A 141,854-nucleotide genomic window follows, 5' to 3' on the forward strand; every position below is an offset into this window, starting at 1 on the left:
TCCAGTCTTTGGGCACTTTCCTCAGTCACTATGATCCATCAAACATCATTAGGAGTGGCCTCAGAATAACATCTGCTAACACCCTTGAGACCTGTGGCTGCATCTCAACAGGGCCTGTGGACTTCATGGAATACATACCAATTCAGTGACTATGCCCATAAAAGTTTGCAGGGGATAACAGAACATATTAACAGGTACCTGAAGAGTGAGTGAAAATCTATGGAAGCAATCCAAAAGGACAAAGACTTGAGTTCCCTTTTCAGACAAAGCATCCTATCGTGGAGCTGAGCAGCTTTAGATCTAGGGAAGCTTCCCCTCTGAAAGGATACAGAAGACATTCTTTTACCCGTATCCACTAATAAAATGTATTGACCATTCACTTGCAATACAAAAAACTAAATTATTTCCAAAATTGTTGCCGCCTAACTAGACAATCATGTACTGGCTGGGTATTCCCCTAACAGATGACAGCACCTGCTTGATGCCTCTTATGCCTACAGACTATTTGAATTAGATCATTTGGGTCTGGAACTTTCTTTCTGATGAATTTGGAAGATTTACTGAAGCAAGGACCTGAAGATGAAAACTTCATTTCCCATCAGTGCACTTTAACATCCACGGCTGTAATGCCATTGTTTCTCACCAACTGAGTCAAGAATTTATGACTACAAAGTGAATCAGCTCCAAAAGGAAAGATAAAGGCTGGAAAACATTCTCTCTTGGTAAAGCAAATGAAGTGACTAAATTCTAATCACTCGCTGGCCTAAAGCTTCAAGGAGCGGGAGGTGGACCAGGTTTCCTTCCACTGCCATTCTCTTTGTCACCTCAGTGTTTTATAGGGGTATGCAGACATTCAAAAAGAGAGCTTTGCTGAATTCATAAAATTCAGTCTTAAAAAATAACTTGATAGCAGCTGAAATGAAAAGAACAAATAAAATGCAATTAATTCCACGGAAGCTTGAAATGATTATTTCTTCATTTTGCATTTGAGGATGTATATTGTGTGAGTTTGTCTTGTATTGTTCTACAGGTTTTCTAACTGGCACACCTTTCTTTATGAATGGACTGTCCTTTCCTAAATGCTCTCATATGGAGGAACATGCTTCTGATAAGAAGAGCACTAGGGTGTCTTTACTTGACCTTTTATTTTTACTGATGTTTGGTCCTTGGAAATGAATGGGGTTTTTCAATTGAAATGTCTTACTATTGTTCCCACAGGATAAGCCACAGGCTCTTCTGCTCAGATCTGTCACTAGTCAGCTATTCTCCTATCTGCCTTTAAGTAGTTGAATGTTCTGGTCTAAAAGTAGCACCTTCTATGTAGCCATGCTCTTAGCTGCCAGTGTCATCTTGAATCCAAACACCCTCCCACAAGGGACCGCTGGTTCTGTAGTCAACTAAGGGGAAAAAAACGGTCCATCCATGCTTCCTGATTTAAAATATAAAGGTATATAAAGGTATGGTGTCCCTAAACGATTCTCTGCAGTTGAACACTACTTATCTTTGCCGTGTTTCTTCAACTCACTCGCAAGTCATTCATGCGCTACGTTATTGTGAGAATTGCTTGGTTTGAAGATGATTTAAAAGGGTATGAGAATACTTTTGTGCCTCTGCTATAAGGATGCTTTTCAAATCCACACAAACTTCCTGCAAATGCAAAAGCATTCATCCTGTATTGTCCTAGGCTACAATATAAAAATGTATTCTGCTCCCAACCTCAAGAGCTGCTGAAACCGGGAGGGGCATCGTTTTTTCCTTATCTCCTTATCTCTTAACGAGGCCATCCATGTCTTGCCACATGACTCAGAGATGACTCCCTCCAGGAGCCATTTCTGTTTAAAGGGTAATCAAGGAACCACCGCATGACTCAGAACAATTTGAGCCCATTACAAGATGCTCTGCCCAGGGGGCAGGAGCTAAGCATCCCCAGCTGGATAGAATCTGAGTTTTGGGACACCACAAGCAGTCTTTCCACTGGCTTCCTAGAAGAATGGCCACCCTCACCCACTGGTCTTCAGAGGACAAGAGCTACCAGATGGTTTCTACAGGATCACCACTTCAACAAGACCATTTCATCCGGACTGCTGCCACCACCCTAACTAGCAGGGTGACAGGTTGTATTCTGTCCGTGGTTTTTCTTTTGTATTATTGCATGTATTTGTTTTTTTGCCTTTTCCTAATAAATTGTATTTCTGACTTGGAGTCTTGCTGCCATGCTGGATTTCTTCAGACCGACTAGCTCCTGACACCAACAGCCAGAGTGGGCTGCCCCCAGAAAGCTGTCGAATCCAGGGTGCAGCTGTAGGGCACAGCTGCTCTATGGCACAGGTGGACTGCATTGGGGATAGGACTGCGCTGAGGGCAGGGACAAGGAACAGGGAGAGGTCTTCTGCATGTTTTCCAAAGGAGTTTCTTCCCTGGAGGGTCAGGGACAGAAAGACACTGACTCAAATGCATACATGTACCACAGGCCCTGAGGATGCAGGATGATTTGGCTCCTGTCTGTGCCATCAAACGTCATGCCAGGAGGCACATGGGGCTCAGCACATGCAGTCAGTGGCTGCTTCAGCCCCAGCTCACACTTAAGCCTCATTAGGAATGTCATGCTGGGGTGACTCGTGGATGTAGCATCACAAGTATTGTGTGTGCAGCTCCCCAAGGGCTGCTCTGCTGGTCCCCAGAGCCTCCCTGAGGTGGGAGGCTGAGCAAACCTGCCAGCCTGGAGCTCCCTTGGTTGGGAACAAGCAAGGAGCTCTGGCTCTTTTTGTTCCCTTTTGTATCAGCAATTACTGACTCATGGCTTTTCTGTTTGCCTCTCGCAGGAGAGCGGAGATGAAATCATGGCATGATGAAATCCGAAGAAAATATGGTACAGTGCTGACATGAGTGATGCAAACTAAGCTTTAGATGAAGCAGCCTGTGTAACTGTGCTCCTTGCCATGGTCACAGCTGTAGATGAGACCTGGCCAGCAGGGAAAACATGGTCCCTGCTTCTCTTGGCTCAGAGTAAGTGTAGAGATGCTGGGCTCATGGTGTGTGAGCCCACACAGGGCTATTTTCCCTGGGCAGGGAAGAGGAAGTGTATAATGTTCCCCAGAATGTGTCCTCCAAGCTTACCCTGTGGGAGAAGCTGATGGAGCTTGACTGGAGGGGAGAAGCAGAAGCTGGCAGACACAGCACCATCATGATGCTGTTACCCTTCAGGCACAGCCCTCCAGTAGCCCTGTGGTGAGCCAGCAGCCTGGGCTGTGGGGCCAGGTAAGAATCAGAATGGCCACAGCTGCAGGAGCACAGAGCAGGCACCAATCCCACCCCAGTCCCTCTGGTCCTCTGTGCCAGCAGTGGTGTCTCAGTCCCCTGGGGATGGGAGTGCACAGTGAGTCCCACAGACCTGGGCCAGGTTTGGACCTAGCTGAGGGGAACATCAGCTTGGAAGGAAGCAGGGAACAGCCAGTTGCTCTGTGCAGGGGACAGCCTACCCACTGGGGCTGCCAGGGGCTCTGCCAGTGTCTGGCTGTGGGGCAGTTGGGGTCATGCATGCTGCATTTGGTGGTCTCTGGCTTTGGGGGGGTTGTAGGGAATACTAGAGACCTTTTCTCTGCCTGCAACTGCTGCCTGCTGCAGGTCCAGGTTAGGCAGATCCCAGGGCTTCTGGATGGGCAGGCTCCTTGGGGGAAGAAAGAGCAGGCAAAACTGTGCCCTGAAGGAGCTCTTGGATGGGAAGCATCTTCCCGTGGAAGAGCTGTGCTCTGGGTCTGTATTGCTATGTCAGGGCTGTCTTGCTGCAGCCTGACCCCAGAGTTTGCAATCTTGTCCTTTGCGGCTGCTCCTCAAAAGTGCTGAGCTGGGAAAGCAGGAAACAGCAGGGCACATGGCTTGTTGCTAGCCCAAAAGCCAGCCCCATACCCTGCCTTGCTGCTTCCTAGTCTCAATGCTGGAGCAGGGAAGCAAGTCTAAGAACAGTTTTAATTTAATTAGGGTCTGGGCTTTCTGCTTGTAAGTCCAGTCTGACAGAAGGGGTGTGCAGAGGGAGCACTCTGGAAGATTAGGCAGGCTGCTTTACCTGGACTGCCTGGGAGAGGAGTTTGCCATCAGGTCAAGCTTCTCTATGGATGTCTCCTCTTGTGCAGAAAGGAAGAGTGAAACAGTGCTGACTGTGGGCACTGCTCAAGTTAAGAGCAGGTGTTTTGGGAGAACTGCAGCTGGGAGGCTTGAGGAGGCTTAAATGACAAAGAGTTGTTTCCCAGGACTGGTTTTCTTGTTGGCTGTGACCACTGTGGGAGCTGCTGTCTGAACAAATCTCTCCTCTCTTCTAGGCCTGTTCAAGGAAGAGAACCCTTATGCAAAATTTGAGAATTAGCATCTCCAGACACACCCACCCACCCTGGTGAACAGTGCCTTCTGCAGAGCCAAAAGTCTCCAGGCTTCCCCCACCACCATGGTGCCACTTCAACTGCCACAGAAAATGACTCAAATCCTTGGTGACACCATTGTCCCCACTCCAGGTGCTCGGTCTGGCCAGAGCTTTGCTCTTGCCCTGCTGGTGCAAGAAACCGTGGTGGCAATACTGGAGGATGGAGCATTTCTTCTCCCTCACCCCAGGGTGGTTGTGGTGTCCAAAGCAATGCACAGAACACTCCTTGTCCCAGCCAAGGGCAAAAGCAATGCCACACCTCTCCCTCACTCCTGCCTCACCAAGAACACTTCATGCACACAGAGCTAGGCTCTTCTGCTCTGCCCTCCCTGTCTTTTTTCTTTTAGTATATGCAAAAGCCAGCACGAGTTTCCTGACATCAGGGTCAGCAGGAGGCTTTGGCTGTCACTCCAGGTGCCTGCACTTATCCCAGCACATTAGCAGTCCTCTCAAAGAGCACAAGTTTCTGGTGATCTGGTGCTTCCAGGAGGAAGGTCTTATGGTGCACCTTCTCACTTGCAACTAATCTGGGGAAATGCCTCAACTTTCCTACCTCTCTGTGCCTTTCTAGAAAGGTGGTCTTGGGCTCAATGGCCACACCTGTTAGCAATACTGTAAGTTTCAAGTGCATTTACAATATGCTGACTGTATATTAAACTGATTCAATTACTGTTCTGGTCTGAAAGAGTTTAATTCTGCTTCCATGGCAGGCACAGGTTGGGAGTAGTGGCAGATGGAGTTCTCACTGGTATGTGGCTCTGACTCATTGGGTTTAGCTGGGGGAGGCAGAAGCAAGGCTGATGGGCTCCTGCTGGGCTTGAAAGGAGGAGTCAGTTCCCAGAGATGTTCAGGTGTTAGGAAGAGCTTGGGATGGAAGCAAGGCTGCTCTCTGAGGAAGGAGCTGGGTGTTGTGGCAAGAGCTTGGCCTTTTGTCCCCTGGCATCTCTAGGAGAGAGCCCCTGTGTACGGGGGGGGGCCTGGGGGCTCAGCCTGCAGCCCCGGAAGTGCAAGGGAGCTGGGAAGGACGATGGAGCTGCGTGCCCTGGAGCCTGCCCAGGGCTGGCCATGCAGCACCCACAGCCCCGTCTGAGGCTGGGCAGGACAGGAGAGGCTGGGCTGAGCAAAGCTGCCCGTGGGGGGAATCCCATGGCTGGGATAAAACTCTCCCTGTGCAGGGCCGGGCTGTGGAGCTCAGCATGGCTACTCCAGCTGAGCTGGGGAGGTGAAAGAGCCCTGGCTGGGATAAAACTCTCCCTGTGCACGTTTGTGGAGCTCAGCACGGCTGCTCCAGGCTGAGCTGGGGAGCTGAAGGGCCGGGAGCCCTGGCTGCTGCCAGCACGCCCCAAGGGCAGGACTCGCAGGTGACTTTTGAGCCAGATCGTCCCAGGCTATGCCAGAAGAGGCTGGGGTGGAGGAAGAAGTCTGGCTCTGTAAAATTCCCGTTCCTAAACAATGGTGCTGGGAAGGTCGGTGACACGGGGGAGGTAGGGCTAATAATAACAAATACCATTAGAGTTATACCTTACATAGAGAAAACTGCACTGGAACTGGCTTTCCAAGAGCCCAGCAAAAAGCTTTTGTTTAATTTATGGGGCTCAGGCTATTTTTAGCTGGCGGATCCTCGGGGTTTTATCTGGGATCGCTGCTCTGAGCCAGCAACTGGAACATTTTAATTGTTTGCTCTGGATTTAGGGTGGGTTGTTATTTTTTTCTAAAGGGAGAAAGAGGAAAGCAGGTGCTGCGGCCTGACCTTGCTGGTCTCCAGATTTCCTTGGCAGCACCTTCTGGAGTGGGGAAAGCAAGTGGGTCTTGGAGCAGCTCTGTGCCTCCTGGGAGACTTTTTGGGGTGGTGCTGGGGGGCGATCAGCTGGAACCCCTCTCCTCCAGCCCAGCCAGCACCCCACACTCATCCCCAGCCCCTGCCAAAGGCCAGCAGCCAGCAGGTGAGAGGGTGGCAGGGGGACACCGTGTCTCCCCATCCTCTGGTTGCTATGCAGGTCTAAAAATAGCCTGGGCAGTGCGACAAGGAGGGAGCATCCCCTTCTTCCAGGAAAGCCAGAAGCGCTCCAGGGCTGCAGGCGGCCGTGCTTTGTTTGTCAGGAAAGCCCTTTGGTATGTGCCTGCAGCAGGGATGTGAGAGGAGCCATCTGCTCGGGGACAGCAGGTGTTTACAGCAGCAGCCCGGGCGCAGACGCCCTCTGCAGAGCCTGTCCCTGCTCGGAGCTTGGCCCCGGTGCAGGCAGACACCTCTCCCTGTGCTCCTGTAAAGGTGCTGGTGAGTTGATGAGACAGAAGGGAGGCAATTAAAAGCAAAGCAAAACACCTCAGCCTTGAATATGCTGCCAGGAGAGGGTGAAGTACTCCAGGACCCCCATCTGCCTGCACCCTGAGCGTAGGCAGTGGGACAGGAACCCCAAAACACTCTCTGGAGCTGTGCTGTCCCCTAAGGGCCACTGGTTCTGCCAAGGGCTGCAGCCCAGCATCCCCTCCAGCTCTGCCCAGCCAGGATGCTGAGCCCCAGGGCACAGCTCTGGAGGGGCTGCCAGCAGCATTGCCAGTGCCCTGCATGGACAGCAGCCCAGCTCTGGCTGTGCCCAGCCCCAGGGCACAGCTCTGGAGGGGCTGCCAGCAGCATTGCCAGTGCCCTGCATGGACACCAGCCCAGCACGTGGCTGTCACCCCCCATGCCAGCTCTCAGCAGCCAGCTGGGATTTCTGAGCTGCCCCAGGAGCTCCCAGCGTGGAGGAGACGGTGTTTTCAGTCCCCTCTGACCCAAGAGAATGTGGGATTGGCATTAAAGGGAAAACTTTAAGAAGTTTTTCTGAAGAACAGCAAAAAAAGCACAAGTTTTCAACCTTACTTCCTCCCTGCCTTTTTTTTTCTCATTTTTGTCTCCCTACAGAGTAAATCTATTTCATTTGGATCCTGCTGACACAAATAACCCCAGGTTTTGGGCTGAAACATCAGCAATCACCTCTTTCCATTGCTGGCCAGCATGGCAAGCTAATTTTAACCTCCCAAGCTCCCTCCCATCTCCTGGAGGTTGTCCTGTTGCAGCCAGGGAGTGCTAGAAAATAGTGCATTGCCCACTCATCCAGCCTCCTTCAAGGGAAATAGTTATATGATGCCAAAGAGAGGGTTTCCATGGCAGTGATGACTCTAGCACCGTCGCCTTGGAAACCACTTGAGGCCATCTTGAAGGGTTTGAAAATCCCCTTCAGAGACAAATAAGGAGAGGGAGAGGAAAGGCCACTGGGATCAGAGTGGTGTTCTGGTCTCCCCTGACTTTCCTTGCCTGCTCCTGCTGAGCTGGAGAGCTGAAAGAGCCCTGGCTGGGATAAAACTCTCCCTGTGCACGTTTGTGGAGCTCAGCACGGCTGCTCCAGGCTGAGCTGGGGAGCTGAAGGGCCGGGAGCCCTGGCTGCTGCCAGCACGCCCCAAGGGCAGGACTCGCAGGTGACTTTTGATCCAGATCGTCCCAGGCTATGCCAGAAGAGGCTGGGGTGGGAGGAACAAAGGGACTGGCCCTGCCAGGCTCTCTGGGCGTTGCTCTCCCTCGCTGTGTCCGGGCAGGGGCTGCGCTCGGTGCTGCCCGGCAGGAGCCGGGGGCGGTGCCGGGAGCGGCGTGTCCGGGTGTGCTCGGCACGGAGGTGATGATCCAAAGAGATCCCCGTCTGGCTGGAGTCCCCTTGGGCATGGAGGATGAACCGTGGAGCCCAGTAAAGAGAAGGGAAAGTGCTGATAGGGGTCCTGCTTTTGCTGGCCCAAAGGACCCATGGTGTCTCTGCCCACCAAAGGTACAGGGAAAGCTATGAGGACTTTGAGGGCCAGCAACATCCAGGGACAGCTGGTGCTAAATCCTTTTGAACTGCCTTTCCCCTGCACGAGGGTCCAGTCCCCTTCCTGCCCTGGGACTGGGACCAGTAAATTCATTTTGGGTTCCCTGAGTGCTCCCACTGGCACTAAGGGGTGATGTCTCCAAACCTATCAGGGATGGGAGACCCCTGCAAGCGAGTTCCTCTTCCTGAAACCCCACTTGTGACTGGCTCTGTCCTCCTCTGCTGAGCCAGGGCAGCAGAGAGACCTGCTGGGAGCCAGGATGGATGGTGGATGGAATGTGGCCATGCCCTGGGGACAAGCAGAGGCCAGGCCATGCTGCCAGGGCAGCACCCAGTGTCCCTGGACAGAGGCACTGTGTCCTCTGCTCTTATCCTGAGCTTTGTCCTGGGCTCCAGCATCCTCATCCCAGGGGCTGCTTCCCATCGGCTGGCATGGAGCTACTGATGTTTCTAATTCCTCCTGTGAATGTTTCTGTGTGCAGGGATCATGTGGCTGAGGCACTGCAAAGCTGGTGAACCCTTTGGCTTGGCTGGGCCATGGTGGGGAGGTGAAGCAGTGTCCTTGGGTGGCCAAGGTGCCACTCAGGTCTGGGAAGAAGTGCCTGCAGTGTAACTGAGAGTGGAGCCTGGCAGCTAAAAAGACATTTCATGAGGATTAACTGGTCCCTTGCAAGGCTGCCACAATGGAAATCTGTCCTGAGTGGGATGGGTAAGCAGATAGTGATGGGGACATCACAGCTGAGGAGTGGGACAGTGCCCCACCACCTGCACTGGGTACTAGGAGGACGCACAAGGGAACTTGGAAAGAAAGGGTTAATGAGATGTAACAGGGAGCTTGGCTTTGAGCCCAAGGGGAGTTCTACAGCCCTGCACATAAAGGCCACAAAAAGCTGGCACTAGGCCAATTCCAGCCTTGTGATAGGAAAGGTGGGACAAACAGCCAGCACTCTGAGGGGTGAAATCCCAGGGACAGACTGAGCTGTGAGCACAGGCTGCCCAGCTACAGGTGGATAACTGTGCTGGGGTGGCCTGCTGCCATCACAGCCTCTTCCATTCCATCCACAGCAGGGCTATGGTGGCAGCAGCAGCAGGGCCCTAGAGGTGCCTTGTTGTATTGCCTGGTCCTGGAGAGTCTCTGCCAAACAACCTCAGTCTCTTTGCAAAGGGCACAAAAAGATTCCGAGAGCTGGTGTCGGTGTGTAGTGCGACAATGGTATTTTCAGGAAAATACCAGGTATGTTTCAGGTATATTTCAGGAAAAGTGGTGGAAGAGGCAAATGATTCAACAGATCCTTTGCTGTATTCCAGAGCTGCTGTATTTGAAGGGGAAAATGCTCACTGGGGCTGATAAAGGATCAGCCAGACATTTCTCATGAGTTTGGAGAAAGCAGGAGGCTTGGCGGAAGCAGAACTTTGCAAATAAGCTCTGCCCTGTGAGGAAGTGATTTTAACTGTTGACACTGGATTTTAAGTCGAGGATGTTGATCAGCAGCATGAAGCTGAGATAGAGGCTGATCATCAGCAGTGTAGCCCAGGCATCAGCACTGGGACCAGTCCTCTTCCTTCTTGATAGTGGCCTGAATAAAGGGGTCCAGGGCACCCTCAGCAAGTTTGCTGAATTTCCTACAGTGGGAGGAGCTGCTGAGACACCAGAAGGTGACTCTGCACCCACAAGGACCTCAACAGGCTGGAGAAATGGGCTGACGGAACCTCCTGAAGTTCAACCAAGGGCTGAACAGAGTCCTCCCGCTGGGGACGTGCAGCCCCAGACCCCAACACATGGCATGGAAACCAGGAGGGACCGCCTGGAAGGGATCTGGGCAAACACTGAGGTGTGCAGCCCACTGCCAGGTGGGCCTTGTGCCACAGGATCGGTCTGTGGATGGGGAGCTCCTGGGTGTGGCCCTCAGAGCCCTGTGATGTCAGGCCGTGTCACTCATGGTCATTATGACGCCACCTGCGTAACTATAACCGCCAGCGTTGGGTAGTGCCAGCACACTCAGCTTGTGATCCACAGCAGCTGAGGAGCTTCCAAGCGCTGCCAGCATCTGAGGAGCCTCTGTGCTACCAGCGAGCGAGCGTCTTCTGTGTGCTGCCAGTGACTGAGGAACCTGACTGCTGCCAGTGACCGAGGAGCCTCTGAGTCCTGCCGGTGAGTGAGGAACCTCCAAGTCTGCCCGTGACTGAGGAGGAACCTCCAAGTGCTGCCAGCGACCAAGGAGCCTCTGAGTCCTGCCAGTGACTGAGGAGCCTTCGAGTTACTCCAGTGACCGAGGAGCCTTCGAGTCCTGCCAGTGACCGAGGAGCTTCTGAATTACTCCAGTGAGTGAAGACGACCATCTGAGTCCTGCCAGTGAGTGAAGAGGAACCTTCAAGTCCTTCCAGCGACTGAGGAACCTCTGAGTCCTGCCAGAGACTGAGGAATCTCTGAGTCCCACGAGAGGCTGAGGAACCTCCGAGTGCCCCGAGTGGAAGCCAAGCCTTCGAGTCCTGCCAGCGGCTGAGAGCAGTCAATTCCGGGAGCAGCAATGTCGGAGGCCAGGGAGGAGCCACCAGCGCCCCGAGCCGTCCGGGTGTGCCGCATCTGCGTGGATTTCCTGCACGGCCCCGCTGCTGCCGTGGAGCCCTGCGGACACGTGTTCTGCCACGCCTGCATCCAGCCCCAGGCTGCCCCTGATGCCACCGCCACCTGCCCGACCTGCCAAGGGCCCATCGGGAGCATCCGCGTGCTGCAGGATCAGGAGAGCCGCGCCGGGCTGGTCCCGCGCCGCCCCCGCCGCCGCCTCCATCCCTTCGTGGTGCGCTGGCGCCAGCGGCAGCAGCAGGAGGCGCGGGAGGATGCGGCTCCTGGAGGTGGCCGGCGCCGCAGACTGGCTGATGGGGACAGGGCCCCAAGCCCTGTGCCCCGCCAGCGTCCCCGGAGAGAGCTGGATGACCTGCGAAGAAACGGGCTGGGACAGCGGCCACCGAGGGGAAATGAAGCCATGGCCGCAGGAGACAACCAGCACCGCCCCCGTGTGATCTGATTTGATGTGGATCCTCCACGGCCCGTCGGAACTGAAAACCAGCATGCTGAGAAGGGCCTCGTCTGATTTCTTCTTCCCGTTTACTTCAAGACTAGGAGAGTGGCAACTGTGAGAGGGAAAGCATGTAGTTGTAGAAACTTGGGGATAGAGTTCGATGTTGCTATTAGAAGATTAGGATATTAGGATGTTAGGACGTTTGTTAGGATGTTAAGGATGTTTGTTAGGATGTTTGTTAGGATGTTCGTTATGAAATAAACGTTTTTTCAATTTAAAGCGTTAGAAAGCAGTCATTCTTTATCAGCGCTGGACACACAGAAGTGTATCTATCTCCTTTAATCTGATGTGTGTGGTGAAAATTCACAAGAGGGTATTTATTCCATCCTGATCATACATATTCATTACAATGTGTCTCCTAGCTCATATGCTAACACCACTTCCCTAGAACTAATTTGCATGCGTTCACCTGTAACTGGAAGTCCTTTGTTGGTCCTGGAGGTCATCTAACGGGGGGGGGGGGGGGGGGGGTCTCGTGGTCATATTCACTGAATGCTTCAGTATTACTGGTGACCTTTCTTTGAACTTTTTCTTTGGTATGCACTATTGGCTGTTGTTACGTAACTTGCAAAAACCCCTCTGTAGTCCCCTATCTTTTTCTCCACTGGTTCCAGCTACATTTATCCTCCTTCATGCGTACCTTTAATCTTTTTTGCTAGTTAGCCCTAAAGCTCTATTCAGCATCTTCAGGGGAACTGAAAATTTCTAGTCTCTGTGTTATTTATCAAGTCCCCCCTTTTCTTAAGACTGTCTCTTTTAGGCAAGTCCCAATCCTTCATTTTCCAGCCCAAAGTGCTGCAACAACTGTAACAGTTAATACAAACACACACAACGATTAGAGTGACTGCCATGAATGCATAACAAGGCAAACAAACATTAATAAGGCAAACAAACAGCAATAACTGCTGTGAAACACCCACCGCACTCTGTGAGGCGGCGCTGGACCCACTGTGGTGGTAACACCTTCCCTCTGCTTCACGTAATTATTCTTGGCTATCCCCACTTTTCTACCTTCTTTCTTTTCTCTTTTATGAAAAAAAAATAAAGGTTGAAATATCGCTTTGGATCCCAATATTTAACCTCGTTTGTGTTTTAAATCTCGCTTTCGGGTATGTTTAGAATCTAATTCTTTCCTCAATTGTGGATCGAGGCAAACTTGCCTCTCCTCCCCTTAAGGGGGATCTGAACACCCCAGCACCGGTCTGGGCTGGACTGGAGACACTGGGTGTTTTGATGGAAGGCTTCTCCTCCCGTTTTCCCTCACCCAGGAGCTGCCGTGTCACCGGGAAGGTGCGGTCCCGGGCGTGTCCAGGGGCTGTTTTGGGCTATCCAAGGGCTGCTTCGGGGTATCCCTGGGGTATCCAGGGGCTGTTTCGGGGTGTCCCGGGCTCTCCCCTCACGCCGCTCCCCCTCCGGAGCACAGCGCCCCCGTGACGTTCAGCGAGGACGCGCCTGCACGCGGCCCCCCCACGCCCCTTGGCCGTTGGCCACGCCCCCAGCGCGACCCCCTTGCTCCCCCCCCCGCCATGTCGGAGGAGCAGCCTCCGGTGAGGCGGGGAGAGGAGCGGCTGGAAGGGAGGAGCCGGCGGGAGGGGAGCGGCTGGAAGGCGGGGAGGGAACGACGAGCGGCCGCCTCTCCTCGTCCCGGGGGCGCGGCTGTGGTGCGGCTCCGCCTCGCCCGCGGCGCGAGGCCGCGAGGTGTCCCGGCCGCGGGCAGCAGGGGCGGCCTTGGTGCCGCAGGATGTGGCGGGTGCTGTCCGGCCCGAGCCACAGAACTACTGGCAAATGAAGCAAAACAATTGAAGTCCAGCACGAGGATGGAGCAAGGGATCTCAGCTGGGCTTTGGGATGCAGCTGCTCCCAGTGCAGTAAGTGAAATACTTTGGTAAAAGCCAATAGAAAAAGCAACGAAGCCTAAATATCTGGGCTGGGATAGCAGGTGTTGGATGTGCTCCTCACAGCCAACATGGAGTGCTGGGAAAAAGCATTGGAGAAGGACTGGAGAGAACTCATCCTCATGAGCTGGCCACGTGTGCTTGAGGCAGTGGGATGCTGGCAGCTCTTTAAAGGGTTGGAGGAGAAATCTCCCAGAAAGCTGTAAGTCATTGGCTGTCTAACATCACAGATATATAAAATATAATATGAGGAAATATTGTTAATGGGCTTGATGCCAGAAAGGAGGTGAGACAAGCCCCTACATGCATGCTGGCTTGCACAGTGTCCACCAAAGGCTGCCCAATACATTTGCCTTCCAAGCAGGAATTTATTTAAGGGTCCACAGCTCCCAGGACAGCTGATAGGGATAGAAATTAAGCAGATGTTTGAGACAGGCCTTAAATGAGGGTGGCCCTACAAAACATAGAATGTCTTAGTATCAAATAATCAGTTGCCCGCAAGGGAAAAAAAAAAGGTTTAAACTAAAATTAAAAGGCAGGAAAGTGGCTGAGGTGGGATCCCACTCCAGCAGAGGAGCTGCCAGGAGGAAGAAGTCTGGCTCTGTAAAATTCCCGTTCCTAAACAATGGTGCTGGGAAGGTCGGTGACACGGGGGAGGTAGGGCTAATAATAACAAATACCATTAGAGTTATACCTTACATAGAGAAAACTGCACTGGAACTGGCTTTCCAAGAGCCCAGCAAAAAGCTTTTGTTTAATTTATGGGGCTCAGGCTATTTTTAGCTGGCGGATCCTTGGGGTTTTATCTGGGATCGCTGCTCTGAGCCAGCAACTGGAACATTTTAATTGTTTGCTCTGGATTTAGGGTGGGTTGTTATTTTTTTCTAAAGGGAGAAAGAGGAAAGCAGGTGCTGCGGCCTGACCTTGCTGGTCTCCAGATTTCCTTGGCAGCACCTTCTGGAGTGGGGAAAGCAAGTGGGTCTTGGAGCAGCTCTGTGCCTCCTGGGAGACTTTTTGGGGTGGTGCTGGGGGGCGATCAGCTGGAACCCCTCTCCTCCAGCCCAGCCAGCACCCCACACTCATCCCCAGCCCCTGCCAAAGGCCAGCAGCCAGCAGGTGAGAGGGTGGCAGGGGGACACCGTGTCTCCCCATCCTCTGGTTGCTATGCAGGTCTAAAAATAGCCTGGGCAGTGCGACAAGGAGGGAGCATCCCCTTCTTCCAGGAAAGCCAGAAGCGCTCCAGGGCTGCAGGCGGCCGTGCTTTGTTTGTCAGGAAAGCCCTTTGGTATGTGCCTGCAGCAGGGATGTGAGAGGAGCCATCTGCTCGGGGACAGCAGGTGTTTACAGCAGCAGCCCGGGCGCAGACGCCCTCTGCAGAGCCTGTCCCTGCTCGGAGCTTGGCCCCGGTGCAGGCAGACACCTCTCCCTGTGCTCCTGTAAAGGTGCTGGTGAGTTGATGAGACAGAAGGGAGGCAATTAAAAGCAAAGCAAAACACCTCAGCCTTGAATATGCTGCCAGGAGAGGGTGAAGTACTCCAGGACCCCCATCTGCCTGCACCCTGAGCGTAGGCAGTGGGACAGGAACCCCAAAACACTCTCTGGAGCTGTGCTGTCCCCTAAGGGCCACTGGTTCTGCCAAGGGCTGCAGCCCAGCATCCCCTCCAGCTCTGCCCAGCCAGGATGCTGAGCCCCAGGGCACAGCTCTGGAGGGGCTGCCAGCAGCATTGCCAGTGCCCTGCATGGACAGCAGCCCAGCTCTGGCTGTGCCCAGCCCCAGGGCACAGCTCTGGAGGGGCTGCCAGCAGCATTGCCAGTGCCCTGCATGGACACCAGCCCAGCACGTGGCTGTCACCCCCCATGCCAGCTCTCAGCAGCCAGCTGGGATTTCTGAGCTGCCCCAGGAGCTCCCAGCGTGGAGGAGACGGTGTTTTCAGTCCCCTCTGACCCAAGAGAATGTGGGATTGGCATTAAAGGGAAAACTTTAAGAAGTTTTTCTGAAGAACAGCAAAAAAAGCACAAGTTTTCAACCTTACTTCCTCCCTGCCTTTTTTTTTCTCATTTTTGTCTCCCTACAGAGTAAATCTATTTCATTTGGATCCTGCTGACACAAATAACCCCAGGTTTTGGGCTGAAACATCAGCAATCACCTCTTTCCATTGCTGGCCAGCATGGCAAGCTAATTTTAACCTCCCAAGCTCCCTCCCATCTCCTGGAGGTTGTCCTGTTGCAGCCAGGGAGTGCTAGAAAATAGTGCATTGCCCACTCATCCAGCCTCCTTCAAGGGAAATATTTATATGATGCCAAAGAGAGGGTTTCCGTGGCAGTGATGACTCTGGCAGTGATGACTCTAGCACCGTCGCCTTGGAAACCACTTGAGGCCATCTTGAAGGGTTTGAAAATCCCCTTCAGAGACAAATAAGGAGAGGGAGAGGAAAGGCCACTGGGATCAGAGTGGTGTTCTGGTCTCCCCTGACTTTCCTTGCCTGCTCCTGCTGAGCTGGAGAGCTGAAAGAGCCCTGGCTGGGATAAAACTCTCCCTGTGCACGTTTGTGGAGCTCAGCACGGCTGCTCCAGGCTGAGCTGGGGAGCTGAAGGGCCGGGAGCCCTGGCTGCTGCCAGCACGCCCCAAGGGCAGGACTCGCAGGTGACTTTTGATCCAGATCGTCCCAGGCTATGCCAGAAGAGGCTGGGGTGGGAGGAACAAAGGGACTGGCCCTGCCAGGCTCTCTGGGCGTTGCTCTCCCTCGCTGTGTCCGGGCAGGGGCTGCGCTCGGTGCTGCCCGGCAGGAGCCGGGGGCGGTGCCGGGAGCGGCGTGTCCGGGTGTGCTCGGCACGGAGGTGATGATCCAAAGAGATCCCCGTCTGGCTGGAGTCCCCTTGGGCATGGAGGATGAACCGTGGAGCCCAGTAAAGAGAAGGGAAAGTGCTGATAGGGGTCCTGCTTTTGCTGGCCCAAAGGACCCATGGTGTCTCTGCCCACCAAAGGTACAGGGAAAGCTATGAGGACTTTGAGGGCCAGCAACATCCAGGGACAGCTGGTGCTAAATCCTTTTGAACTGCCTTTCCCCTGCACGAGGGTCCAGTCCCCTTCCTGCCCTGGGACTGGGACCAGTAAATTCATTTTGGGTTCCCTGAGTGCTCCCACTGGCACTAAGGGGTGATGTCTCCAAACCTATCAGGGATGGGAGACCCCTGCAAGCGAGTTCCTCTTCCTGAAACCCCACTTGTGACTGGCTCTGTCCTCCTCTGCTGAGCCAGGGCAGCAGAGAGACCTGCTGGGAGCCAGGATGGATGGTGGATGGAATGTGGCCATGCCCTGGGGACAAGCAGAGGCCAGGCCATGCTGCCAGGGCAGCACCCAGTGTCCCTGGACAGAGGCACTGTGTCCTCTGCTCTTATCCTGAGCTTTGTCCTGGGCTCCAGCATCCTCATCCCAGGGGCTGCTTCCCATAGGCTGGCATGGAGCTACTGATGTTTCTAATTCCTCCGGTGAATGTTTCTGTGTGCAGGGATCATGTGGCTGAGGCACTGCAAAGCTGGTGAACCCTTTGGCTTGGCTGGGCCATGGTGGGGAGGTGAAGCTGTGTCCTTGGTGGCCAAGGTGCCACTCAGGTCTGGGAAGAAGTGCCTGCAGTGTAACTGAGAGTGGAGCCTGGCAGCTAAAAAGACATTTCATGAGGATTAACTGGTCCCTTGCAAGGCTGCCACAATGGAAATCTGTCCTGAGTGGGATGGGTAAGCAGATAGTGATGGGGACATCACAGCTGAGGAGTGGGACAGTGCCCCACCACCTGCACTGGGTACTAGGAGGACGCACAAGGGAACTTGGAAAGAAGGGGTTAATGAGATGTAACAGGGAGCTTGGCTTTGAGCCCAAGGGGAGTTCTACAGCCCTGCACATAAAGGCCACAAAAAGCTGGCACTAGGCCAATTCCAGCCTTGTGATAGGAAAGGTGGGACAAACAGCCAGCACTCTGAGGGGTGAAATCCCAGGGACAGACTGAGCTGTGAGCACAGGCTGCCCAGCTACAGGTGGATAACTGTGCTGGGGTGGCCTGCTGCCATCACAGCCTCTTCCATTCCATCCACAGCAGGGCTATGGTGGCAGCAGCAGCAGGGCCCTAGAGGTGCCTTGTTGTATTGCCTGGTCCTGGAGAGTCTCTGCCAAACAACCTCAGTCTCTTTGCAAAGGGCACAAAAAGATTCCGAGAGCTGGTGTCGGTGTGTAGTGCGACAATGGTATTTTCAGGAAAATACCAGGTATGTTTCAGGTATATTTCAGGAAAAGTGGTGGAAGAGGCAAATGATTCAACAGATCCTTTGCTGTATTCCAGAGCTGCTGTATTTGAAGGGGAAAATGCTCACTGGGGCTGATAAAGGATCAGCCAGACATTTCTCATGAGTTTGGAGAAAGCAGGAGGCTTGGCGGAAGCAGAACTTTGCAAATAAGCTCTGCCCTGTGAGGAAGTGATTTTAACTGTTGACACTGGATTTTAAGTCGAGGATGTTGATCAGCAGCATGAAGCTGAGATAGAGGCTGATCATCAGCAGTGTAGCCCAGGCATCAGCACTGGGACCAGTCCTCTTCCTTCTTGATAGTGGCCTGAATAAAGGGGTCCAGGGCACCCTCAGCAAGTTTGCTGAATTTCCTACAGTGGGAGGAGCTGCTGAGACACCAGAAGGTGACTCTGCACCCACAAGGACCTCAACAGGCTGGAGAAATGGGCTGACGGAACCTCCTGAAGTTCAACCAAGGGCTGAACAGAGTCCTCCCGCTGGGGAGGTGCAGCCCCAGACCCCAACACATGGCATGGAAACCAGGAGGGACCGCCTGGAAGGGATCTGGGCAAACACTGAGGTGTGCAGCCCACTGCCAGGTGGGCCTTGTGCCACAGGATCTGTCTGTGGATGGGGAGCTCCTGGGTGTGGCCCTCAGAGCCCTGTGATGTCAGGCCGTGTCACTCATGGTCATTATGACGCCACCTGCGTAACTATAACCGCCAGCGTTGGGTAGTGCCAGCACACTCAGCTTGTGATCCACAGCAGCTGAGGAGCTTCCAAGCGCTGCCAGCATCTGAGGAGCCTCTGTGCTACCAGCGAGCGAGCGTCTTCTGTGTGCTGCCAGTGACTGAGGAACCTGACTGCTGCCAGTGACCGAGGAGCCTCTGAGTCCTGCCGGTGAGTGAGGAACCTCCAAGTCTGCCCGTGACTGAGGAGGAACCTCCAAGTGCTGCCAGCGACCAAGGAGCCTCTGAGTCCTGCCAGTGACCGAGGAGCCTTCGAGTTACTCCAGTGACCGAGGAGCCTTCGAGTCCTGCCAGTGACCGAGGAGCTTCTGAATTACTCCAGTGAGTGAAGACGACCATCTGAGTCCTGCCAGTGAGTGAAGAGGAACCTTCAAGTCCTTCCAGCGACTGAGGAACCTCTGAGTCCTGCCAGAGACTGAGGAATCTCTGAGTCCCACGAGAGGTTGAGGAACCTCCGAGTGCCCCGAGTGGAAGCCAAGCCTTCGAGTCCTGCCAGCGGCTGAGAGCAGTCAATTCCGGGAGCAGCAATGTCGGAGGCCAGGGAGGAGCCACCAGCGCCCCGAGCCGTCCGGGTGTTCCGCATCTGCGTGGATTTCCTGCACGGCCCCGCTGCTGCCGTGGAGCCCTGCGGACACGTGTTCTGCCACGCCTGCATCCAGCCCCAGGCTGCCCCTGATGCCGCCGCCACCTGCCCGACCTGCCAAGGGCCCATCGGGAGCATCCGCGTGCTGCAGGATCAGGAGAGCCGCGCCGGGCTGGTCCCGCGCCGCCCCCGCCGCCGCCTCCATCCATCCCTTCGTGGTGCGCTGGCGCCAGCGGCAGCAGCAGGAGGCGCGGGAGGATGCGGCTCCTGGAGGTGGCCGGCGCCGCAGACTGGCTGATGGGGACAGGGCCCCAAGCCCTGTGCCCCGCCAGCGTCCCCGGAGAGAGCTGGATGACCTGCGAAGAAACGGGCTGGGACAGCGGCCACCGAGGGGAAATGAAGCCATGGCCGCAGGAGACAACCAGCACCGCCCCCGTGTGATCTGATTTGATGTGGATCCTCCACGGCCCGTCGGAACTGAAAACCAGCATGCTGAGAAGGGCCTCGTCTGATTTCTTCTTCCCGTTTACTTCAAGACTAGGAGAGTGGCAACTGTGGAAGGGAAAGCATGTAGTTGTAGAAACTTGGGGATAGAGTTCGATGTTGCTATTAGAAGATTAGGATATTAGGATGTTAGGACGTTTGTTAGGATGTTAAGGATGTTTGTTAGGATGTTTGTTAGGATGTTCGTTATGAAATAAACGTTTTTTCAATTTAAAGCGTTAGAAAGCAGTCATTCTTTATCAGCGCTGGACACACAGAAGTGTATCTATCTCCTTTAATCTGATGTGTGTGGTGAAAATTCACAAGAGGGTATTTATTCCATCCTGATCATACATATTCATTACAATGTGTCTCCTAGCTCATATGCTAACACCACTTCCCTAGAACTAATTTGCATGCGTTCACCTGTAACTGGAAGTCCTTTGTTGGTCCTGGAGGTCATCTAACGGGGGGGGGGGGGGTCTCGTGGTCATATTCACTGAATGCTTCAGTATTACTGGTGACCTTTCTTTGAACTTTTTCTTTGGTATGCACTATTGGTTTTTGTTCCGTAACTTGCAAAAACCCCTCTGTAGTCCCCTATCTTTTTCTCCACTGGTTCCAGCTACATTTATCCTCCTTCATGCGTACCTTTAATCTTTTTTGCTAGTTAGCCCTAAAGCTCTATTCAGCATCTTCAGGGGAACTGAAAATTTCTAGTCTCTGTGTTATTTATCAAGTCCCCCCTTTTCTTAAGACTGTCTCTTTTAGGCAAGTCCCAATCCTTCATTTTCCAGCCCAAAGTGCTGCAACAACTGTAACAGTTAATACAAACACACACAACGATTAGAGTGACTGCCATGAATGCATAACAAGGCAAACAAACATTAATAAGGCAAACAAACAGCAATAACTGCTGTGAAACACCCACCGCACTCTGTGAGGCGGCGCTGGACCCACGGTGGTGGTAACACCTTCCCTCTGCTTCACGTAATTATTCTTGGCTATCCCCACTTTTCTACCTTCTTTCTTTTCTCTTTTATGAAAAAAAAATAAAGGTTGAAATATCGCTTTGGATCCCAATATTTAACCTCGTTTGTGTTTTAAATCTCGCTTTCGGGTATGTTTAGAATCTAATTCTTTCCTCAATTGTGGATCGAGGCAAACTTGCCTCTCCTCCCCTTAAGGGGGATCTGAACACCCCAGCACCGGTCTGGGCTGGACTGGAGACACTGGGTGTTTTGATGGAAGGCTTCTCCTCCCGTTTTCCCTCACCCAGGAGCTGCCGTGTCACCGGGAAGGTGCGGTCCCGGGCGTGTCCAGGGGCTGTTTTGGGCTATCCAAGGGCTGCTTCGGGGTATCCCTGGGGTATCCAGGGGCTGTTTCGGGGTGTCCCGGGCTCTCCCCTCACGCCGCTCCCCCTCCGGAGCACAGCGCCCCCGTGACGTTCAGCGAGGACGCGCCTGCACGCGGCCCCCCCACGCCCCTTGGCCGTTGGCCACGCCCCCAGCGCGACCCCCTTGCTCCCCCCCCCGCCATGTCGGAGGAGCAGCCTCCGGTGAGGCGGGGAGAGGAGCGGCTGGAAGGGAGGAGCCGGCGGGAGGGGAGCGGCTGGAAGGCGGGGAGGGAACGACGAGCGGCCGCCTCTCCTCGTCCCGGGGGCGCGGCTGTGGTGCGGCTCCGCCTCGCCCGCGGCGCGAGGCCGCGAGGTGTCCCGGCCGCGGGCAGCAGGGGTGGCCTTGGTGCCGCAGGATGTGGCGGGTGCTGTCCGGCCCGAGCCACAGAACTACTGGCAAATGAAGCAAAACAATTGAAGTCCAGCACGAGGATGGAGCAAGGGATCTCAGCTGGGCTTTGGGATGCAGCTGCTCCCAGTGCAGTAAGTGAAATACTTTGGTAAAAGCCAATAGAAAAAGCAACGAAGCCTAAATATCTGGGCTGGGATAGCAGGTGTTGGATGTGCTCCTCACAGCCAACATGGAGTGCTGGGAAAAAGCATTGGAGAAGGACTGGAGAGAACTCATCCTCATGAGCTGGCCACGTGTGCTTGAGGCAGTGGGATGCTGGCAGCTCTTTAAAGGGTTGGAGGAGAAATCTCCCAGAAAGCTGTAAGTCATTGGCTGTCTAACATCACAGATATATAAAATATAATATGAGGAAATATTGTTAATGGGCTTGATGCCAGAAAGGAGGTGAGACAAGCCCCTACATGCATGCTGGCTTGCACAGTGTCCACCAAAGGCTGCCCAATACATTTGCCTTCCAAGCAGGAATTTATTTAAGGGTCCACAGCTCCCAGGACAGCTGATAGGGATAGAAATTAAGCAGATGTTTGAGACAGGCCTTAAATGAGGGTGGCCCTACAAAACATAGAATGTCTTAGTATCAAATAATCAGTTGCCCGCAAGGGAAAAAAAAAAGGTTTAAACTAAAATTAAAAGGCAGGAAAGTGGCTGAGGTGGGATCCCACTCCAGCAGAGGAGCTGCCAGGAGGAAGAAGTCTGGCTCTGTAAAATTCCCGTTCCTAAACAATGGTGCTGGGAAGGTCGGTGACACGGGGGAGGTAGGGCTAATAATAACAAATACCATTAGAGTTATACCTTACATAGAGAAAACTGCACTGGAACTGGCTTTCCAAGAGCCCAGCAAAAAGCTTTTGTTTAATTTATGGGGCTCAGGCTATTTTTAGCTGGCGGATCCTTGGGGTTTTATCTGGGATCGCTGCTCTGAGCCAGCAACTGGAACATTTTAATTGTTTGCTCTGGATTTAGGGTGGGTTGTTATTTTTTTCTAAAGGGAGAAAGAGGAAAGCAGGTGCTGCGGCCTGACCTTGCTGGTCTCCAGATTTCCTTGGCAGCACCTTCTGGAGTGGGGAAAGCAAGTGGGTCTTGGAGCAGCTCTGTGCCTCCTGGGAGACTTTTTGGGGTGGTGCTGGGGGGCGATCAGCTGGAACCCCTCTCCTCCAGCCCAGCCAGCACCCCACACTCATCCCCAGCCCCTGCCAAAGGCCAGCAGCCAGCAGGTGAGAGGGTGGCAGGGGGACACCGTGTCTCCCCATCCTCTGGTTGCTATGCAGGTCTAAAAATAGCCTGGGCAGTGCGACAAGGAGGGAGCATCCCCTTCTTCCAGGAAAGCCAGAAGCGCTCCAGGGCTGCAGGCGGCCGTGCTTTGTTTGTCAGGAAAGCCCTTTGGTATGTGCCTGCAGCAGGGATGTGAGAGGAGCCATCTGCTCGGGGACAGCAGGTGTTTACAGCAGCAGCCCGGGCGCAGACGCCCTCTGCAGAGCCTGTCCCTGCTCGGAGCTTGGCCCCGGTGCAGGCAGACACCTCTCCCTGTGCTCCTGTAAAGGTGCTGGTGAGTTGATGAGACAGAAGGGAGGCAATTAAAAGCAAAGCAAAACACCTCAGCCTTGAATATGCTGCCAGGAGAGGGTGAAGTACTCCAGGACCCCCATCTGCCTGCACCCTGAGCGTAGGCAGTGGGACAGGAACCCCAAAACACTCTCTGGAGCTGTGCTGTCCCCTAAGGGCCACTGGTTCTGCCAAGGGCTGCAGCCCAGCATCCCCTCCAGCTCTGCCCAGCCAGGATGCTGAGCCCCAGGGCACAGCTCTGGAGGGGCTGCCAGCAGCATTGCCAGTGCCCTGCATGGACAGCAGCCCAGCTCTGGCTGTGCCCAGCCCCAGGGCACAGCTCTGGAGGGGCTGCCAGCAGCATTGCCAGTGCCCTGCATGGACACCAGCCCAGCACGTGGCTGTCACCCCCCATGCCAGCTCTCAGCAGCCAGCTGGGATTTCTGAGCTGCCCCAGGAGCTCCCAGCGTGGAGGAGACGGTGTTTTCAGTCCCCTCTGACCCAAGAGAATGTGGGATTGGCATTAAAGGGAAAACTTTAAGAAGTTTTTCTGAAGAACAGCAAAAAAAGCACAAGTTTTCAACCTTACTTCCTCCCTGCCTTTTTTTTTCTCATTTTTGTCTCCCTACAGAGTAAATCTATTTCATTTGGATCCTGCTGACACAAATAACCCCAGGTTTTGGGCTGAAACATCAGCAATCACCTCTTTCCATTGCTGGCCAGCATGGCAAGCTAATTTTAACCTCCCAAGCTCCCTCCCATCTCCTGGAGGTTGTCCTGTTGCAGCCAGGGAGTGCTAGAAAATAGTGCATTGCCCACTCATCCAGCCTCCTTCAAGGGAAATATTTATATGATGCCAAAGAGAGGGTTTCCGTGGCAGTGATGACTCTGGCAGTGATGACTCTAGCACCGTCGCCTTGGAAACCACTTGAGGCCATCTTGAAGGGTTTGAAAATCCCCTTCAGAGACAAATAAGGAGAGGGAGAGGAAAGGCCACTGGGATCAGAGTGGTGTTCTGGTCTCCCCTGACTTTCCTTGCCTGCTCCTGCTGAGCTGGAGAGCTGAAAGAGCCCTGGCTGGGATAAAACTCTCCCTGTGCACGTTTGTGGAGCTCAGCACGGCTGCTCCAGGCTGAGCTGGGGAGCTGAAGGGCCGGGAGCCCTGGCTGCTGCCAGCACGCCCCAAGGGCAGGACTCGCAGGTGACTTTTGATCCAGATCGTCCCAGGCTATGCCAGAAGAGGCTGGGGTGGGAGGAACAAAGGGACTGGCCCTGCCAGGCTCTCTGGGCGTTGCTCTCCCTCGCTGTGTCCGGGCAGGGGCTGCGCTCGGTGCTGCCCGGCAGGAGCCGGGGGCGGTGCCGGGAGCGGCGTGTCCGGGTGTGCTCGGCACGGAGGTGATGATCCAAAGAGATCCCCGTCTGGCTGGAGTCCCCTTGGGCATGGAGGATGAACCGTGGAGCCCAGTAAAGAGAAGGGAAAGTGCTGATAGGGGTCCTGCTTTTGCTGGCCCAAAGGACCCATGGTGTCTCTGCCCACCAAAGGTACAGGGAAAGCTATGAGGACTTTGAGGGCCAGCAACATCCAGGGACAGCTGGTGCTAAATCCTTTTGAACTGCCTTTCCCCTGCACGAGGGTCCAGTCCCCTTCCTGCCCTGGGACTGGGACCAGTAAATTCATTTTGGGTTCCCTGAGTGCTCCCACTGGCACTAAGGGGTGATGTCTCCAAACCTATCAGGGATGGGAGACCCCTGCAAGCGAGTTCCTCTTCCTGAAACCCCACTTGTGACTGGCTCTGTCCTCCTCTGCTGAGCCAGGGCAGCAGAGAGACCTGCTGGGAGCCAGGATGGATGGTGGATGGAATGTGGCCATGCCCTGGGGACAAGCAGAGGCCAGGCCATGCTGCCAGGGCAGCACCCAGTGTCCCTGGACAGAGGCACTGTGTCCTCTGCTCTTATCCTGAGCTTTGTCCTGGGCTCCAGCATCCTCATCCCAGGGGCTGCTTCCCATCGGCTGGCATGGAGCTACTGATGTTTCTAATTCCTCCTGTGAATGTTTCTGTGTGCAGGGATCATGTGGCTGAGGCACTGCAAAGCTGGTGAACCCTTTGGCTTGGCTGGGCCATGGTGGGGAGGTGAAGCTGTGCCCTTGGTGGCCAAGGTGCCACTCAGGTCTGGGAAGAAGTGCCTGCAGTGTAACTGAGAGTGGAGCCTGGCAGCTAAAAAGACATTTCATGAGGATTAACTGGTCCCTTGCAAGGCTGCCACAATGGAAATCTGTCCTGAGTGGGATGGGTAAGCAGATAGTGATGGGGACATCACAGCTGAGGAGTGGGACAGTGCCCCACCACCTGCACTGGGTACTAGGAGGACGCACAAGGGAACTTGGAAAGAAGGGGTTAATGAGATGTAACAGGGAGCTTGGCTTTGAGCCCAAGGGGAGTTCTACAGCCCTGCACATAAAGGCCACAAAAAGCTGGCACTAGGCCAATTCCAGCCTTGTGATAGGAAAGGTGGGACAAACAGCCAGCACTCTGAGGGGTGAAATCCCAGGGACAGACTGAGCTGTGAGCACAGGCTGCCCAGCTACAGGTGGATAACTGTGCTGGGGTGGCCTGCTGCCATCACAGCCTCTTCCATTCCATCCACAGCAGGGCTATGGTGGCAGCAGCAGCAGGGCCCTAGAGGTGCCTTGTTGTATTGCCTGGTCCTGGAGAGTCTCTGCCAAACAACCTCAGTCTCTTTGCAAAGGGCACAAAAAGATTCCGAGAGCTGGTGTCGGTGTGTAGTGCGACAATGGTATTTTCAGGAAAATACCAGGTATGTTTCAGGTATATTTCAGGAAAAGTGGTGGAAGAGGCAAATGATTCAACAGATCCTTTGCTGTATTCCAGAGCTGCTGTATTTGAAGGGGAAAATGCTCACTGGGGCTGATAAAGGATCAGCCAGACATTTCTCATGAGTTTGGAGAAAGCAGGAGGCTTGGCGGAAGCAGAACTTTGCAAATAAGCTCTGCCCTGTGAGGAAGTGATTTTAACTGTTGACACTGGATTTTAAGTCGAGGATGTTGATCAGCAGCATGAAGCTGAGATAGAGGCTGATCATCAGCAGTGTAGCCCAGGCATCAGCACTGGGACCAGTCCTCTTCCTTCTTGATAGTGGCCTGAATAAAGGGGTCCAGGGCACCCTCAGCAAGTTTGCTGAATTTCCTACAGTGGGAGGAGCTGCTGAGACACCAGAAGGTGACTCTGCACCCACAAGGACCTCAACAGGCTGGAGAAATGGGCTGACGGAACCTCCTGAAGTTCAACCAAGGGCTGAACAGTCCTCCCGCTGGGGAGGTGCAGCCCCAGACCCCAACACATGGCATGGAAACCAGGAGGGACCGCCTGGAAGGGATCTGGGCAAACACTGAGGTGTGCAGCCCACTGCCAGGTGGGCCTTGTGCCACAGGATCTGTCTGTGGATGGGGAGCTCCTGGGTGTGGCCCTCAGAGCCCTGTGATGTCAGGCCGTGTCACTCATGGTCATTATGACGCCACCTGCGTAACTATAACCGCCAGCGTTGGGTAGTGCCAGCACACTCAGCTTGTGATCCACAGCAGCTGAGGAGCTTCCAAGCGCTGCCAGCATCTGAGGAGCCTCTGTGCTACCAGCGAGCGAGCGTCTTCTGTGTGCTGCCAGTGACTGAGGAACCTGACTGCTGCCAGTGACCGAGGAGCCTCTGAGTCCTGCCGGTGAGTGAGGAACCTCCAAGTCTGCCCGTGACTGAGGAGGAACCTCCAAGTGCTGCCAGCGACCAAGGAGCCTCTGAGTCCTGCCAGTGACCGAGGAGCCTTCGAGTTACTCCAGTGACCGAGGAGCCTTCGAGTCCTGCCAGTGACCGAGGAGCTTCTGAATTACTCCAGTGAGTGAAGACGACCATCTGAGTCCTGCCAGTGAGTGAAGAGGAACCTTCAAGTCCTTCCAGCGACTGAGGAACCTCTGAGTCCTGCCAGAGACTGAGGAATCTCTGAGTCCCACGAGAGGTTGAGGAACCTCCGAGTGCCCCGAGTGGAAGCCAAGCCTTCGAGTCCTGCCAGCGGCTGAGAGCAGTCAATTCCGGGAGCAGCAATGTCGGAGGCCAGGGAGGAGCCACCAGCGCCCCGAGCCGTCCGGGTGTGCCGCATCTGCGTGGATTTCCTGCACGGCCCCGCTGCTGCCGTGGAGCCCTGCGGACACGTGTTCTGCCACGCCTGCATCCAGCCCCAGGCTGCCCCTGATGCCGCCGCCACCTGCCCGACCTGCCAAGGGCCCATCGGGAGCATCCGCGTGCTGCAGGATCAGGAGAGCCGCGCCGGGCTGGTCCCGCGCCGCCCCCGCCGCCGCCTCCATCCATCCCTTCGTGGTGCGCTGGCGCCAGCGGCAGCAGCAGGAGGCGCGGGAGGATGCGGCTCCTGGAGGTGGCCGGCGCCGCAGACTGGCTGATGGGGACAGGGCCCCAAGCCCTGTGTCCCGCCAGCGTCCCCGGAGAGAGCTGGATGACCTGCGAAGAAACGGGCTGGGACAGCGGCCACCGAGGGGAAATGAAGCCATGGCCACAGGAGACAACCAGCACCGCCCCCGTGTGATCTGATTTGATGTGGATCCTCCACGGCCCGTCGGAACTGAAAACCAGCATGCTGAGAAGGGCCTGAAAGACAGAAAGAGAGCGAAAGAAAGAGAAAGAAATAGAGATAGAAAGAGAGCGAAAGAAAGAGAGAGAAAGAAATAGAGACAGAAAGAGAGCGAGAGAAAGAGAGAGAAAGAAATAGAGAGAGACAGAAAGAGAGAGCGAGAGAAAGAGAGAGAAAGAAATAGAGAGAGACAGAAAGAAAGAGAGAGAAAGAGAGCGAGAGAAAGAAAGAGAAAGAAATAGAGACAGAAAGAAGGAGACAGAAAGAGAGCGAGAGAAAGAAAGAAAGAGAGAAAGAAATAGACAGAAAGAAAGAGAGAAAAAGAGAGAGAGAGACAGAAAGAAAGAAAGAGAGAGAAAGAAATAGAGAAAGGGAGACAGAAAGAGAAAGACAGAAAGAAAGAAAGACAGACAGAAAGAAAGAAAAGGAAAAAGGAAAGGAAGAAAAAAAAAGGAAGGAAGAGAAAGGAAGAAAAAAAAATGAAACAGGAAAAGGGTGAGAGTGAAAAAGAAAGAGCGAAAGTGGAAAAAGGGGTGAAAAAACAGAGTGAAAAAAAGAAAAAAGAGTTGGAGTGGAAAAGAAAGGACATTCGGGAGGGGCGGTGCTGCCTAAGGTGCTTCCGCGCCCAGGAGCGAAGGAGCCGTTTGATCCCCTGGCGGGAGCGCAGCTCCCGGTGGCGGAAAACGGAGCGGTGGCTGTCAGTCCGAGACTACAACTCCCGGCAGGGCCCTGTGGCCGTAAAGCGCGGCGTCTGACGCAACGGCCGACGCGCCGTAGGAGTGGCTGGCGGGCCGAGGCGGCCGCGCGCCGGGGGAGCGGGCTGGGCGCGGGGAGCTCCCGGCGCCTCTCCCACGCGGGACGGAGCCGCGGCAGCGACGCTGGAGGGGCGAAGCCTCCGGCCGGCCGCCCGCACGGAGCCGAGCGGCACGGAAGGGGCGTCCGCCCGGTGCCTCGGCCTCGCTCAGCGGTCCCGGTGGCGGGGGCTCAGCTCGGGCGGGGCGCGCTGCCGCCCGCCGATGGCGGAGCGCCAGGCGGTGCTTTGCTGCCGCGGGCCGGGAGCTGCAGGAGCCGCCCCGGGCGAGCGGCGCCGGGCGCTGCCGCGGTCACTGTGCGGCGGCTGGCGGAGGCGCGGGAGCCGCCGAGCTGCAGCCGTGTCCCTCGGGCTGCTGCCGCTGCTGCGGGCGGGGGCGGACGAGCGGCTGCGCAGGCGGCTCCGCGGCGTGCTCAGCCTTGCGAGCAGAGAGCGCTCGACAACGCTGGAATGACACGGCTGCTGAGTGCCTCAGTGCTCGTGGCTCTTTCTTCCACGCAAACAGATGGAGCGGCATCGCTGAGCAGTAAGACACAGCGATGGCCCGGAGAATGGCGAGCGCAAGGAGCGCGCGGGCTGGATCCTTCTGCTGGCACAGGTGCGATCCGCAAACTCAGCCCCTTGTGCCCCTACCCTCCCGACCCCCAGGGGAAATGCTCTCCAGCCTCGAGCTGCTGCAAGACAAAACGTGTGATTTGACACTAGGGTCCGGAAAAGGTTTCCGTTTAGATTAGCAAATGCCTCAATTGTTCTTGGTTACATCCTAGGATCGGTTTTAGGCAGTGACTTTATACCGCTTGTCGGATTTTTCTTGTGCAATGGTAAGAAAATAGGCAGGTCTGATACTGGTTTCGCTTTTTTTCTACTTCATGTTCCATGAGCTGCTTTTATCCAAGCAATTGTTTTAAAGTTCTACTGTAGGCGTTTCTGGTTCACTTTTTTTTTTTTCTTTGCAGCACCCGTGACTTTTTTTTTTTTTTTTCTCTAAATCGGCAGCAAATATAGCTGAGTAAAATTACCTTGGTTTTCTTCCTTCTTAAATGTTTTTATTGATAATCCTATTTGAATATGCAGAACAAGTGGGTATGTCCTGTAATATATCCTAGCTTTTCTTGTTTACAGGGTACTCAGAAAATACTTTTCCCTTAGAGTCCCACTGAAACATTCTCAGTGCAATCTCCGTTAAGGTATGTGTTTATAAATAAGCCACCATCAGCTGAGATATTTGCCTGTGTACCTTTTCCTGTAATTCAGAGCTTGCGTTCTGTGGTTTTTGTGATAAACCTATCAAACTTGTGAAACTGTTTTGCAAGTCTTAATCGTTGAAGGCAGCAAGAAGTGGTTTTAAAGCCTGTTCTTGAGCAGACAAAGGGAAAAAGTGTGAATTTGATGCTGAACTTGTCCTTTTTCATTTGACTTGCCTTGAATGATTTAGGAAGAGAGAGAACTAGAAAAAAGAGAGAAATAGAATTGGTTCTTGGGCCCTCCTAAAATGCTCCCCGTGATTCTGTGTGGAGCCAAAGTGAAGGGTGATGGAACAGAGCCCTGTGCTTTAGAAGGAAATCACTTTCAACCTGATCTCCACCCTGAGTCTCCCTAATTTCTGTTTTTAAAATGCAAACTAAGTTTAGGAAGTGTTGGAAGTTAGTATTTTGGGGAAGAAATGGCAGTTGCACCAACCGTTCCATTTCCCAGAGGCTCTGGGAACGATTCATTTTGTAAGCGCTGTAACTGCAATCGGTTGGTGGTTCGGGGTTGGAATGTGCACTTGCCCTCCTCTAAAGCACTCGTTCATTTGCATTTCAGTGCCAGGAGTCTGGAGAAACTGGAGAAGAGCCCAAGAGACATTTTTCATCCTGAGATACAAAAGGTAGGAAGTGACTTTTTTTTGTTTGGTTCTTTTTCTTTATGATTTCCTGGAAATAGAAGTAATTAAGTATAGATACTACTGGTTTGTTTCTTCCAGTAGCTAATAAGAATAAGAATAATAATAATCTAATACTACTTAAACTGTCTCTTTATCCATTGAACTGGCCATTTCAAATCCAAACTTCTAAACACAAATAAAACCATCATCCTTGTAGAATCTTTAATAGGAGTGGGCTGAAGATGCTGTTTTTGTTGACAGGATTTATTGGTTCTTGAAGGGCAAGAGATGAGTACAAGCCTAACTACTTCTTGCTCACAGACCCGTCCGGTGAGTACAGCTTTGTATTTTGATGGGCTTTTGATGACTTCTAAATCAATTGCTCGTTACAGTAAAAAGAAGTAATGTTTTTTTGAACCTGACAGCAAAAATAACTTGAAGCACCAACTTAATAATAATTGATCACCAATCTAAGTTAATGGTTTTATGCTATACTATCAAAGTTTAAAGGTAAATTATCGTGTAGTAGGAGATAGTATAAAATGTATGTTCTGATGTGTAGGATGTATGCAAAGATTAGAGGAACCAAATTGTTATGTCTTCTGTTTGACTGTTTACCAAATAATATTTGGTTTTATTTTCCAGGGATCGGTGAATTTTAAATTTGGAGTCCTCTATGCTAAGGATGGTCAGCTTACAGGTGATGAAATGTTCAGTCATGGTGAGTTTTCCACCTTCTCCTTAATTGTTTTGCTCATCTGAAAAAAAAAAAAAAAAAAAAAGGTATGTTTATTATTTGTTACCCTGTTCTGTCCGTTTCCTCAGTATTTGCTGGAGCTCTGCTTACCCAAGCTTTGGGTAAAACAAGCTTTGGGTTCCTTCTGTCCCACTGGGTGTTGCCCAGTTTGGTTGCATCTGGTGAAATTCACCCTGAGCCCTTACAGAACCAGCTCAAACCACGTGAGAGCCATTCGCAGCTCTCTCAGGACACCTGGAGGAGGATGGGTGACGTTTCTGAGCATCTGGCAAGTGTACTTCTATCAAAACTCGGCCTGTGTAATTTCTGGGGAAAACCCTTCTGTATCCTGGAGGGTTCCTCAGACTCTGTTGAGGATCCGGTTAGCAGTTGCTCACCTGGATGGTTCCAGCTCCTCAAGTTAACACTTGTACTCTTGCCCTGTAGTTTAGATCTATTGTAGTTTTGTTATTTTGCACGATTTTACATCTTTGGAAAATAACGTGCGTTTCACTCTTTGGAACCTCTCGGATCATTCTTTGGTGCAGCACCACCTAATGGGACACTTGGCTGCTGTGCTGAAGGGCTTGGTTACTAGGATTGTAAATCCCGGAGAGTTTGTAAGTCTTCTGTCCCCAGGGAGGTATCACGCTTTGTTCACTCTGTTTGTCAGGTGCTGCTTCTCGTCGGAAGTATTAACTTCAAACTGCCCTGTTCTTTTTTTAACTTTTTTTCCTGGTTCTCTCCGTAGGGCAGGGAAGGACTCTCGTATCCCGGTCGTCAGACTCAGCGCTGCCCGAGAAGATACAGAGAGTGTAAAAATCATAAGAAGCAAATAGGACTGCAGAGGAAACAAACTGGAGAGAACAAAAGGTGATATTGTTCTCCTTAGCCTGGATTAGAAACATCCCCTGTGCTTTGATGCCGGTGGCTGCCAGGGGCTCGTTAGGTCTTTTTAGGCAGGTGTAGGTGTTCACTTGTAGGTTCTATTTTTTGGCAAAGGACCATGAGAGAAGTTTATTTCTACATCCAAATAAACATTCATCTTATCTGAACATAACCTGCCATCCCATTTCTGACGTTAAGGACTCCTGTATAAATACTTGGGGAGGTTTTCTTTGTTGTTTCTGAATGGTTCCATTTTGGTTCCATCTACCTGCCGGATACTTGAACGAGTCTGAGGTGGTTTAATTGCATACTGCTTCCTTGAAATTCTGTTGGTCTCTGCTTGGAACCCTTCTTGTAGTGCTTAATGCAAGACTTCTGATGGTGTTTTCTTGCCTGTTTGTGTTTAAGGTCGTGCTCTGATGCATTTACAGAAACCATGGCAGGAGAGAGTCAGCTGCTGGAGAAGAGGAGACAGTATTATCCCTGTGCAGCATAGAACTGCGCTACTGCTGTGTCATCAGCTGTGTCTGCACTGAAAGTAGCCACCTTCACTTGTAGGTAGCTCCTTGGTGCTTTAGGACACGCTGAGGGATTTATTCCTTTTGGGATCCACGATGAGAATTCCCAAGAGAGGTAGTAATAAGGTATGAGACTGGAAAAAAGCCTGTGTCCTTGGAATGTTGTTGTTGTCGTCAAAAGTTAATTTTTCCTTCTTTCTTAGCCAGTAGTCAGCTTTTTGCTTTATTTTTTGTGGGATCAGTACTTGATTGTTTAAAAAATTGCTTCAAAATAACTGCAGTGGCTGGCCACCAGGACCTTGTTCAGATTTGCCTATTTGCTTGTAGCTAAAACGTTTCCATATTGTTTCTCGTTCTATTGAAGAAACTGCTGCCCAGTCAACTAAGAACTGAACATCTATCTGTCTAGGACATGGGGAGAGGATTTAGGTCGTGTCTTTGTTTCCAGAAAAAAGTTCCAGTGTAGTTTCTAACTAGAGGCAAAGGGGGGGTGAAGACTCGGGGCTCTGATGCCGTTGGGGGCACCCCGAGGTGCCCAGGAGAGGGAGCCCCACTGCGGTGCAGGAGCAGGTATGTTATCACGTACTAGAGAGCAAATTATAAATAGAAATAGGAAAATTATAAATATAAAAATATTTTTTAAACCGTTAAAGAAAGCGTTTTTTTTTACTTGTCAGTAGGCAGGGTTTTGATGATAAAAATGATAAATACAAAGAATATGAAGGTAGAAATCTAAGTCTAGAAATATATCATAAATACATGCAGATAAAGTTTAAAACTAGAAGAAAAAATCAGTTGCAGCAGTAGATACGATACATAATATAAATAGTACTTTAAATACATGTCTAGAATTTTATAGATATTATAGATAATTATTAATAGATTGCATCAAAAGAAACTATATATATAAATGTGAGTATAACTATACAAAGTATAAAAATATTTCGATACCGTTTAAAAGAAGGTGTTTTCGTGTATTTTTTTGGTTAGAGATGGGGTTTTTATTTGGATTAATAGAAGTATTCTAGAAATATAAATCTAACTATAGAAAGATACAATCGATAGAGAAAGATATTTCTAAAAACACAACCGAACGACGCCGCCTTCGGGGGAATCGCACGAGCTCGGCCGAAGCAAGGCGAGAGCGGCCGACCCTGACGGCCTCGAGCGAACCGAGGCGAGGCTTCCGAGGCTGCCTGGAGCGAAGCGAGCCGAGCTCAGGCGAAGCGAGCCTGCTGCTCTCGTGCGCGCTAATTAGCGCCAGTGCGGTCCCAGCCTAATGAGCTCCTGCCCGAGCCCGCGCTCCCGGTCGTGTCCGCGCCATGGCCGGGCCGCCCGCGGGACGCGGCAGCGGGAGAGCCCCAAGCCGGGCGAGCTGAACGTGAGGCGGCGGCGCTTGCCCGCCCGCTGTCAGCGAGCCGAGCCGAGGCGAGCCGAGCCGAGGCGCGCCCAAGGCACAGAGCGGCTGGGAGTTGGGCCGAAGCGAGGCGAGCTCTGCCGAAGAGGCGAATGCAGGCGCCAAGAGCCGAGTTGAGGCGACAAGAGCCGACTCGAGCCGAGCGTCTCCGGAGCGAGCCGAGCTCCGCCGAGCGCAGCATCCCGGGCAGGGCGAGGCGCCGGGCCGGGCTCGGGGTGCAGCCGGGGCTCTGGGAGGCTTCCCCGCCTGTCCCTCTCTCTAGCCCTCCTTCCTTCTCCCCGTATTCGCCTTCTCTCGCTCCCTTTCCCCCATTCCCTCTCCCCCCACAAACCCGGCTCCTTCCTGTCCTGTCCCTAGCCCGCTACTCCCTTCTATTCCCCCTCTCTCCTTCCTCTGCCCAGCCTCCCTGTACCCTCGTCCCGGGCTTTCCCTTCCCGTCCCGCTTTCCTGCGCAGCCCGAGCTCCCTCGCCGCCCTTTCTCATGCCCTGCTCTCGCTCCTCTCTTCCCGTGCCCCCTTACCTTCTTTGCCCCGCAGCCGCGGGGCTCGGGCTGCCGGAGAATAAAGGCCCGAGGGCCGGAGCCCGGCGCCCCTGGGCCCTTGCAGGAGTCCCCGCGCGGGGCCGGAGGCTCTCGGCGGATCCCCCCGTGCCGCTCAAGCAGCCCGGCCGACAGCGCCGGAGCTGCGGCTTTGCCGGCATCGCGCTGAGAGCGGCCCCCGCCCTGTGCCGGGCCGTCCCCGCCGTCTGTGCCGCTCCCTCTCTCGCTGCCCCCGGCCCGTGACAGCGAGGCTGGGCAGGAACCTCAAGCCTTCTGGGGGCTGCCCCCGCTTTCTTGTTGCAGCAGAATCCCTTGCTGGGGCCATGCACGTGTGGGAAGGGCTTGGGGGAAGCGCTGCGCTGCTGTCCAGGGCAGTCGGATTCGTTCTGAGCCTTCTTTGGGGGTCAGGAAAAGGGGGGGTGAAGACTCGGGGCTCTGATGCCGTTGGGGGCACCCCGAGGTGCCCAGGAGAGGGAGCCCCACTGCGGTGCAGGAGCAGGTGGGGGGCGGGCGAGGGGCGGGGGTCACGCTGGGTGCCGTCCCCCAGAGGGACCCAAAGCTGCCACCAAATGCACAGGGAGGGGTGAGTGGGTGTAGGATGCTAAAACCTGGCAAGGCGTTCGGTTTTCTAGGTATTGCTAAAGAATAGGAATTGGTCTCTAAACTCAGCTGGGGAGAAACCCTCTCTACGCACTCATTTGTTTCCAGGAATGTAGAAGGTTCCGACTGGAGATGGGTAGTAGTTCTGAAGATATTGCCGTGAGGTTTTGATCTAGGAACGGACCGAGCTGTGCCCTGGAACCCTCAGAACAGCTGCAGGGGCTGAAGGCGATAGAAGGGGCTCTCTGGCACCTTTTGCCTCCGTTCTCTGCCAGCGCCCAAATCGTGTCGCAGTCCCGGAAGAGGCGCTTGTCATCCCGAGAGCCAAAAGGAAGACGTGTAAAATCCCAGCTCTGCCTTGGGTTTCGTGTGGGTTTTTTACTTCGTATTGATGTCATTCCAGAGAGCAAGGAAAGAAGAAATGTGACCGGGTCCCACTATTGCTGTGTGAAGGCTTTCTTGAAAGGCTGCTGTATTTCTATTGTCTTTTTCCACTCCAAGCTTGACTTTTCCCTTTGTTTTTCGAGCTCTGCTGCATTGGGTGTCCCAAGGAGGGCGGGGTTCCTCAGCAGGGCTCTTAGGCGGTGGCACTGATTCTGCTTTTTCTGAAGGCGTCTCAAAGCGTGCTACCAGAATAACAGTTTTGTGCACTGGAAAGCTTTCCCTCAGTGCCATCAGCGCACGTCCGTGTCTGAATTGTGGAAGCAGACGGACTAAGAACAGCCAGCACCCGGAGCAGATGTCTGTTGGCTCTGTGTCTGTGAGAAGCGGGCTGTGTGCTGGACGGGGAGAGGCGCTGTTGGAGAGTGGCATCAGCGCCAGGTGTGAGCTGTGAGGATGATGAGGGGCCGGCTCCTGCCGGGGGCGGGGGGGGCGGGGGCGAGGCTGTTTTAGGGGGAGGCTTCGCCTCAGCTCCCTTTTGCATGGAGCTGCTGAGAAGAGGGGTTCATGGGGAGCTCCCGGGGCTGTCTCATGGAAGGACTGCGAGAGCTTCTCGCAGCGTCTGGGCGAACACCTGGATGCGCGCTTGGAGACGCGGAGCATCGCTTCAAGGAGGTGCCGAGGGACGAATCTTTGTGCCGGGAAGCAGCAGCCGAACGGGTGAGCGCGTGTGGATTTGGAGCGGGGACTTTGGTCCTTTCCCTTTTCGATTTGATCTTGGCAGTCCCCCCTCCCCGGTTCCCCAGGACCAAAAACGGAGCTTGTGAAGACAAAAGAAGGAGAGGCAAGCAACTACTCTCCTAATATTGTCTGTGTTCGAACTGGGAGGGATCCGCCTTCACCTGCGGTTCGAAGGGTGTTGATTGAAGGAAAACCTGCCTTTTCCCGGCTGTTAGGGGTATCCCAGGGGTGACAGGGAATCCCTGCGTTCCATTTGAACGGGAATGGGCCAAGTATTGTTGTCATCTGATGGGTTTGATTTGAAGGCAGCCAGCCCATTTTCATCATCCTAAGGTTTAAATGGAGGGGACAGCGCTGGTGTCCCTCCTTTGCGAGGGTTTGAATTGAGGTCCAAATCCCCCTTTCCACACGGCTTGAAGGATTTCATTGGAGGAAAGCCCCTTCTTTTCTGCTCTCCCAGGGGATGAACTTGAAGGGGAGAACCCATTTCTTTGCCCTTTTTGAAGCGAGGTGAGCGCCGCCCGCGGCGTCAGTTTCGGGGTTCAGTTGCGGGAAGCCGCAGCTCTGGCAGCGTTTGCAGGGCTGCAGTCGGGGCTGTGCCGCTGCATTTGAGGGCGCTTCTTGTGGCCGCGGCCCGGGCCGGAGCGTTGCCGCTCGGGAGCGCTGCCGGCCCGGGCCGGGCGGTTGCCGAGGCGCACGGGGAATTTGGCGCGGCAGCGGCGGAGCCGCTCTGCCGGTGCGAGCCGCCGTGCGGAGCCGAGGGCGGCTGGCGCCGGGCCGGCCGAGGGCGGCAGAGGCGGCGCGGGCGCTGCTGCGCCGGCCCGGCCGGTGCCCGCCGCTCTGTCCGCTCCGGGCGAGGGGCTCGGGCGCCGCCGGGGTCCCCCGGGCAGGGGGAGCGGGCGGGGGCGGGGGGGTCTCCGGGGCGGCGCCGCCCCTGCGCGCCGGAGGAGCCGCTTTGCCGCCGGGAGCCACGCTCCGTCCGGGGCCGGCAGCGCGGGGTTCGGCTGCCGCAAGTTCTTGGGTGTCGTGGTTCAGAGGTGCTCTGTAGGGATCGATCGCACGGTTTTGTGTGGGTCGCAGTGGGTGTGCGCTAAGGGCTCTGGCGTTCTTCCTGACCGGTACGGTTCTCGGTTCAGGTGGTGACGATAAAGGTTTGGTTTGAATCGAGTTCTGTAGTCGGATATTTTTTTTGCCGGGCTATTCTGTTTTTAAAGGCGTGCAATGGTTTCTACGGGTCGTTGCGCGAAGCAGCGGCTCGGATTTTAATTCTGTCGCGGTGGCTTTTATTAGCGTGGGCGTGTAGCGTTTGTTTCGGTGGGGTCGAGGCGGCGTCGTGTCGTTAATAGCAGCGGGGTTTTTAAAATCTCTCTAATTGCGTTTGTGTTTATCGTCTTCCAGGGCTTTTATTGATTTGGTTTGTTTGATTGTAGTGTATGTTGTATTGTTACGGGATCATTTGGGAGATATTTTAATGGTTACGTTTCTCTTTAGGCTTTGTGTTTATTTCTGGGTGGTATTTTTATTTTGATCGAATGAGGCTCTATGCGTTTATTCTTCAGTTGGGAATATTTTTTTTGTCGTAAATTAAAGTTGATTTGGTTTGGGGAACTTTTGTTTTACAAATGTATTTTCTTTTTTTTCTTTTCGTTTTTTTGTTGTCCTTTGACGTATTTGGTGGTTGTTGATCAGTTTTATTTTTGGGAACGTGGGTATTTATATGGTGGGTCTTTTTAAGTAGTTTTTTTTTTATTTGGATAGTTATTTTCTTATTTTTTAGTGGTTGAGGGGTTTTTTTTCTATTTCGTTAGTTAATTCGCTTTCTAAAGTTCTTTTGACAGAGTATTGGTTATTCTTTGAGTTAGTGTAGATGTAGAATTTTGGTTAGTTTTTAAAATGACGTTCAGGGTCAGTGGCACTGATTGGAGTTGAGCGAGTTGGTTTGGTTTTTTTTAGAGGTTTTTGTGATTTGCTGCGTGTGTTTCTCCAGGGTTTTCTTTTCGTTTGGTTCCATTTTTCTGATGTGATGAAAACTGTCAGTGAAAAGAGTGTTGTGTGTTTTTTTCGCTGGCAGTTGTTTGGCTGGTGGAGGTATCTTGATGGTTTTGGAAGACATTGGTGGGAATTCGATGCTGTTTGTTTTGTCCTTGTATTTAGGAATTGGATTTTAAATGTAAAATTCTAAGGATAGCTATCTTTAAACAAAACAAGTAGATGTGCAGAAATGGGAATAAACTTTTATTTTGATCTATTCGGTCTATATTTAAAATTTAACAGGTAACATAAGTCTTGATATATTCCAATAAGATATTGTATTTTTTAATAGAGCATTGTGTATGTTTATAGATATATCAATAGAGATGATAAATATAAACACAACTCAAACGAAATTTTAAATATAGAAATGTATTGGGAATCTATGCAGATATATATATATATAAAATTATTAAAGGATTGTAAATCTAAAGTGACATAAATCCATACAACACGTAATACAAGTGATACTGTATATATCTTCTTTTATATTATAGGAAGTAGCTATAAAATAGTTATAGTACATCACTATGATATAATATCTAAAACATTAGAGATATGGTACATATAAATACAACAATATTATTAAAAGTAGTTTAAAAGAAAGGATGGTTTTGTTTTTTATTTGGCAAAAGCAGGGGTTTTATTATAAAAACTACAAATACAAATGATAGAAAGGTAGAAACCTAATTGTAAAAATATCTCATGAATACATCAAGCTTGATATAAAAATTGAAAACATTAGAAAAAATAATTTGTAGCAGTAGATATGGTACATAATAAAAATAATAATTTATCTCTATGATGTGAATAATATATATGTGATATGTAATTATGAATAGAATGCATCAGTATAAACTGTGACTATAAATGTGAATATAATTATGCAAGCTATAAATATAAAACTATTTCAATATAGTTTAAAAGAAGGGTTTTTTGGTATTTGTTTGGTTAGAGCAGGGATTTTTTTTGGAATAATAAAAGTATGATAGAAACCTAAATCGAAGTATAGAAATATACAATCAATATATAATGATATTGATAAAACCACAAAATATGAATAAATACAGATAATAGGAATAGGCATAATAGATTGTATAAACGACGTAACACATCAATGTCCGGTATAAATATGCGTGTGACTAGAACTAGGAAAACTAGAACTATAAAATTTATTTCAAGAAGGCTTGAAAGAAAGGGGGCTTATTTGGTTCTTGTTTGGTAAGAGGCAGGTTTTTGGCATTTATTTTTAGAGGAGTTTTTTGCGGGGGGGAATCGCCCCTGTTCTTTTTTGCCGCCTTGGCTGCCCGCAGCCCCAAGGCGCGCGGCGCCCCTTGCTGGGGTGGGCGGCAGTGCTGCCGCCTTGTGGGCAGAGCGCGGTACTGCAGCCCGCCGCCGCCAGGCAGCCCTCTTGGGCGTGGCGCGTGGCGGAGTTTGTTTGACCTTCTAAAAATGGCGGCCAAAAGGGCGGGAAACCGGAGGACCCCCGGTGTGTCTATGCGGACTGCCTGCACGGAACACCGACGCCGGCGCGGTCCCGAGGGGATTTTCTCTTGCGTTTCAGGTGTAGCCGGCACGGGCTGTGGGGTCAGCGGCGCCGCGGGTGGGCGTATTTTAGCGGGTTTCTGACCGGCATCTGAGTAATCGCCTCTCTCGGCGGAGGGGGGGTGGGGGGGGGGGGTCCTTTCTCGGCCGCCATCATGGGAGCGGCGCGTCGCCAATGTCGCGGAGCTTCATTGACCTTCTCAAAATGGCGGCCAAAAGCGCGGGAAAATCGCGGACCCGGGAGTCTGCCGCCCTGTGGCCAGAGAGCGGTACTGCAGCCCCCCGAGCCAGCGCCCTGCCCCTCGCCGCTGGCACGGGGCAAGGACGCGGCTGCCGAGCGAGGCAAGGGCGAGGGGCAGGAGCGAGCGGCGGGTGGGGCGGGCTCGGTAAATGGCCGGGAGGGGTGAAAGACGTTCAGGAGTGCAAAAGGGACACGATGGCTGAGAAGAATGGCCGGGCGGGGGGTGGCCCGGCGGGGCCGCTTTCGGCGGGCGGCGGAGGCGCGGTCGCAGCGCTCCGCGGGCCGGGGGCGGGCAAGCGCTGTCGGAACGGGGCTGCACCCCCCGAGCCCGCGCACGCCCCTCTCCAGGTGCTGGAAGCGACGGCGGGCCGGAAAATCCCGGCGTGGCGGCGGCGCTGCCCGCCCTTTGTGCCACCAGCTTTGCAAGGTAAGACCGCCCGCCCCGTCCCGCCCTGTGCCGCCGCCTCCCGGTGTCTGTAAACTTCCCTCTGGCTTCCCACTTCTCCGTGCTGGAGAGTGGGAGAAAGGTCCCTGCTGCTTGCCGTGTCCTCGGTGGGCAGAGAGCTCTGACCTTGGCCGGATGGGCTGCTGAGGATTGGATCCATGGGGATGGGCTTTGATGCATTTAGTGACCTTTACAGATTTCTTTCCCCGCTTTTTTCAGTTCACAGAATTGTGGAATAATTCAGGTTGCAAGGGGCTCTAAAGATCACCTCATTCCAAGGCTGCTGCCGCCGTGGGCAGGGACGTGCTTCCATAGAGCATGCCCTGTGCCAGCCAGGTGCCAGAGGAGGAAGGAAGCCCTTCCCACCTGGAGCAGAGGCTGCTGCAGCTTGGCGTAGCCTTGTGTCACCGAGCGTGTGAGACAGAAAGGCCCTTCCTTTCTGGAGGGGTAACAACACTCAAAGCTCTTTCTCGGGACAAGCAGAGCAATGGAAGGCCAAAGTAGCCTTCAGTTCTTCCAGCAGATTTGGGAACAACTTGAAGGAGGAGCAGAGCTGGCCTGGTGCCTGCCAGCTGTAGTTCCTTTTCAGGCATGACGTGCAAGTTGCCCCTAGAAGTCCAAAGGCAGCTGTTTTTGTAGCAGAAGGAAGTCAGGAGGAGGCAAAGCCACCAGCTAAGTCTGGATAAAAAACTTGGCTAACCTCTTTTCCCCCCCTCCTCCAAACAGGCAATTGTGAAGCACTCAGCAGAGATCTGCCCGGGAGGAAAAGCAGAGCCAATCTCTGAGAAGGGACGTGCGAGCTCTGGCGAGGACGGCTGCTCCCCCTGGCCTTGGTGTGGGACCTCCTGAGCTGCCATTCCTGGTGGTGGGAGTGTTTCTCCTCTCATCCAGCCAAGCCAGAGACCGCCTAGGGAAGGAGCAGGTAAGGTTGAAGTACCAAGATCTCCCAGGTAAGAAGTGACACGGCAAAAGGAAATGGCCTCGACTTGCAGCAGGGAAGGCTTAGATTGGATTGGAGGGACAATTTCTTCACTGAAAGGGTGGTCAGGCATAGGAGCAGGCTGCCCAGGGAAGTCCCCGTGCCTGGAGACATGTCAAGGATGTCAAGATGTGGTGTTTAGGGACCTGATTTGGGGGGGCAGCTTGGCAGTGCTGGGGCAGCAGCTGGGCTCGATGTCCTTAGAAGGCTTTTCCAACCGCAAGGATCCTATGGTTCTGGAAAGCCTTGACCCCTCTGGCTCTAGCACAGCACCTGGTTGCTGACAAAATGAGGCTGGTCATAGAGCCTGGAGGTCCCTGTGCCACAGGGAGAGGACAAGCCAGTGTCACCTGCAGGGAGGGTCTCGTCCCCAGAGAGCAGCCAGTGACTCCGTCCCTGCCCGGGGCTCTGGGTGCACCCTCGGGGGGTGGGGGACGCACCTGCCCTCCTTGCTGCTCTCGTCCTTATCCCATATGGATTTAGCAGCAATCTTCTGTCTTTTCTTTAAAACTGTCCTTGGGAGAGTTCAAAGAGAGGGTCATTAATTATTTTAAAGCCTACATCTTTTACCTATTGGCACTGAAGAGAAAAAACACAAACCTGCTTTGCACCCTTCTGCCTGGAAGTCATTGTGACACAGGGAAGGGAGGAAGGGGCTGGCCGGGGTCAGCCTCTGCTGAGCCTCAGCTCTGGCTGCTCCTGCTCACAGGGTAAACCCAAAAGCTGTCGTGATCAAAAAACGCAGGCGCCCTTCTGACCTGAGTCACAGGGGCCCTTTCTTCTGAATGACTCAAGATGGGAAATCATTCTTGGAGCTTCAGAAGAAAAAAAACCCCAAAACCGTAGGTACATTTGTAAGAGTGTGTATGTACATACATTTCCTTGCAGGCAGCAGGGTGAGAAAGGGTGTTTATTTGAGGGCCCCCCACACAAGGCTTTTCAGAAGCATAGCAGAGGCATTCCCATGTCTTCCTCACACAAGGTCATCCAGTGCACTCACAGGAATGCCATTTAACTTTGCTTTTCTCTAACCCAGGTGTCACTAATAATAATGCCCACAGCCTTGGAATCAGGATGAAGGTGGAGCCTGAAGGAGCCAGGCACACTCAGGAGAGGGCAAGTAGCTGACTTGCTGGGATTTGGCCCACATAACTCTGAACTCATACGTTGGTTTTGGTTTTCTTTATTGTAGCTGACCGAGAGGCTAACAGGCGATCACGGGGCCCTCTGAGGCAGACTCATTTCAGGTGCAACGTGGATTCACATCACCGATCATCCAAAAGATAAGTCTGGGTCACGGCCTGGAGATGGGAGAGCAGCGGGTTGGGAGTTCCTGGGACAGATTGAAAAATTAACAGAGGGAAAAGCAATCTTCTCCAAGGGGCCTCTTAGGACAGCTCAAGGGAGAGACTCCACATTTGATGGCAGCGTGCAGGCGGGCAGGGCAGAGCAGTTCCAGTCCACGTCATGTTGTCCGGTGTACCGTGTTACCTACTGTGTCTTTGGGGTCCCTTTTGCCTTTTCCCCTCGAGGCCCTCACCACAAGCATAATGTGTCGTGTTTAACGTCCCCCCGTTTGTCACGTTCTGTGTCACGGGTGTCTGCACATGTTTGTGCCGGAGCTGCTCTGCCCTGCCGCAGAGGCTGCTGCAATAGGACAAGGCTCAGGGACAGGCAGTTTGTGGGGTGTCGCCAGACTCTAGATGATATTCCTAGATAGACAGAAGATGTTTGGAGCTGTGAAGATATCTTGCAGCCCTTTGACGTTTGTCCTCGCTTTCTTTCAGCTGCAGAAGGATAAAATCCAGGGCAAAATCCATCCACCCATCCCAGGTGAGGAGGTTCCCCCGAGCAGGTCAGTCACCGTTTGTCTCTGCAAGGGGAGTGTAAAGTGTGACTCTGTTACAGCTCTGTTCTTTTTCTTTTTAGGAAGTAAAGCTGGACATCAGCAGTCAAGGTGAGGTGGGCAAGGTGAGCATTGAGTAGCGTACAGAAGCAGTTGTTATTGCTCAAGTCTCACTTTCCGGTGCAGCTCTAAGCATCCCTTCCTGTTTCTGCGCTTTAGGCAATCCACTCGGAGTACGCCAAGCCCCAGTCACCAACCGGCCGACGCGCCGGGTTTGCCGCTCTCCCGAGCCCTGGGGAAGTATCACGGGACTCGGCGATGAAGCCTCTGCCTTTTCTGTTTAAAGGTGTCACCAGGGCAGCCTTCAGCAATGGCCGAGGAGTTGCGTTGAGTCAGGGAAGTAGGGAGGAGGAGCGAGGCTCCGCTCAGGTTTCAGCAGCGCCACATCACCTCGTCTCCTCTTAGCCCAGGCGTGCCCCACGACGATGGCGTCAGCCTCCGAGTGCGGCTGAAGCGTGCGGCCCCAGGAGCCGGGCATTCTTGGGAAAAGAGTGAGTGGCAGAATTGTTGGGTTTTGGCCAATGTTCTGCTGAGGTTATGCATTGATATTTCGTTTTCTTTATTGGAGCGGACAAAGAAACAACGGGAAGTTGTTTAACAAGAGTGCCAGCAGGACCTTCCCAGCTGTCGAGGCAGCCTTCCCTTGCACCTGACACAGACCGGCATCCCCAGATGCCTGAGAGATAAGTAGAGGGCTACGACCCACAGAGGGGATGAAACCAGGGCGCAGGGCAGGGACCCACCGGGAGGGGTTTCTGAGTCCGCTTTGGAGACGGGGGTGTCCACGAAGCGGCCCCTTAGGCCTGGGGGGGAAATAAAAGCAAAGTCTCACTTTTGATCACAGTGCTGAGGTGCGCAGGGCAGAGCAGTGCCGGTGTGTATCGTGTCCCTTGTCTTTTGTGTATTATGTGATATTTGGGTATCTCATGTCTTTTCTCTTAGCCCTGTGAAGGGCCTGTCGGAAACCTTGGCGCCATTCTTAGAATCTGTGATCTCAGTGTTCCTCAGCCTGGTACCCAGGCCATTGAACTTTTGACTCGGGAGCTCCGACAGGCATCAGAATTGCATCTCTCTTTGGAAGCATCCAGTCAGGTGGCTTTTCAGGTCTTGTTCTGAGCTGCACGGACAGCCGTGCTCCTCAATGCTCCATTTCAATGGATTAGGCTTTGTAAGAATGCGAGGTTAGGGAGAGGATTCTGACCGTAGGATTCCTGGGTATCCATCTTTGCAGTTCTTGGAATAAATCCTTCAGCCAGCATCTTCCTCCAGGGTTCTCTGACCCTCATCAGTTTGCCATCTGTCTCACCTCGGTCATCTCCTTTTGCATTCTCTCAGTCCTTGCAGCCACTTTCCTTGCCAGGAGATTTCTGTTCCTGTTGTGTCCCCCCGTCTGTCACGTCCTGTCCCGTGTCACGGGTGTCAGCACACACATTTGTGTAGGAGCTGCTCTGCCCTGCCGCATAGCCTGGTGCAGTAGGAGAAGTCCCTGGGAGTTTGTAATGTGGGGTGTAGTTGGACTCTAGATGGGATTTGTAGATGGACACAAGATGTCTGGAGCTCCTAAGTTGTCTCTGTTTCTCTGCGAGCCTCTCAGTAGCCCTCGGCCGGTCCCAAGTCAGCAGACACCGGGGGGGCAGCCCCGACACGGCCGAGAGCGGGGAGACACCCTCTGTGCCCCGAGGGTGCTGAGGGCACCTGGGCTGGGGGGAGACACTCTCTGTGCCCCGAGGGTGCTGAGGGCACCTGGGCTGGGGGGAGACACTCTCTGTGTGTGCCCCGAGGGCATTGAGGGCACCTGGGCTGGCAGGGAGACACTCTCTGTGCCCCGAGGGTGCTGAGGGCACCTGGGCTGGGGGGAGACACTCTCTGTGCCCCGAGGGTACTGAGGGCACCTGGGCTGGGCCCCTGTGCAGCACAAGAGACACCAGAGACAGCAGTAGAAGAGAAAGGGCTGACTCTTAACAGGGGTTAATCCAAGGCTTTATTAGGATCCCAAAGGAGCTCCTGCACCTCAGGGGCCTCCTGCCGAGAGCCCCAGGGAGATGTGCCAAGGTCACCTTTAAAGGGAGGTGGAAACCGAAAGTAGATAACTTCTTACCAACCATTAAGTGACCCTAAGGGATGGATGCTGGGGGATCCAGACATACAGGAGAGCGTATGGGGCAAGGCTTGAGGGGCTGACCCCTGGCCTCTGGCTGATCACTCGACGACTTGGACCGAAACTTCTGGATGGAGGGGATGGGAGGCTGAGTGATTGACAGAGAGGCAGGGTGGGCATTTGGGGATGATCTCATCCCGGGAAAGGGATAACACAGGTAGAAGGAGGGGGGTACAGTCTGGGATAAACCATTTGGGAAAAATATGGGGATACAAAACAAAACTACTTCAAAGTATTACAAAATATAGAAATGCACTACAACAGCTATGAAATAGATTTTATGTTTACTCAAGCTTCTAAAGTCAGTCCACGTTAGGAAATGCGTAAGGCAGGAGTAAGAGTAGCCCACTTACTGAAATGCAGTGACTGAGAGAGCAATGACTCTGTCCAGGCTACTGATTTCCGAGTCCTCCATTAGAGCCTGCTTTCCTTTCGCAGTTCTGTCCTCCGTGGTGATGCTGCATTGTTGTGGCAAATAAAGCCTCTGGTATTGCAGAGCTGTGAGCAGCCACTTAGACCAAGAACAAAGCTTTAATCTTTTGATAGTCATCCTGCTGCATTTTGGGAATAGAGAACGGGTTTGTGCTATTTTTAGGTGCATGGAATTACAGTAACATAAATGTCTTCTTTTCAATTTAATGTGCTGTTAGCTAGTGGTTGGTTTGATAGTTCTGTGCTTGCTACAAATCTCTGTGTGTTAGGGGGTGAGCAGTAAGAACATGGAGTTTGGCACAAGCGTGAAGGAAATTAATGTGGGTTTTTTGACTTCATAAAGGAGAACAAGTGTATTGATCAATAAGCAGCAAGTCAAATCCGAAACAGAAGAGTGCTCTATGCTATGTAAGTGGCTCATATTGTTTATTCCAGGTGATGCAGTCGCAGACAAACAAATTGAATAGATATTGGCAATGTAATGTTGAAAATTTTGGGAGTATATCCAGTCAATTCCTAAAATATTGCTGCAGTTTAAATGTTGTGAGGGACATGATCAGCAGACTGTTTCTTTTTAATTCTTGTTTGTCTGAAAACCTGCAAGAATCAGGATTTTTCTGTGATATTCTCGGTTCATGCAGAGTTCATTGATTCAAAGGTACATGGCATGCAGAGTCCTGCAAGGCCTGAGAAACAGCTGCATCACACCTGGTGGATGTCCAAGAGTCTGCACAAACAGGGATGAACTTTAGGATGAACTTGTAATTGAATGAGCTCTGTTGTTCTGTGAGCTCAAGAGAGCACGCACCCCCCTCCTTTCCAAGGATGAATATTTAATATGGCTCACAAAGTGTGCTTGCTTTTAATTTTCGGTGCCATTACCCATTCCAGCATGCTGCTTGTCCAGATCTGTTGGAGGTGAGCAGCTCCCAGAGTGAAAGGCTGATTTCTCAGATTCTCAAACTGCCTGGGGCTCAATGGCAGGACACCCCCAAATTCACTTGAGAATGTATCTCAGGTTGTCCAAATGCTTCCTGCACTCGGGCAGGTTTGGTGCTGTGACTGCTTCCCTGGGGAACCCGTTCCTCAGGAGAAGTTAAATGGCTTGCTAGGGTTTTCACAGTCAGCATTGAGCTTTAATGCAGATTTGATAATGCCCAGTACAGCATAATAGCCACAGGAGCATTATTCTGCATCAGAGCAAAGACATTCCTGGATTTGTGGAGAGATCCAGAATAAAGGGAATTTATTGTCCCAAAGGGAATTCTGAGCGATACCATAATGTAAATAGAACATAGGAATGCTAATAAAGAATGAAGTGAACATTGCTTTCAGTTAATAATAATTGTGAACACAATATTTATACTCCACATATTGTATTTTCTCATGCAGTGGTCTTCAAACCAGAGAGATAATAGCTGTTGATCTAAGAGTTATTATACTTTAATTAGGAATGATTCTTCTCTAGAGCTCTTACTTGTCTTTGTTCTAAGAGCGAAAGTTGTTGAACTTTTTAGTCAAGACAGAAACCAGTTGTCAAAGTTTAGAAAGAAAAATGGAAAGAGAAAAATAATGCCTTTTACTCTTAGTTCTCTTTTTTTCTTGCAATATTGGTAGAGAATATTCATGGAAAATACTTAGGCTTTTTATTTTTTTTCCTGGAAATATAAGACAGGTGCCTTGTTTTTTGTTACAGTAAAATAATATACTCTTATGTAGCTATGAAACTTCATTTTGTGGCTTGTTACTGGTAAACAGTGCCAGGATTCTGATGGCAGTCATGTAGGCTAAATAGTTATGTCTGAAATTTTTTTATTGCTAAATACTTCATGGTCCTTCTCCTTTTTGTTTGCCTCCTTTTAAACTGACTATTTGAGAGTTCTGAGTAGCCGTGTGAAGGCTACTCCCGTTTTACTGAAAGTGTGGTATTGGCATTCTCTGAACAAAGAGAGATTTAATTCTCTCTCCCAGGATTTTTCCTGGGGAAGGCAGTGAGAAACCTCAGAGAAGAAGAGAAAACAATTCTTATCTCTACTTGCTGCTCCTGTTTGGAACATGTGGAATGTGTCATGGAGATGGTTTACCAGAAGTGATTTGTGAGCTGGACACCAGCGAGGGTTGTTTGGATTGATTGGCCAATTGGGGCAAAGCTGTGTTGTGACTGTCTCCAGAGAGTCATGTGTTTTTCTTTAGTAGTATTTGGTATCTCTTTAGTGTAGTTTTAATATGGTATTAGTGTAATATAATACAGCTTAATAAAGCTTAATAAAGCATTTGTTCAGCCTTCTGGAATCATGGAGTCAGAGCACATCATTCCCCGGATGGGGATTGCTCATCTACAACAGAAAGCGCGGATTTTTACACCTTGTCAAGCTGACATCTCTTGCTGACGCCCGATTCTTGCCCTTCTACAGAGGAGCTCAAGGAGAAGCTGCAGCAGTATGTTGATGAGGTGAATGCCCACAAGCCAGGTTTCATCGAGGTTGTCCGGCACAGCAGGCAGGAGGGGCTGATCCGCTCCCGAGTCAGCGGCTGGAGAGCAGCCACAGCACCAGTCGTCACTCTCTTCGATGCCCATGTGGAATTCAACGTGGGTTGGTATGTGCCCCTTCCATTCTCTCACCCAGGGACCTTTTCCAAGCACTGGTGGTAAATTACTGACGTGCATTTAGAGGGTGAGTTAGAATTTTGAGCTTTTTAATGAAAATTCAGACATAATCATGGACACAAGCAGGAAAAATGTGTTTGTGCTGTGTAATATGATCTAGATACATTTTTATGGTTTGAGTAATCTGCTGATCTAATTACAAGGTAGTTAAATCACATTAGAAAACTGCACATTAAAAATCTCCTCCAGTAATGTAGCCCTTTGCCCATGAGGGTGAATGTATCTTCATTAAAAAATATTATGTTTCTTTTACATTCTGCAATGTAAACAAAGAAGCGCTATTTTGGTTATTTTGGCCACTCTGCAAAAGTAAACATAACTAAAATAATGTATTTTAACATGTTCAGTCTGGATTTAATATCTCCCTTGCTCCTTAAGTAAAAGTGAGGTAAAAAGGCAAGAGCTTCTGTCTCTAGGATAGATCTATTATTAACTCTGCTCCTGATGTCCTTGGTAGTGTTGAGAGCCTGAAGTTATCATTACTTGGTAGCAAGGATATAAATGCTCTATGATATGCAGATACTCATTTCTTCCATCCACCAGCTCAAATCAAGGTTAACAACAGAGCGTCCTAGAGAATATGTTGCCGTGTATTATTTTGGGGCAGAAAGGGCTCTGAATGGGTAACAGCTTTAGACTTTGCTCCTTCTGAAAAATACAGCATTAGCTGCTATATTGTTTATTTGGTGGTGGACTAAATACTCTTTAAGGGCTCCTTCCAAACCAAACTACTCCATGATTTCCATCAGTGCTATGCTTGCATTGGTATAATCTTAACAGTGTATTTCTTTTTTTTTAGGGCTGAACCAGTGCTCACCAGGATAAAAGAAAACAGAAAAAGAGTAATTTCTCCATCATTCGATAGCATTAAGTACGATAATTTTGAAATAGAGGAGTATCCCCTCTCAGCACAAGGCTTTGACTGGGAGCTGTGGTGCAGGTATCTGAACCCTCCTAAGTCCTGGTGGAAACTGGAGAACACAACTGCTCCAATAAGGTAATAAATAACTAAATTACAGTGTCTAAAAGCTCTCCTGGGTGTGACAGGGGGCAAGTGGGCTCAGCTGTGTGATAGGTTTTACTGACTGTAAACTTCAAATACTTAAATGTCCTTGATGCCTACACAGTCATCAAGAAAACTCCTGTTTTCAGTAGATGTTTTTAAAGGAAACTTTCGTTTTCAGTAGATCTTTTTAAACAGGTTTCCTGCCCAAGTGGAATGGTAGGCAGGGCTGCTCAGCAGCACTCCATTCTCCAAATGTCTTGCCTGCTAATTTAGTGCTTACAGGCCAGAAATGGAATTTTCTTTGCAGTTACATTGCATAAGCAGAGCTGGCCTGACAGCTGTATTCTCTATAGTGTTGTCACATAGGTGCACAGCTGTGCTGTGTGCCAGGAGTTAATGTCTGGTCACTGACACTGTGAGCAAAGGCTGTATTGGGTCCTTGCTTTGGGACAGTCTGGGTCTGTACTTTGTTCCCATGTCCAGAGTGTTGTCAGACTGGTACAGAACAATACCTTTGTCTCAGGGAGGGGAGTAGTACCCTCTGAACCCACTGAGCAGCTCTGCTGAGAGTACAGGCCTTGCTTGTAGACACACATTCATTCCAAGGAGGGCACTGGTACCTGTGCTCCAGCTCCCTGCAGAAAGAAAGTGTGAATGCTGTTCTTACCTCCTGAAAGCAGAACCTCAAACAGCACTGGCAGCTGTTTTTCATCCAGCAGCTATCTTTGCAGGCAGGCACTTTTCTCAGGTTCTGTCAGTTTAACACACTCTGAACTGCACTGACCTATGAACAGAACCTAGAATTGGAAAGCAGGAGATAAAAATTAACAGGTTTGCCAAAGACAAACGTAAAAAGGGGTTAATTTCCACAGCATTAGAAATAGTTATTGCTGTTAATGAACTCTGTTGACACGATAAAAATGTTCCTGTGAAGACAGGTTGAGAGAGTTTGGGTTGTCCAGCCTGGAGAAGAAAAGGCTCCAGGGAGATTTACAGCACCTTCCAGTACTTAAATGGTGATTCCAAGAAAACTGGTAAGGGACAAAAGTAGGTAGTGATAGGGCAAGAGGGAACAGCTCTAAAGTGACAGAAGGCAGGGTTATGTTAGATATTGAGATGAAATTCTCTCTGTGAGTGTGGTGAGGCACTGGAACAGGTTGCCAGGGAGGTTATGGATGTCCGTTCATGGAGGTGTTCAAAGCCAGGCTGAATGGGGCTCTGAGCAACCTCATCTGTTTGAAGATGTACCTGCTCATGGCTGGGGTTTGGAATGAGATGATCTTTAAAGTCCTTTCCAGCCCAAGTCATTCTATGATCCTGTGATTAATTATAGGGAGTAACCATTATGATTTTTAAAATTAAAAGTAGTGAAACACAAAGTAATGAGCGAATACACTTTTCCATTTTACCCCCAAACTCTGTTCCATATGAGGACTGGGCAGTGCGTGTACTTTATGAATTTCAGGTTTGTTCCCTAGCTCTTTCCCTGGCACATTTTTTAATTCAGTGCAATATGCTGCATGTGTGTGTTGGATAATTAAAACAAACACGCCAACAAACAAAGCCATGTGTCTTGATCGATGGTTTCTATCGTGCCTCCATTATTCTTTTAGAATTATAGCAAAGGGAAGCAGATGCACTGAGAAACACTTAAAAACAACAACAAAGGCAAAAGGACCTTATCATAAAAGAAGCATAAGTTTTGTATTGATGTTTTCTTCATGAATAAATACATCAAAGATGGTCTTTCATTGTTATAAAACGGGTACTATAGCACTTGGAGGCATTAATATATAGATTTCTGTAGAACTGTACAATTTGTGATTGACAGCCTATGATCTGTTTGAAAGCAGATGTGTCCACTAGCTGTAGCTTGAGTGTTCTCCATAAAAGCAGGGTGATTTCTCCTGTACTGCTAATTAATATCTTGTCATTACCAGAGTGCCAGCATAATAATCTGAAAACACATATTTATTTCTTGCAATTGTGGATTATAAGGTAGGAGAAAAATGAAAAGGCTAAATGACTCTGTATCCTTCTCTACTCATAAGGTGAAATTGTACCCTCTGTGGCTGAACTCTTACCTGACTAAAATTTGCTCTGTGTAGTAAAAACTGGTTGGTTCCCACCATGACATAAGTAGAGTTTACTGATCCAGTAAAGCGATGTGATTTGTTTAGGTTTGGCTCAGGATAATGGACTAATGTTATGCTGGTAAAGGCAGGCTTTGCTTGATTCTGTATTAAAAAAATTTATCTGGATGGTCCTATTCAAGAAATAATCTCTTTCTTTAGGTAAGCTTACAGACACAAGTTTTTAGCTCTAGCTGAACCTGGCTTCTGGCTAAACACACAGAACTGCACATCATTTGCAATTGTCACAGACAAGAGCCTTGAGGACTTAGCAAGGACAGAGACTACACTGGCTGGTGCCCCAGAAACAAAACTGGGGCACCTGGATCTCACACTACTAGCGCTGAAATCCTTACTGCTCTGGTGAATATTTATGTCCGATAATTTGTCTCTAATTTCTTTCAATGGTGCTCATTTCACTTTAGAATTAGGAATGTCAGAAGGCAAGGCTCAATAAAGCTCTTTGAGAAATACTTTCTTAAGAATCTGTTTTGCTGCATCATTTTACCTAGCAATGATAAATACAATCTGTGCCTGAAAAATAAAATTCTTCATAATTTATCTGCTAATTTTGGTTGCTGATGATTTATTCTTCCAGAAGTCCTGCACTGATTGGATGCTTCATAGTAGACAGAGAATACTTCCAAGAGATTGGATTGCTGGATGAAGGCATGGAAGTATATGGAGGAGAGAATGTGGAGCTTGGAATCAGGGTAAGTAAGGAAAACAATTAGCCCATACTGGTGGCTTACATTTAAAATATAGCTTACTTCTTATTGCAGAGGGGGAAAGCAGTCCAAACCATGGATGATGGCGTGAAAAGGAGATCCACAGCTCTGCAGACATGTACATTTATTTGAGGAGAGAGGAGGGAAAAAAGAGCAATAGCTCTCTTTACAGAACTTAATCTGGGACAAGAGTAGATGTGTAGAATTTAGGATTGTTCTTTCAACAGAGTTTTGCAGAGTTGATAGCTAAATTTCCCTGCTTACCTGTGGTCCCAGACTCAGTAAGAAAAGTTTCTCGCAGGTGTGATGAGAAAAACCTTTCTAGTTTATTTGGTTTATTTGAATTAGGAAAATCACTGTGGAGCAAAGTAGAATATAGGGGCATTTATGCTGCCTTCCAGACATAAGGGAATTAAGGTATTCATAATGTGAATATATTGTGAGTGCATATGTTTTCTTTTTCCATTGTACACTCTTCACCTGTTTACTATAATGCAGTATTGTGTGTGATTTGTGTACTTCTTTCTGTATCTCTTCACAGTTAAACACCTTTGTGTTCTCTTTGAGAATCTCTCAGGTTTTTGATAAGAGTGGAATTCCTAGGTAGATAATGGTAGTGAAAAATGGGGTGGTGTGTTATAAAACTAAATTCTGAGCCCTGCTAGGAAATGTAAGGGAGAGGTAACATTGTGTTTTGAGTCTTTTAGCTGCCAGAATATAAGCATACCGTTGTACAATAGCAAAAAAAGGGGAACTTACTGTAAGAATATATAATTATTTCCTGAGACAGCAAGATATAACAAAAAATACTCATTTTTTATTTTGGGTTACTTGAAATTCTTTTTCTTCTGCCTGTTAGAGATAAAGAGGTTTTTCAGCCAGAGTGAAGCACAGACCCTCTTTCAGCTTTCTCTCTCCCTGTTTCACTTTTTTAAGGAAAGGGAGAGAGAAATGCAAGACTGCTTCTTTTAATAACATTGTTCTTCTCACTGTAAGGGCCAGAGAGCTGCCTTCTGCTCCCAAAAACTTATTTTGCAGCTCAGTGTTGCAATGAGTTGAAAATTACCATCACTTTGATTTTTCTGTTCTTTTTCCAACTGACAAAACATTATTGTTTCCTCATGAGTGCAAGGAGTTGTCTCTTGGTTTGCATCATGAGATGTATCCTGTCTGGGCTGCAGCACTTAGCCTTGGAGGAGTTGATGTTGGTATGTTGGTAGACAAGGCCAGAGAGACACAATCTCTGCATAATTGAAATTTTGGAGTATGCTGGATCACTGAAATAAGGCCTGACACTGCTCTGATTTCCTTATGGCTTTTTCTCTGTCTCCAGGGAAGCAGTGCCTGACCTACATAAAATACTCTCATCTGTAACAGATTGTAGTGTGCAAGGTAACATAATACATGCTTCCTTATCTGAATTTATGCTGGCTTGGATCTGCCTGTATGAAAACAAATTACCGAGCTGTAATAAATTACAGATTGTTTAACAGTTTATTAATGCTCTTCTCACAATCCTCAGTGTGTCTGAGATCATACAAGGGTGAGACTCAGTGAGGGGAGACCTCAGTGTGGTCTTCAATATCCTCACCAAGGGAGGTAGAGGTGCAGGCACTGATCTCTTCACTCGGGTGGCCAGGGGCAGGACCCAAGGGAACGGCCTCCAGTTGTGTCACAGAAGGTTTAGGTTGGATATCAGGAAAAGGTTTTTCACTCACAGGGGTGGTTGGGCGCTGGAACATCTCTACAGTACTTGTGGTGCTTTCAGCTGTGGGGCTGCTGATGAACGCCTTAATCAAAATAGTCATTGTTCTACAAAAACGACATTGTAATTACAGTATTAGTGCAATGAATAATGTTTGCCTTTTAAAATGCTGCTCTCCAATCTGTGACTATGTAGGCTCACTGCACCTCCTCTTTCATTGTCATTTTCCTTTTTTTAAAGAAGTATCTAGATTTTTTTACTATTCTGCTGTGTGAAAAGCATTATCATTCAGGATAATGGACAAGCAGACACTGTCCAAAATGGCCTGCTAGGGAAATTTTATGCAAAAGCTTGTAAGAGCAAACATCTAGAGGAACTGGAGAGTTTATTTTTGACTGCAGAAATAGCACATGTTAGAATCATTTGAGCTACCTGTTTATCTTAAACACGGTGGGTAGAACATGGTCCCATGTCCATATATCACTGATTTTGTTCCAGAGGATGTAAAACTTCTGTGAGGAATTAGACCCTGACAAATGGAGACTTTTCCCACTATCCTCACCCAGGAGTTATGTTTGTCACCTCATCATCTGCACAAATATCTAGTTATTTATGATATAGGAGTGCAAGAAAATCACCAACTCTTGGAAACTGTATTTGAAGGATCCATTGCTGGCAAACCATTACAAGCCACAGAGAGCAGGACTTTGGAGGATTGTTCTCTTGATTCTGAATTTGCTTCAGAGCTGCTACTCAGCTCTGTTGGTCTCTGATTTGGAATACTGTTTTAACTACTAAGATTTTTACCCTTGTCTATGGATTTGTAACAGCATTTGTAAAATACTAAACATCTATTATTAAATAAATATTAATAGAAATCTTTTGCCTTGAGCTAGAAGCTGGCAGATGAGTTCAAAACACGAATGGATTTGATTCTTAGAAGAAACTCTTTACGCTTCAACCAAATGTTTTCTTGTAAATCTGTTTATTTGCCTCATAAGACAAAAAAGGCCGGCTGGTTGATGCAAGACTTAATAGAATCCTCTTTGAGCAGTTCAATCATTTTAACTGGGGTTTAGAAAGATTCATTTACTGTGAAGAAGCATCATATTTATAAAATCAAGTTAGAATGAGTGGTGCTTCTTTTTTGTTCAGTCATTCCCAATTGAATGGACTTAAGTGTGCTTTTAAATTACCAGGTTGAATTTAGAGGGCAGATTGGAATCACATTTTCATCCATGTGACCAAGCAGGAACTGTGTTGGTAACTGCCTTAAAAGAATGTGAGTGTAAGGCTGGTGTTTCTCAGTGTCATTTGGGCTCAGCTTCTGGCTTGGGCCTGCACAAGCAGTTCTTGTGGCCGTGGAAGACCCTACAAATCCTCTGCAATCAGTTGCATTCATTCAGCCAGATTCTGCTTTGCGTGGTTCAGGTCTGGTTTGCAGTAGGCTTCTTAAAGGCCTCTTCCAATTCCTACTGAAGTCAGAAGAAGATTTTCTATCAAAAGCAACCCTGTAGCAATTCTTTTGTCTTTTAAAGCAGCCTACATGCTTGATAAAGCTCTGGAATATCTGTTACAAGAAGTTATTTGTGCCACTTTTAGGGATGCCCTAACAAATACTCAGTGATCTGCCTCAGGTCCCAGACTAAGTCATCATCAGAGTCATGGGAATGCAAGCCCAGGCTTTGACTTAGAGTAATTCTGTGTGTCACAAAGACTTTGTGCTTGCAGATGAATTTGTGTTCACTAGGATATAATGGCCCTCTTAAGTGGGTAAGAGGAAAATTTATTAGAAGGTAAAAGCTCTTTAAGGGATTGGGTCTTGTTCCAACTAAATGCTATATCAGGACTTTACATCGGCTGACCCAGGAGGAAAATTGCATTTATAGTTAGACTGAGTGTGGCGCACTACTTTTGTGTAGTATATTTCTGTAGTGAAATTAATTGCTTCATTTCTTGCTAGTCTGGTGGTTTGTCTGCAGACCTTTTGTGAATCTCATGCTGTTTCTGATGGTGGAGAACTGGAGGAATGCAGTTAATGAATAGAGATGGAGAAATTAGTTACTTGAGCAAAATATAGTCCTAGGGTTCTTTGGGGTATTTTCCATACATGAGGGTCCCTCTGTGGCAAAGCAAGCAGATGTGAAGTCTGTCATGGCTCTCTCTGATCTATTGTTTTTGAATTCCAGAAGTTATTATTTGTTTGTTAGTTTTGGGCTGGGTCTTGGTTTGTTGTTTGTTTGGGGTTTATTAATGTGTTTTTGGGTCTTACCTATCTTGTCTTTTCTTTAACCTCCTCCCCACAACATGCTTCTGGGATCGTGATTTTTCACTGCTTCTTAGTTAAGTGAGTCTCTCCCATTTGGTACCTAGAAACTGATGGCTGCTTACATGTTCCAGCCATTTCCAGTCCACAGTGTGTGTGTATCCTGATTGTTTCTCACCTGAGATCTTTCTTACAATATTGCCCTTGGGATAGTGTTCTTTTTGTTAATCACAGGCAAGTGAAGGTACTTACACTTGGCCCCAAATCTCCATATTTATGGGGAAACATTTCACCCTTTTTCCTCTTTACCTGGAAGTTTCCAGCAATTTTACCTGTCGGTGTTCCTAACACAGGCCATAAATGACACGAAACTGGGACTATATTGCATGTAAATAGATGTCTGACTTAATTAAGGAAAGCCTTTGCACAGCTGTCCTGGCCATGGCTGGAGTGGAGATAATTTCGTTCCTAGAAGCTGGTACAGTGCTGTGTTTTGGGTTTAGGATGAGGATAATGTTAAACTGCACCAACAGTGTTCAAGCTCAAGTGAAGTTTCACAGCACATAGGCTACACTGGGTTACATTTTCTCCTTCTCCTTGCCATGCTCTTGTTCTAGTTCCTGCAGCAGCTCACCAGTGCTTTGGCCCTGCCAGCACAGTGGTCTGCCCCACACTGCTGCCTCTGAACACCTCTGCTTCAGTAAACTTTTATTGTCTTTCAAATACAGGGTTAATTTTAATGCTAATCAGTTAGTGATTTGCCCTGCTGCCTCACAAACTGTTTTGTTAGGCAGATTGACAGGCTGGCGTGCCAGTGTGATAAATATGGCCAGGAGACTCCTTTAAAAAGGCCTTTATTACCCGAGGGGTCGCGCACAGCGCCGCTGCTCCCACAGCACGATGCTGAGGAGGAGGAGGAGGAGTGCAGCAGGAGGGTGCGTGCAGCTTTGTCTCTTGGCAGAGCTGGGGCTTCCACCCTCAAGAGAGTCCTTAGGAAGATGATGTTGGCTTGTAGTCCAGGGGTATCATCCAAGCTGAGCACTATTAAAATTATGGTGGCAGGACGGAATCCGGCTCTGGTCAAGGGTGGGTGATTTAGTGTGGTTCTGGTGGGTTAAAGTCAGAGTTCATGTTGGTTGTTTTGAGAGGGTTCATATAGTTCCCATGGCCTCTCATTTAAATTCAGTCCAGATGCAAGGCCTCCTGGGAGCAGGGGAAGTGGTTCCTGACAGGAATGGATACAAATCTAAGGTGAGATGGAAAGGGGCACAAATACAGAGTATGACAGAGAGAGATACAAATACAGGGTAAAATGGTAACATAGAACAACAGCAACTCAAGGCAAGTCCTAGAACTCTAACATTCAATGTTTAACAACAGACCGACACTTCAAATTAAGACCCTATCAACGTCATTAACATCAACTAGCAATTACTTCTCTGAAAAAGAGCTCTCATCTCCAGGGTTTCATTTCTCACACCAAGAGGTAGAAGAAATGTCAGCAAAGGAACAAAGAAGATGAAGGGATTTTTCACCAAACTGCTGTGTTGTGGGACTGTTTGCATGGAGAGGGAGTAGTGGGCTGTGCCATGTGTGCCTGGTGTCCCTTTCTGTCCTTGTTGCTGGGCTTACCTCCCTTGCACTCCACTGAGCAATGGAGATCTTCCCCAAATATGCCTCAGGAAAATTAATCAAGATGTTCCCCATTTTCGCACTTGCAGCTATCATCACTTCTTGTAGTCTTAAAGCCATGTTTTTAGCTTGTTTTCAGTAAGAAGGCCAATATCCTTTGCCACTAGGGAATGATTTGCTCTCCAGAAAACATCCTCAGTACGTGATCACAAGTGCTGCTCAACAGTACAAGGTTGGTGATGTGTAAAGGCAAAGGGCTGAGAAGTCCAAAAATAGAAATAGCCTTAGTTGTTACTCTGAGGTAACTTTTAAATACTGCTTTTTCATATAATGATTTCTCTTTAAATTTGCATTAAAGCTTTAAATAGAGAGAAGTTTATTTTGCTTTTATCCATTTTGTGAAATTAAGAGGAGACAATTTCTAGATTGAAGCCTGAAAGAAAAAGATTGTAAAGATTGACCAAATGTTGCTTCTTACAAGATGTAGCCAATGATTTTCATAGCTCACACTTTCACCAAGACGAAAATAATTCCTTAGCAGTGCAAGTGTGGCATAAGCACTTGCCTAGCACCCTGTGTAACCAGCAGTGGCTTATCTGTGTGCACAGGATTATTCCTGAGGTTAATTTTGTTTTGCAAAGTACCTCACTGTGTCAACAATTTGAATCCCAAGATGACACAGGCTAAAATTCTCTATTTACAGGATTGTAATTCCAACAGGTTAAAAAAAGAAAGGCTCTATTGAGAACAAAACAAGTAATTGCCATGCCTCCAAATTCTGCCAGTCATGACGCTACTGAGTTTTTTGGCTTGGTCTGGTTTCAGTCACTCCTACATTGGAATAATTGTTTTTCCCTCTGTTCTTATGAATGCCTCAGCAGGTAATCTGCAGCTACAGCGTGTGTAATTATACATTACTAGTGAATCAGTTTTGTGGTTTTGCTATTTCTGGGGAGAGAACATTTTATTAGCTGCTCCCACAGGAAAGAAAAGTATTACAGCAGCAGCTAACATGGGCCATCACTATACCCTACAAGGAAGGATGAGGAGGCACTTGGAGATTTCTCACAAGTGTTTTTTCACCAACTGTGCATGTGTAGTTGCACATTACCAACTGGGAAGTAATATAGATATATTTATGTTTTATGAGAGGAAAGTGTTATTTAGAGTGGTATGGGAAATAGTAAAACAGTTTAACTCAATATACACTTACACATCAATGGACTCAGGTGAGATGCAAGTTAATTAGTGCATTATTAGCCTCATGTTTAATGCTCTCCTGCACTTTCAAGTCATAGTGTAATTGCCATTGTACCTTCTTATATTCCAAGTCTTCACGGCCTAAGCTGGGAAGATTCCATATTTGTGGCTTTCCTCTAGTATTTAATTTCATTGAGATATTTTAATATTGCAAGACTGATTTAGTAATCTAACAAAGATTAGAGGAAGACCAGTGAGGGAGAGCAAGGGGTTGTTGTGGTAGTACAGAAGTGAGTAGATGACTGAGATGGGTTCACCAGGATGGATGCAGCATGTTCAGGTCACAGGTGTGAAGGCCAGACACCTTTATGTGTGTGACAGCACCTTATATTGTAAGGCAAGGCAGTGAGACAAAAGACCAGCCTGGCTGAACAGGGAATTCTTCAGGAGCTCTTGCCTCAGTCTTTAATAGTACTGATAGAATTTGGGCTACTGTGCTGTGGAAAGGGACCTGGGGGTCCTGCCAACAGCAAACTGAATGTGGGTCAGCAGTGCCCTGCAGCCAGGAGGGCCAGGCCTGTCCTGAGGCACAGCCAGGAGAGCCAGGCCTGTCCTGAGGCACAGCCAGGAGAGCCAGGCCTGTCCTGAGGGCATCAGGCACAGGCAGGAGGGCCAGGCCTGTCCTAAGGCACAGGCAGGAGGGCCAGGCCTGTCCTGAGGCACAGCCAGGAGGGCCAGGCCTGTCCTGAGGACATCAGGCACAGCCAGGAGGGCCAGGCCTGTCCTGAGGGCATCAGGCACAGGCAGGAGGGCCAGGCCTGTCCTGAGGCACAGGCAGGAGAGCCAGGCCTGTCCTGAGGACATCAGGCACAGGCAGGAGGGCCAGGCCTGTCCTGAGGCACAGCCAGGAGGGCCAGGCCTGTCCTGAGGCACAGCCAGGAGAGCCAGGCCTGTCCTGGGGACATCAGGCACAGCCAGGAGGGCCAGGCCTGTCCTGGGGATATCAGGCACAGCCAGGAGGGCCAGGCCTGTCCTGAGGCACAGGCACAGCCAGGAGGGCCAGGCCTGTCCTGGGGATATCAGGCACAGCCAGGAGAGCCAGGCCTGTCCTGAGGGCATCAGGCACAGCCAGGAGGGCCAGGCCTGTCCTGAGGGCATCAGGCACAGCCAGGAGGGCCAGGCCTGTCCTGAGGCACAGCCAGGAGAGCCAGGCCTGTCCTGGGGATATCAGGCACAGCCAGGAGGGCCAGGCCTGTCCTGAGGACATGAGGCACAGCCAGTAGGGCCAGGCCTGTCCTGAAGGCATCAGGCACAGCCAGGAGGGCCAGGCCTGTCCTGAGGGCATCAGGTGTGAGGGTTTCCAGGATGAGGTGAGACATTAATCTGACTCTATATATTTTAGAAGGTTGATTTATTATATTATGATGTTATGTTATGTGATATGAGAATGATATATTAAAACTATACTAAAGAAAGAGAAAGACATCAGAAGGCTAGCAAAGAATGAATAATAAAAAACCATGACTGACTAGAGTCTTGACACAGCTGGCTGTGATTGGTCATTAATTAAAAACAATTCACATGGCACCAATCAAAGATGCACTTGTTGATAAGCAACCTCCAGACCACATTCCAAGCAATCAGATAATTATTGTTTGCATTTCTTTTCTGAGGCTTCTCAGCTTCTCAGGAGAAAATCCTGGTGAAGGGATGTTTCATAAAATATAACCGTGACAACAGAGGTGGCTGGGCACTGGAACAGGCTCCCCAGGGAAGTGGCCACCACACCGAGTCTGACAGAGTTGAGGAAGTGTTTGGGCAATGCTCTCAGACACGTGGTGTGACTCTTGTGGTGTCCTGTGCAGGGCCAGTGATTGAACTTTGATGATCCTTGTGGGTCCCTCCCACCCCAGCATGTTGTATTCTATGATCAGGCTTTAGGCACAGTGCAAGATTAACAAGACTGATCAGGCTAAGTGTAGCTGTGGTAAGGAGAGAAAGGTAAAGCCATAAAAGATGGCCAGCACAGTACATTGCTCCATGAATACTAAACCAGTGGCAATCCTGTTTTTCAGTCTCCTTTTGTGCTTTTTAAGACAAAAAGTGATTTCTTTTACTTCCTGTTGATAACATCAACTTGGCAACGCAGTGATTGATGTGTGGGTTATTATCTGTGCCTGGCAATGAGATGGACACACTTGGCAGAGAACTGGATGGGGCCATAAGTGACCCTTGCCATGTGTTACCTCCAAGTAACACAGGTGGAGAGTGGTTCCTGCAGTTCAAAGCAGCAGCACACCATGCATAGTTTAACAGTACACTCTAACAGTTTCACAGCTCATGAAGATACATGCAAAATTAATCCCTGCAGAACAAAACAATTTAAAAAGTACATAATGAAGCAATTAGCTAAAAGAGGAAGAAAAGTAATGACAATTTAATTTGTGAAGAATCTTTACATGTATTAGGTTTTCAATAAGAGTGTTCTATGAAGGCACAATTAATGTAAAATGAGGCCTGTGAGGCAATTAATGATGACTTCAAAAGTTAGATTTAAGGGATAATTTACATATTAAAACTGAAGAGCAGCTCTAGTTATGTTCAAGTCTTTTATTTTTCTTTAAAAAAGCCTTTTAGATTGTGAGGGGGTGTTTTTGTCGGTTACTTAGAGTTTCACATTAATCTATCAGCTTGGTTATGAAAAAGGCTGTTCTTCCATACAAATAAATAAGTTTACCGGTCATGAAAGTATGACCGGATTGTGTGATGATCAGACATATTTAGTAAAGGTTATCTGAATTCAGTGGAGATATTACCTAAATAAATATTAACATATTCCATCCAGTGGGTATAGTTTCTAGCTTTGCAGAGGCAGATACCCAACAAATGTGCACAACAATCCAAAAACTTCCAGGGTGTGATAGAAAAGCCACTGATAGCAACTAGAAATATGAACCTTGATTTCAGTGATCTTTGTGTCTGACACTCTGTCCTTTCTGCAGTCACCTGTCCAGATACCAAAATAAAAATGCAGATTCAAAATGATTATGGTATTAAATGCAAATAGCTTATTCATACTTGTCTGTAGAACATCAGGCTCATTACTTTTATCAGTAAACAATTAATGGTAATGACAAAGGATGACAAGATTTGCAAGTAGTTTTTACAATAAATTGTTCCCAAAAATATATTTCAAAGATACTGGTAACTAATTAGTTTGTATCCACAGTAGTAATTAATTTACACTGACTGTTTTTTTAACTTTGGGGCATCTTTAATGAGTACTTCTAATTTTGTAGTTTGCAACCTTCACAGAAGCTAGAAATTACTTCAGCTTTTTGAGAAATCACTTAATTATGAAGAGGTTTTTGTTTGCAGTCCAAATGAGGTGATGGTATCAAACAAGGTCACATCAGCTCTTGGAGGAGCTGCACGCTCTGTGTAAATTTAATGAATGCAGTGCATGCTAATCAACTGCTCCGTGACTTGTAGGTTTTTGGTTTTGTTATTAGATTAAGGTTCTAGAACATAAAAAGAACACTCAGTGATTAAAGAGATAAAAAGAAACTTCTAATGAAGAAGTGTTATATCATTTTATAATGAAGTATATATTAAATATTTGAGAAAGGGATCAACTTCTGAGTTGCAATTGTTTGGATTAAATATGCAAATTCAAATACATTTAAATGAAATTGGAGAGGATTTACTAAATAATGTAGTGCAAGATGTTTTCCAGATGTGAATGGAATTTGCTTAAAACACCTTGTTAGCAGATGGATGTGGGTATTTGTAAGGAAGTGTGAGTGACACGTGGCTCTGCAGTGCTGTGGGATGCCTGGTGGGAGCGAGTGAGGGCTGACAGGGGTTTCAGGACTTCACGAGTTGCTCTGAGCAGCCACTCGGTGTGCTCCTGCCCCTGTAGCTGCCTCCCCTGTGCCAGCCATCCCCCTGCACTGCCCCGTGCTCAGCTCCTGTCCCCCTCCAGCACAGGTGTGCCACCACCTGTGTCCTCTCCGTGGTTCTAAGTTGCTCTCCTGACTCTCCCAGTGTGGAGCCCCTGTTTTCTGTTGCTCTGAGGTGCTGCTCGAACCTTGGTAAACAGAAATACTCCCAGATTTAGGGCCACAGCTATAACGATGTGCCAATAAACATTCAGTACTTACCAGAATTAGGAGAACTATGGCAGTAAATACTGAGAGCATATATAAAACCCATGATTGACAGCTTTATTCAATTTAAAAAGCAGAGCTTAAGTTAATAGGATTTTTGTCTGCTTGTTTAAAATAAAACCAATGCAGAATACCAAAGTAGGCAAAACCAGAATTAAGTATTCCACTGCAATATGAGTTCATGAATTTAAATTCAAAAGAAAAGATCTGGCATTTAGTACCTGTCTATTTTCTATCAAAATGTTAACATATTTGTGATTTTAAGCATGTATTTCTAGCACCACAGTGTATTATTGAAGGTTTCTGAGCACCTTGGTTTTACTACTATCAAATATTGTTGCTTGGATTTCAGGTCCTAATTAGTGCATGGACATGAAGAAGAGCAAGTAGGTCAAATAATCAGTATGCTGGTGCCTTAATTCAGTAGATTCAAATCTAAACACTGAAGTGAAATAGTGAATCTCACTTTATTACCATTAAAATCCAAGTTAAGGTGTGGCTACACTTGATGTACCAGAGCTGTCTGTCAGCTCTTCACGAAGGCAAGATTCCAAGTTAATTGATCCTCAGCATGGGTACAGTATCATCATAATGGTTCTAAAGTTGAACCATCAGGCTGAAAACCTGCCTCCAAAAGCAGCATGAATCTTCTGAGGGTTGACCTGTGGCTTGGGAATAACTTTCTGTAATTCTCAGCCCATGTTCTCATGTATTTCCTTCCTCAGCAGTGTTTTAGGGCAGCACAGGACACAGAGATGCTGTTGCTACAGGACAGCACAGCCTCTCTCCTCTGCCACTTCCTACATGAATAATAAATGGGAAAACACTTGATTTTCATCTTAGTGATGTATATGTTTGTGTTGTTCAGAATGACCTTGGATTCTGTTGGGCATTTTCTAATCAGGGTTGGAAAGCTCTTTCTTTCTGATGTATTTATGGAGCAAGAAGTGCCAGAATAGGAATTAGGAACAATACAAACAGCCAAATAAAGGCAATGGGAGCTAAGTCTGGATTTACTGGAATCCATCAGACTGCTCCTTGGCTGGAGTTACAGTCAAGTATGAATCTGCTTTGAGACTTTGGACCTAGTATGTTAATATATTAATCCTGACAATAAATGACTTCATGGATTCATTTGGAAAAAAATATGGTTCAAAGATGGAATAAAGCAGTGGTGAATCAGGCTTCTTATCCCTCAGTTACTATGCCAAAGGCAAAGTAGCAAATAAATACTGCTGGTGGTGAGCATTAAGTTTGCTCATTATAAATGCAGAGACGTGTCCCAGTCTCCAGCGTGATTTCATCTGGGAACGTTGCCACAAGGATTACAAATGGCTTTCAGCCTGAAAATTGGTATGTATTGCTCTAAGCTTACAGTGGGGAGTTGGCAATTTATCCTTCAGATAATCATCTTGTGTTAAGTTGAACATCTAAGTGTAATTTTTTGCAACATGATAAACCAGCTCCCATGAATAATTTACTGCAACTGGCAACCCACTTCAGCTCTGAAGTCTTTATGAAGTCTGGTGGCTTTTCAAAGTTTAATAACAAACTTGGATCCAAGACTCCCATCACACTCAAAGTCAGTGGAATTTCAGTGTTAATTGCAACGGGAATCACAATTTGACCTTTCAGGGCAAACTTCTCAAGGACAGAAGTTCTGCATGACAGCATTGAAAAGGCCAAAGCTGTGCATTTGTGTCCAAGTAAGCAGAGCTCATTTACCCTTCCCGGTACTCTACAGCATCATGGGGGGTTGTGCAGATTTTATCTTGGGTAAGTGTTTGAAATATTTTCACTGGGCAAAAAAATGTTGGCTGGATTACCTTGGGTGTAATTTCTGCCATGGCAGGCTTAGGTGTGTTCTGCACTGTGCCACTGCAACGCAGCTACACGAAATGTGAGTGTTGCACCAAGATTATCCTTCCAGCCCTCAGGAAGCCTGCCAAGGTGATTGAGTTGGTGATTTTCAGAAAGAGCAGCAGCACCTTTCACTTTGGCAGGCCCTGACTGAGTGGCTGATCTGTACAGTGAGGTCTGGCCCAGCCTTCTGGTCTGGCTCTGTCTGACCAGGCTGGGCCAGAGCTGAAGTACAGGAGGACGTTCTGTGGATGGTGCTTAGCATCATCCCCCTGTGTGAAACAGAGGCAACCAAACCTTGTCACAGATCTTTAATATCAGCAAGGAAGTACTCTACATGCATGTGTAGTTCCATTTACATTGTCTCAGCTCTAAACCTTTCTACATCCCTAACTGTTATTTGCTGATTTTGGGCCTCCTTGCTCAGCTCTGCTCTGTGCTGTGCTCCTTCCCTGCCCCCTGGCACCTGTGGGTGCACTCTGCAGGGCTTTTCAGGGAGCAGCAGCTGAGCAGAGAATGAGCTCTTTGGCAGTGAGAGGGCTGTGCAAGTGATAGTTCAAGATTACAGCTGAAAGCAGAATTTGTCTCGGAGGAGATGGGTGGGAAAGAAGGATCAAAAGACCCTTTGTTCTGAATTTAACTACTGAGATTTAGAGGAGACTGTGACTCCAAGCATGAACTCTCAATTTTCCCTCTTCCCTGCTGATTTGCTACATGAGATTGCATCAGGAGAGAGGGGAGTCCTGGCATTCCCCAAAAATGAGCAAGGGTGTGTCTTGGTGCAATGACAAATAAAGAGTGAAGCTGCTTCTCCTTACTTCTGGAGTTGGTCTGAGTAGCAGTACTGAATACAGCTCTTGGCAATATTGTAAGCTTTCTTGATAGTGCAGCAAACTCTTAGAAAATGTTAAGCTTAGAATATTAAATAGAAAAAAATAACATTTAGCAAAAGTTCATCTGAAATGCATGTCTGAAGAACATTTAAAACACCCAATTTTCTCTAATAGTTCCTAGTCATTATGATGATTTCCTGAGAATCCTGTGCAGTTCTCAACTACCACTCATTCATGTTCTCATGAATCCTTTCAATATCCTTTAGCTATCTTTTTTCAGGACAAATAAATGTTTTTCTTAAGAAAAAAAGATAAATTGTTTAACGAAAACAAGTATGCCTTGACTAAACCACACATTGTCACCTCATATGAGGATTTGGGGAACCATTTAATTAGTTTTAATTATGTGATACCAATCTCACTTTGCTTGTCCTAATGTGAATAGACAGATTATTGGGTAGAGCAAACGGAAGTTAAGTGATGGCTTTGGATAGGACACTTCTAGTAAAATAAATTCAAGAAAGCTGCAGACTGATTGTTCCTTCGGTTGGATAAAAGGGTATTTGCAAGCCAAGTTTCTCAGCAGATATTAAAAATACTGGCAACAGTTTACAAGAAACCCCCACGTTTTACAGTCTGGGGGAAGATTATCTATGAAGAGTTTAGTTATGAGGCTGGTCTTTGAGAACACAAGAGAGACTGGAGCAGAAGCCTCGTGGCAGACACCTCTGTCCTGCTTTGAGGCAGCCAGTGTGCTTCTCTTCACACCCAGGGAGGAAACCTCTGTTATTTATTTGTTTGCTTGCTGCAAACCTTTAGGTTGATAACCCAGGGTTTTGTTTTGAAGAATTCCTTTCCCATCCCTTCAGTCTGCTGCGAGCCCCAGGCCTGCAGGGAGCGTTTCCTGAGGTCCCTGAATGCAGCTGGACCTGCAGGGAAGGGAGGCAGCCTCCAGTCATCCTGTCCCTGTGTGCGGGGCACTCACCCACCTGCTGGGACAGTGCTGGGAGGAGAGGGGCAGTGCCAAAGGCTCAGGGCACACATTGACACTTTGTGGGTCACAAATCCTACCCAAGGTTTCACAGAGTTTCTCACTGACAGCAATGCTGAGTCCTTGCACCTTCACTTGTTGAGAAGGTGAGTGCCTTTTGTCAAACCTAAGTGATTTCCTGAACAGAAGTGCTCCCTGCCAGGTGCCCAGGAGACACAGTTGTACGTCAATGCTGCTGTAGTGAGAAAACAAGATGGTAAAATGCTGTGGGCTAGAACAGACTAATGAAATGTAAGGAGGCTTATTTTGTTACAGACAAAGAGAGTTGTTACCTGGTGCTTTGGTACCAATATTCAAGCAGGATTCTTCCTGTGGAAATTCAGTAGCTCCTCCAGGAGTATGTGTTTGATGGTGATGTGAAAATCTGTGCTTGTTTTGCTAAGGAACTTGGAATGAATGCTGTAAATCAGCATACAGCAAGTGTCTTGACTGCAGTGGATCAAAATAAATTTTTGTCTAAGGCTTAGTCCCTTGAACAAACACTGCTGTGACATTTGCTGTTGTAGCTCAAATGAAAACTCCAAGTTCCAAGTAAAAATTTCACAGTTAACGCAACAATTCAGAAGCTCATATTTAGTGTTCAGTCATTTGGACTTCCAGGGCAGTACTGGAGTGGTTGTTCAACAAATCACTGCCCTGAATTACTGCAGAATTTCTGTCCTGTTGTGTTGGTTGATGGCGATGTTTGCAGTATTGTAGAACAAATGTGCCAGTGAAATGCATTTCACCTGTATCTTTTCAAGTGTTTTAAACGAGAGTGCCTCAGTTGTCCATTTTGTGCTGAAGTGCACTGCAAAACAGCTTGTGTGCTTGTTGATGCTTCTTAAAAGCATCCTCCTAAGGAAGGAGGATGTATGTAACAGCTTGTTTAAGTGACAAGTGCAAGCTGTGTGTTTATACAGCTGCAGGATCTTAAAGCATGAGCATGGTTTTAATCTGTAAGGCCAAACTTTACCTGCAGGTCAAGTTAAAATATGTTCAAAAAAAAGGCAGAGTGTGCATGGCTGACATGTACATTTTGAGAGGGTAATTCAGTTCATGTAACTCAGGTCATCTCCTATGGCCTGCTCCAGACAACTAATTTGTGTACCATCCTTAAACAAAAAAACCTCAAACAAAACAAAACAAACCCCAAAAAACCAAACAAAACCCCAAAACAAAACAAGCCTTCAAAAAGTATTTTGGAAAATGCAAATAAGCAAATAGAAACAGGAAGGTCTTGTATGAAAGCAATTAAAGTATTTTGAATATATGAAACTGTTTAAAGGGATGCTTTACCATGGTTTCATGTTTAGTAGCTTTAGGTTTCAGACTGGAACAGTAATCAGTGATAGTGAACTTTCTTTTACCAAATGGATCTCCTCCCTTCATCCCAACAGGGTTATTACTGTGTTCTCTCTGTGCAGGCGCTGTTCAAGTCTCAGAGTGGGGGACAGGAACCAGGGGCTGTTGGTAGGTTTTAAGAAAAGTTTTCTGGCTGAGTGCAACATAAACCAATGCCTTCCTATTGGCTAACATGCTGCTCAAATTGAATTTTTAGAAGTTGTGTGGTTTTAATTTGATTCCTCCAGTAGAAAAGGACAGCAGTCAAGCTGCGAGGTTGTGCAACGTGTTAAATTCTGAAGGGAAATAAGAAATGGATTTATTGTATAAGAGACTAAAATGTTTGTAATGATACACAGAACAGTTAAATATTGTCCACATTACTGGATAAGCAAAGCAACATCTTGGAAGAGCCTTGCTGGACAGGCTGCCCCCCTCCCACGTTCTGTTTTAGTTTGAGCTTGTGCCACTTACCAAGCTGAAAGGTGCCTTTCCAACACTGGGTGAGAATTCAGGATTTCTCACCTCTGTTTCCACCTGGCCCACAATGAAAAACGCAGTTATATTTCAATTAGCAGCCTGCTAATTAACTCTGTGTTTGATTGTTCTGCTTCTGTACAGTGTTGCCAACAAGCAATTGAGCAGTTCCTCCAGCCAGAGCCATGGTTCTGCTCCTGCCCAGAAGGAGGCTCAGGCTGAGCCATGGCTGCATTGACACCAGAAGCAGCTGGCAGAGCTGTAGTGTGAACTGGGTTGGTTCTGTCCCTCCAGAAGATGAAATGATTACCTGCAGCCTTTGCTGCCAAAGGCTGAGGTGTGTGAGCTGATAAAAACAGCTCAGCCACGAGGGTTTGCAGGCACACTGCCTTCTCTGTGCAGACCTCAGGCCACAGAATGCACTTCTCAGAGTTACAGCCAAGCCTGCTCATCGGTTTCCAGCCACTGATACGTGTAAATAAGAAAAAAATGCAACCCCCCTTTATGTTCTTACATCATGTTTTCTGTAGTGACAACATGCTGAAATGGAATATCCCTTCCTGTTAGTTAAAAATTTAAATAACCAACAATTTCCCTTTATGTTTTCTAGTCGTAATTTCAGGTAAGAGGTAAACGAGCTGCGACAAAAAGTTCATCTGTAGGGTGTCCTAACAATCCCTTTGTAAGATCATCTTGATCTTTTAGCCTTGCTCGGTCACTACCTCAGTTTCTCCAAAAAAAATGTCTAAATAGATCATATACATGTCTAAAATAGTTGCTCTGGGCCTGTCTAGAAAGTGCATTCTTAACGTTTAACAGTTTTCTAAGGCATCAGTTTTGTTTGCAGGAATGTTAATAACCTGACTTGTGGATGCAGAGTGATCTTGTTATAGTTCTTAGAGTTTACTTCAGTCGTAACCATCCATTCTGGAAACGTGCTCTGCCAGTTCCTTTATTACCCTGCTCTCCTCCTGTAGGGCATAACTAAACTATTGAGCTTTTCTCTGTTCAACCTCTTAAAACTTCCACTCACCTCACTTCAGCCAGCTCAAGCTTGTTACTGTTTCTGTGGGGTGAAAACAATGAAACTTCATTAAGGGGGCAAAACCTTGGCTTAGTCTAAACCATTAATGGTAACGTAATTAACTTTAGTGCAGCTCTGGCAGGTTACATCTGCCCTGGCAGTGCTACAGGAGGGTAAACTGGGGACACAGTCTTGCCCAGAACACCACCATTTGTTGTGGTTGTATTCAATCCCCGAATTGACTACTTACAGCATTCCATTTTTTTTTTTAATTTTATTTATTACATGAAGCTCCAAAATCTTTCATCAGACCTGGCTTGTTCTGCTTTTCTGCTTTCTCTCTTATTTTACCAGAGTGTTCACAAAGGAGAACACTCACACATAAAACAGTTCACAACACCAACAATGAACAAATACCAGGAAAATCTGGGCACCAAAAAGATTCCCAAATACACCCAGCAGAATTTCCAGTTTCCCTTTTGTTACAGACAAATAGAATAGTTACAGTAAATGGCAGGGGCATTAATTTGGTGCTTCTGTCCACTCTTGTCTGTTGTGACTCTGCCACCACTGAGTTACCACAGACTTAAAACCTGGAGCACGATGTTTCCCTTTAATCTTTCTCATGGTCCTTCCAAGAAAAAGGTCTGATTGTAGCAAAATAAATTCTATTTGTGATTAGCAATCAGGCAATCCTGGTATAATCCTGTGTTACCTTCCTGGGCTTACACGTAACCTGCCAATCTGAAAGGGGACATATCCCCTCCATCCTTCCCCTTCTTTCCTTTCTTCCAGAGAAACCTTCCACATATCTTTGTAGTCAAACAGAGTAGAAAGAATTTGTATAACATAATAAACTCATGTCTTTGGTCCCAGGTGTAATCCCTGAGGCCTTTGAGGGCCCTTCTCTGCTAGAAATACAGAGCAGCCAGTGTCTGTCCCTCTTCTTTGTCTCTTGTATCTGTGTGTATTGACTTAGGAAATGTAAAATGAGAACAAATGCCTTGCAATGTGGCCATTCTGTTCTCTCTCATGCCTGTATCTGTCACCAGTTGCTAACAACTTTTTCTTTCTATATAGCATCTGCTTCAAGTGTGGATTTTATCATTTGTTTGCAGAAAACCTTCATTTATCTTTCTATCTGTCCTATAAAAGACTGAGATGCTCTGAACTCCTGTGCTGCTGTTCTCTTTTTTTAGCTCTCCAGTGAGGTGTTATCCACAGATGAAACAGTCTAATCAGAGCTGATGGCCATATTCAAGCCAATCCCAGGGTGTCTATCTTCCTCTTTGAAGACCCTCAGAAACAGAAGGAAAAACAGAAGGAAAAAGTCACATGAGACAATAATCAGTTGTATTTGCATATTTCCTCTTCAATACTTAACCAATATTTAAGCAATTAATTGTTAATTTAGACCAACTTTTAAAATGTTGTGTTGCTTCCTGCATGAAAGGAGATCCTTTCAAAGCCACCATGGGGTCAGCCTATTCAGCATATTTATCTTTGCCATTAGCTTTTGGGTGAAAGTGCTGCTTCTGTGTAGAGGCCACAAATCCTGTTTGTGCTTCCTGTTGCAGAATGTTCATTACACAAGCAGTCAGCAGCTCCACGTGGGTGTTCTGAGCCCCACCATCGGCGACGATGACAACAGATGCCTGGTGGATGTCAACAGCAGGCCCAGGCTCATTGAATGCAATTATGCCAAAGCCAAGAGAATGAAGCTTTACTGGCAATTTACTCAGGTAATTTTTGCCCAGCAGCCATTTCAGAAAGTTTTAAAGCTCTGTTTCTGTGTTGAAGTGTGAGTAATCTGTTTATTAGCAGAACAGAACCAGATTTATCCTCGCTTGCTTTGCACAGAGCCAGGAAGCTCTGTGCAGGTTTAGTTTTGATCCCAATGTCAGCTACCTCAGTAGGGTACAAAACTTGTATTATATTTTCTGAGTTCACCATGAATAACTTCTAAGGCAGAGTACTGTTATGGGGAGTGGGAAAAAAAGGTTATTTCAGTGGAGTCAAATGCAAAGTAACCTATTTCAGAAAGAGGAACAGAAATCTGTATGGTTTTCTTTTAGAAGTAGCTGTCACAAATGGTGGTAGTGGATCATTGGTGCTAACAGCCTCATAATGAGCTAGTTCTGCAGTTTCTTTTGTAAAAAGGCTTAGGCTTTTACACATGAGTGTGAGAGAGGCAGAAAGAGGCTCGAGGAAAGGCTGAGAGGTGCTTTCACAGGGATGAGAATGCTGATAGGACACTAAGGCCGGGCCTGGTGTCTGCATTCCTAATTGATTTAGAAACATGAGGGAGAATAAACAAGCCCCAGAAGTTCTGGGGCTGGAAAAGGTGCTCCAACACTTAGGGAGATCACTCTGGTTTAGCTAAGAGGAAACAGCAGGGTGACTCAAGGCATCTCAGTGCTTCCACAGTGGAACACTTCCAACCACTGGAACCTGTTTTGGCTTCAGGCTAACCCTGAGGACAAAACAGGTTCCAATGGTTGGAAGCCAAAGACAGTCAAATTCTGTTTTTCAAAGAAAGATGAGTTTTTCCTAAGGTAAGTTTAACACAGTGGAACTTTGCCATGTCAGGTGCTGGCATGCTGGTGACTCAATGAAATGAAATGACATTACTAAGTCATTACATGTCTAGTGTGAGTTTGCTGGTATCATAGTTGCTCCTCTGCAGTTTTGAGTCAACAAATCTAGTTGGGTACTCCAGCCCACAGGCTGAGGCTCACCATTAAAAGCAATTTTTTTTCCTACATTTAATTTTTCTGTAACATCCATGTGGATTTGCAAATATCTTTTCTGTCAACTCAATAATTTCTTTAATAGCCATTATCCATATCCTTTAGGACATTTGTAATACAGTTAGTATCAATCTTGGTGCAGAAAGCATCTGGACATTAATCATTAAAGCATAGTATTAGCTTATTTTGTATTTATACTTGAAAGTTGTCTAGGTCTGTAGGAGGTAACTCTCAAGCAATAGATCTTAAATCCCTAAGTTGGCCACTCAAGGGCAAAGTTTCAATTATATTTTGTCACAAATTTTAACACTAGTCTTTTCATGAGGGGAGCCTCACTGTATCCATCTCTGCACTTGATTTTTTTATACCAATTCTAAAAAGTATAATTAAAATTGAAGAGTATTTCAGTAACATTTTAGCATGGTTCACCTCTCCAGTGATTGCACTGTATACCCCAAGGTTTTGGTGACAATTAATGGTTTCTACTCCAGGATACTACTGCTATTTCATAATACTGATTGTGTTAGATCTTACTGTGGGGGCAGGGGACAGCAGCAGAAGGCCTTGATAATTTAGCTGTTAAAATCTTTAAAAATGGGATTCAGCAGTATCAGGACTGTTGCAATTCCCTGTTCCAGCTACAGTCTCTCAAGGAAGGTGCAGCACTGGTAAACTCAACTCTGTGGCCTCCCTCTTCCTTCTGCAAAGGAACATCTCCCTGAGAGAAGTGAAAGCTAGTTAGTTGTTTGTTCATGATAAATTAAGAGACAAATGAAAGAATTAAAAGTTTTCTGTTCAGAAAGGATTTTGCTAAGCCCAATGCAATTAAAATGTCATTATTGCTCAATGGGGTACCTTCTGTAAGTTAGAAGAAAGTTAATGAATGTAATCAGGGCTTGCCAAGATCACTGATGAACTCCATTTGCAGTGCACCCATTTAGCCTGGTGAACAGATGTATTTGTGTGGCCATCTTGGAAGTTCTCTCTAAAAAGACTTTTCATTACATCTTTAAAGTTCTGGTTTTTCTTATCCATATGTGCAGTGAGCAGGACTACTGTGAGTATCATACTGATGCTTATATTGCCTTGAAATTTGTGAACCATTAATTAAAATGTAGATGCTGGTTGTAGCCTTTTGTAGCACTTTGTTTTAGCTGGAGCTGTGCTTTGACTTCTCTGGGCTCTTGGGCCATTCCATGGGAATGTCTGATGGTGTAGGTAAGTAAAAATACAGCAGGGCAAGTGGGGAACTGTGTGAGAAGGGGAACAGGAAACAGACTGAGCACCCAAAGTAGGATAAACCAGCTGAACTAGATTTCCCTGACCAGCACAAAAAACTGCATTTTTCCTGACAGACATTTATGGTAAATTAGTTTGAATGAGGAAGCACTACAGTCTGAGAGGCCCCACAACAATCTGTGATGGGACATGTACAGCAGTCTGGTTGATAGAAAACTGCACAGCTTTTAAAAAAAAATATCCTTCAGGTAACACTTTGATCCTCCTTTGTACTATGTTATGATGAGTGAATTCCATATGGCAAAAGTAGAAGATGGGTTACCCTCAGTTAGGGGACTCCTTGCTTCTGTAGATCTATTACAGAACTATTTAATTAATTATTAAGTCACATCTTTTAGATCAGAAGTATGTGTATACACACCTACATATATATATGTTGTGCATATATATCAATTTTTTTTTTATTATTTTATCTTTTACTTTGGTTTTAAAATTTTAAATTCCCTGGCTATCCTCAGTTGCAGGCAGTTGGAGTCAGGCAGCCAGGTGTCCACTGCTACTTTGTGGACAAAACTGTGGTTTGATGGGCAGGCACTTGGAGGGAATCACTGCCTCTGGTGTCTTTGTCCTGTACAGAAACTTGCATTGAGCATTCAAAGCTTGTAGTGTGTGTTTGTATAATCAGGATCTCTCTGAGCACATTTCCATACTCCACAGTTTTGTACAGCTGCCAAATGCAATGAGACCCAATAAAATGCAGGCTTTGGTGGCATTCTTGCTTGCAAAGCATCTTCAAGTGTTTACAACAGTAATTATGTCAAATTATGTAAATTAGCCCAGAAAAGAGTCCCATCAACTGGGTGGTGTTCAAGAATTTGATTGTTCAGGCTGTTTGTCAAGTCTTCTCTTAGAGAAATGTTTGTTTTGGAAATACTTTTATGCTGGAATGTTTTCTAGGTGTTTGATAGCTCACCTAGTTCAGTCTGTCTCATCACTTTTTCATTTAATCAGAACCAAACCAGAGCTTCCAGCAAAAAGCCCAGTAAGTGATCAGAAATTACATAAGGCAGAGGAGATAGAGGCAAGAATTATTTGGTAGAAAAAGGTCAGAATTTTAGTAAAATATTATTCGAAACATGGTCTCAAGGAAGCTGCTTTGGCATCATGAAGCATGAGGAAAGCAAAACCTCAGGCTGTCAGCTGGTTTTGGCCAGGAGCAGGTGCAGCCACTGCTGGCAGCAGCAGCAGCTCCCATGGAACCAAGGGCTGGGACAAAGCACCAGCTCAGCAGCATTTCTCACTGTGCCCAGTGCCCAGAGCTCAGTGTCACTGTCCCCAGTGCTCAGTGTCACTGTCCCCAGAGCTCAGTGAAGCTGTACCCATTGTACAGTGTCTCTGTACCCATTGCTCAGTGTCACTGTCCCCAGTGCTCAGTGTCACTGTCCCCAGTGCCCAGAGCTCAGTGTCACTGTCCCCAGAGCTCAGTGCTCAGTGTCACTGTCCCCAGAGCTCAGTGTCACTGTCCCCAGTGCCCAGAGCTCAGTGTCACTGTCCCCAGAGCCCAGAGCTCAGTGTCACTGTCCCCAGTGCTCAGTGTCACTGTGCCCAGTGCCCAGAGCTCAGTGTCACTGTCCCCAGTGCTCAGTGTCACTGTGCCCAGAGCTCAGTGTCACTGTCCCCAGTGCTCAGTGTCACTGTCCCCAGTGCCCAGAGCTCAGTGTCACTGTCCCCAGTGCCCAGTGCTCAGTGTCACTGTCCCCAGAGCTCAGTGTCACTGTCCCCAGTGCTCAGTGTCACTGTCCCCAGAGCTCAGTGTCACTGTCCCCAGTGCCCAGTGCTCAGTGTCACTGTCCCCAGTGCCCAGTGCTCAGTGTCTCTGTCCCCAGTGCCCAGAGCTCAGTGTCACTGTCCCCAGAGCTCAGTGTCACTGTCCCCAGTGCCCAGTGCTCAGTGTCTCTGTCCCCAGTGCCCAGAGCTGTGTCACTGTCCCCAGTGCTCAGTGTCACTGTCCCCAGAGCTCAGTGAAGCTGTACCCATTGTACAGTGTCTCTGTACCCATTGTGCAGTGTCACTCTCCCCAGTGCTCAGTGAAGCTGTCCCCAGTGCTCAGTGTCTCTGTCCCCAGTGCTCAGTGTCTCTGTCCCCAGTGCCCAGTGCTCAGTGTCTCTGTCCCCAGAGCTCAGTGTCACTGTCCCCAGAGCCCAGAGCTCAGTGTCGCTGTCCCCAGAGCTCAGTGAAGCTGTACCCATTGTGCAGTGTCTCTGTACCCATTGTACAGTGTCACTGTCCCCAGTGCTCAGTGTCACTGTCCCCAGAGCTCAGTGCTCAGTGTCACTGTCCCCAGTGCTCAGTGTCACTGTGCCCAGTGCCCAGTGCTCAGTGTCACTGTCCCCAGAGCTCAGTGCTCAGTGTCACTGTCCCCAGAGCCCAGAGCTCAGTGTCACTGTCCCCAGAGCTCAGTGCTCAGTGTCGCTGTCCCCAGAGCCCAGAGCTCAGTGTCACTGTCCCCAGTGCCCAGAGCTCAGTGTCATTGTCCCCAGAGCTCAGTGTCACTGTCCCCAGTGCCCAGTGCTCAGTGTCTCTGTCCCCAGAGCTCAGTGTCACTGTCCCCAGAGCCCAGTGCTCAGTGTCGCTGTCCCCAGAGCCCAGTGCTCAGTGTCACTGTGCCCAGTGCCCAGAGCTCAGTGTCACTGTCCCCAGTGCTCAGTGTCACTGTGCCCAGTGCCCAGTGCTCAGTGTCACTGTCCCCAGAGCTCAGTGAAGCTGCTGGGACTGCTGCAGTGATGGTGCTACAGGGTCTGGTCGGTGGCAGAGAAGGGGCTGTGGGAAATGAAGGCCAGAGCACCTGGACAGGTGAGGCCTCAGGACATCTGTTGGTAGAAACTGCTTGTGGCCATCATATCAGTCCTCTGATAGGATTAGGTTTGTTGATGTTCTGGAGAAGCAGTACATTCTCAGTGCTGCAGCCAGGTTTTTCAGAGAACAAATCCCAAATTTGCAGGATTTTAAGAAGTCTCTCAGTCTCCAATCTGATTTTCCAGCTTTGTTGCTGATGCAGAGTCAGTTGCCTGCCCTACAAGTGAAATTTGTCTCTATGTACCTCACCTGGGTGGCAGTAGATTAGTTGGAAAGTTCATTTACCTCGTTAGGGCTCCTCCAGAGGCATAGCAAAGGCAAAAGGGGAAGTTTTTCTTTAATTACTCTTTATCATGAGCTGTCCTGTTTCTGTTCAGTTGGACAGGGATGTGACCATTCCATTCTAACCAGACAAGCCACGCTCTCACTTTCTGCTGTTGTGAGAAATGCAACAGGGGAGAGCTCTGTGTAAAAAGAGGCAAAAGAAAGGACACCAGGCTGAGCTACAAACTTGGGGTCAATCCTATACAGCTGTTTCATACTTAGTTAATTTCAGTAATTCCACTTCCAGTGTGGTTGCCATAGAAAGGTAGGAAGAATCTGCATCTCTAGGGATGGGCACTCACCACATCCCTCCTGGGAGGGAGAAGATGTGCAGGGCCTGCTCTCAGCACCCTCCTGTTCCCATATCTTCTGATAACATTGCTTGTGCATGGTGTGGAGGACTGTGATTCTAGTCACTGCTGAAGGTTTCCACAGGATGTCTTCCCATTCATAAATGCCTGGAGGGAGTGGTTTATGCTATGGCCAGAAATTGTAAATGAAATTAGTTGCTGATGGCTGTAGTTACAAAATGTATTTCCTAAATGTCATAGTAGGAATTGCTTATGAAGGAAAAGGGAAGACAGACAAGCATATTAATTACTGAGTTGTTACAGGTATTCCTCAGATAAATATGATGATTTAGATCTTACTTAAATAGGTGTTAGATAAGGAGGTCTGTTTAGCTGTATAAAGAAACAATAGACCTTAAAATGACTGAATTTACGTCTCGTTCCTCCTAAAGGCTTTTGCCTTTAAATTTCTCTTACCCACCTTTATCTAATGAAAATAAAGGTAGTGCAGCGCTAGGTTACCCAGTGCCACAGCCCAGAGAAGCAGAGGAATGCAGCTGCACAGCCAGATGAATCTGGTGGGCTGGGGAGCAAGCAGAGGATCTCTGTACCAATTTCAGATGCCCCCTTGCTGAGCACACAGCATGCAGAAGCAGAGCCCAACACCATTACAGAGCAGCCAAATTGTGATGTCCACTCCTGTTTGCATCCCATCCATTAGCCAAGGACACCAGCATACAAGAGGGATTCATCTCAGCAGAGCTCTGTGTGTCTAAGGGAACAGTGGCCCCCATCCCCTTCATCAGATTCTTCCACTATGAGAGCCACAGGCTGGCAAAGCAGCATCATTGATTTACAAGGAATCTGTATTAATGTGGTATTTCTAATACTCTCAGTATGTCTCTGTAGCTTAAGCCATGCTGTACTGCTACAGAGCTGTGTGATTAGGCAGTGCTGTTTGCCTGGCAGCTCAGAACAGAAAGGGATGGTGATCCTGTTAAAAGAAATTCAGACTTGGATCCTGCAGGAGAAATATAAAGAAAAACAGAACCTAATTATTCCATTCAATGAGCCAACAGACCAGGTTAAGCCCTGTATTTTAGTGAGGCAATCTGATTTTTAAGTAACCAGTGTTGCCAAGTGTGGAGTTTTGAACCTCAGACATAAAAGAGCACTTCCACAAACCCCATGGCTCAGCGTTGGTGTAGAGGTCCAGTGCATCAGCAGCATTTCTAAATTTAGGTCTTCTTTGCTGATTTTTTTTCTCAAATACTACCCCAGCTTGCCTGTACTTCATATTTGAACTAACTGGATAACAGCAGAAGGAATGATGGCTGGAGGATGAGGAAGCTGAACCATTGTTCTGCTTAGACATGACAAAACTGTAGTTCATATTTCAATTTGCATTTTTCTCTCATAAATTGGTCCCTAAATGTGTAACTTAATATTCTTGTCATATTTCAATATGACAATATGAATTTTAAAAAAGGTGCATTAAAATATTTCTTTTTTATTCATCATGGACTATGTCTTACTAAAAACCTATAAACATTTTTAGTACCATTTATGCAGAATGGAATGGAGAAGTACAAAAATTTAAATGCATACAGGCTTTCTCCATTTTGACTGCAATTTGACCAGTACTTGACTGCAAATGTAAATGCTAAAAACATGCAAAAAATATGGAATAGAAATATCACTATACAATATTGTGTTTTAAAAACTGATGTTAGATTTGCTTGGCAGTTATTACCAACTGATGCTAAATTTACTTGTTAATTATTGCCATAGCTAGTGGTAACCCAAATTTCATTGTATCAGTTCAGTTTTCTATTTGGAGTAATTTTCTAGCAGAAAGTTTGAATCTTTGCAAGTAGTTCAGTTTCTGGGTTAAAATGCATTAAGCCTCCTTCTTATGAAGCATTCAGATTAGAAAACTTAGATTAATTAAATACAACACCCACACAAAGGAAATAAAATCCTCATTCAGTATTTTTGTTTTCCAAGGGAGTTATTTCTCACAAATAATCTCATCTAAACCCCATAAACCTTTGCAAGTCCGTTAACATGTCTGGGAAAAATATAAAAATCTTGGGTTTCCTAGTTGTGCTGAAAGGAGTTTCTCATTTATCTGGCTGAAGAAGAGTAACTAGGTATAACCTATGCTAAGGCTGGTAAATAGCAATGTGAAGTTGTGTTCTTCACATCACTTGTGCTATATTAGAACAATATTTTCATCCATGGAGAGAAAAAGAGAAAGAACAAGGCAGTGAGGTGCTCCTAGGCATGAGCTGCAGCTGCAAGATGTGAATGTGAATAGGTTTGGACCCCTCACTGTCAGCAGGACACTGAGATGCTGGGAGGTGTCCAGAGAAGGGCAGCAGAGCTGGTGACAGGTCTGGAGCACGAGGCTGAGGGAGATGGGGATGTGGTGTTTGTGAGGGTCCCCAGGACGAGGTGAGAGATGAAAATCTGACTCCATGTTCTCAGAGGGCTGATTTATTATGATATGCTATGCTGTTACTCTATTCTACTCTATTCTATTCTAGAATGCTATACTAAAACTATACTAAAGAAAGAGAAAGGATACATCAGAAGGCTTCACAAGAATGAATAATAATAAAATCTTGAGACTCCTCAGAGCCTCAACACAGCTGGACCATGATTGGTCATTAAATTAAAACAATTCACATGGAACTAGTCAAACATTCACCTGTTGGTAAACAATGCCCAAGCCACATTCCAAAGCAGCAAACACAGGAGCAGCCATCAGATAATTATTGTTTTCATTCCTCCCTGAGGCTTCTCAGCTTCCCAGGAGAAAATCCTGGGCAAAGAGGATTTTTCAAAAAATGCCATGGTGGCATGGGGGTGTATAGTCAGAAGAAAAGGAGGCTCCTGGGGCCCTCATTGCTCTTTGTGAGTGGAGGCTGTAGCCAGGTGGGTGTTGGTATCTTTTCTCAGTGCTAGGAGGAGAGGAAATGGCCTCGAGCTGTGCCAGAGGAGGTTTAGATTGGATATCAGGGAAGGGTTGTCAGGCAGGGGAATAGGCTGCCCAGGGAAGTGGTGCAGTCCCCATTCCTGGATATTGAAAAGACACCTAAAAGTGGCACTTAGGGACATGGTTTGGTTTGGTTATGAAATTGATAGTGTTGAATTAATAGTTGAACTCAGTGATCTAAAAGGACACTTCTGTAATTCCAGGTACCACAGTGATATTACTTTTATTAAAACCAAATAGGAAGGCAAAACCTAGGAATATACAATTTGCTGCATCACAGATCACAAAATTAATTAAGTGGATTATTTACCTACTCCAGAAGACTGTCCCAGGCAATGGGCAGTGCTTGCTGTTTCACAGAAATGAGCTGTTGTGAGCCAGCAAGTCACTGTAAGTCCAAGAGGAGGATTTCCTTCTTGACCCCTGATTTGCTCTCTTCGAGAAGATTGAGGCTTGGTTTGTCTGAATGATCATCTCAGCATGCCTAAAAAGAGTTATCAGCACTCTTAAAATTAACTCAGCCATCAAAAACATCTAGTCAGTCACTGAGCACTGATGTCTGAGACAGGGAATTCAACAGGTTTCCTGTACTCTGATAAATCACCATAGCTGTAGCAAATTTTTAACCTAACACTTATTTTTTCCTTAGAAGCTTTGTTCACCAGTTCCTCACTGCTATTCACAGGTATGCATACTTTGGAACACTAAAGGCAGGTCCCACTAATGTCCATTCCCCTACTAAGCAAAGTCCTGGTTTTATTTCATGTTACTGTATTTTGTAATTCCCCACCATCTGAACAGTCCATCACACTTCAAAACAGCTTTGTTGCCTTCCTCTGGCTTACACTTTGAACATCTTGAAGCCAGCTTAGATCACAGCAGATAAATCAAGCCTGAGTTGTTTGCAGAAATAATTTGTGTAATCTCAGAATGAAAAAGGTAACTTTTCTGAGAGTTTCACAAAATGCAGTACTAAAACAAATAAAGCAAATGTCTCCAGCACTCCTGTTTTTTTCTTGGTTGTATCAAGGTATTGTTTCACTACAAAAGCAGCTGTTGCATGGCACAATAAATGAAAAGATAGGAAAGAATTCTGGATTTAGTTAGAGAAGAATTACCCTGCAGAAAACATTGGGCAAAGCATTAACTTTGGATATTTTCCATAGGTTAAGTCTCAGATATGACTCCAGAAGTGTTTAAAATGCAGGATTTGCCTATATCCAACTCTTGTACTAGAGGGAGTATAAAATGTAGCAGTTGTTGCTGTGAGCTGACATGGTTTAGAAACACATCTTAAGTTCTCGTTTAGTGCTTGAGTGTCAGAGCTGGAGCACGAAGTAGCCAGTGAGCACTGAATGTGGTGGGTTCTGCATATGGAGGTTTCTGAGTGCTGCCCAGTAGCATAAGCAGGCAGATTAGGGCAAGGGAAGACACAAAAGACAAGTGTGAACATCATCCCCTTTAGTGATGAGGAAAATAAAATCAGAAATACCCATCTGTGAATCATCCCTCATCAGCATGCATCTCTGCAGCTTACTCCTTCAAGTTCCCAAACAGGCAGTTCTTCCTGAGTGCTGGTAGGGGTTACTCAGGACAGCTGTGGTCAGAAAAGCCCAGCACAGCATCCTCAGCTGCAGGGCATCAAGCCAGTCCTTCCTTTTCAGAAATGGCTTGCCAGGTAACCCTGGCTCTCAGAACATCAACACAACACAGCATCATCTGGGTTTGCTGCCACATAAAAACCAAACAATGCATGCAGCTCTAAGTTCTGCATTTCCCATCGTTATCAGGGCCATGTAGGGATAAAGGATTCCCTTTTTAATCTGCTTTCCACTCTGCCACAGCCACCCCCCAGCCCTGAGACAGTGTTCAATAATTAATTACAAAAATCTCATCATAGACCTAGAATAGCTGTTTCTGCGTGTTTTTCTAGCATGTCAGGAAGATTTCCTGGCCACTGCTGATAGAATAATAATTCATGTTTACTTTCTGTAAAATATCTTAGTCTGGCTAATGTATTCTTCTCCAAAACTTCTCGTTTTGTAGTCTTATCCCAATTTTCTGTAGTGAAACACATTTCCAGCTGTGATATCCTGAAGAGCTTCTTGGTATTTCAGTAAAGGCTTGAATTTAATTATTTCCAAGTTATTATTTTCCTAATCTTGCTATTACCAGGACTGCAACCTGTTAGAAATCTGTGATATTTTTTTTTATATGTGGAGAAATGTTAGTGATAGGTATAGATCCACGTGTTCCATTTCTGATTTTTATGCCGCATCTCTCTAATTTTTTTTCTATTCCAATTACATTCTCTGAATGAAGCTGCATTTCCTTGTACCAGGTTTAATTGCTTTTATTTTAATACCTCAATTAACAGTATAGTGTATTTCTACATCCTGGAGAGAGTAAGCAAATCAGACCATCCAATCTAGAGTAAAGAAAACAGAAAATGATTGCACAGATGTCTAGTTATTAAATCCTGCTCTGGACATGCAGATGAGGCTGCTTCATTTGATTTGTCACAGCTGCAGTATTAAAAATTTAGTGCAGCATTAGGAAAATGTAGCATTTATGATCATGTAAAACCTGAACACTCAGATGTCTTGGGAAAGGAATGAGACAAAATTGTGATGTAGACATTGAAGCTGTGTAACTGTTGAATGGTGTGCCTGATCCCTCTGTCAGAGGATGTTTCACAGTATTTACACACTGAGTACCAGCAAGTGGATGTCAGCGCTTGGGTGGCTACCTGACAACAGAACTTGAGTGCAGGAGGAGGGAAAGAGTTTACATTTCCCTTAAGAAATGGTTTGGCTGATCCCTACTATAACACTACTTAAGTTTTCATTGTACATCATAATTAGTTTTGTTTAGTACTGGAAAAATGAATTCAGATTTTAAGTGAGTCTTGTAAAAATTCTCATGTGCTTAGCTACCCTTTAAATAAAGATCCAAATAGCTGAACAGATAACAATATATTTTTAATATATGAACCTGCTGTATATGATACTTCATATACATAAAAGCAGTTAAATGCACCTCATTTTCACAGTACTCATCTAAAATATATTAGGAAGCCTGTGTTTGAGTAAGGGCAGCTATCAATATACTTCAGTGAGAAATATTTGAATTAAAATAGTTCAAGTTAATTGATGAAACATTTGAACAGGAAAAGATATGTTAAAGAGCCTGCTTTACTTCCAGCACACCTGTTAGACAAAGAGTTGGAAAATTTGTCATATTTCTTTGCATTCAAGAAGAAGTTAATTCATTTCCTCTATGTTATATATATCTGTGTCCTTTATACAGCTAAAAAGCAGAAAATTTAAACTGAATAACATCAGCCAATATTTCTAAGAAATGGGCAATACTGAAAATGCATAAATTACTGGATGGGATAAATTATTCCCTTCTTCCTGTGAACATTTTCTTATTGCTTCCACATCCATACAGAGGTGAATCACACGGAGGAAAAAAAATATATATATATATTTTGTATAATTTGAGTAATTTTCTTTAGGTTTAAATTTGGTGTACTAAGAGTCACTGAAAATGTAGCCCAGTATTCCTGGGAAATGCACAAGGAGATCAAGTGTTCTGTTTGAAGTGGAGATTGTCTCATACACCTCACCATAATTCTTTGATTCAAATGTATCAAAGCAACAGCAAAGATTAGAGTTTCTGCCTCAAAGGCAGAGTGAACATGTAAATATTTGAGGTCACTGGTTGAGGTCCACATAGAAAATTAATAGACTAGAGAATGCAGTGATCTATACAGTGTATGTGATAGGAGGCTGGATATACTTATTAACCTTTAAGGACCTTTTTCTGAAAAATCCATGTTTAGGCAAGCATGTTTTTTCTCTTTCAGGCAGAATAACAGGAGCTTTAATATGATGAGCAAAAAGCAGGTGTAAACTCTGAAAGGAAAAGTGTTCGCTTTAGAGTAAGTCCTTAAAAACAGCCTCAGTCTGATTTGCAGTAGTGCTGACAACCTCCAGCCCTCATCCTTCTTCTCTGCAAGTGACCGGGTCTGACAGAGTGATCAGGTTTGGTAACTGTGCATCCACCACCCCCAGTAAACCAAAAAAGATCCCATAGAACAGTTCAGCAAAAACTAGCATGTCTAAACTGTCTGATTGCTTTGCACAACTTTGTACTGCAAGGGTTTGCAGGCACAGCAGATGGTGTCCTTAAATGCCATGGTACTGGATAAATTCTGCTTTAGTGAAGGACTGGGAAGGAAACCCCTTCCATCCAGTAGAAATGCAGAAAGTGCAGTAACTCTGAAGGAAGTCAGAAGCGTTGCTTTCCACTCTGTGTACCAGGATGTTGACTTGGGACAGTGTTGGCATTAACAGTACACTTACAAATCACCCAGTCAGCCTTCTGTGTGTCTGGGTACCAGCAGGAGCTGAGAGCATTTGTGTTTCTCACAGGAATTGCTTCAATTTGCTTTGCAAAAACCATGCAGTTCCCAGTCAAACCTGTTAGTGCTGACACGTTCAGTCCATTTTTTACAGAAGAGTTGACCTGGATGCTTATTTATCCTCTTGAGACTCCTACTGCCATTGAGCTGTCTCTCATCATCAGTGATCTTAATCCTAATTCTGTTCAATTGCCCACAATGCCTCTTGAAACTTCTTTCAGTCTACAGAATTGTGTTTAATGTTTCATGATTAAAGACATTACTCTAGGCTATCAATTTTTGCCTTTAAATTGGAAAGTAGAGATCTTGCCTGGAATGGGGGAAGGAACCCAGATGGGCATCTCTCCTTTCAGTGAGCATGAAGTGTAGTAACACAATAAACCCTTTTGCCAAGCATGCAGTAAATCCAATTATGAGAGTTTTATACAAGTTTGGATAACTGCTTACTATAAAAAAAGGCAAAAAAATAATTAACTTAAAGGGCACCTTTGCCTGCATTTGGCTTTAGGGTTCCAAATGCTAATGATGACAACAGACTGCAGAAACCATTCAGGAATGCTGGAATTTGGAGGCCAGGCCAGTTAGAGGAGCACAAGACAGTGTTAGCTTTTGATGCCTCAGTCCTGCCTGCTCATTTTTTTTCTGGAGTTACTCGGTTTGTGTGCTTTAATCCTTATACAGCTCACTAGTTCAGGCTTTGCAACCTGTATTAGGTGCACTGTCAGCAGTCCAGAGCTGACAGGACAGTACCACTGTCCCAGGCTTGGATTGGGCATATGAAGGGGTGAAAACAAACACAGTAAGTAGAAAAATAACAGGAAATTTTAAGTAATGTGTGTGAATTGAGTATAGAAACCTTCCTCCCTGTACTTCAGAGCAGTTCTAAAGCCAAAGCAGAGGCAGAGCTGAACCAGGCTCTGCTCTTGTTCCTCCCTGTCTCTGTGGGTCTGAGAGCCAGCAGTGCTCATCCTGCCTTTCTTCCTTGCTGCACCCCAGGCCATTGCTGTAGGACACATTCAAGGCCCCGTGCAGAGGAGAACAAGTGGCTCTGTGGGGGTTTAAATGATCTGCCCAGTTCCCTGAAGAGCTGCGGTGCAGGTGAGCTGGGAGTGCTCATCCAGCTGTGCTGCAGCCCCGTCCTCACACGTTCACCACAGCTAGATTTCACCAGAGCCCCCGGGGCAGAGTGCAGCCACTGGCTTTCAAAACACTTGCAGAATGTTTGGGCCTAACTCTTTGGGGAGGATTGAATTTTCTTAATGACTCTGAGTAAAGTGTGCACTGCACCCACTCTGAAGGCTGAGGCAGTGGCTCTGCACAGGCCTCTCATCTCTTGGAAACAGAACAGCTTAGCTCCTCACAGGGCTTGAGCCTTCACATTTCCCTTTTGTGGTTAAAAAAGGCACATCTTGCTAGAAGCATCTGTGCTCCCTGCAATACTCAATTCACACACATGAACCACTACTTAATTTTGGTGTCTCTGTGTATTCCATACAGCAGCTCCAATGTACTCAGCAGGCTGGTTTTCAGTAGCCAATGCAGAGCACTTTCCCCACATCAAAAAGAGCTTCCTTGGCTTTTTATCTCCCACCTCACTTGTTTCTGTTAAATAAAAGCCAGATTTTACATGAGGGCACTTCAGAGAGAGTGAAGGAGTGTGAGGGGGCTTTTAATATGGTTTTTTGGTTGCTTGTTTGTTTTGTTTTTCCTTAGGAATGGTTTACACTTAGTTTGTGTAGCTGCCTGTATTAGTGTTTCTCATGAACACATTTACTATAACACCTAGGTCTGCTCTACAAAATTTAGAAAAAAGGAAAAAACGTTGTCTCCACAGTGAACATCCTCCTTCCTCCACCCCCAAATCCACATGGCATTTCAGCCCATTCAAGTGAAAGAAACCCTTAACCACTGACACAAATGGGAATTAAGCAGAAAAATTCCAACTTCTCATGGCAGTCTTTAAGTTTTAACCCTGTGCCTTCCTCTACCTAACAGAGCTCCAAGTGCTCTACTTCACAAAAACATGGAGAGAAGGAATTCTGTTCCTGTTCTTACGCCAGTAAATTAGAAATTACAGGAGAAGCCTAAGAGTGCCATGCACAGAGTCATATCCCAAGTCCAGAAATCAGGCAAATAATGGACCCCAACTAAGGTAGTTTTCTAACAAGACAAACTGGGACAACTTTCCTCAGCTTCCAGTGCAGGTTCCAAGCTGAGAATGTCTCAAGCACCAGAAGTCGGATGAGAGACAACCAATAAATGGAAGATGCAAAACTGCTTTACATAGCTAACAGCGACACAAGCACCTCCAGCATCAGCTGAGAACACAGGGAAGTTCATCTTGATTTTGGCTTTAGGCAGAAACACTTGTAAGGTGTAATTCCCAACTGCCAGTTTAAGCCAAGAGAGCTGAGCCTGGGTGCCATGCAACACTGAGTCTCCCCAGTGGAAAACCACACTCTACAGCTTTCATCAAGGATGGAAATGTTATTCTGGAAGAAAACAGGATAACTGTTCCTTTCACAGTGAGAAAATATCCATTACCTCAGAGTTTCACATGTGAATAATCTGGTTCAGAGCTCATTAAATTAACTTGGAGAAAAAAAAATCGACCTCACTACAGTCATCTCCAGAAGGCCAAAGTAACAAAGGGAATGGGGGAATGAGATGAGTGGAGGGGCAGGGATAAAGTGTGAGTGTCTAGGATAAGACAAGAAATGGCATCTAATACAGAACTGAAAAAATTTTCATCCTAGTTTCTTCAAATTTCTTGTATGTCATGCAGTGTTATTACTTTTGGATAGTTTGGAGTTTATTTTCCCACCAGGAAGCCAAATTTAACTACTGTTATTAATACAAATGTCAATAACAGTTACACAGCAGTGGGAAAATACAGTTCATTCAGCATTTCATTATGGAGGCGTATTAAAATGCCTCTGCAAGCCTGTCTGTCTGGTAAAGTAATCAGTGGGAGTTTTATCAAGGCTGCACATAGGCCTACCAGGAGGATTTATGGAAGCCACATGTTTCAAATTTTTGTGGATTATTCTAGAAATTTCCCTCTTGTCCAAAGCTATATTTAAAATGTGGAGCTTTCAAACCTAATTCTGTATTTCATTAACCAGGTCCAAAATGCTATTTTAGAAGTCCCATCTCAGAGAAGGTTCTCGCTAAGCATTACTGGTGGGATAGGAGGGGACCCTCAGCCACCTGTGTGCATGAAGCAGAACCTGCCCTGAGTGGCACAAGCTGCCCCTGGCTGGGGAACAGCACACAGCCTTTCTGTGGGGTTTGTGCCAATGTCCTTCTGCTTTGTAATGACTTTATAATACAAGGTACAACACAGACTTGAACAGAGCTATGAGGTGGTGGGCTTTTGTATGGAATTGGGTATTCAGTTTGGGTTTTTTACAGAAACTCTTTTTTCCCATCGTACCTATAAGCGATTTGAATGCTTCTGCTCCTTCCATACTTCAGGTGTACTAATCTGCACCAAATCCTTTCTTTGATTTACAGATTCAGCCAGTGATTCTCTACACAAGCCCAAGGTCCTTTTTAGAGAAAGCCACTTTCAGACCTGTGTGCAATTTACTCTACTCTATCTATCTATCTATCTATCTATCTATCTATCTATCTATCTATCTATCTATCTATCTATCTGTTGCCTTCCTTAGACAGGAGAGAGGAGGAGACAACCAACTGAAAATAGATTTAAAGAGGGGGAAATGTAATTTATGTCACCTGCATGACAATTTAATTGTAATTGAGGTCTATAGGTTTTTGTGTGATAGCAGAGATTTAAAGCTTGATGCAACTCAAAAATGAAGGCAAGGCTTTAATAAGGCAGCATTAAGCTGGGAATTGAACAGAATCAATACTGAGAATTAGCAAGAAAAGATTATAAAAGACATTTCAGTATTCAAGGAAAAAAGAGTTTTTGCATTTTATCATTTACACAGCATACCATAGCTGTGTTTTGCCTTATTTTGGTGTTCAGAAGTGCAGCAGAACCACAAAATCAGGGAACTCAAGCAAACAAGAAAGCTTTTGGCTTTTTTATGGTTAAAATGCATGGGTAGAAAAACAGCTCAATTCCAGAAATCCCATTTGCTGAAATGGAAACCAGGCAATTGAGACTATTGCAAACTGCATCAGAGATTAAAGCAGCCTGCAACAAAGGAACCTTATTCCAAATCCAGCAAATCCTTACCTTGTCTCTAACTGTAAAGGTTTTCACAGTAGATGGACACTGGAATGTTCTATAACTTCTGTTACCCCGCAGGAGCAATGTAACAAGGTCAGTGTTTAACACAAACCCCTCTTTTTCTTCTTCTTTTTCTTTTTGCCCCAATCTCTACAGGGAGGTCCTATCCAGAACCGAAAATCCAAGCGCTGCCTGGAATTGCAGGAGAACAATGAAAATGAATTTGGATTTCAAGTGGTCCTTCACAAGTGCACTGGACAACGCTGGTCCATAACAAATGTCCTGAGAAGCTTGTCATTATAGCAGACTAAATTTTGTACCCATTTCTTTTGCTACTGTGTAGCAAGTACTGCATTGTCGCCTGCTGTACTGTATCCCTCCCGCTCCCCGTCCCCCCAGCTCCTTCTCTCCCCTTTTTGTCTCTGATTTGATTTTGTGAGTGTGTGGAAATAGGGTTTGTGGGCTGGAAATAAGAAGTTTTTATTTCACAATGATGTTTTCACGACATTTATAGAGATGCTGAATGACAGGTGATGGGTAGGCTATCCTAAAATATTTCACAACTGTAAATATTAAGCAAATGGAGAATATTTATATCTCAAACTTTTATTGAATAAAAAAGCCCAAACACTGTTACTGGGTAGGTGTCTCCATGGAAATCAATTTGGAAGCTAAGTGCTGGTTTCATTGCTTCATTAACCCAAGCCTGATCCTGGCATGTTGCTGCAGAGCATCAGAATTCTGCAGACTTTGGATAAAGAGTTCTACCTGCACACCAACAGCTACAGCAAGGGAGGATTTTCTCCATTCTCCCTCCAGAGATCTGTCTAGGCCACGGTAGGTACCGGTGTGCAAATACAGGGGAAAGGTCTGGGGTGTGGAGGTGTTATGTCCCCAAGTATTTTTCCTCTCCAGTACCACTTAATAAAACCCCAGAGAAAGCTCCAGGGCTCAAGTGAGGCAGGGAAGAGAATTTATTAAAAAGAAGGGAAAAAATATCCCAAGAGAAAAGCAGCAGCTACTGGAAGGAAAGTAAAATATAAACCCTGACATTTCACAGTGGGCTGGTCTCCATTTCAGTGGCTGAACCTTCCTTCCAATTCTTCATTGTTCTTACAAGTCTTTTTTTTTTTAATGCAGTTGTTCCCTGGGTGCTGCAGACTTGGGCAAAAGTGGCTCCATCCAAGAGAAAAAGGGATGAATTCACTCTGCTTTTCTTCCTGCCTTGAAGGAGGTGTGAATGCAATTCCATATCACTTCATCTCTTCTCAGACTGGTGAGGAGAGGAAATTTGATGAGGTAAACCAGAGCACTGGGATTACTAGAGTTCATTTCCAGCAGCTTTTATTTGTATGTAAATTCCCCCATATTTTGATCAGTTTTTCTTGACAATAACAGTACACCTACCACATCTACCAGCTGATAAGGAGATACTGACAATTAAAGGAAATAGAACATGGCAAGACACCCCAAGCCGCCTTCCTACGGTACTTGCTTAAATATTTATGGACAGCAAATATCTTGTCAGGTATCATCCCTTGTGCCAGGATATCACCTAGGGTGCTTTCCCAAGGTCTCCCACTGTGTGTTCTCTCACCACATTTGCACTTGGGGCAAGCCACCAGCACCAAGGAGGAAAAAGTTGTGCTGGTGATGTGAGGAGAGCCTGCAGAGCATCTCCACATCCTCAGGGAAAAGCTGTTAGGGCTTGGTTGCTATCAGAGACCCTGGGTAATACTTTTGAAGATGGGCTGTTCAGAAGGGATCCAGGTTCCAGGAATTTATTCATTGATATGTTTATATACTTACTTTTACAAAGCTACAGGTTTCAGGAGCACAGATTCCTGACACCATACCCAGTCATTCCCAGCTGGAACTCTGACAGGAGAATTCCTGATTATCCTTGCCTGCCTGATCTTTCCAGGCTGGCCAACATCTGCTGGGAGTGACTGTGCAGGGCATGGTTTAGGATTGTCCTCTTTTGCTGGGGAAGGTTCTTTGGCTTCATCTTTCTGAAGGACCAGAATTTCATCCTCCAACACCATGTGTCTTTTTCTGTGTCTTTTATAAACAGAAGTTAATCAGTCAAAACTAATCACTGAGCCTTTTTGTGTATGGTAATCAAGAGGTAGTTGCAAAAATTATAATTAAGCAAGTAGCTGTCATATGTCATTTTATACTGGGCAGCACTGAATACTTATTTAGCTGGAGATATAAAGGGAAACAGATTTTAGAAGGTCATACTTACATTTTACAATCAATGTAAAAATGTGTCTGTAAGCATCATTTTGATTGCACAATTTTGCTTGCAGACCTAAATTATGTGTATTTGTGTGTGTATATCTCTACATCATCAAATACGTGTAAATTTATATTTAAAACATCAGCATGCATGTACACAGACAGCTCACTGGCCAACCACAACAGAAGCAGAATTACATTAAAGTGCACTTTCTCCAACTACAGCCTTTTGAGACGTGCAGATAAGAGACCAAAATGTCAGCTTTGGTTCACAAGTACATCACTGCTACACAGATCACCTTCTGCACTGCAGCTATCTTTAATGCTGACAAAAAACGCAGAACACGTGATCCTTTTTCAACATTTTTTCAAGTGAATGTTAGAAGTTTTCCACAATAACTTCTCCAACCAGAATACAAAATATGTGTTCACACAGAGGCTCTGGAGGCAATTAGCAAGGCTTTTATCTAACAGTGCATTTTCTACTGATTTTCTAAATTTTCCCCCTGCTGCACACCTTGCTTTAAAAATACTTAAAAGTGCAAAAGTTGAGTCTCAGGTCTGTCCTTCATGGCTACATTTTAACAGCAAAGCAATGTATTGTTGTTTACTGGCTAACATGAGCTTTGCATTGTCACATGAAATGACAGTTTTACCTGAATTCAGTCTTGTTCTGAACAGTCTGAGGGGATTTTTGTGATAAACCAGCTGAAAACTGTTTAGCACTACAAAAACATACTTTTCATGATAATATATTGTTTCCAGTGAAGTAGTCTCATTTGAGGTGCATATATGATAGGATAGTTTTTCAATTGAAGAATATAATCTTAGGATATGAAAACAACAAATATATATTAGTTCAAAAGGCCAAAGGTGCATGAAATTTTAATTCAAATTTTAAAAGGAAAGAAACTGAGTAGTCTAAATAAACTAGACCACAGTTTAGAAGGTGGTGACTGCTCAGGCCTAAAAGTATGAAGAGTTCAGCCTTTAAACTCTGCTGACATTCTTGATCAGAAGTCTGTGTGGGTGGCAGTTTTGGGGTTTCTTTAACGAACAATAGCAGGCAAACATTTTAATGTAGAGACTCTTTCTTACTCCTAGAGAACCAAAGCTCCTGTAAGCACACACAAAGAATGTTGTGAGCTCCAGCTTGTCATTTGGACTGATAGTCCCTTACTTTCTCTCATTGCTAAAATCACTTGATTTCAGTGTTTTATTTCCCCATCTGCTCTAGAAGTGGCATACCAACAGGTAACCTCAGGAAGATCTGCCCATTTTCTGCAAACACAGATAGTAAATAACCATATTTAAGTGCCCATAAATGCCAGTTATTCTCATACCAGTTAGGAATATTTTGCTGCAGATGACAAGAGCACTCGTTCAAATTCAAAACAAGCCACCAAAGGTTACATTCTTATTTTCAGCATCTGTTAATAAGGGTTTTCTGTGCATCATATTTTTGTGATTTACCATTATTTTATAGTTTTCTGTATTCTCATAGACATTGTTCAGCTGTTAACACAAGAAGTATCACTTGAGTTAAATGCTCTGGAAATGCTCACAATTAAAGAGGAGATTCTAAAAATATGTCCCAAACTTGTGGACAGATCACCTTGAAGAAGCACTGACAACCACAAAAAGCATCCTGTTGCACAAAAAGGACCTTGCCACCAATATTGGATGCTGAGACCTTTCTAAACAGTAGAAAAAGTACAACACAAGCAGTGCAAAGACAAGAATCAAAAGCTGTGCATGGGCAGCACTTTCCAAAACAGGTCTCGTGCTTTAGGCATTTTTGCTGACCATATCTCATCAGATCTGGCAGCCATTCAGAGAGAGCTTCTTTTATTAAGAGATGAAGAAAGATCATCACACTAAAGAAGTGAATTGCCTTGACTTTTAGTGTGCCTCACATGCTTTGCTATTGAACACCTTTTACCTGGGCATGCATTGCAGGAGGGAAAAAAACACCACAAAACCACCAAACCTGTATCAAAGCTAGCTTTACATTTCTGGCAGGCATCACTTTCCTAATCTGCCTCACTTTCCTGTTCTTAGAAATCAGAGTCCAAAGTTCAGTTGAATATCTTGGAAGGCACATTGGGTATGTGTGAGATAGCTAATCCTTTTGCCTGCAGCTGAATGCAATGTGTACCACCTCCATTTTTCTAACCTGTGTGTATTGTGCCTAGGCACTTCAATGTTAGATTTCTGTGTATTTAGCAATGAACAAAGTTAAAGAAAAACCCCTCTCTTACACCCAGTTTTTTTTAGCAGAGAGACAGAAGCGTTCAAAGTGTCAGTTCAGGCTTGAACCAGTTCATATTTAAATCATTTTATTGTTCCGTAGCATGACTTCCTCTACTTGGTCTCACAATCACAACTCCTGTCAAGGATGGCAAATTTAAATAATTCTTCTTGAGAGTAAAGCTTTCAGATATTAAACCCTTGACTGAATTTTCCTAGGAGAGATTGAATCACATGGAGATTTCATCATCTGGGAAAGGGCTTGGGGGAAGCGCTGCGCTGCTGTCCAGGGCAGTCGGACTCGTTCTGAGCCTTCTTTGGGGGTCAGGAAAAGGGGGGGGGGGTGAAGACTCGGGGCTCTGATGCCGTTGGGGGCACCCCAAGGTGCCCAGGAGAGGGAGCCCCACTGCGGTGCAGGAGCAGGTGGGGGGCGGGCGAGGGGCGGGGGTCACGCTGGGTGCCGTCCCCCAGAGGGACCCAAAGCTGCCACCAAATGCGCAGGGAAATTGCATTCCAATGTCTTGGGACAGAGGCTCATGGGAAGTTTTCTCAGCTATCCAAGGCACGGAGCCCTGGAGCCAAGTCAGCCTGAGCTGCTCCGTGCTTGCTGTGAGCCTTGAGGGTGAGCGCGCATCATTGCGGGCTTGGGATCGATTGAAATGCGCTAAGGAAACCAGCTCTGGCGAGGGAGGCAGGGAGGGAGGGAAATGCTCTCTTAACATGTGCCAATGCTTCTGTCAAACTCATCAGGGCAGGACAGCGTTCAGACTGAAAGTGTGAGAAGATGTGGAGTGAGACAGAGAATCTGACAGGAGCACCGGACTCACAAGTGCACGCATTTTGCTTTTGGCTTGGATTTAAACTCAGAAGTTGTAAGGAATTTGGGAAGGAGAAGGGACATTCCAGAAGGAAAAGAAGAAAAAGAAGTTGTTGTTGTTACAGCCCTGGCAAAATCTTTGGTTCGAGCTAATAAAGGAAGTTAGTTGAAATAAAAAAAAGAAAAAAACGTGGGTTTTTTCCTTCACTGTTGTATTTGTTGGTGGTAGATGGTGTGTTGTTTTATTTCTTGGTCTTATTAACTCTGTGTAAATAGTTTTTTGAGTGAAGCTACCTTTCTGGATGGGTTGGTTTGTATTTGAGGTAGGATTAATTTCAAGAGGTTTCTTTCCTAGACTTCTGGTAGGTATTCCTGGGATTTTGGTTTTGTTTACTGTATGTATCAACAGAGAGATTTGGTAGGGCCAGCTGGGCTGCTGGAGTTTTGGGTGTTAATTTATTAGATGGCTTTTGTTAAACACAGAATAATTATGTAAGTTAACAGCAAATTACCCAATTTATCTAGGTATGCTACCTAAACACAATGCTTTATATCTTACCATTTTTCTATTCTTCTGGTCCAAGTAGTTGTGTCAAAAAAGAAAGCACTGCTATTTTTCTGAAGAGCTTTCTTCTATAACAAGGCCTTTCCTCCCTTTGAATTTGAGTCAGAGGAGCCAAACAGCTGCAGCTGCTCTGGGGGCTTTTATATTTGGTGGGATTAGCCCCCTCCCTTTTCCCAGGCATCATGGGAATGGGAGGCGGGCACCATCGGGGTATATTAACCCCAGCCTTTGCTGAGGGGCTTCATTCCCTCTCTGGGATGTGCTGGGGTAAGGGCTCTCCTGTCATTTCAGTGAAGAGGCTCTTTCAGCTTATCTCAGCTTGCTTTCAGCAGGTGTTTCTGGGCATCTAAAGCAACAGAGGCTTGGAAGATCCTGTGAAGAAAATGGCATGGAATACAGGGAGTATTTAAGGTGACGATTTTGGATTTTGTGTTTAGGGGTGATAAAGCGCATTTGCAATTACTGGTTTTGTTCTTGTTTTGTGTTTTTATTGTTTTTAGGAGGTGCACAGCTTCCAGAGATCCCAGGTTGTGTCAAGCACAGCACTTCTTTCAGCAGATTCATCATATCACAGGAGGCATCTGCCCAGTGTCAAAAATGATGTTTGAGAGTGAGGCTTCAGATGAGTTGAGAGTTGTGACTAGGAGAGGGAGGGTGAGCAGGTATCCAGTTAGGAGTTATTGGGGGGCAGGGGGGTTTGCAGGCAGCAGGGTGAGAAAGGGTGTTTATCTGAGGGCCCCCCCACACAAGGCTTTTCAGAAGCATAGCAGAGGCATTCCCATGTCTTCCTCACACAAGGTCATCCACTGCACTCACAGGAATGCCATTTAACTTTGCTTTTCTCTAACCCAGGTGCCACTGATAATAAAGGTCACACCCTTGGAATCAGGATGAAGGTGGAGCCTGAAGGAGCCAGGCACACTCAGGAGAGGGCAAGTAGCTGACTTGCTGGGATTTGGCCCACATAACTCTGAACTCATACGTTGGTTTTGGTTTTCTTTATTGTAGCTGACCGAGAGGCTAACAGGTGATCACGGGGCCCTCCGAGGCAGACTCATTTCAGGTGCAACGTGGATTCACATCGCCGATCATCCAAAAGATAAGTCGGGGGCCACGGCCTGGAGAAGGGAGAGTAGCGGGTTGCGAGTTCTTGGGACAGATTTAAAATTAGCAGAGGGAAAAGCAATCTTTTCCAAGGGGCCTCTTAGGACAGCTAAAGGGAGAGAGTCCACATTTGATGGCAGCGTGCAGGCGGGCAGGGCAGAGCAGTTCCGGTCCACGTCGTGTTGTCCGGTGTACCGTGTTACCTACTGTGTCTTTGGGGTCCCTTTTGCCTTTTCCCCTCGAGGCCCTCACCACAAGCATCATGTGTCGTGTTTAACGTCCCCCCATTTGTCACATTCTGTGTCACGGGTGTCTGCACATGTTTGTGCCGGAGCTGCTCTGCCCTGCCGCAGAGGCTGCTGCAATAGGACAAGGCTCAGGGACAGGCAGTTTGTGGGGTGTCGCCGGACTCTAGATGATATTCCTAGATAGACAGAAGATGTTTGGAGCTGTGAAGATATCCTGCAGCCCTTTGACGTTTGTCCTCGCTTTCTTTCAGATGCAGGAGGATAAAATCCAGGGCAAAATCCATCCACCCATCCCGGGAGAGGAGGTTCCCCCGAGCAGGTCAGTCACCATTTGTCTCTGCAGGGGGAGTGTAAAGTGTGACTCTGTTACAGCTCTGTTCTTTTTCTTTTTAGGAAGTAAAGCTGGACATCAGCAGTCACGGTGAGGTGGGCAAGGTGAGCATTGAGTAGAGTACAGAAGCAGTTGTTATTGCTCAAGTCTCACTTTCCGGTGCAGCTCTAAGCATCTGTTCCTGTTTCTGCGCTTTAGGCAATCCACTCGGAGTACACCGAGCCCCAGTCACCAACCGGCCGACGCACCGGGTGTGCCGCTCTCCCGAGCCCTGGGGAAGTATCGCGGGACTTGGCAATGAAGCCTCTGCCTTTTCTGTTTAAAGGTGTCACCAGGGTAGCCTTCAGCAATGGCCGAGGAGTTGCGGTGAGTCAGGGAAGTAGGGAGGAGGAGTGAGGCTCCGCTCAGTTTCAGCAGCGCCACATCACCTCGTCTCCTCTTAGCCCAGGCGTACCCACGACGATGGCGTCAGCCTCCGAGTGTGGCTGAAGCGTGTGGCCCCAGGAGCCGGGCATTCTTGGGAAAAGAGTGAGTGGCAGAATTGTTGGGTTTTGGCCAATGTGCTGCTGAGGTTATGCATTGATATTTTGTTTACTTTATTGGAGCAGATGAAGAAACAACAGGAAGCTGTTTAACAACAGTGCCAGCAGGACCTTCCCAGCTGTCGAGGCAGCCTTCCTTTGCACCTGACACAGACCGGCATCCCCAGATGCCTGAGAGATAAGTAGAGGGCTACGACCCACAGAGGGGATGAAACCAGGGCGCAGTGCAGGGACCCACCGGGAGGGGTTTCTGAGTCCGCTTTGGAGACGGGGGTGTCCACGAAGCGGCCCCTTAGGCTTGGGGGGGAAATAAAGGCAAAGTCTCACTTTTGATCTCAGTGCTGAGGTGCGCAGGGTAGAGCAGTGCCGGTGTGTATTGTGTCAATTGTCTATTGAGTGTTCTGTGTGGTTGGATGTGTCATGTCCTTTACCTTAGGCCTTTGAGGAGCCTAGCAGAAACCCTGGCATCATTGTTAGCATCTGTAGTCTCTGCATTCCTTGGCCTGGTACCCAGGCCATTGACCTTTTGACTCGGGAGCTCCGACAGGCATCAGAATTGCATCTCTCTTTGGAAGCATCCAGTCAGGTGGCTTTTCAGGTCTTGTTCTGAGCTGCACGGACAGCCGTGCTCCTCAATGCTCCATTTCAACGGATTAGGCTTTGTAAGAATGCGAGGTTAGGGAGAGGATTCTGACCGTAGGATTCCTGGGTATCCATCTTTGCAGTTCTTGGAATAAATCCTTCAGCCAGCATCTTCCTCCAGGGTTCTCTGAGCCTCATCAGTTTGCCATCTGTCTCACCTCGGTCATCTCCTTTTGCATTCTCTCAGTCCTTGCAGCCACTTTCCTTGCCAGGAGCTTTCTGTCCCTGTTGTGTCCCCCCTGTCTGTCACGTCCTGTCCCGTGTCACGGGTGTCAGCGCACACAATTGTGCTAGAGCTGCTCTGCCCTGCCGCATAGCCCGGCGCAATAGGGGAAGTCCCTGGGAGCTTGTAATGTGAGGTGTAGTTGGACTCTAGATGGGATTTGTAGATGGACACAAGATGTCTGGAGCTCCTAAGTTATCCTGCAACAGTTTGAGTCTTGTCCTAACTTTTTTTTCAGATTCAGATGGATTAAATGTGTGCCAGAGGGCCCCATCCCGGGTGAGGGGTTTCCCCCGCGCAGGTGAGGCCCCGTTTGTCTCTGCAGCAGAAGTGTAAATGATGCCTCTGTTACAGCACTGTTCTTTGTCTTTCTTTTTAGGAAGCAAATGTGGATGCCAGCAGTCAAGGTGAGCAGTGGAGAGAAGTAGTTGTTATTGCTCAGGTCTCAATTTCTGGTGCAGCTCTAAGCTTCCATTCTCGTTTGTGCGCTTTAGGCAATCCACTCGGAGTATGCCAAGCCCCCGTCATCAGCCGGCTGATGCACCGGGTTTCCTCTCGGTGCTCGCTGTCATTTTCCTTACCCAGAGATTTCTGTTCCTGTTGTGTCCCCGTTGTTTGTCCTGTCCTGTGTCATGGGTATCTGCGCACACATTTGTGCTGGAGCTGCTCTGCCCTGCTGCATAGCCTGGTGCAATAGGCGAAGTCCCGGGGACTCGATGTTTGTAATGTGGGGTGTAGTGGGACTCTAGGTGGGATTTGTAGATGGGCACAAGATGTCTGGTGCTCTTAAGTTATCCTGCAGCTCTTTGATTTTTGTCCTTTCTTTCAGGTGCAGAAGGATAAAATCCAGGGCAGAGCCCCCCATCTCGGGTGAGGGGATTCCCCCGAGCAGGTCAGTCACTGTTTGTCTCTGTAGAGGGAGCATAAATGATGGCTGTTACAGCAGTCTTCTTTGTCTCACTTTTTAGGAAGTCAAAGCAGAGAGCAGCAGTCAAGGCCGAGTGAGCGAGGTGAGCATTGAGTAGTGTACAGAAGCAGTTGTTTTTGCTGATGTCTCAGTTTCTGGTGCAGCTCTAAGCATCTCCACTTTTTTATTTTAGGTGGTCCGCTTGCCATCTCTCCTGGCCGAGCATGCCCATTCCAGGTGTGTGCAGCTTCAGGTATCGGTGTGGCATCCTTGTCAGATTTGGGAGGTTGTGTTTTCAGTGTCTCAGCATGCTTTTCTGCTTTGTTTCTTTGCAGGTGCTGTCACTGCCCTAGGCATGCCAAGGAACGGAGGAGGGCAGGTGAGTCGGGGTTTAGGCAGGCTGACTCATAGGTGAGCGTTACACAGCAGCATGCTAAGGGTGTACCTTTTCTTTTTGCAGGTATCTTCTGGGCATCCTCTTGAAGCTGTGGCTGTTTTTAAGGGGGGCCCGGCTGAAGGGATTTAGAGAGTCCAGCCATCTTCAGTTACACCGGCACTCCCCTGGCACGAAGCCAGTGGCATGTGCCGACCGTGGGTGGGGTGAGAGGAAACAGTCACCGATATTGAAGCAACCACGCTGCAGGAGTGAAGAAAAGAGACGGCCCTCCTCTGCTGGGTGAATTAACTTGGTTTAATCCAGGGTAGGGGAAGTACAGGGTGGCCACCCAAAGGTGGCGAGCGGAGGAGGAGCCCCGGGCCCCTCCGGGGACCGGGTTTTACAGGGAAGGGGTGGGTACACAAGAAACCAATCACAGAACGAAAATTTGCATACATTGAAGACTGATGGGTGGTGTGGATCAAGGGGGATAGGTCAGGGGAGGAGCCCAGGCCTACCAGCCAATCACTCGACACCCTAGCTGGAAGATTCTGGAACTTGGGGCGGGGTGCCGGTGATTGGCAGAAGGCCTGGGGAGGGGATACAAGGACAAATAAGGGATAATGAGGGAAAATGAGGAGGGGAAAACCGTGATTGACATAACTGGGGGTTTGAGCCAGACCAACTTGCCAAGCTAGGAGAGGGGGGAACGGAACAAACCAAACACAAACCACAACATCTCCCCCTTTTTTGTTTTAAAAAGAAAAGGAAGGGAGAAAACAAACAGTCCCTTATAATCAGGCGGCAGTTGTCTCTTGTGCTGTTTTAAAGTCCAGGCTTCCACCGCTCATGCTTTCAGAGTCTGAAGTCGAGGCAGGGTCCTCCTCGACATCTGAAAGCTCCAGATGGTTTATGTTGGCCGCTGAGGCATTCAGCAGAAGTCTCTTAACCAATCCCCACATTAGGGAGCAGGCGATGACAATTACGAATATAACTAAAACAAAATATAAAACGGACCGAACTATGGCATCGGATCCATGCAGGCGGGAGATCAACTAAAAAGAAACAGAAATATAAATTAAGAAGGTCTGGCTTGAGGGGGGGGGTCAGGACCGTGGTCAATGGTGGCTCGCCCACCAGTTCCTCCGTTTCCGCCGCCAACACGCCTCTGCTACCTGTGGGACCGGTTCTGGTCTTGCACCCCGCTTAGGGCGGAAGGGCTTGACCCACTTTGATGGAATCCATCTCGGACCTGAGGGAGTGGACACGCAAGCGTATCCCCTACCCCAGGTCACGAGATCAAATGGCCCTTCCGTTTTCCAGGTCTCCGGATCCTTAATGAGGACCGGGGGCCTGGCCCTAGGTCGCAGCTCCTCGTGCTTCCCGAAGTGTCGCACTATGGGCGGGTTGAGATTTTCAAAGGAGCAATTTAGAAAGTTGATAGTATACAACGCCCGTGCGAGACGGATGTGAGGGGACTCCACCTTCACTGCCGAATGCTGTTGCTCCAAAACCCTTTTAAGGCTCTGGTGGGTCCTCTCCACCACGGCTTGGCCTGTCGGGGAATAGGGGATGCCGGTCTTGTGTTCTATTCCCCATTGCTGCAGGAAGCTCCGCAGTTCCTTGGATTTGTAAGCTGGGCCGTTATCTGTTTTGATTACCTTAGGGATGCCCAGGACCGCGAATGCCTGAAGCATATGCTTCCTGCAATCCGCAGCCCTCTCACCTGTGTGGGCAGAGGCAAAGACAGCACCAGAGAAAGTATCCACCGAGACATGTACAAACTTAAAGCGGCCGAATGATGGATAATGGGTCACGTCCATCTGCCACACCTCGCAGCTGGACAAACCACGGGGGTTAGCTCCGAGAGGGACGGAAGGGAGCTGGTGGGACTGGCAGTGAGGACATGTAGCCACAATGGCCTTGGCCTGTTCGCGCGTCAGATGGAACTGCCGAACCAGGCCAGGCGCATTCTGATGGAACAACTGGTGGCTGATCTTGGCTTGACTGAAGAGATCAGGGAGCGGGGCCGCTTGAACAGGGGCGGCAAGGGCATCGGCACGCCGGTTGCCCTCCGCTATGAACCCCGGCAAATCGGTGTGTGATCTCACGTGCATGACATAAAAGGGTTGCTCTCGGTGGGAGACCAATTGAACCAATTTGGAGAGCAAGTCGTACAATTTTGGGTTTGACACCTCCTGCAGCACAGCATTTTCAGCTTTGGACACTACACCCGCTACATAGGCTGAATCCGTAACTAAATTGAAAGGTCCAGGGAACCTCTCAAAGGCTCTGACGACTGCGTCCAACTCGGCAATTTGAGGTGAACCTTCAACCTCGGTGACATCGGACTCCCACTCCCGAGTTTGGGGATTCCTCCAAGTCATGACTGACTTGTGGGATCTTCCGGACGCGTCAGTAAAAATGGTCATTGCCTTTAGAGGGGTTCTACTCTGGATCGATTTTGTAGATAACACAAATTCCTGATTGAATAATTTATGGGCCGGCCGATCAACACTAATTTGGCCGGGGTAGCTGTCCAGAGCGAACTGCAAAGATGTATTCGTTTGCAGGAGGCTGTCAATTACCTTTTGTTTTAGGTGGCCCGAATTTAATTTAAGAGGAATGTGTATGCACGCAAGATCAACGCCTGCCAGCTCTCTGATCCTCAGCCTAGCTTTCCGGATCAACTCTGCCACCAGTTCAGCGGGCTGTGTCATTCTCTTGGACCGATGGTGGCTGAGGAACACCCACTCTATGATTAAGAGGGGGTCACTTGAGCCTCGGTCCCTGCCTTTGATGGCGTCGTCCCACTGAAAAATCACCCCGTGGAGGTGTGGCAGTTTGCCGCAAATAATGAATTTAAATGGCAGGCCCGGATGACAACGGTGGGCCTGCCTAGCCGAAATGAGTCTCTGGATTTTCTCCAGTGCAACCCTTGCCTCTGGGGTAAGGGTCCTGGGAGAACTTAGCTCCTCTCCCCCTTTCAATAAATTGAAAAGGGGGGCCAGGTCTTCTGTTGGTATGCCCAGCCAAGGTCTTACCCAATTCAAAGATCCACACAGCTGGTGGACATCCGCCAAGGTTTTAATAGTTGTTATGATAGCCAATTTCTGAGGAACAATGGTCCTCTTAGTAATCTCCAGACCCAGATACTTCCAAGGCGGCACCCTTTGAATTTTTTCCTGCTGGAGCTCGAACCCTGCAGCAACCAGCGCATCAACTGTCAGGTCAAGGGCGTGGCCAAGTATGTCAGCGGTCGGGGCACACACCAGGATGTCGGTGATTGGCAGAAGGCCTGGGGAGGGGATACAAGGACAAATAAGGGATAATGAGGGAAAATGAGGAGGGGAAAACCGTGATTGACATAACTGGGGGTTTGAGCCAGACCAACTTGCCAAGCTAGGAGAGGGGGGAACGGAACAAACCAAACACAAACCACAACACCCTCTGGAGTCAAATCAAGATTTGAGGTGAGCCGGGGCAGGGGTGCGGAGGAGCCCTGGGGGTTACTGTTTTTGATGGCAATAGTCACCTTTTCTGTTTTGTCTTAGGTACCCTGAGGAGCCTCGTAGCCAAAGGTTGGGAAGGACAGCACCAAGGCACACACGGAGCACGTTTCATCATCCACGTCCGACTGAGGATGGATTTTGTCTGCTCCTTTTCCAAAAGCTAAGTGTCGGGGCCAGTGGTTGGGAGAAGGGGAAAAACCTTTACTGTCGCAGAGGGCAATTTGATGTCAGCTTGGTGGAGAGGTCTGTAGTGGGACAGGCTCTCTGGAAGTAAAGGGAGAGGGTTTCTCCTCAGCCTGACCAGAGCCTTTGCCGGGCAGGGCAGTTCCGACCCATCTCAGGATTCTCGTGAACTTTGTGTCGTCCGCCTTCCTCAACTCAACATCGTCACGGATCTTTCCCCTGAGGAGCTCGCCTTCAGGTCCAGAGCTATCTCCACGGTCACCCAGCAGTCCGCTTCCTTCTCTAGGCTCGCCGAGCCTCTCGAGCATCCTCTTAACTGCTGTGGCACTAACTTGTTTTAACGAGCTACATTTCATCATCGCGTGCCATCGTCATAGGGCTTCCTTTCCTTTGGCATCATCAGCCTCTGGCTCATCTTGCTCTAGGAATCTTGGGTCCCTAAGGGGACAGTGCCAGGCAGTTGCCACTTGTCTCTGTGTTATGTCACCCATGTCTATGTTATGTTGTCCGTGTCTGTGTCCGTTGTCTTCCATGTCATAGGCCTTTGTTACATCTCGATGCTTTATCGGCACTATTCTGTGCCATATAGGCCGTATTCTACTCACGTTCCTTTCTGGATATCCCTTATTCTGGCATCTTTACATTTTTACTCTTTGAGACAGGAATGTCTCAAACGGACAAGATGTTCTCATCCATCTTCCTTCTCACTACCAGCTTTGGTAGTGCCTTTTTTTCCATGCCATTCTCTTGGACTGCTAGAGGGAGTGTCTTACACCCTCCTCATGTGACTGCAGTACTTCTATAGGTTCCATCTTCTCAAGGATATAGGACTCAAGAATTCATCTTCCAGCAAGTTATCTCAAGTCCTGGCTTTTATATTGTGTGTACCTGTGCTGGCTTATACTGTATGTACCTACACTCTATGTACACTTGCACTGTATGCATCGACTTACATTGTTGTGTGTACTTATATTGTACCACTTATGGTTGGAGCTGCCCTGCCGGGGCACATAGTCACAGTTAGGTAGAAGAGTTATAAAAACTTTACTGTTCATCTGTCTTTTATGGGATTTTAGGTAGAAAACTTACTGGTCCAGAGTGGAGACAAGTCCTAGCTGTCAGATAGCCACTCGTTGACCGCTTCCTGTCGTCTCACAGGTCCCTGAGGCTGCCGATTTCCCCAGAATCTACCATTTGACGTCAAGGAGCGCAGCCAGAAGATGTGTAGCAGCACGTTCTTCAGCGTCTCAAGTAAGGGCCGCAGCGAGCGTGTAAGTGGGAAGAGTGTGTGAGCGTGTGTGAGAGCACGTGTCTGTCTGCGTCTGCTCGTCTCTGCATGTGTCAGCGCATGCTGACTGGATTTAACCTTGTGTGTGTGACTTTTGCTTTTCAAGTTTTTCAACTCATTTTTAAATTTAGAATAAAAAATCCCCAGCTGGGTTCCCCCCCCCCCCCCCCGGCTGTTTTTTTTTTTTTTTTTCCTCGGTCCCGGTCAGTCTGTGAGGCGACGTTCATCACCAAAGTTTGGGTGTGGACCGTCCAGGGACCGGGGTTTTTTTGTCAAGCGGGAGGATTTTTTTGAGGCTCCCGGGAACCACGTTCCTGAGGACCAATGATTGCTAGGGTGTAATTTAGCAGTTGTGATGAGAGGGATGGTGACTTCGTGTGTCATTTGAAGGGGGTGTTAATGGTAGATGAGTGTTGTTTTTTGTGTGCTTTTGTTGGTTTGGGTTTCCTATAACAATAAATCCACATGTAATGAAAATAGAAAAAGGTTATCATCTTGTGTTAATATGTGTGTTTTGTTGTATTGCTCTGTATTGCAGGGTGAGCACAGGGTGAACTCTTTCCTCCTTGCTGTGACACCTGGGCTGGCAGGGATGACACAGTGACCTCGGCCGGCCGATGCTGCCTGTGCCATCACCTGGCACTGACGTGTTTGAAAATCCTTTTGCTGGGATTTTTCTCCTGAGAAGCCTCAGAACAGAAATGGAACCAGTAACAATCTGCTGGCTGTGGAGTGTGGCCTGGAGATGGTTTAGCAACAGGGGCATCTTAGATTAGTCTCCTGTGCATTGTTTCTACTTGATGACCAATCATGGTCCAGCTGCGTCGGGGCTGTGAGCAGTCCCAGGTTTTTATTATTCATTCCTTTCCAGCTCTCTGATGTCTCCTTGCTCTTTTAGTATAGTTCTACTATCTCATTTTCTTTTAATATAATAGAGATCATAAAATAATATTTCAGCCTTCTGAAAGGTGGAGTCAAGATTCTCGTCTCTTCCCTCGTCCTGGGGACCCTCATCACCACAATCAGCGGCCGAGCGGGTTTGTGCGAGCCTCTCAGTAACCCTCGGCTGGTCCCGAGTCGGCAGACACCGGGGGGGCAGCCCCGACACGGCCGAGAGCTAAGAACTGAACATCTATCTGTCTAGGACATGGGGAGAGGATTTAGGTCGTGTCTTTGTTTCCAGAAAAAAGTTCCAGTGTAGTTTCTAACTAGAGGAAAAGGGGGGGTGAAGACTCGGGGCTCTGATGCCGTTGGGGGCACCCCGAGGTGCCCAGGAGAGGGAGCCCCACTGCAGTGCAGGAGCAGGTATGTTATCACGTACTAGAGAGCAAATGATAAATAGAAATAGGAAAATTATAAATATAAAAATATTTTTTAAATCGTTAAAGAAAGCGGTTTTTTTTACTTGCCAGTAGGCAGGGTTTTGATGATAAAAATGATAAATACAAAGAATATGAAGGTAGAAATCTAAGTCTAGAAATATATCATAAATACGTACAGATAAAGTTTAAAACTAGAAGAAAAAATCAGTTGCAGCAGTAGATACGATACATAATATAAATAATACTTTAAATACATGTCTAGAATTTTATAGATATTATAGATAATTATTAATAGATTGCATCAAAAGAAACCATATATATAAATGTGAGTATAACTATACAAAGTATAAAAATATTTCGATACCGTTTAAAAGAAGGTGTTTTCGTGTATTTTTTTGGTTAGAGATGGGGTTTTTATTTGGATTAATAGAAGTATTCTAGAAATATAAATCTAACTATAGAAAGATACAATCGATAGAGAAAGAGATATTTCTAAAAACACAACCGAACGACGCCGCCTTCGGGGGAATCGCACGAGCTCGGCCGAAGCAAGGCGAGAGCGGCCGACCCTGACGGCCTCGAGCGAACCGAGGCGAGCGGAGCCGAGGCGCGCCGAAGGCACAGAGCGGCTGGGAGTTGGGCCGAAGCGAGGCGAGCTCTGCCGAAGAGGCGAATGCAGGCGCCAAGAGCCGAGTTGAGGCGACAAGAGCCGACTCGAGCCGAGCGTCTCCGGAGCGAGCCGAGCTCCGCCGAGCGCAGCATCCCGGGCAGGGCGAGGCGCCGGGCCGGGCTCGGGGTGCAGCCGGGGCTCTGGGGGGCTTCCCCGCCTGTCCCTCTCTCTAGCCCTCCTTCCTTCTCCCCGTATTCGCCTTCTCTCGCTCCCTTTCCCCCATTCCCTCTCCCCCCACAAACCCGGCTCCTTCCTGTCCTGTCCCTAGCCCGCTACTCCCTTCTGTTCCCCCTCTCTCCTTCCTCTGCCCAGCCTCCCTGTACCCTCGTCCCGGGCTTTCCCTTCCCGTCCCGCTTTCCTGCGCAGCCCGAGCTCCCTCGCCGCCCTTTCTCATGCCCTGCTCTCGCTCCTCTCTTCCCGTGCCCCCTTACCTTCTTTGCCCCGCAGCCGCGGGGCTCGGGCTGCCGGAGAATAAAGGCCCGAGGGCCGGAGCCCGGCGCCCCTGGGCCCTTGCAGGAGTCCCCGCGCGGGGCCGGAGGCTCTCGGCGGATCCCCCCGTGCCGCTCAAGCAGCCCGGCCGACAGCGCCGGAGCTGCGGCTTTGCCGGCATCGCGCTGAGAGCGGCCCCCGCCCTGTGCCGGGCCGTCCCCGCCGTCTGTGCCGCTCCCTCTCTCGCTGCCCCCGGCCCGTGACAGCGAGGCTGGGCAGGAACCTCAAGCCTTCTGGGGGCTGCCCCCGCTTTCTTGTTGCAGCAGAATCCCTTGCTGGGGCCATGCACGTGTGGGAAGGGCTTGGGGGAAGCGCTGCGCTGCTGTCCAGGGCAGTCGGATTCGTTCTGAGCCTTCTTTGGGGGTCAGGAAAAGGGGGGGGGGGGTGAAGACTCGGGGCTCTGATGCCGTTGGGGGCACCCCGAGGTGCCCAGGAGAGGGAGCCCCACTGCGGTGCAGGAGCAGGTGGGGGGCGGGCGAGGGGCGGGGGTCACGCTGGGTGCCGTCCCCCAGAGGGACCCAAAGCTGCCACCAAATGCACAGGGAGGGGTGAGTGGGTGTAGGATGCTAAAACCTGGCAAGGCGTTCGGTTTTCTAGGTATTGCTAAAGAATAGGAATTGGTCTCTAAACTCAGCTGGGGAGAAACCCTCTCTACGCACTCATTTGTTTCCAGGAATGTAGAAGGTTCCGACTGGAGATGGGTAGTAGTTCTGAAGATATTGCCGTGAGGTTTTGATCTAGGAACGGACCGAGCTGTGCCCTGGAACCCTCAGAACAGCTGCAGGGGCTGAAGGCGATAGAAGGGGCTCTCTGGCACCTTTTGCCTCCGTTCTCTGCCAGCGCCCAAATCGTGTCGCAGTCCCGGAAGAGGCGCTTGTCATCCCGAGAGCCAAAAGGAAGACGTGTAAAATCCCAGCTCTGCCTTGGGTTTCGTGTGGCTTTTGTACTTCGTATTGATGTCGTTCCAGAGAGCAAGGAAAGAAGAAATGTGACCGGGTCCCACTATTACTGTGTGAAGGCTTTCTTGAAAGGCTGCTGTATTTCTATTGTCTTTTTCCACTCCAAGCTTGACTTTTCCCTTTGTTTTTCGAGCTCTGCTGCATTGGGTGTCCCAAGGAGGGCGGGGTTCCTCAGCAGGGCTCTTAGGAGGTGGCGCTGATTCTGCTTTTTCTGAAGGCGTCTCAAAGCGTGCTACCAGAATGACAGTCTTGTGCACTGGAAAGCTTTCCCTCAGTGCCATCAGCGCACGTCCGTGTCTGAATTGTGGAAGCAGACGGACTAAGAACAGCCAGCACCCGGAGCAGATGTCTGCTGGCTCTGTGTCTGTGAGAAGCGGGCTGTGTGCTGGACGGGGAGAGGCGCTGTTGGAGAGTGGCATCAGCGCCAGGTGTGAGCTGTGAGGATGATGGGGGGCTCGGAGCAGCCCCAGGTGTGAGCTGTGAGGATGATGAGGGGCCGGCTCCTGCCGGGGCGGGGCTGGGGGGGCGAGGCTGTTTTAGGGGGAGGCTTCGCCTCAGCTCCCTTTTGCATGGAGCTGCTGAGAAGAGGGGTTCATGGGGGGCTCCCGGGGCTGTCTCATGGAAGGACTGCGAGAGCTTCTCGCAGCGTCTGGGCGAACACCTGGATGCGCGCTTGGAGACGCGGAGCATCGCTTCAAGGAGGTGCCGAGGGACGAATCTTTGTGCCGGGAAGCAGCAGCCGAACGGGTGAGCGCGTGTGGATTTGGAGCGGGGACTTTGGTCCTTTCCCTTTTCGATTTGATCTTGGCAGTCCCCCCTCCCCGGTTCCCCAGGACCAAAAACGGAGCTTGTGAAGACAAAAGAAGGAGAGGCAAGCAGCTACTCTTCTAATATTGTCTGTGTTCGAACTGGGAGGGATCCGCCTTCACCTGCGGTTCGAAGGGTGTTGATTGAAGGAAAATCTGCCTTTTCCCGGCTGTTAGGGGTATCCCAGGGGTGACAGGGAATCCCTGCGTTCCATTTGAACGGGAATGGGCAAAGTATTGTTGTCATCTGATGGGTTTGATTTGAAGGCAGCCAGCCCATTTTCATCATCCTAAGGTTTAAATGGAGGGGACAGCGCTGGTGTCCCTCCTTTGCAAGGGTTTGAATTGAGGTCCAAATCCCCCTTTCCACACGGCTTGAAGGATTTCATTGGAGGAAAGCCCCTTCTTTTCTGCTCTCCCAGGGGATGAACTTGAAGGGGAGAACCCATTTCTTTGCCCTTGTTGAAGCGAGGTGAGCGCCGCCCGCGGCGTCAGTTTCGGGGTTCAGTTGCGGGAAGCCGCAGCTCTGGCAGCGTTTGCAGGGCTGCAGTCGGGGCTGTGCCGCTGCATTTGAGGGCGCTTCTTGTGGCCGCGGCCCGGGCCGGAGCGTTGCCGCTCGGGAGCGCTGCCGGCCCGGGCCGGGCGGTTGCCGAGGCGCACGGGGAATTTGGCGCGGCAGCGGCGGAGCCGCTCTGCCGGTGCGAGCCGCCGTGCGGAGCCGAGGGCGGCTGGCGCCGGGCCGGCCGAGGGCGGCAGAGGCGGCGCGGGCGCTGCTGCGCCGGCCCGGCCGGTGCCCGCCGCTCTGTCCGCTCCGGGCGCGGGGCTCGGGCGCCGCCGGGGTCCCCCGGGCAGGGGGAGCGGGCGGGGGCGGGGGGGTCTCCGGGGCGGCACCGCCCCTGCGCGCCGGAGGAGCCGCTTTGCCGCCGGGAGCCGCGCTCCGTCCGGGGCCGGCAGCGCGGGGTTCGGCTGCCGCGAGTTCTTGGGTGTCGTGGTTCGGAGGTGCTCTGTAGGGATCGATCGCACGGTTTTGTGTGGGTCGCAGTGGGTGTGCGCTAAGGGCTCTGGCGTTCTTCCTGACCGGTACGGTTCTCGGTTCAGGTGGTGACGATAAAGGTTTGGTTTGAATCGAGTTCTGTAGTCGGATATTTTTTTTGCCGGGCTATTCTGTTTTTAAAGGCGTGCAATGGTTTCTACGGGTCGTTGCGCGAAGCAGCGGCTCGGATTTTAATTCTGTCGCGGTGGCTTTTATTAGCGTGGGCGTGTAGCGTTTGTTTCGGTGGGTTCGAGGTGGCGTCGTGTCGTTAATAGCAGCGGGGTTTTTAAAATCTCTCTAATTGCGTTCGTGTTTATCGTCTTCCAGGGCTTTTATTGATTTGGTTTGTTTGATTGTAGTGTATGTTGTATTGTTACGGGATCATTTGGGAGATATTGTTAATGGTTACGTTTCTCTTTAGGCTTTGTGTTTATTTCTGGGTGGTATTTTTATTTTGATCGAATGAGGCTCTATGCGTTTATTCTTCAGCTGGGAATAATTTTTTTGTTGTAAATTAAAGTTGATTTGGTTTGGGGGACTTTTGTTTTACAAATGTATTTTCTTTTGGTTTTTTCCTTTCTTTTTTTTTTCTTTTCGTTTTTTGTTGTCCTTCGACGTATTTGGTGGTTGTTGATCAGTTTTATTTTTGGGAACGTGGGTATTTATATGGTGGGTCTTTTTAAGTAGTTGTTTGTTTTTGTTGGTTTTTTTTTTTTTTAATTTGGGTAGTTATTTTCTTATTTTTTAGTGGTTGAGATTTTTTGGGGTTTTTTTTCTATTTCGTTCATTAGTTCGCTTTCTAAAGTTCTTTTGACAGAGTATTGGTTATTCTTTGAGTTAGTGTAGATGTAGAATTTTGGTTAGTTTTTAAAATGACGTTCAGGGTCAGTGGCACTGATTGGAGTTGAGCGAGTTGGTTTGGGTTTTTTTAGAGGCTTTTGTGATTTGCTGCGTGTGTTTCTCCAGGGTTTTCTTTTCGTTTGGTTCCATTTTTCTGATGTGATGAGAACTGTCAGTGAAAAGAGTGTTGTGTGTTTTTTTCGCTGGCAGTTGTTTGGCTGGTGGAGGTATCTTGATGGTTTTGGAAGACATTGGTGGGAATTCGATGCTGTTTGTTTTGTCCTTGTATTTAGGAATTGGATTTTAAATGTAAAATTCTAAGGATAGCTATCTTTAAACAAAACAAGTAGATGTGCAGAAATGGGAATAAACTTTTATTTTGATCTATTCGATCTATATTTAAAATTTAACAGGTAACATAAGTCATGATATATTCAAATAAGATATTGTATTTTTTAATAGAGCGTTGTGTATGTTTATAGATATATCAATAGAGATGATAAATATAAACACAGCTCAAAGGAAATTTTAAATATAGAAATGTGTTGCGAATCTATGCAGATATATATATATATAAAATTATTAAAGGATTGTAAATCTAAAGTGACATAAATCCATACAACACGTAATACAAGTGATACTGTATATATCTTATTATGATCTATTATAGGAAATAGCCATAAATCTAGTACATCACTATGATATAATATCTAAAACATTATAGATATGGTAAATGTAAATACAACAATATTATTAAAAGTAGTTTAAAAGAAAGGAAGGTTTTGTTTTTTACTTGGCAAAAGCAGGGGTTTTATGATAAAAACTACAAATACAAATGATAGAAAGGTAGAAATCTACTTGTAAAAATATCTCATGAATACATCAAGATGGATATAAAAATTGAAAATATTAGAAAAAAGAAGTTGTAGCAGTAGATTTGGTACATAATAAAAATAATAATTTATCTATATGATGTGAATAATATATATGTGATATGTAATTATGAAGAGAATGCATCAGTATAAACTGTGACTATAAAAGTGAATATAATTATGCAAGCTATAAATATAAAACTATTTCAATATAGTTTAAAAGAAGGGTTTTTTGGTATTTGTTTGGTTAGAGATGGGATTTTTTTTGGAATAATAAAAGTATGATAGAAATCTAAATCAAAGTATAGAAATATGCAATCAATATATAATGATATTGATAAAACCACAAAATATGAATAAATACAGATAATAGGAATAGGCATAATAGATTGTATAAACGACGTAACACATCAATGTCCGGTATAAATATGCGTGTGACTAGAACTAGGAAAACTAGAACTATAAAATTTATTTCAAGAAGGCTTGAAAGAAAGGGGGCTTATTTGGTTCTTGTTTGGTAAGAGGCAGGTTTTTGGCATTTATTTTTAGAGGAGTTTTTTGCGGGGGGGAATCGCCCCTGTTCTTTTTTGCCGCCTTGGCTGCCCGCAGCCCCAAGGCGCGCGGCGCCCCCGGCTGGGGTGGGCGGCAGTGCTGCCGCCTTGTGGGCAGAGCGCGGTACTGCAGCCCGCCGCCGCCAGGCAGCCCTCTTGGGCGTGGCGCGTGGCGGAGTTTGTTTGACCTTCTAAAAACGGCGGCCTAAAGGGCGGGAAACCGGAGGACCCCGGTGTGTCTATCCGGACTGTGGAATTGTGGAAGCAGATGGACTAAGAACAGCCAGCACCCGGAGCAGATTTCTGTTGGCTCTGTGTCTGTGAGAAGCGGGCTGTGTGCTGGACGGGGAGAGGCGCTGTTGGAGAGTGGCATCAGCGCCACTGGGAGGGATCCGCCTTCACTTGCCGTTTTATGGGTGTTGATTGAAAGAAAACCTGTCTTTTCCAGGCTGTTAGGGGTATCCCAGGGGTGACAGGGAATCCCTGCGTTCCATTTGAACGGGAATGGGCAAAGTATTGTTGTCATATTATGGGTTTTGCTGGAATCCATAAAGTTAAAGGGTTTTGAGAAAATGGTAAAAAAGCAGGCCCCAAAAACCTAGCAAAGACAGAGAAATGCCAGGATAGCAGAATGAGTTTTATGCTGCAGCTTAGACATGAGAAATAGAATAATAAGCCTATGTGGTTTGTCCTTTTTGGTTGCAACAAATTTACTTGATGTATATTTTAGAAGGCTTACATGAATATGTTAGTTTGTTAGCCATTGTGTTAGAAAATATGCCGCTATTGTTTTAACCAAAGCTATGTATTCTCCATGTAATTGGGTAGAAGTAATGTGAATATGCTTTTGCTCTATGTGTGATTGGCTGAAACTTGGGAAGATTTTGCTTTATGCTGTGTTGTAACATTATGTTTCTTTGGCATTCTGTTTAAATCAGTGAGCTGTTCACATCGAGTGTCTCCATTGTTAAGTGTTGAGACTGATGTTGAAATATACCAGCTCAAGACACTGATTTTTGAGTGGCCCGTCCTGTTCGAGTCTGTAAATAGTTGCCAGTGGCAGGTTTGATTTGAAGGCAGCCAACCCATTTTCATCATCCTAAGATTTAAATGGAGGGGACAGCGCTGGTGTCCCTCCTTTGCAAGGGTTTGAATTGAGGTCCAAATCCCCCTTTCCACATGGCTTGAAGGATTTCATTGGAGGAAAGCCCCTTCTTTTCTGCTCTCCTAGGCGATGAACTTGAAGGGGAGAACACATTTCTTTGCCCTTGTTGAAGCAAGGTGAGCCCCATCCGCGGCGTCAGTTTCGGGGTTCAGTTGCGGGAAGCCGCAGCTCTGGCAGCATTTGCAGGGCTGCAGTCGGGGCTGTGCCGCTGCATTTGAGGGCGCTTCTTGTGCCTGTGGCCTGGCCTGGAACATTCCCGCTCAGGAGCCCTCCTGGCACGGCCTGGGCAGTTGCCGAGGCACACGGGCAATTTGGCACGGCCTGGCTCTAGTGAATTTGTGATCAGTGGTGTGTGTGTGTGAGCATATCAGAGTTTTTGCTGTAACAGGCACAGCCTTTTGCAAGGCAGTAAAGTGAATGTCAGTAGAAGCAATGCTTTAATTAGATTGTGCAAGAAGAGAACTAAAATAGACTGAGATTTTGTAAAATAGAGTTTAGATAGAAGAGATGAATGAATTTATGGGACTTCAGTGTGTAATACAGTAAGCTTAGACTGAGAACAACCCGCCATAGAGGTTAAGTAATAAATGCCGAAGTGATAAACGGAATAGCCTGCAGGCAATTCCCGGGAGTTTTTGGTGCATTGAGAGGCTGGCACCTTATGTGCAAGAGTTTGTGAGAGGCACTAGTATTGCTGTACTGTGTCTTAAGCGTACATTAAAGGTTCCTGATGAAGCCAATTCAGAACCTGAGATCTTAAAGCTTCTGTGTGAACAATCACATCTGATACCTGCCACCTGGAGATCTGTGTGTGAGGAAAAACTGAGAAAAGACACTGTGAGGCTTGGGGGGAAACAAGATAGCATAAGGAGAAGGAGATAATGAGAACTAACCAGAGCAAAGAGGTTCCTGAACCAGCCCCTTTTGGGATGGGCTGGCTGGGACAAGGCTGTCAGTAGGGGCAGCTCAGAAAATAAAAATATTTATAATACCTCATTGCAGTTAAAGCTGTTTTAAAATGGAAAAGTAAACGGGATAAGGCCCCGTATGCTGATGTGTTTTTTTTGCTTTAAGAAATCACCCAGAATGGTGGATTAACTGTGGGGTCAGAGCTCCCTCTGACCTACTGGTGTAGCTCTTGAACAAAAAAAAAAAAAAGAAAAAAACAAAGGAAAGAGAAGGCAAATCAAACATGTTGTTCAGTATGCAGCATAAGATAGCAATGTATGAAGTCAGACAAAGATTATCATGCTGAAATGCAAAGAGATTACAGTTCGCAAAATGAGTACATATGATTTGTTGAAGGCTCCTCATGAGGTAAGGGAGGAAGGATAAGGATGACCTCCCCAAAAGGGAAGAGGACTCAGGCTCCAAAGGTATACCCATTCGCACTCATCCCCCTCCTGGCAGTCCGATTTCATCCAGAACTAGGAGGTAACAGACCCCTCTGCAAGAGGCAGTGAGATCAGAAGAAAGAAAAGGGTGGAATTTTAGTTGATACAGGGGCCATATATTCAGTTTTAAATAAAGCTTTAGTACCTGTGGAGAATGTTTATGTTGTAGTGTGGTGAACAACTGGCCAGTCTGAGAAGGCATACTTTTGCAAACCTTTAAAGTAACATGTGTACTTAGAAGCTTTTGTATACGCTCAATTCACTAAACAATCTCAAATGAGTAGGTTATTCTGGAGGCAAATGATATAAAGATGTTAGGCTTAACATTAACAGCCATTGAAATTAAGAAAGACATTAGGAAAGAGATATTAGAATAAGTAAATAAGTATTTTTGGGGTATGTTCCTCTGCTGTACCAGGGAGAGTGAAAAATGCCCCCCATGGTAATCAGGCTTAAGGAAGGAACACAACCAGTAAGAATTAAGCGTACCCCCTCAAAAGAAGATAGGAAAGAAATCAGCCCAATAATTGATAGTACTGGATTGAGGGCTGTCAATAAGATAACCAAGAATTTATACCCTGTGGTAGCAAATCCATATACTTTACTAACTTGTTTAACACCTGAGTTAACCTGGTTTACTGTTTTAGACCTGAGAGATGCCTTCTTTTGCCTCCCCATCCACGAAGCCAGCCAGAAAATTTTTGCGTTCGCGTGAGAAAGCCCTAGAAGCAGTGCAAAACACAGCTCACATGGTCCATGTGCCTGAAGGCTTCAAAAATTCCCCCACTCTGATTGGAGAACAACTTGCAAAGATCCAGAGTCCTGGTAAGCTCCACAAGAAGAAGGGAGGCTGTTGCAGTACACAGATGATCTTCTAGTAGCCACTCGGACAAAGGAAGCACGTGTGGCCTAGACGGTAAGCCTTTCAAATTTCCTAGGACTCCAAGGATACAGAGTATCAAAGAAAAAGGCACAGGTAGCAAAACAGAAAGTAATCTACCTGGGGTACGGAGCGAGTGCCGAGCAGCGGACTTTAGGGCAGGGAAGCCATAAGCCAAACCCCAAAAGCCCAGACAACGAAGGAACTCCGAACCTTCTTAGGCACGGCAAGGTAGTGCCAGCTGTGAGTTTATAATTATAGACCGCTCGTCAGACCCCTCTATGCTCTTATTGCCACTGGAAACAGAGATCTCCAGTGGCCAAAAGAAGCCACACGGGCCTTTCACCAGCTAAAGAGTGCCCTCATGTCAGCTCCAGCTTTGGGACTTCCAGATGTAAGTACACCATTCTTTCTATTTTCCCATGAAAGATAAGGAATTGCCCTGGGAATACTGGCTCAGGACTTGGGTCCATACCAGAGGGCAGTTGCTTACTTCTCTAAGCAACTAGATGCAACAGCAAAGGGATGGTCAGGTTGCCTCAGGCCGTAGCAGCAGTCGTGCTGAGCATTTAAGAGGCACGCAAGTTTACCCTGGGACAAAAATGACCGCGCTAATGTCCCACACGGTGTCCGCAGTACTGGCAGTAAAGGGCAGCCACTGGTTCTCACCACAGAAGTTCCTGAAATACCAGGCCATCATGGTAGAGCAAAGTGATGTAGAGATAGTAGTGACTGATATTGTCAACCCAGCTTCTTCTCTCAGTGGAATCAAGGAGAAGCAGTACGGCACGATTGCCTAGACACCACTGAATCTACTTACTCCAGCAACTCAGACTTGAAAGACGCTCCTCTGGACGATGCAGAGACCTAGTTCACTGACGGGAGCAGCTACGTTGCCAGTGGAAAGCTACATGCTAAGTACACGGTGACTACCTGCAGAGAGGTAATAAAGTAATAGAGTCTGGACCCATACCGACAAGTGCCTCTGCACAGAAGGGCGAGATAAATGCCCTGACCCATGCCTTAGAAATAGAAAAGAAAATAAACATCTATACAGACTCGAGGTATGCATTCAGAGCTGGGCATGCACATGGAGCCATCTGGAAGGAGAGGGGACTGCTAACCTCACAAGGAAAGAAGAGACAATCCGGCTGCTGGAAGCGGTTCAACTGCCTGAAAAGGCATATTAAGGCACACCAGAGAGTGAGCTCAGAATTGGAGGAAGGAAACGAGCTGGTGGATGGAGAGGCAAAGAAAGCAAAAGGTGAGGTAATTATGGACAGATTTTCCTTGAAGGTAAGCCAGAATATAATAATACTAATCAAAAGAGACATGCAACCACAAGGGGTGGGCTACCATTGAAAGAGAGCTGGTAATCCCTTCCCATTTTTGTGGTCACTAGCGAAGGAGGAGCACTAGAAAACACACTAGGGCCTAACTAGTTAAAAGCTTTTATAAAGTGTGGCTCCTTTCCCAGAATGACCAAGGCTCCCAGTGATACAGAGTGCATTGAAATGAAGTGTTGACTTTTAAGTAGTAGTTTCCACAGGCTTTCTAGGACACGTATCTGATTGAAAGAATCGTTGCCAGGAATTTATATGCCACTGTTACTCAGGTAAACCGACAGCGTGATCCTCGCCTCCAGACTAACCCCAAAAATACCCCCAGGCCGAAACTCGGTCAGACCGGGAGAGACCACGGGCTGGACAGCAGCAGCAAATTGACTTTTCAGAACTCCCAAGGAAAGGGGTGGTATCAGTATTTATTGGTATTAACAGATACATTTTCCGGGTGGCCAGAGGCATTCCCCACCAGAACTGTCAAAGCTCAAGAGGTGACCAGGGTATTATTACAAGAAATAATACCACGCTTCAGAGTTCCAGCCACAATATCCTCGGCTAGAGGATCACATTTATTCTCCAAAGTAGCGCAACAGATTAGTAGCCACCTGGGCATAGATTGGGAACTTCACACTCCATACCGCCCCCGGTAAAACAGCCAGGTAGAGAAAATGAATCATTTGATTAAGCAGCAGATTGTAAGACTGGGGCAGGAAGTTAATCTACCCTGGCCCGAAGATCTTCCACCGACACTATTGCAAATTTGAACTAAACCTCGGGCTAAAGGAAAGCTGAGTCCTTTTGAAATGCTTTATGGAAGACCATATGGAATACAAAAGGGAATGTCCACCCACACAGGGGAGATAACACTGGCCACCTACACAGTGGCTTTAAGCAAACAGCTTAGAGAAATTGAGAAACACGTGGCTGGAACTCAGAGCAGAGAGCTAGATAGACCAGTACATAACATACAGTCTGGAGATTATGTATATGTTAAGCCTCTTGCAGAAAAGACTTTGGAACCACAGTGGGAGGGACCCTTCCAAGTGCTTCTCACCACCTTCACCACAATCAAGATCAAAGAGCAGAATGCCTAGATCCATCACTCTTGAGTGAAGAAGGCCCCAGGAGCCCCTCAGAGAGTGACATCAGGAGGCAACGAACTGAGATTAAGCTTACTCGGACAAAATGAGTATATTGTGGCCAGGGGTAGTTTGTAATTTCATTTACAGAATTGTTTTGTATATAATTATAACCGGAGTCTTAGAATTAGAGAGTGCCTCTATCCAAAGCGATGCTGAATGGCCTTGGTCCCAGGCTTTTAATCAGTATACTAGATCCATGGGAGAACTTGCTGAGATAAAAGATCTAAACCTATCCACTGTAGTAATTCATGAAGATCAGGTATATGAGGAGCAGGAGCGGCAGGAACGAGAACTGTGGACACTTCAAGAGATCAGCAGAGAAGAAATCAAAGTAGGGTGCTGGGTGGTCAATCGGATGGCTTATGAGAGACCAGATGCAATTAGTGTCTCAACCTCTCCGGTATAGAGGCACCAGGAAGTTTGCGATAGCCTAAGCGAATCATACCGTTGGTGTAATTTCACCTTGATACAGCCTGTAGAAGTGACCTGCCTTTAGGCTCAGGATGCTATCAGGCTCTCATTTCAGTTTAAAATAGACACTGCACTTTATGCAACAGCAGGACCTTATACAACCCACACTACTAATCAAATAGTTCAGACGCAACCCAAACGTGAACCTGAAGCATATGAAATAGGCCCTTACGTAGTGAGGAATGAGGGCGAACAACAACCGTTCTTCAATCCAGAATGGCCTCTCAAACGTGTTGAGTTGCTAATGCAAATTAACATCTCAAAAATCCAACCAGCCTGCTGCTCTTTCCTAAGAACATCCTTTAAGAGCTAGACAACATGGTTACAAAAATAAGTATACCCCAAGAGCAGAATAAGAAAGGATCTAACTGAGATATTAAGGACAGGATTGAGATTTTTAAATGGAATTGATTCAGAAATACTAATGAATAAGCTGGCCACTGCAGCAGGTAGCCTAGCAAAATTGAAGCAGCCTTTACAGTCATCTCTATCGGCATTAGGAACTAGCCAGTGGCAGATTTCAAAAGTCCTACCCAAGTGAGAAAAGGCCAGGTACCAAGACCACAAGTTAATAGAAGAAGCGCTTAGTACAGTTCAGGATAATGTGTCTTTAGCTTTCAGTTGTATACAAGCACTGTTATAGATGCAAGCAACAGCAGCTCTGATCATATGGGAAAGAGGTGAAGGTAATTTTCCAGCTGAAATTTGGAAAGTTGTCTGAGATAATGCAATTGATTTTGAAAAGAAGTTTCAATCCCCGTGGACTATGGTAAATTTCACCTATTATCCTGCTTCTAATGTGGCCACTGCCTTTGTGCTTACCATATGTAATGCCATTGTTTACGTTATCCATCCCGTCATTGCGCTAAGATTAAATCATGAAATAAACAGCGCTCTACCCTTTAGAACAAGTAAACTTAAAATCCTGCATTACTAGAGAACAGCTGGGATTAATTTGTTAAAGCAATACTATGAATGCCCAAGATGTGTGTCTAGACACTGAACAGAGTATTTAACACTTTGAAATTCATCCAGTCACTGACCAGAAAACTGTGCTCGTATATACCGATAAAGGTTGCGTGTGCCCGAGAACTGCTCGTGCCGCTGTAAAAATTGATAACAACGATGTTATTTTGTCTAGCAGAAATCATTTTAATTTTTGTCTTTGTAATTCGTTAAGATTACCGAGTGCGGTTTTCGTACTTGGCCCGAGTGACATCCCACCAGTTGATTAAAACCAATTACACAATGTATCACAGACTATCATTTACTCCTATTGGAATGGACCTTACATTGGTACAACAATTAATTAAGCACCAAGACCTACTGGGGATCTTGAAGAAAAACGCAAGAAAGCGGAGAGAACCGTCCAACACGATACAAAAGGAAATAACCGGAATTCTGCAAAGAATAAAACAAAATGCAGATCATCACCGGTGGCATGTGATCTTTGGGTGGTCACCAACTGCAAATGCAATCTTTAATAAGTTGTGTCATCCCATTGTAGTTTTGTTAATATTAGTTAGAAGAAGTTTAAGATTATCCATTATACAGCTAATTTGGAATTAGAGAACGCTACAGCGAGTAGCTGCGTTAACCTCCTTATCAAACGTACACGGTAAAGCACTAAAGTACACTTATTGTCATAGGAATTTGCATGAAGTAAAAGAATTTACTTCTTCCTTTTAGGAAAGGGGGGAATGAGGCAGAGTGGAAATTTTCCAGGGTAGAAATCCATTTTGATTTAGATCAAATGTACATTTTTGAGTTGAGTCTGTGCTTAGAAAACATAGCCATTTAGCCTGACTGCAAAGCTGAGGCTCAGAGAAACTACTTCAGAGAAGGACAGAGATAAGGGGTGGGGGAGACAGAAGGTGATAGAGAGAGACAGAGAGACTGCTGTGAGAGCAGGTCAACCTGACCTAGGAATTCTTTCCGATAAAGAAAAACTAGCAGAAAATATAACGCAAAATTCGTAAAAATTAATACATACGAACCTATTGTGAAATTGTATGCATATGTATTTGAGAGGGGGATAAAAAGAGACCTGAAGTTCCCCGAGGTACACATGTCATTTTAGGGGAACGATACTCATATGCGTCCAGGGCTGTAATAAACATACAGGCTTTACAACTTTCACCAAAGTTGTGGAGTTTTGATTATCTCCGCAAAACACCGGCGTTCAGCAGCCCGTGCCCCCGAGCGGCCGGCAGGCTCCTGAAATTTCATATTGCGCAGGATGCCTCCGAGATCCAAGCTGCCACCTGTGCCAAGTCGAGCTGGTTTGAGAGTCCCAAGCGCCTCCTGCAATCTGCCATCAGGAACCTGCCCTGGTGAGTTTCGTTTACCTGGGAAAGGGGCAGCGTTGGTGTTCAGGGGGGCGGCCCTGAGCGGCCGGCTGGGTCCTGAACTTCCGCATTGCGCAGGATGCCTCCCAGACCCAAGCTGGTCCCAGTGCCCACTTGAGCTGCATTTAGAGGGCCAAGTGCCTCCTGCCATCTGCCATCATGAACCTGGCCTGGTGAGTTATGCTTACCTGTGTAAAGGGCTGACATTGGTGTTCATGGCTCAGGGGCCCTTAGTGGCCAGCAGACTCCTGAAATTGTGCATTGCGCAGGATGCCTCCCAGACCCGAGCTGGAATCTGTGCCAACTCAAGCTGGTTTTAGAGTCCCAAGCGCCTCCTGCAATTTGTCACCAGGAACCTGGCCTGGTGAGTTTTCTTCTTCTGGGAAAGGGCCAGCCTTGTCGTTCAGGGGCCACGGTCTGGTGCGGCCGGCCAGCTCCGTAAATTCCGCATCGCGCAGGATGCCTCCTAGGCCCAAGCCGCCACCACCGCAAAGTCAGGACGGTTTGACAGTGCCAAGCGTCTCTGCAATCTGCCACCAGGAACCTGGGATGGTGAGTTTTCCTATTCTAGGAAAGGGCTGGTGTTTTTTTCGGAAGGCCTGTGGTTGGAAGTGGCCTGCTGCCTGCTTAAATTCCGCACTGTGAAATATGCCTCCCAGACCCAAGCTGCCACCTGTGCCGATTCGGGCTACTTTTAGAGGGCCAAGTACCTCCTGCAATCTGATATCAGGAACCTGGACTGCTGAGTTTTGTTTGCCAGGGAAAAGGACCAGTGGGTTTTTTTGGGGCCTAAGGCCTTGAGTGGCCTTCTAGCTGCTGAAATTCCACATTGCGCAGGATGCCTCCGAGACTCAAGCTGCCACGACCGCTAAGTCAGGCTGCGTAGACAGTGCCAAGCGCCTCCTGCAATCTGCCATCAGGAACCTGGCCCGGTGAGTTTCTTCTCTGAGAATATGCCGGCGTTGTTGTTTGGGGGCCTGCGGCCCGGAGCGGCCGGCCGCCTGCTGAAATTCAGCATTGCGCAGAATGCCTCCCAGACCCAAGCTGCCACCACTGCAAAGTCAGGCTGCGTAGGCAGTGCCATGTACCTCCTGCAAACTGACTTCAGGAACCTGGACTGGTAAGTTTTGTTTTCCAGGGAAAAGGGACGGAGTTATTGTTCGGGGGCCTGCGGCCCAGAGTGCCAGGCTGCCTGCTGAAAGTCTGCATTGCCAAATATGCCTCCCAGACCCAAGCTGGCACCAGTGCCAACTCCTGCTGCTTTGACAATGGCACGTGTCTCCTGAAATCTCCCATCAGGAACCTGGGTTGGTGAGTTACGCTTACCGGCATCGGTGTTCAGGGCCAGGGCCCCCTAGCGGCCGGCTGGCTCCTGAAATTCCGCATTTCGCAGGATGCCTCCCAGAACCAAGGTGCCACCTGTGCCCAGTCGAGCTGGTTTGAGAGTCCCAAGCACCTCCTGCAATCTGCCATCAGGAGCCTGGGCAGCCGTGTTTTGCTTACTTGGGAAAAGCGTCAGCGCTAGCATTCAGAGGCCCGTGGCCTGGAGAGGCCGGCCGGCTCCTGAAATTCCAGCATTGCGCAGGATGCCTCCCAGACCCAAGCTGCCACCACCCCAAAGTCAGACTGGTTTGAGGGTTCCAAGTGGCTCCAGCAATCTTCCATCAGGAACCTTGACTGCTGAGTTATGCTTACCTGTGTAAAGGGCTGGCATTTGTGTTCAGGGCTCACGGGCCGGCTGGCTGACATTCTGCATTGCGCAGGTGCCTCCTAGACCTGAGCTGGAACCAGTGCCCACTCGAGCTGGCTTGACAGCGCCAAGTGGTTTCTGCAATCTGCCATCTGAAACCTGGGACGGTGAGTCTTAATTCCCAGGGAAAAGGGCTAGTGCGGGTGTTCAGGGGCCAGCGGTCCAGAGAGGCGGGCTCTCTGCTGAAATTCCGCATTGCGCGGGATGCCTCCCAGACCCAAGCTGGTCCCAGTGCCCACTCGAGCTGCATTTAGAGAGCCAAGTGTCTCCTGTAATCTGCCATCAGGAACCTGGGCCGGTCAGTTTTGTTTGCCAGGGAAAAGGGTCAGCGTTGGTTTCAGGGACCTAAGGCCCGGAGCGGCCGGCCGCCTGCTGAAGTTCCACATTGCGCAGGATGCCTCCCAGACCCAAGCTGCCACCGCCGCAAAGTCAGGCTGCTTTGACAGTGCCAAGTCCCTCCTTCAAACTGACATCGCTAACCTGGGCCAGTGAATTTTGCGTACCTGGGAAAATGGACGGCATTGTTATTCGGGGGCCTCTGGCCTGAAGCGACAGTCTGACCGCTGAAGTTCCACATTGCGCAGGATGCCTCCCAGACCCAAGCTGCCACCACCGCAAAGTCAGGCTGGTTTAACAGTTCTAACTGCCTCCTGCAAGCTGACCTAACGAATCTGGTCTGGTGAGTTTTGTTTCTCAGGGAAAAGGGCCGGCGTTTTTGTTCTGGGGCTCTGTGGGCCCGAGCGGCCGTCTGGCTGCTGAAATTGCGCATTGCACAGCATGCCTCCTCGATCTCAGCTGGAATCTCTGCCAACTCGAGCTGATTTGAGAGTCCCAAGCGCATCCTGCAATCTGCCATCAGGAACCTGGGATGGTCAGTTTTGTTTGCTGGAGAAAAGGGCCAGCATTTGGTTTCATGGGCACTAAGGCCTGGTGTGGCCCACTGCTTGCTGTAATTCCCTGTTGCACAGGATGCCTCCAACACCTAAGCTGGCACCGCTTGCAACTCGAGGTGGTTTGACAGTGCCAAGTGGCTCCTGTAATCTGACATCAGGAACATGGGACAATGAGTTTTGTTTTCCAGGGAAAAGGCCTGGCTTTGATGTTTGGGGGCCTGTGGCTGGAACGGCCGTCTGGCTCCTGAAATTCCGCATTGCGCAAGACGCCTCACAGACCTAAGCTGCCACCACCACAAAGTCAGGCTGCTTTGACAGTGCTAAGTGCCTGCTTCAAACTGCCACCAGGAACCTGGGCTGGGGAGTTTTCTTCTCCCGGGAAAGGGCCGGCGTTGTTTTTTGGGGGCCTGTGGCCCAGAGCGGCCGGCTGGCTCCTGAAATTCTGCATTGTGCAGGATGCCTCCCAGACCCAAGCTGCCACCACCGCAAAGTCAGGCTGCTTTGACGGTACGAAGGGCCTCCTTCAAGTGGACCTTAGGACCCCAGGCTCGTGAATGTTGTTTGCCAGGGAATTGGGCCAGCGTTTTTTTTCAGGTCCCTCAGGCCCGGAGCGTCCGGCCGCCTGCTGAAATTCCGCATTGCGCAGGATGCCTCCAGGACCTAAGCTGGCACCACTTGCAGCTCCGGCTGGTTTGTGTGTCTTAAGGTGTTCCTGCAATTTGCCATCAGGAACCTGGTCTGGTGAGTTTTGTTTTCCAGGGAAAAGAGCTGGCTTTGGTCTATGGGGGCTTGTGGTCCGGAGCGGCCGTCCGGATCCTTAAATTCCGCATTGTGCGAGATGTCTTACAGACCCAAGCTGGCACCAGTGAAAACTCGGCCTGCATTAACAGTTCCAAGTGCCACCTGAAACCAGCACCAGGAACTGGGGCTGGTTAGATTTGTTAACATAGGAAAAGGGCCAGCGTTTTTGTTAAGGGCCCAGGTGCCACGAGCGGCCGGCCGGCTTCTGAAATTCAGCATTGCGCAGGATGCCTCTCAAGCCCATGCTGCCACCACTGCAAAATCAGGCTGCGTAGTCAGTGCCAAGTGTCTCCTGCAATCTGCCATCAGGAACCTAGTCCGGTCAGTTTTGTTTGCCAGGGAAAAGGGCCGGTGTTTGTGTTCACAGGCCTGTGGCCCGGAGCGGCCGGCTGCCTGGTGAAATTCTACTTTGCGAAATATGCCTCTCAGAGCCAAGCTGGCACCAGTGCCAACTCAAGGTACTTTGGTAGTGCCAAGTGCCTCTTGCAATCTGCCTTCAGGAACCTGGAGTAGTTAGTTTTGTTTGCCAGGGAAAAGGGCCAGCACTGGTGTTCAGAGGCCTGTGGCCCAGAGCGGCCAGCTGCACGCTAAAAACCGTGCATTGCGCCAAATATCTCCCAGACACAAGCTGCCACCATCGCAAAGTCAGGCTTGCCTTGTGAGTCTTAAGTGCCTCCTGCAAACCTTCCCCAGTTGTCCCTCCTTGTTAAGGGTTTTGATTGAGGGAAAAATTTCTGTTTTTTTCATCGCTGGAGGGATTGAAATTGAGGAGAACCCTTCTTTTCACAATATCTTTGCAGAATAAATTAAAGGGCAGAATTTGTTTATTTGTCATTTTATCAGTTTCAGTGGACCTAACTGCCCTGGTTTCTCATTTTTACAGGTTCACTTGAAGGAAGCTCTGTCTTTTTCAGCATTTTTTAGGATGTAAATATTCATTTCTGGGCACTTCTTTCTGTGCCTTTGGACCAGCTATCTCAGAGAAGGGTGAGCCTGGCATGTACTTAACCCATACACTGCCAAGGAGGTTTTTTTTCTTTTTCTTATTTTTGTTTCTAATGTAGATAGGCCTAAGTAGGAGTCCCAAGGAGACTTAGACTATTTATATCATTAGTGTTCTTCTCCTCCCTACTTAGTCACACTTGATGTTCTACTTAGTAATCACCAAGGAATAATTATGTGAGTTAACAGCAAATAACTCAATTTATCTAGCTATGTAACTTTAACACAAAGTTTTATGTCTTACCAGTTTTCTGTTCTTCTCCTCTGAGTAGTTGCTGCAAAAAAGAAAGCACTGCTATTTTTCTGAAGAGTTTTCTTCTATAACAAACCCTTTACTCCCCTTGAATTTGAGTCAGAGGAGCCAAACAGCTGTAGCTGCTCTGAGGGCTTTTATACCCGGTGGGATTAGCCCCCTCCCTTTTCCCGGGCATCATGGGAACGAGAGGCGGGCACCATCAGGGGTATATTAACCCCAGCTTTTGCTGAGGGGCTTCAGTCCCTTTCTGGGGTGTGCTGGGATAACAGCTCTCCTGTTACTTCAGTGAAGAGGCTCTTTCAGCTTATCTCAGCCTGTTTTCAGCAGGTGTTTCTGGGCATCTGAAGCAACAGAAGCTTGGAAGATACTGTGAAGAAAACAGCATGGAATACAGGGAGTATTTAAGTTCATGATTTTGGGTATTGCATTTAGGGGTGGTAAAATGCATTTGCAATTTCTGGTTTTGTTCTTATTTTGGTTTTTTTATTATTTTTAGGAGGAGCATAGCTTTCAGAGATTCCAGGTTGTGCCAAGCATAGCACTTCTTTCAGCAGATTCATCGTGTCACAAGAGGCATCTGCCCAGTGTCAAAAATGATGTTTGAGAGTGAGGCTTCAGATGAGTTGAGAGTTGTGACTAGGAGAGGGAGGGTGAGCAGGTATCCAGTTAGGAGTTATTGGGGGGCAGGGGGGTTTGCAGGCAGCAGGGTGAGAAAGGGTGTTTATTTGAGGGCCCCCCCACACAAGGCTTTTCAGAAGCATAGCAGAGGCATTCCCATGTTTTCCTCACACAAGGTCATCCACTGCACTCACAGGAATGCCATTTAACTTTGCTTTTCTCTAACCCAGGTGCCACTGATAATAAAGGTCACACCCTTGGAATCAGGATGAAGCTGGAGCCTGAAGGAGCCAGGCACACTCAGGAGAGGGCAAGTAGCTGACTTGCTGGGATTTGGCCCACATAACTCATACATTGGTTTTGGTTTTCTTTATTGTAGCTGACCGAGAGAGGCTAAGAGGCGATCACGGGGCCCTCCGAGGCAGACTCATTTCAGGTGCAACGTGGATTCACATCACCAATCATCCAAAAGATAAGTCAGGGGCCACGGCCCGGAGATGGGAGAGTAGCGGGTTGGGAGTTCTTGGGATAGATTGAAAAATTAGCAGAGGGAAAAGCAATCTTCTCCAAAAGGCCTCTTAGGACAGCTCAAGGGAGAGACTCCACATTTGATGGCAGCGTGCAGGTGGGCAGGGCAGAGCAGTTCCGGTCCACGTCATGTTGTCCAGTGTACCGTGTTACCTAGTGTGTCTTTGGGGTCCCTTTGGTCAGATATCTCTCCCTTTTCCCCTCGAGGCTCTCACCACAAGCCTAATGTGTCATGTTTAACGTCCCCCGGTTTGTCGCGTTCGGTGTCATGGGTGTCTGCACGCGTTTGTGCCGGAGCTGCTCTGCCCTGCCGCATAACCTGCTGCAACAGGAGAAGTCCCGGGGACTTGGAATTTGTAATGTGGGGTGTAGTTGGACTCTAGGTGGGATTTGTCGATGGACACAAGATATCTGGAGCTCTTAAGTTATCCCGCAGCCCTTTGACTTTTGTCCTAACTCTTTTTCAGATTCAGATAGATTAAATCTATGCCAGAGGTACCCATCCCGGGTGAGGGGTTTCTCCCAAGCAGGTGAGGCACCATTTGTCTCTGCCGAGGAAGTGTAAATGGTGTCTGTGTTACAGCACTGTTCTTTGTCTTTCTTTTTAGGAAGTCAAAGCAGAGAGCAGCAGTCAAGGCTGAGTGGGCAAGGTGAGCATTGAGTAGCGTACAGAAGCAGTGGTTATTGCTCAAGTCTCACTCTCTGGTGCAACTACAAGCATCCATTCTCGTTTGTGCGATTTAGGCAATCGACTCGGCGTATGTCCGGCCCCTGTCACCAACCGGCCGATGCACCGGGTTTCCTGCAAATATGAGCTCCATGGAAGTATTACAGGACTCCGTGATGATGAAGCCTTCAAATTTTCTATTTCACGGTCCCATCCGAGGAGCCCTCGGGAGCGGCCGAGGAGTTGCGGTGAGCGGAGGAGGTAGGGAGGAGGGGGGAGGCTCAACTCAGGTCACAGCAATGGCAAATCACCTCGTCTCCACTTTACCCAGGCGCACCCTGCGACAACGGCGTCGGCCTCCAAGCGAGCCCGAAGCGTGCAGCCCGAGGAGCCGAGCATTCTTAGGAGAAGGGTGAGTAGCAGACTTGTCGTGTTTTGGCTGCCATGTTGCTAAGATCGTGCACTCACGTTTGGTTTCCTTTCTCTTGGCAGACTAAGAGAACAATAGCCCGTGTCAGCAGGGACTTCCCAGACGGTGCATCCGCTTCCTATCGAAGCTGACATGCATTGGCACACCCACCCGTCCGAGAGATAAGTAGAGGGCTGCAACCCACATAGGGGCTGAAAGTGGGGTGCTGGGTTGGGACTCTCTGGGGGGGGGGTGTTGAGTCAGCTCTGGAGATGAGGGTAGCCAAGAAGTGGGCCCTTAGGCCCATAAAAGGAAAGTCTCACTTTTGATCACAGTGCGGAGGTGCACAGGGCAGAGCAATCCCGACGTGTATCGTGTCACTTGTCTATCGTGCATTATGTGTTGTTTGCATATCTCGGGTCTTTTACCTTAGGCCTTTGAGGGGCCTAGCAGAAACCCTGGCATCATTCTTAGCATCTGTGATCTCAGCATTCCTTGCCCCGGCACCCAGGCCATAGATGCGATTCTGATACCTGTCTGAGCTCCGCAATCAAAAGTTCTCTCTTTGGAAGCATCCAGTCAGATGTCTTGTCTTGTCAGGTCTTTTTCTGAGCTGTATGGATAGCTATGCCCTGCCAGGATCCATTATGGTGGATTAGGACTTGTAAGAATCTGAGGTTAGGGAGAGGATTCTGACCATAGGATTCCTGGGCATTCATCTTTGCAGTTCTTGAAATAAATCATTCAGTTAGGATCTTCTTCCTCCAGGTTTCTCTGACCCTCATCAGCTCACCATCGGTCTCACCTCGATCATCTCCTTTTGCATTCTCTCAGTCCTTGCAGCCATTTTCCTCTCCAAGGGATTTCCGTCCGTGTCTCGTGCCCATTGTTTGTCACGTCCCGTCTGTCCCGCGTCACCGGTGTACGCACGCATTTGTGCCGGAGCTGCTCTGCCCGGCCGCATAGCCTGGTGCAGTAGGAGAAGTCCCGGGGACTTGATGTTTGTAATGTGGGGTGTAGTTGGAGTCTAGGTGGGATTTGTAGATGGACGCAAGATATCTGGAGCTCTTAAGTTATCCTGCAGCTCTTTGACTTTCGTCCTAACTTTCATTCAGGTGCAGAAGGATAAAATCCAGGGCAGAACCCCCCATCCCGGGTGAGGGGATTCCCCTGAGCAGGTGAGGCACCATTTGTCTCTGCTGAGGAAGTGTAAATGGTGATTGTGTTACAGCTCTGTTCTTTGTCTTTCTTTTTAGGAAGTAAGTCCAGACACCAGTAGTCAAGGTGAGCAGTGGAGAGAAGTAGTTGTTATTGCTCCGGTCTCAGTTTCTGGTGCAGCTCTAAGTTTCCATTCTCTTTTTTTGTGGTTTAGGCAATCCACTCGGAGCCTGCCGAGCCCCCGTCACCAGCCGGCCGATGCACCGGGTTCCCTGCACGTGTGAGCCCTGTGGATGCGTTACAGGACCTGGTGATGAAGCCCAGAACTTTTCTATTTAAAGGTGCCATCCAGGTGGCCTTGGGCACCTGCCAAGGAGTTGGGGTGAGTCGGGGAAGTAGGGAGGAGGAGTGATGGTCCCCTCAGGTTTCAGCCATGCCAAATCACCTCATCTCCTCTTAACCCAGGCACCCCCTGTGACGACGGCCTCGGTCTCCGAGCGTGCCGGAAGCATGCGGCCCAAGCAGCTGAGCGTTCTTCGGAGAAGGGTGAGTAGCAGACTTGTGGGGTTTTGGCCGATGGGCTGCCGAGATTGGGCACTGATGTTTGGTTTTCTTTAATACAGCTGTCTAAGAGACACCAGCCCGGTGCCAGCAGGAGCTTCCCGGCTGACGAGGTGGCCTTTCTTCGCACCCGAGACCGGCATCCCCAGATGTGCGAGAGATAAGTAGAGGGCCACGACCCACAGAGGGGATGAAAGCAGGGGGCTGGTTTGGGAATTACTGGGAGGGGTTTTTGTTTCCCCTTTGGAGGTGGCGGTGTCCCTGAAGCGGCCCCATAGGCCCCATAAAAGCAAAGCCTGACTTTGGATCACAGTGCTGAGGTGCGCAGGGCAGAGCAGTCCTGGTGTGTATTGTGTCACTTGTCTTTTGTGTTTTATGTGTTGTTTGCATATGTCATGTCTTTTACCTTAGGCCTTTGAGGGGCCTGTCCGAAACCCTGGCATCATTGTTAGCATCTGTGCTCTCTGCATTCCTCGGCCTGGCACCCAGGCCATAGAACTTTTGACTCGGGATCTCAGACAGGCATCAGACTCTCTTGTCTCTTTAGAAGCATCCGGTTGGATGTCTTTTCAGGTCTTGTTCTGAGCTGTATGGACAGCTCTGCCCCACCAGCATCCATTATGGCGGACTTGGACTTGAAAGAACGTGAGGGCAGGTAGAGGCTTCTGGCCGTAGGATTCTCGGGCATCCATCTTTGCAGTTCTTGGAATAAATCATTCAGTTAGCATCTTCTTCCTCCAGGTTTCTCTGAGCCTCATCAGCTCACCATCGGTCTCCCCTCGGTCATCTCCTTTTGCATTCTCTCAGTCCTCGCAGCCATTTTCCTTGCCAGGAGATTTCTGTCCGTGTTGTGTCCCCGTTGTCTGTCACGTCCTGTTCTGTGTCACGGGTGTGCGCACACACATTTGTGCCGGAGCTGCTCTGCCCTGCCGCATAGCCTGGTGCAATAGGAGAAGTCCCGGGGACTTGAAGTTTGTAATGTGGGGTGTAGTTGGAGTCTAGGTGGGATTTGTAGATGGACACAGGATATCAGGAGCTCTTAAGTTATCCTGCATCAGTTTGAGTCTTGTCCTAACTTTTCTTTCAGATTCAGATGGCTTAAATGTGTGCCAGAGGGCCCCATCCTGGGTGAGTGGTTTCCCCCAACCAGGTGAGGCACCGTTTATCTCAGCAGCAGAAGTGTATGTGGTGACTCTGTTACAGCTCTGTTCTTTGTCTTTCTTTTTAGGAAGTAAATCTGGGTACCAGCAGTCAAGGTGAGCAGTGGAGAGAAGTAGTTGTTATTGCTCAGCTCTCAGTGTCTGGTGCAGCTCTAAGTTTCCATTCTCTTTTTTTGGGGTTTAGGCAATCCACTCGGAGCCTGCCGAGCCCCCGTCACCAGCCGGCCGATGCACCGGGTTCCCTGCACGTGTGAGCCCTGTGGATGCATTACAGGACCTGGTGATGAAGCCCAGAACTTTTCTATTTAATGGTGCCATCCAGGTGGCCTTGGGCACCTGCCAAGGAGTTGGGGTGAGTCGGGGAAGTAGGGAGGAGGAGTGATGGTCCCCTCAGGTTTCAGCCATGCCAAATCACCTCATCTCCTCTTAACCCAGGCACCCTCTTTGACGACGGCTTCGGTCTCCGAGCGTGCCCGAAGCATGCGGCCCGAGCAGCTGAGCGTTCTTAGGAGAAGGGTGAGTAGCAGACTTGTGGGTTTTGGCCGATGGGCTGCCGAGATTGGGCACTGATGTTTGGTTTTCTTTAATACAGCTGTCTAAGAGACACCAGCCCGGTGCCAGCAGGAGCTTCCCGGCTGACGAGGTGGCCTTTCTTCGCACCCGAGACTGGCATCCCCAGATGTGCGAGAGATAAGTAGAGGGCCACGACCCACAGAGGGGATGAAAGCAGGGTGCTGGTTTGGGAATTACTGGGAGGGGTTTTTCAGTCCACTTCGGAGGTGGCGGTGTCCATGAAGCGGCCCCTTAGGCCCCATAAAAGCAAAGCCTGACTTTGGATCACAGTGCTGAGGTGCGCAGGGCAGAGCAGTCCCGGCGTGTATTGTGTCACTTGTCTTTTGTGTTTTATGTGTTGTTTGCATATGTCATGTCTTTTCCCTGAGCCCTTTGAGGGGCCTGTCAGAAACCCTGGTATCTTGTTAGCATCTGTGATCTCTGCATTCCTCGGCCTGGCACCCAGGCCATAGAACTTTTGACTCGGGATCTCAGACAGGCATCAGACTCTCTTGTCTCTTTAGAAGCATCCGGTCGGATGTCTTTTCAGGTCTTGTTCTGTGCTGTATGGACAGCTATGCCCCGCCAGGATCCATTATGGCGGACAAGGACTTGAAAGAACGTGAGTACAGGTAGTGGCTTCTGGCCGTAGGATTCTCGGGCATCCATCTTTGCAGTTCTTGGAATAAATCATTCAGTTAGCATCTTCTTCCTCCAGGTTTCTCTGAGCCTCATCAGCTCACCATCGGTCTCCCCTCGGTCATCTCCTTTTGCATTCTCTCAGTCCTCGCAGCCATTTTCCTTGCCAGGAGATTTCTGTCCGTGTTGTGTCCCCGTTGTTTGTCATGTCCTGTCTGTCCTGTGTCACGGGTGTGCGCACACACATTTGTGCCGGAGCTGCTCTGCCCTGCCGCATAGCGTGGTGCAATAGGAGAAGTCCCGGGGACCTGGACTTTGTAATGTGGGGTGTAGTTGGACTCTAGGTGGGATTTGTAGATGGACACAGGATATCTGGAGCTCTTAAGAGCCAGACTGTGTCAGGATAACTTGTCCTAACTTTTTTTTCAGATTCAGATGGCTTAAATGTGTGCCAGAGGGCCCCATCCTGGGTGAGTGGTTTCCCCCAACCAGGTGAGGCACCGTTTATCTCTGCAGGAGAAGTGTATGTGGTGACTCTGTTACAGCTCTGTTCTTTGTCTTTCTTTTTAGGAAGTAAATCTGGGTACCAGCAGTCAAGGTGAGCAGTGGAGAGAAGTAGTTGTTATTGCTCAGCTCTCAGTGTCTGGTGCAGCTCTAAGTTTCCATTCTCTTTTTTTGGGGTTTAGGCAATCCACTCGGAGCCTGCCGAGCCCCCGTCACCAGCCGGCCGATGCACCGGGTTCCCTGCACGTGTGAGCCCTGTGGATGCATTACAGGACCTGGTGATGAAGCCCAGAACTTTTCTATTTAAAGGTGCCATCCAGGTGGCCTTGGGCACCTGCCAAGGAGTTGGGGTGAGTCGGGGAAGTAGGGAGGAGGAGTGATGGTCCCCTCAGGTTTCAGCCATGCCAAATCACCTCATCTCCTCTTAACCCAGGCACCCCCTGTGACGACGGCCTCGGTCTCCAAGCGTGCCGGAAGCATGCGGCCCAAGCAGCTGAGCGTTCTTCGGAGAAGGGTGAGTAGCAGACTTGTGGGGTTTTGGCCGATGGGCTGCCGAGATTGGGCACTGATGTTTGGTTTTCTTTAATACAGCTGTCTGAGAGACACCAGCCCGGTGCCAGCAGGACCTTCCCGGCTGACGAGGTGGCCTTTCTTCGCACCCGAGACCGGCATCCCCAGATGTGCGAGAGATAAGTAGAGGGCCACGACCCACAGAGGGGATGAAAGCAGGGTGCTGGTTTGGGAATTACTGGGAGGGGTTTTTGTTTCCCCTTTGGAGGTGGCGGTGTCCCTGAAGCGGCCCCATAGGCCCCATAAAAGCAAAGCCTGACTTTGGATCACAGTGCTGAGGTGCGCAGGGCAGAGCAGTCCTGGTGTGTATTGTGTCACTTGTCTTTTGTGTTTTATGTGTTGTTTGCATATGTCATGTCTTTTACCTTAGGCCTTTGAGGGGCCTGTCCGAAACCCTGGCATCATTGTTAGCATCTGTGCTCTCTGCATTCCTCGGCCTGGCACCCAGGCCATAGAACTTTGGACTCGGGATCTCAGACAGGCATCAGACTCTCTTGTCTCTTTAGAAGCATCCGGTCGGATGTCTTTTCAGGTCTTGTTCTGAGCTGTATGGACAGCTCTGCCCCACCGGCATCCATTATGGCGGACTTGGACTTGAAAGAACGTGAGGGCAGGTAGAGGCTTCTGGCCGTAGGATTCTCGGGCATCCATCTTTGCAGTTCTTGGAATAAATCATTCAGTTAGCATCTTCTTCCTCCAGGTTTCTCTGAGCCTCATCAGCTCACCATCGGTCTCCCCTCGGTCATCTCCTTTTGCATTCTCTCAGTCCTCGCAGCCATTTTCCTTGCCAGGAGATTTCTGTCCGTGTTGTGTCCCCGTTGTCTGTCACGTCCTGTTCTGTGTCACGGGTGTGCGCACACACATTTGTGCCGGAGCTGCTCTGCCCTGCCGCATAGCGTGGTGCAATAGGAGAAGTCCCGGGGACCTGGACTTTGTAATGTGGGGTGTAGTTGGACTCTAGGTGGGATTTGTAGATGGACACAGGATATCTGGAGCTCTTAAGAGCCAGACTGTGTCAGGATAACTTGTCCTAACTTTTTTTTCAGATTCAGATGGCTTAAATGTGTGCCAGAGGGCCCCATCCTGGGTGAGTGGTTTCCCCCAACCAGGTGAGGCACCGTTTATCTCTGCAGGAGAAGTGTATGTGGTGACTCTGTTACAGCTCTGTTCTTTGTCTTTCTTTTTAGGAAGTAAATCTGGATACCAGCAGTCAAGGTGAGCAGTGGAGAGAAGTAGTTGTTATTGCTCAGCTCTCAGTGTCTGGTGCAGCTCTAAGTTTCCATTCTCTTTTTTTGGGGTTTAGGCAATCCACTCGGAGCCTGCCGAGCCCCCGTCACCAGCCGGCCGATGCACCGGGTTCCCTGCACGTGTGAGCCCTGTGGATGCATTACAGGACCTGGTGATGAAGCCCAGAACTTTTCTATTTAAAGGTGCCATCCAGGTGGCCTTGGGCACCTGCCAAGGAGTTGGGGTGAGTCGGGGAAGTAGGGAGGAGGAGTGATGGTCCCCTCAGGTTTCAGCCATGCCAAATCACCTCATCTCCTCTTAACCCAGGCACCCTCTTTGACGACGGCTTCGGTCTCCGAGCGTGCCCGAAGCATGCGGCCCAAGCAGCTGAGCGTTCTTCGGAGAAGGGTGAGTAGCAGACTTGTGGGGTTTTGGCTGATGGGCTGCCGAGATTGGGCACTGATGTTTGGTTTTCTTTAATACAGCTGTCTAAGAGACACCAGCCCGGTGCCAGCAGGAGCTTCCCGGCTGACGAGGTGGCCTTTCTTCGCACCCGAGACTGGCATCCCCAGATGTGCGAGAGATAAGTAGAGGGCCACGACCCACAGAGGGGATGAAAGCAGGGTGCTGGTTTGGGAATTACTGGGAGGGGTTTTTGTTTCCCCTTTGGAGGTGGCGGTGTCCCTGAAGCGGCCCCTTAGGCCCCATAAAAGCAAAGCCTGACTTTGGATCACAGTGCTGAGGTGCGCAGGGCAGAGCAGTCCTGGTGTGTATTGTGTCACTTGTCTTTTGTGTTTTATGTGTTGTTTGCATATGTCATGTCTTTTACCTTAGGCCTTTGAGGGGCCTGTCAGAAACCCTGGCATCATTGTTAGCATCTGTGCTCTCTGCATTCCTCGGCCTGGCACCCAGGCCATAGAACTTTTGACTCGGGATCTCAGACAGGCATCAGACTCTCTTGTCTCTTTAGAAGCATCCGGTCGGATGTCTTTTCAGGTCTTGTTCTGTGCTGTATGGACAGCTATGCCCCGCCAGGATCCATTATGGCGGACTTGGACTTGAAAGAACGTGAGTACAGGTAGTGGCTTCTGGCCGTAGGATTCTCGGGCATCCATCTTTGCAGTTCTTGGAATAAATCATTCAGTTAGTATCTTGTTCCTCCAGGTTTCTCTGAGCCTCATCAGCTCACCATCGGTCTCCCCTCGGTCATCTCCTTTTGCATTCTCTCAGTCCTCGTAGCCATTTTCCTTGCCAGGAGATTTCTGTCCATGTTGTGTCCCCGTTGTTTGTCACGTCCTGTCCTGTGTCACGGGTGTCTGCACACACATTTGTGCCGGAGCTGCTCTGCCCTGCCGCATAGCCTGGTGCAATATGAGAAGTCCTGGGGACTTGAAGTTTGTAATGTGGGGTGTGGTTGAACTCTAGGTGCGATGTGTCGATGGACACAAGTTATCTGGAGCTCTTAAGTTATCCTGCAGCCCTTTGACTTTAGTCCTAACTTTCTTTCAGATGCAGATGGATAAAATCCAGGGCAGAGCCCCCCATCCCAGGTGAGGGGATTGCCCTGAGCAGGTCAGTCACTGTTTGTTTCTGCAGAGGGAGCATAAATGGTGGCTGTTACAGCAGTGTTCTTTGTCTCTCTTTTTAGGAAGTCAAGGCCGAGTGGGTGAGGTGAGCATTGAGTAGCGTACAGAAGCAGTTGTTATTGCTGATGTCTCAGTTTTTGTGCAGTAGTAAGCATCTCCTCTTGTTTTTTTTGTCTTTTAGCTGGTCCACTTGCCATCTATCCTGGCCGAGCATATCCGTGCCAGGTGTGTGCAGGCTTAAGGTATTGTTGTGGCATCCTTGTCAGATTTGGGAGGTTGTGTTTTCACAGTATCTCAGCAAATTTTCTGCTTTGTTTCTTTGCAGGTGCTGTCGCTGCCCTAGGCACGCCAAGGAACAGAGGAGGGCAGGTGAGTTGGAGTTTAGGCAGGCTGACTCCTAGGTGAGCGTTACACAGCAGCATGCTAAGCGTGTACCTTTTCTTTTCGCCGGTATCTTCCGGGCACCCTCTGGAGTCAAATCAAGATTTGAGGTGAGCCGGGGCAGTGGTGCGGAGGAGTCCCGGGGATTACTGTTTTTGAGGGCAATAGTCAGGTTTTCTGTTTTGTCTTAGGTACCCTGAGGAGGCTCGTAGCCAAAGCTTGGAAACGGCAGCACCGAAGCACACACGGAGAGCATCTCAACGTCCACGTCCGACCGAGGATGGATTTTGTCCGCTCCTCTTCCAAAAGCTAAGTGTCGGGGACAGTGGCTGGGAGAAGGGTAAAAACCTTTACTCTCACAGGAGGCCATCAGATGTCAGCTTAGGGGACAGGTCTGTAGGGGGGCGGGCTCTCTGGAAGTAAAGGGAGAGGGTTTCCCCTCAGCCTTGCCAGAGCCTTTGCCGGGCAGGGCAGTTCCGACCCATCTCCACATTTTCGCGTACTTTGTGTCGTCCGCCTTCCTCGACTTGACGTCGTCACGGATCTTTCCCCCGAGGAGCTCGCCTTCACGTCCGGAGCTACGGCCACGGTCACCCGGCAGTCGGCTTCCTTCTCTAGGCTCGCCGAGCCTCTCGAGCATCCTCTTAATTGCTGTGGCACTAACTTGTTTTAACGAGTTCCGTTTCATCATCACGTGCTCTCATCATAGGGCTTCCTTTCCTTTGGCATCATCAGCCTCTGGCTCATCTTGCGTTAGGAATCTCGGGTCCCTACGGGGACAGTGCCAGGCAGTTGTCACTCGTCTCTGTGTTATGTCGTCTGTGTCTATGTTATGTCGTCTGTGTCTGTGTTATGTAGTCTGTGTCCATTGTCTTACGTGTCACAGGCCTTTGTCACGTCTCGATGCTTTATTGGCACTATTCCGTGCCACATTGCCCATATTCTAGTCACGTTCCTTTCCGGATATCCCTTATTCCGGCATCTTTACATTTTTACTCTTTGAGACAGGAATGTCTCAAAGGGACAAGATGTTCTCATCCGTCTTCCTTCTCACTACCGGCTTTGGTAGTGCCTTTTTTTCCACGCCATTCTCTTGGACTTCTGGAGGAAGCGTCTTACACCCTCCTCACGTGACTGCAGAAGTTCTATAGGTTCTATCTTCACAAAGGGTATAGGGCTCAAGAATTAGTATCTTCCAGAGAGTTACCTCAAGTCCTGGCTTATACTGTATGTGCTTACATTGCTTGTACCTATGCTGGCTTATACTGTATGTACTTATATTGTGTGTACCTATGTTGGCTTATACTGTATGTACTTACACTCCATGTACACTTGCACTGTATGCGTCGGCTTATATCGTGTGTACTTACGTTGTACCACTTATGGTCGGAGCTGCCCTGCCCTGGCACATAGTCACAGTTAGGTAGAACAGTTATAAAAACTTGACTGTTCATCTGTCTTTTATGGGATTTTGGGTAGAAAATTTATTGGTCCAGAGCGGGGACAAGTCCTAGCTGTCAGCCACTCATCGACCGCTTCCTGTCGTCTCACAGGTCCCTGAGGCTGCCGATTTCCCCAGAATCTACCATTTGACGTCGAGGAGCGGCAGCCAGAAGAAGCGTGGAAGCGCGTTCTTCAGCGTCTCGAGTAAGAGCCACAGGGAACGTTTAAATGGGAGGAGTGCGTGAGCATGTGTCTGTCTGTCTGCTCATCTCTGAGTGTGTGAGCACATGCTGACTGGATTTAACCGTGTGACTTTTGCTTTTCAGGTTTTTCAACTCATTTGTAAATTTAGAGTAAAAAATCCCTAGCCTGGTTCCCCAACGCTACCCCCTGCTGGGTTTTTTTTTTCTTTTTTTTTTGCCCCCCGGCTGGGTTTTTTTCCCCGGTCCCGGTCGGTCTGCGAGGCGACGTTCATCGCCAAAGTTTGGGCGCGCACCGTCCAGGGACTGGGTATTTCGTCAGGCAGGAGGATTTTTTGGAGGCTCCTGGGATCCATGTTCCTGAGGACCAAGGATTGCTGGGGTGTAATTTAGCAGTTGTGAGGGGAGGGACGGTGAGTTTGTGTGTAATGTGACGGGGGTGTTAATGGTAGATGAGTGCTGTTTTTTGTGTGCTTTTGTTGTTTTGGGTGTCCTGTAACAATAAATCCACAAGTAATGAAAATAGAAAAAGGTTATAATCTTGTGTTAATGTGTGTGTTGTGTTGTATTGCTCTGTATTGCAGTGTGAGCACAGGGTGAACTCTCTCCTCCTTGCTGTGACACCTGGGCTGGCAGGGATGACACAGTGACCTCTGCCAGCCCATGCTGCCTGTGCCATCACCTGGCACTGACGTGTTTGATGAAAATCCTTTCGCTGGGATTTTTCTCCTGAGAAGCCTCAGAACAGAAATGGAACCAATAACAATCTGGTGGCTGTGGAGTGTGGGCTGGAGATGGTTTAGCAACCAGGGGCATCTTGGGTTGGTCTCCTGTGCATTGTTTCTACTTGATGACCAATCATGGTCCAGCTGCGTCGGGGCTGTGAGCAGTCCCAGGTTTTTATTATTCATTCCTTTCCAGCTTTCTGATGTCTCCTTGCTCTTTTAGTGTAGTTCTAATATCTCATTTTCTTTTAATATAATAGAGATCATAAAATAATATTTCAGCCTTCTGAAAGGGGGAGTCAAGATTCTTATCTCCTCCCTTGTCCTGGAGGACCCTCAAACACCACCACAATCAGCGGCCGAGCCCCTCAGGAACCCTCGGCCGGTCCTGAGTCGGCAGCCCCGGCACGGCCGAGAGCGGGGAGACACTCTCTGTGCCCCGAGGGTACTGAGGGCACCTGGGCTGGGGGGAGACACTCTCTGTGTGTGCCCCGAGGGTGCTGAGGGCACCTGGGCTGGGGGGAGACACTCTCTGTGCCCCGAGGGTGCTGAGGGCACCTGGGCTGGTCGCCTTTGCAGCACAAGAGACACCAGAGACAGCGGTAGATGATAAAGGGCCGACTCTTAGCAGGGGTTAATGCAAGGTTTTATTAGGAGTCCCATAGGAGCTCCTGCACCTCAGGGGGCTCCTGCCGAGAGTCCCGGGAGATGTGCCAAGGTTACATTTGAAGGGAGGTGGAAACCGACAGTAGATAACATCCTACGAACCATTAAGTGACCCTAAGGGATGGATGCTGGGGGATAGACATATAGGACAGCGTATGGGGCAAGGCCTGGGGGGCTGACCCCTAGCCTGTGGCTAATCACTCGAGGACTTGGACCGAAACTTCTGGATGGAGGGAATGGGAGGCTGAGTGATTGACAGAGAGCCAGGGTGGGGGTTTGGGGATGATCTCATCCCGGGAGAGGGATAACACAGGTAAAGGGAGGGGGGTACAGTTTGGGATAAACCATTTGGGAAAAATATGAGGATACAAAACAAAATTACTTCAAAGTATTACAAAGTATAAAAATGCACTACAGCAGGTTTGGGCAGCACCAAATAAAATGTAATAAAATGCTTTGAAAATAGAAAAATTAAAAATAAAAATTAAATAAAAAATAAAATTAAAAAAATAAATGCTTTAAAAATAAAAAAAATTAAGAATAAAAATAAATAAAAAATAAAATTTAAAAGATCAAAAACTTTGAAATTAGAAAATTTTAAAAATAAAATTAAATAAAAAACAAAATTAAAAAATAAATGCTTTAAAAATAGAAAAAATAAATATAAAAATTAAAAAAACCCCAAAATTAAAAAATAAATGCTTTAAAAATACAAAAATTAAAAATAGAAAAATAAATAAAAAACGAAATTAAAAAAATAAATGCTTTAAAAATAGAAAACTTAAAAATAAAAAAATTAAAAATAAAATTGAAAAAAATTAAAAGCTTTAAAAATAGAAAAATTAAAAATAAAAGCAAATAAAAAAATTTTAAAAAAGGTTAAAAAATAGAAAAATTAAAAATAAATAAAAAAATTTAAAAATCAAATAAATGCTTTTAAAATAGAAAAATTAAAAATAAACATTTATAAAAAACAAATTTAAAAAATATAATAAATGCTTTAAAAATAAAAGAATTAAATATAAAAATTAAATAAAAAATTAATAAAATAAAAAGCTTTTAAAGCTTTTAAAATAGAAAAATTAAAAATAAAAACGAATTTAAAAAATTTTAAAAAGGCTTTAAAAATAGAAAAATTAAAACTTAAATAAAAAAATTTTAAAAATCAAATAATTGCTTTAAAAATAGAAAAATAAACATTCAATAAAAAACAAAATTAAAAAATATAATAAATCCTTTAAAATAAAAAAATGAAATATAAAATTAAATAAAAATTAACAAATAAAAATCTTTAAATATAGAAAAATGAAAAATAAAATTTAAAACAATAGTTTAAAAAGAGAAAAATTAAAGAAAATTAAAAATAAAATTATAAACAAAAACCCTTTAATAATAGAAAAATTAAAAATTAAATATAAATATTTAAAAAATAAAATAAATGCTTTAAAAATAAAAAAAATTAAATAAAAAAAAATTAAAAAATAAAAAGGTTTAAAAATTAAAAGAGATAAAAAATAAAAAAATACAAAGCCTTAAAAATAGAAAAATAAAAATTAAATAAAAAACAAAATTAAAAAAATAAATGCTTTAAAAAAAGAAAAATTAAATTTAAAAATTAAATTTAAAAAAATTTAAAAATAAAATAAAAAGCTTTAAAAATAGGAAAATTAAAAATAAAAACAAATAAAAAATTAAAAAAATAAAATAAAAAGCTTTAAAAATAGAAAAATTAAAAAAAACCCCAAAATTAATAAAATAAAATTAATTAAAAATACATGAAAAACAAAATAAAAATGCTAAAGTTCTGTAAAGTGCCGTAAAATTTCCATAAACGTCGTAAAACTGCCGTAAAGCACGACTGCCGCAAAAGGCGCCGTAAAGCGCGACTGTCGTAAAAGGTGCGTTTTTTCGACAGTCGCGCTTTACGACACTACCTTTTATGGAACTTTTACGGTACTTTACAGTACTTTACGGATTTTATTTGGTTTTTTTAATTATTTTTAATTATTTTTTTTTAAATTTAATTTTTATTTAATTTTTTAAAATTTTCCTATTTTTAAAGCTTTTTTTTAGTTTTAATTTTTCTATTTTTAAGCATTTATTTTATTTTTTAATTTTCCTTTTTTTTTAATTTTTAGTTTAAATTTTTATATTTTTAAAGCATTTAAAAATTTTTTCTATTTTTATTTTTTTCTTAATTTTTAGTTTTGAGGTCTTTATTTTTAAAGCTTTTTTTCTTATTATTTTTGATTTATTGATTTATCTATTTTGATTTATTGATTTATCTATTATTTTTGATTTATTGATTTATCTATTGATTTATCTATTGATTTATCTATTTTTAAAGCTTTTTATTTTCTTTTTAAATTTTTTTTATTTAATTTTTGTTTTATTTTTTTAAAGCATTTATTTTTTAATTTTATTTTTGAGTTTTTAGTTTTCATTTTTTATTTATAAACTATTTATTTTATTTTTTAAATTTTATTTTTTATTTCATATTTATTTTTGCTTTATCTATTTTTAAATAATTTATTTTATTTTTTTAGTTTTTATTTATTTTTAGATTTGATTTTTTTATTTTTAAAGCATTTATTTTATTTTTGATTTTTTATTTAGTTTTTATTTTTGATTTTTCTATTTTTAAAGCTTTTTATTTTATCTTTTAATTTTATTTTTTATTTCATTTTTTGTTTCAATTTTTTTATTTTTAAATCATTTATTTTTTAATTTTATTTTTTATTTCATTTTTATTTTTTGCTTTTTTCTATTTTTAAAGCTTTTAAAAAAATTATTATTTATTTAATTTTTAGTTTTGATTTTTTTATTTTTAAAGCTTTTTTTAATTTTTTAGTTAATTTTAATTTTTGATCTTTCTGTTTTTAAAGCTTTTTAAAATTTTTCTATTTAATTTTTTATTTCATTTTTAGTTTTACTTTTTTATTTTTAAACTATTTATTTTATTTTTTAAATTTTATATTTTCTTTCATTTTTATGTTTTGCTTTTTCTATTTTTAAAGCATTTATTTTATTTTTTTAATTTTATTTTTTATTTAATTTTTAGTTTTGATTTTTTCATTTTTAAGGCATTTTTTTAAATTTAATTTTTATTTTTGATCTTTCTATTTTTAAAGCTTTTAAAATTTTTTTTTAATTTTTAGTTTTAATTTTTTTATTTTTAAACATTTATTTTATTTTTTAATTTTATTTTTTATTTCATTTTTAGTTTTAATTTTTATTTTTAAACTATTTATTTTATTTTTTTAATTTTCTTTTTTATTTAATTTTTAGTTTTGATTTTTTTATTTTTAAAGCATTTTTTCAT

The 141,854-nt window shown here is 47.4% G+C and overlaps 1 protein-coding gene and 4 long non-coding RNA genes across 5 annotated transcripts; all 5 read left to right on the forward strand.

The window, feature by feature from the left end:
- The first annotated feature begins 28,666 nt into the window (after nt 1-28,666).
- Nucleotides 28,667-30,775, forward strand: LOC136571065 (uncharacterized). The gene is made up of 4 exons (XR_010785632.1): nt 28,667-28,730; nt 29,255-29,319; nt 29,939-30,002; nt 30,645-30,775. It is a non-coding gene; the product is annotated as an uncharacterized lncRNA (long non-coding RNA).
- An 11,751-nt stretch (nt 30,776-42,526) lies between these two features.
- Nucleotides 42,527-89,358, forward strand: LOC136571061 (polypeptide N-acetylgalactosaminyltransferase 18-like). The gene is made up of 8 exons (XM_066571445.1): nt 42,527-42,538; nt 43,125-43,177; nt 43,302-43,456; nt 47,970-48,153; nt 49,023-49,220; nt 51,960-52,074; nt 71,207-71,371; nt 88,879-89,358. The coding sequence occupies exons 1-8, from the start codon at nt 42,527-42,529 to the stop codon at nt 89,023-89,025; spliced, it is 1,029 nt and encodes a 342-aa protein (XP_066427542.1). The 3' UTR covers nt 89,026-89,358.
- Nucleotides 89,359-98,470: 9,112 nt separating this feature from the next.
- Nucleotides 98,471-98,963, forward strand: LOC136571060 (uncharacterized). The gene is made up of 4 exons (XR_010785629.1): nt 98,471-98,577; nt 98,654-98,695; nt 98,786-98,829; nt 98,928-98,963. It is a non-coding gene; the product is annotated as an uncharacterized lncRNA (long non-coding RNA).
- Nucleotides 98,964-103,032: 4,069 nt separating this feature from the next.
- On the forward strand, nt 103,033-105,649 carry LOC136571064 (uncharacterized). Its single transcript, XR_010785631.1, has 2 exons — nt 103,033-103,914; nt 104,490-105,649. It is a non-coding gene; the product is annotated as an uncharacterized lncRNA (long non-coding RNA).
- A 31,397-nt stretch (nt 105,650-137,046) lies between these two features.
- LOC136571063 (uncharacterized) lies at nt 137,047-138,158 on the forward strand. Its single transcript, XR_010785630.1, has 2 exons — nt 137,047-137,145; nt 137,726-138,158. It is a non-coding gene; the product is annotated as an uncharacterized lncRNA (long non-coding RNA).
- The last annotated feature ends 3,696 nt before the right edge of the window (nt 138,159-141,854 follow it).

The sequence above is a fragment of the Molothrus aeneus genome, unplaced genomic scaffold (assembly GCF_037042795.1).
Source record: "Molothrus aeneus isolate 106 unplaced genomic scaffold, BPBGC_Maene_1.0 scaffold_59, whole genome shotgun sequence".
NCBI lineage: Eukaryota > Metazoa > Chordata > Aves > Passeriformes > Icteridae > Molothrus > Molothrus aeneus.

Bases quoted from the DNA above. Each gene is read 5' to 3' on its own strand.
- LOC136571061 (XM_066571445.1), top strand. The intron at 48,154-49,022 runs GTATGTGCCCCT...CTTTTTTTTTAG, and splicing joins GTGGAATTCAACGTGGGTTG to GGCTGAACCAGTGCTCACCA. The intron at 52,075-71,206 runs GTAAGTAAGGAA...TTCCTGTTGCAG, and splicing joins ATGTGGAGCTTGGAATCAGG to AATGTTCATTACACAAGCAG.